At 56.2% G+C, this 132,229-nt stretch overlaps 8 protein-coding genes across 17 annotated transcripts in view; 6 read left to right on the top strand and 2 right to left on the bottom strand.

Annotated features, from left to right (window-relative positions):
- The first annotated feature begins 940 nt into the window (after positions 1 to 940).
- Positions 941 to 15,765, top strand: TRIM39 (tripartite motif containing 39). Of its 2 annotated transcripts, none has more exons than XM_066256631.1 (7): positions 941 to 1,077; positions 5,041 to 5,500; positions 6,659 to 6,781; positions 10,821 to 11,051; positions 12,530 to 12,552; positions 13,068 to 13,183; positions 13,813 to 15,765. In XM_066256631.1, the coding sequence occupies exons 2-7, from the start codon at positions 5,048 to 5,050 to the stop codon at positions 14,358 to 14,360; spliced, it is 1,494 nt and encodes a 497-aa protein (XP_066112728.1). In that variant the 5' UTR covers positions 941 to 1,077; positions 5,041 to 5,047; the 3' UTR covers positions 14,361 to 15,765. The 2 variants fall into 2 exon arrangements, with proteins under 2 accessions (XP_066112728.1, XP_066113589.1); XM_066257492.1 differs by having other exon boundaries at positions 6,686 to 6,781.
- Positions 15,766 to 16,988: 1,223 nt separating this feature from the next.
- Positions 16,989 to 18,605, top strand: RPP21 (ribonuclease P/MRP subunit p21). Its single transcript, XM_066250530.1, has 5 exons — positions 16,989 to 17,121; positions 17,207 to 17,307; positions 17,626 to 17,708; positions 18,226 to 18,356; positions 18,495 to 18,605. Exons 1-5 carry the CDS (start codon positions 17,065 to 17,067, stop codon positions 18,558 to 18,560), a joined length of 438 nt encoding a protein of 145 aa, XP_066106627.1. The 5' UTR covers positions 16,989 to 17,064; the 3' UTR covers positions 18,561 to 18,605.
- Positions 18,606 to 37,521: 18,916 nt separating this feature from the next.
- On the bottom strand, positions 37,522 to 46,141 carry GNL1 (G protein nucleolar 1 (putative)). 2 transcript variants are annotated; one of them, XM_066252028.1, is made up of 13 exons: positions 46,010 to 46,141; positions 45,066 to 45,550; positions 44,467 to 44,632; positions 43,791 to 43,927; positions 43,285 to 43,436; positions 43,113 to 43,184; positions 42,220 to 42,427; positions 41,993 to 42,088; positions 41,236 to 41,430; positions 38,870 to 39,048; positions 38,571 to 38,733; positions 38,215 to 38,355; positions 37,522 to 37,881 (listed from the first exon to the last, which is right to left on the bottom strand). In XM_066252028.1, exons 2-13 carry the CDS (start codon positions 45,136 to 45,138, stop codon positions 37,628 to 37,630), a joined length of 1,836 nt encoding a protein of 611 aa, XP_066108125.1. In that variant the 5' UTR covers positions 45,139 to 45,550; positions 46,010 to 46,141; the 3' UTR covers positions 37,522 to 37,627. The 2 variants fall into 2 exon arrangements, with proteins under 2 accessions (XP_066108125.1, XP_066108034.1); XM_066251937.1 differs by lacking the exon at positions 46,010 to 46,141 and adding an exon at positions 45,817 to 45,911.
- A 127-nt stretch (positions 46,142 to 46,268) lies between these two features.
- PRR3 (proline rich 3) lies at positions 46,269 to 57,728 on the top strand. Its single transcript, XM_066252160.1, has 5 exons — positions 46,269 to 46,417; positions 47,065 to 47,127; positions 50,561 to 50,743; positions 51,128 to 51,418; positions 51,823 to 57,728. Exons 1-5 carry the CDS (start codon positions 46,276 to 46,278, stop codon positions 51,927 to 51,929), a joined length of 786 nt encoding a protein of 261 aa, XP_066108257.1. The 5' UTR covers positions 46,269 to 46,275; the 3' UTR covers positions 51,930 to 57,728.
- A 3,666-nt stretch (positions 57,729 to 61,394) lies between these two features.
- ABCF1 (ATP binding cassette subfamily F member 1) lies at positions 61,395 to 83,090 on the top strand. 2 transcript variants are annotated; one of them, XM_066252289.1, is made up of 25 exons: positions 61,395 to 61,557; positions 67,195 to 67,241; positions 67,414 to 67,494; positions 67,601 to 67,733; positions 67,868 to 67,905; positions 67,984 to 68,091; positions 71,175 to 71,246; positions 71,318 to 71,431; positions 76,874 to 76,975; positions 77,189 to 77,311; positions 77,623 to 77,723; positions 77,813 to 77,898; positions 78,094 to 78,233; positions 78,584 to 78,732; positions 78,972 to 79,055; positions 79,567 to 79,691; positions 79,851 to 79,963; positions 80,081 to 80,252; positions 80,410 to 80,484; positions 80,573 to 80,643; positions 81,637 to 81,669; positions 81,750 to 81,918; positions 82,086 to 82,150; positions 82,245 to 82,317; positions 82,403 to 83,090. In XM_066252289.1, the coding sequence occupies exons 1-25, from the start codon at positions 61,485 to 61,487 to the stop codon at positions 82,567 to 82,569; spliced, it is 2,514 nt and encodes an 837-aa protein (XP_066108386.1). In that variant the 5' UTR covers positions 61,395 to 61,484; the 3' UTR covers positions 82,570 to 83,090. The 2 variants fall into 2 exon arrangements, with proteins under 2 accessions (XP_066108386.1, XP_066108469.1); XM_066252372.1 differs by having other exon boundaries at positions 67,604 to 67,733.
- A 4,737-nt stretch (positions 83,091 to 87,827) lies between these two features.
- PPP1R10 (protein phosphatase 1 regulatory subunit 10) lies at positions 87,828 to 104,257 on the bottom strand. Of its 3 annotated transcripts, none has more exons than XM_066253268.1 (20): positions 104,141 to 104,257; positions 102,124 to 102,680; positions 96,093 to 96,210; positions 95,335 to 95,421; positions 95,077 to 95,212; positions 94,617 to 94,668; positions 93,424 to 93,501; positions 93,110 to 93,283; positions 92,903 to 93,008; positions 92,678 to 92,790; positions 92,137 to 92,237; positions 91,719 to 91,863; positions 91,488 to 91,646; positions 91,151 to 91,397; positions 90,732 to 90,795; positions 90,399 to 90,593; positions 90,169 to 90,244; positions 89,881 to 89,994; positions 89,170 to 89,739; positions 87,828 to 88,911 (listed from the first exon to the last, which is right to left on the bottom strand). In XM_066253268.1, the coding sequence occupies exons 3-20, from the start codon at positions 96,197 to 96,199 to the stop codon at positions 88,802 to 88,804; spliced, it is 2,634 nt and encodes an 877-aa protein (XP_066109365.1). In that variant the 5' UTR covers positions 96,200 to 96,210; positions 102,124 to 102,680; positions 104,141 to 104,257; the 3' UTR covers positions 87,828 to 88,801. The 3 variants fall into 3 exon arrangements, with proteins under 3 accessions (XP_066109365.1, XP_066109437.1, XP_066109303.1); XM_066253340.1 differs by lacking the exon at positions 104,141 to 104,257 and adding an exon at positions 103,240 to 103,312; XM_066253206.1 differs by lacking the exon at positions 104,141 to 104,257 and adding an exon at positions 102,898 to 102,922.
- Positions 103,511 to 113,443, top strand: MRPS18B (mitochondrial ribosomal protein S18B). Of its 2 annotated transcripts, none has more exons than XM_066253889.1 (7): positions 103,511 to 103,664; positions 105,135 to 105,243; positions 105,345 to 105,442; positions 105,570 to 105,638; positions 108,521 to 108,587; positions 111,845 to 111,904; positions 112,856 to 113,443. In XM_066253889.1, the coding sequence occupies exons 1-7, from the start codon at positions 103,587 to 103,589 to the stop codon at positions 113,155 to 113,157; spliced, it is 783 nt and encodes a 260-aa protein (XP_066109986.1). In that variant the 5' UTR covers positions 103,511 to 103,586; the 3' UTR covers positions 113,158 to 113,443. The 2 variants fall into 2 exon arrangements, with proteins under 2 accessions (XP_066109986.1, XP_066109938.1); XM_066253841.1 differs by lacking the exon at positions 103,511 to 103,664 and adding an exon at positions 103,903 to 104,085.
- Positions 113,444 to 114,201: 758 nt separating this feature from the next.
- ATAT1 (alpha tubulin acetyltransferase 1) overlaps positions 114,202 to 132,229 on the top strand; it is an 18,093-nt gene continuing 65 nt past the window's right edge. Inside the window, exons 1-13 of one of the 4 annotated variants that reach the window (XM_066253633.1) lie at positions 114,202 to 114,324; positions 114,777 to 114,837; positions 114,928 to 115,019; positions 115,512 to 115,572; positions 116,650 to 116,763; positions 116,966 to 117,067; positions 126,655 to 126,700; positions 126,820 to 126,888; positions 128,276 to 128,347; positions 128,504 to 128,747; positions 131,468 to 131,547; positions 131,638 to 131,680; positions 132,000 to 132,229. The exon at positions 132,000 to 132,229 is cut by the window's right edge and continues 65 nt beyond it. In XM_066253633.1, coding sequence (XP_066109730.1) covers positions 114,218 to 114,324; positions 114,777 to 114,837; positions 114,928 to 115,019; positions 115,512 to 115,572; positions 116,650 to 116,763; positions 116,966 to 117,067; positions 126,655 to 126,700; positions 126,820 to 126,888; positions 128,276 to 128,347; positions 128,504 to 128,747; positions 131,468 to 131,547; positions 131,638 to 131,680; positions 132,000 to 132,177 — 1,269 coding nt within the window. In that variant the 5' untranslated portion in view covers positions 114,202 to 114,217 and the 3' untranslated portion in view covers positions 132,178 to 132,229. Of the gene's footprint in view, positions 114,325 to 114,776; positions 114,838 to 114,927; positions 115,020 to 115,511; positions 115,573 to 116,649; positions 116,764 to 116,965; positions 117,068 to 126,654; positions 126,701 to 126,819; positions 126,889 to 128,275; positions 128,348 to 128,503; positions 128,748 to 129,235; positions 130,357 to 131,467; positions 131,681 to 131,999 lie in introns of those variants that run through there. The other 3 variants (XM_066253585.1, XM_066253682.1, XM_066253734.1) reach the window with 3 other exon arrangements.

Below are 132,229 nucleotides of genomic sequence, written 5' to 3' on the forward strand. Positions count from 1 at the left end.
GTAACACCACAACTTGCCCGTCTCTTCCAGTTTGCGTTCTGCACGCCGAGGGCGGTGGGGCGAGGAGGCCGGCCAGCCGCCTGGAGCACCAGCCAGCAGCGTCCTGCACCCAGCACGCCTCCCCACGCCCGTCACCCCACGCCATTCCCCCTCTTCCTCCAAAGTCCCAGGCCTGCCTGCGAAGCGTCCAGCAAGCCGGAACGCTGTCGTGCAGTCGGGAGTCCACGCGATCTCCCGTGGGGGGGGGGGGAGAAGCTCAAGTCGCAGCCCCCACCGTGGAAAGAAAGAAACGGGCGTGCCGGTGGGGATCGGGCGCAGCCCGAGGAGCCGAGGATGCACAGGGGAGCAGCCGGGTCGCCGCTCCAGCTGTCCCGGGGCTCCCACTCCAGCGGGGACGAACCTCCCACGCCCGCGCAGAGCCAGAGCCGGGCGAGGGGCACTGCCAGCCCATGCCTGGGAGAACGTCCCCTTCCACCGGCCAGGCCGACGCGAACGCGTCGGAAATGACGTGTCCGCGGAGACCCGCAAGGTCCGCCACGTGGGTGGCCGCCGCCGCTCCCAGCCGCCTCCTCCCGGGACTGGCCTGCAGAGACGTGGAGCGCGGAGGGCGCCACTGCCGCGCCCCCCGGAGTCAGCCGAGCCGAGCGGAGCCGGAGCCCGAGCCCGAGCCCGAGCCCGAGCCCGCGCCCGCGCCCGCGCCGCCGCGGGATGCGCAGCCTCGCCCGCCCGCGCCCAACGGGCAATGGGCTTCAGCGCTCCGCCGCACGCATGCGCAGGCGCGGCCCTCTCCCCGGAGGACCGCTCGGGTCACCTGGGCAACCGCGTCTCCGCCACCCGCTCCTCCGGGCCCCTTCTCGCCCGGGACCTGCCGCCATTGCCGCTGCCGCCGCTTCCCCGCCCCCTCCGCGCGCACGCGGGCCCCGCCGGCTACCCCGACCGGCCTGTCGGCGCGGCTTCCGCTTCCGGCGAGCATTGTGCGTCGCGCTGCGCGGCGCGGCGGGGGCGGGGCGAGGAGGAAGGAGGGAGGCCGCGCCGCGGCGGCTCCGCGCCCCGCACTGCCGGACCGAGGCCGGGAAGGTAGGTGTAGTCCCGCCCCCGCCGCGCCGGGGACCCCGGAACCCCGGGCCCGCCCCCGCCGGCCGGCCGTGCCAGCCCCGCACGCCGCGCCCCCAGCGCCCCGCGACTGCGTCACCGGCCCGCACGTAACCACAGCTGCCTCCCCCGCCGCGGGCCCGGGCGGGCGCTCGCCGCCCCGGCGACGTCAGCGCGTCCGCCGTTGCTTGGCTACCCCGCCGTCCCCCCCACGTCCCGACTCCCGCCGTCCCCGCGGGTCTCGGCTGCGCCCCAGCGGAGGGCGCCCCGTCTCCGCGTCGCACCCCTCACCTGCACACGCGTCCTTCCCCGCCCACCTCTCCCCGGTCCAGCCCCTGCGCGTCCTCGGCCGGGAGGAGATGGAACCGGGGGTGGGACCGAGCGCTGGACCACGCTCAGGACAGGGGCGCGGGTGCGGGACCCCGCGCAGTGGTGGAAACAACACGGGGCCGTGCCTGAAGTGTGCCCTCCTCCGGGGGCGGCACGAGGACGAGAGGGAGAGATGACAGCCCTCGCGGGGGCTGCAGCCCCGAGTCCCCCTCCACTCACTTCCCCCTCGTGTTCGCACCACTCTCTGCCCGTCTCGATCCCGACCTAGCTCCTTCCTGCTCCCTCACTCTGCACGCGGTGCAGCTCGCCCTAGGCGGCCGGGGCAACCGCATCTGACTTGAACAGTCCTGGTTGGGGGAAGAAATGAGGTCCAAACAAGTTGCTACTCCCAAGTAAACACTTCGCGTGACCCATCATCGTATAAAGGAAGAATGAATAATCATTGTTAATCCAACTCATCATATGGCCGCTTCTCTCTCGGCACACAGACCTACTGAAGATGTCCTGCTATTGGGCCCCTTGGAGGGGGGGTGGACAGCAGGGGCCATGGAGATTCAGAAATCAACCTTTGAGAGAGAGAGAGATTAGAAGCATCACCCTATAGTAGCAACACCTTAGTTGTTCGTTGATTGCTTCTCATACATGCCTAGACTGACGGTCTTCAGCTGAGCCAGTGACCTCTTGCTCAAGCCAATGACCTTGGGCTGCAGCCAGCGACCTTTGGACTCAGGTCAGCAACCGTGGGTTTATGTAGATCAGTGGTCCCCAACCTTTTTTGGGCCACAGACCGGTTTAATGTCAGAAAATATTTTCACGGACCAGCCTTTAGGGTGGGCCGGATAAATGTATCACATGACCGAGACAAGCGTCAAGAGTAAGTCTTAGACGGATGTAACAGAGGGAATCTGGTCATTTTAAAAAAATAAAACGGAAATAATGTAAGTTATTTATTCTTTCTCTGTGGACCAGTACCAAATGGCCCACGGACCAGTACCGGTCCGCTGCCCAGGGGTTAGGGACCACTGATGTAGATGATCCCATGCTCAAGCTGACAAGCCTGTGCTTAAGCCGAGAAGCAGTGACCTTGGGGTTTTGAACGGTGACCTCAGCATCCCTGGTTGATGCTCTATCCACTGTGCCACCACCTGTCAGGCGAGACATCAGGCATTTCCTATGAAAGTGGCAATATTTTGACCCTGGTCAGTTGGCTCAGTGGTAGAGCGTCAGCTCAGCGTGTGGAAGTCCCGGGTTCGATTCCTGGCCAGGGCACACAGAAGAAGTGCCCATCTGCTTCTCCACCCTTCCCCCTCTCCTTCCTCTCTGTCTCTCTCTTCCCCTCCCACAGCCAAGGCTCCATTGGAGCAAAGTTGGCCCAGGTGCTGAGGATGGCTCCATGGCCTCTGCCTCAGGTGTTAGAATGGCTCTGGTTGCAACAGAACAACGCCCCCTGGTGGGCTTGCTGTGTGGGTCCTAGTTGGGCTCAGGAGTCTGTCTGCCTCCCCTCTTCTCACTTTGGAAAAATACCCCCCCAAAAAAAGTGGCAATGTTTTAAGGATGAGGTAGGGGACCAGCCTCTGTTTTATGTATCTTTTCGATGCGTTTACACTTCTGAGGCTTCACTTCCGGGAGAATTTGATTGCCTCTTTTTTTTTTTTTTTTTGTATTTTTCTGAAGCTGGAAACGGGGAGAGACAGTCAGACAGACTCCCGCATGCACCCGACCGGGATCCACCCGGCACGCCCACCAGGGGGCGATGCTCTGCCCCTCCAGGGCGTAGCTCTGTTGCGACCAGAGCCACTCTAGCGCCTGGGGCAGAGGCCAAGGAGCCATCCCCAGCGCCCGGGGCCATCTTTGCTCCAATGGAGCCTTGGCTGCGGGAGGGGAAGAGAGAGACAGAGAGGAAAGAGGGGGGGTGGAGAAGCAAATGGGCGCTTCTCCTGTGTGCCCTGGCCGGGAATCGAACCCGGGTCCCCCGCACGCCAGGCCGACGCTCTACCGCTGAGCCAACCTGCCAGGGCTTGATTGCCTCTTTACTTTTCTTTCTCCATTGCTTCAAAACCTATTACCTGGAGGCACAGGACATCCAAGGAATTAGTTGTCAATTGTTTATTATAAGACTCCAGTCACTGCTGAAAATTTAAAATATTCTGTTATCAAAAAGTTATTGGCCTAGGCTCAGTAATATTCTCTTTAGTATAGTTGCCATGAATGTATCGCTTTTCAGCAGTTCCAAATGGCCAAATGCACAAATAGAAATGGGATATGGTGTGAATCACTTTATTCCAAAAAGAGGGCATACTTCCTTTAGTCTAGTCTGGTAAAGGAAGAAGAGATTGTTGCTTTTGCCTAACGAATTCCATTTATCACCATTGGTTACAGTGAGAGAACAGGGGCAGAGACTCAAGCTTAGGGCCCAATGGACTATTATAATAAAATTCTTTTATGGCATTACACTTTAAAGTGTACCTAATTTAAGAAATCTTAGCCCTGGCCGGTTGGCTCAGTGATGGAGCGTTGGCCTAGTGTGTGGAAGTTCCAGGTTTGATTCCCGGCCAGGGCACACAGGAGAAGCGCCCATCTGCTTCTCCACCCCTCCCCCTCTCCTTTCTCTCTGTCGCTTTCTTCCCCTCCTGCAGCCAAGGCTCCACTGGAGCAAAGTTGGCCCAGGTGCTAAGGATGGCACCACAGCCTCCACCTCAGACGCTAGAATGGCTCTGGTTGCAACAGAGCAACACCCCAGATGGGCAGAGCATCGCCCCCTGGTGGGCATGCTGGGTGGATCCCGGTCTGGCGCATGCGGGAGTCTGTCTCTGTCTCCCCACTTCTTTTTTACAGAGAGAGGGATAGTTAGGGACAGACAGACAGAAACAGAGAGAGATGAGAAGTATCAATCATTAGTTTTTCGTTGCGACACCTTAGTTGTTCATTGATTGCTTTCTCATGTGCCTTGACCGGGGCCTTCAGCAGACCGAGTAACCCCTTGCTCGAGCCAGCAACCTTGGGTCCAAGCTGGTGAGCTTTGCTCAAACCAGATGAGCTTGCGCTCAAGCTGGCGACCTCGGGGTCTTGAACTTGGGTCCTCGCATCCCAGTCCGACGCTCTATCTACTGCGCCACCGCCTGGTCATGCTCTCCCCACTTCTCACTTCAGAAAAATACAAAAAAAAACAAAACAGAATCTTAATACTTTGACTTCTGCGGTGCTTGGTGCTTTCCCAAACTCCTGTCTCATTCATTAGGAAAACGCGTCAGACTAAGGTGCATTGGTCTAGAGCTGCTGGTTTGGGGACGAGTGGCTGAGCCTGCATCAGAGGAGAGTGTGGACTCGAGTAGAAGGCAGCCTGTGTCTAACGAGGGAGAGCAGAGGGGAAGGAAGAAAGGGCAGCTGTGTGTCAGTCTGCTGAGGAGAAAATAAAACTAGTTGGATGGCTCAGCCACAGGGTTTGAAAATGGAGGAACAGCAGCAACAGAAGGTTGACTCTAGCGGAAGAGAGCTGTAACTGTCAGCGGGCTCCTGGAGTTAGGGTTTTACAGTGGATGAATGTCGGGGCGGGGACGGGTGCAAAGAGAAGCTGAGCCTCCAGCTAACCCTTCTCTCCGCCCCTCGCTGTTCCCTAAGTTGAGTGATGGCCGAGACCAGCCTGCTGGAGGCCGGGGCCTCTGCCGCCTCCACTGCCGCCGCTCTGGAGAACCTGCAGGTGGAGGCCAGCTGCTCCGTGTGCCTGGAGTACCTGAAGGAGCCTGTCATCATCGAGTGTGGGCACAACTTCTGCAAAGCTTGCATCACCCGCTGGTGGGAGGACCTGGAGAGGGACTTCCCCTGTCCCGTCTGTCGGAAGACCTCCCGCTACCGCAGTCTGCGGCCCAATCGCCAGCTGGGCAGCATGGTGGAGATCGCCAAGCAGCTGCAGACGGTCAAGCGGAAGATCCGGGACGAGAGCCTCTGCCCCCAGCACCACGAGGCCCTCAGCCTCTTCTGCTACGAGGACCAGGAGGCCGTCTGTCTGATATGTGCAATATCTCACACCCACCGGGCCCACAATGTCACGCCACTGGACGACGCCACCCAGGAGTACAAGGTGAGGAAGCGACACCCGTGACACGACCTCAACACGGGGCCGGACACCCGTGACGTGACCTCAACACGGGGCGGGACACCCGTGACGTGACCTCAGCACGGGGCGGGACACCCGTGACGTGACCTCAGCACGGGGCGGGACACCCGTGACGTGACCTCAGCACGGGGCGGGACACCCGTGACGTGACCTCAGCATGGGGCGGGACACCCGTGACCTCAGCATGGGGCAGGAGGGAGGCGCGGGGGCGGGGCCCCTGGGGAGAGGACGGTGAGCTCCTGAGGGCAAGGCTGTGTCTGGCCCTCAGTCCAGTCCCCCAGAGCCTCCACAGGGGGACACACAGTCCGTCTGACAAGGTGTCCTCAAGCGTGGAGACAGCAGTGGTGAGGAGCACCGCCAAGTGTCTGACTGCTCTGACACATTTGAGTGCGGGTGGTCTTGGAGTGGACCACAGTTTTCATAAATGAAGGAGACCACGTGGAGGAGACCCTATTTGGGAAGAAGGAAGGAGAGGTCTGGTCTCCTGGTTCTGGCCCCGCTCAGAACGCCCCCTCCCTTCCCATCTGTGTTGGGAGTAGTGTCGTGTCACGTCAGGCCGATCGCCGCCAGAGGAAGCTGACCCTGGCTTCTGTTTGCATCTTCCCCAAGTAACGGATAACATGACATCTGGTTTAAGTTATTGTGGGGGCGCAGGGTACATGTCTGAGTACCAGGAACTAGAGATTTCAGTGTCTTAGCGCTTTATCAAGTACTTTGCTTAATTATGTTAATAAAGTCTTGGAAACAAGCTGTAAGGTAGTTCGCAGTGTAAGCAAGGGTTTATCATATTTGCAGGTGGTTAGAGCGGGCGGGGAGTACAGGGTCAAAGCAGGACATCGGGTCCAGAAGGCCGCTTGGACAGTGGTGGGCAGGTACTCACGTTAGGAGATGGATAGGTTGCTGACAGCTGGACCGCCGAGACTCGGGGAGAGGGAAGTCTGTCCAGCAAGGAGGGCGGGAGGGGCAGGCTGGTGGCAGAGGGCGACCTGTAAGAACCTGACATCGCAGCTGACAGCAGAGGAGGGAGCTGGATCGAGAGGTGGTGAGATGGACAGGGTGCAGGCAGGTGGTTTAAGAGCAAAGGGCTGACCTCTGAACACGGGCTGTGCCCGCCAACCCCAGAGGCCTGTCCCGCTTCCGGCCCCGCAGGAGAAGCTGCAGAAGTGCCTGGAGCCGCTGGAGCAGAAGCTACAGGAGATCAGCCGCTGCAAGGCCTCCGAGGAGAGGAAGCCCGGGGAGCTCAAGGTACGGGCGGCCATCGGGGCAGGGGAGGACGCTCCGCCCAGCGCAGGGGTCCAGTTTCCCAGGGGGGCCGAGCGGGGAGCTCAAGGTACGGGCGGCCATCGGGGCAGGGAAGGACGCGCCGCCCAGCGCAGGGGTCCAGTTTCCCAGGGGGGCCGAGCGGGGAGCTCAAGGTACAGGCGGCCATCGGGGCAGGGAAGGACGCGCCGCCCGGCGCAGGGTTCAGTTTCCCAGGGGGGCCGAGCGGGGAGCTCAAGGTACGGGCCACCCATCGGGGCAGGGAAGGACGCGCCGCCCCGCGCAGGGGTCCAGTTTCCCAGGGGGGCCGAGCGGGGAGCTCAAGGTACGGGCCACCCATCGGGGCAGGGAAGGACGCTCCGCCCCGCGCAGGGGTCCTGTTTCCCAGGGGGGCCGAGCGGGGAGCTCAAGGTACAGGCCACCCATCGGGGCAGGGAAGGACGCTCCGCCCCGCGCAGGGGTCCTGTTTCCCAGGGGGGCCGAGCGGGGAGCTCAAGGTACGGGCCACCCATCGGGGCAGGGAAGGACGCGCCGCCCCGCGCAGGGGTCCAGTTCCCCAGGGGGACCGAGCGGGGAGCTCAAGGTACGGGCGGCCATCGGGGCAGGGAAGGACGCGCCGCCCAGCGCAGGGGTTCAGTTTCCCAGGGGGACCGAGGAGAGGAGGGTGTGGAAGGGCCGCCCGAGAGGAAGGGGAAAGGGACTGACCCAGAGCTCCCAGAGGAACTGCCCAGGGGCACTGCCTAACTCCGGTCTGCTCAAGCATGCCAGATGCTGTTCCTAGAGCAGGGGTCCCCAAACTACGGCCTGTGGGCCGCATGCGGCCCCCTGAGGCCATTTATCCAGCCCACGCCGCACTTCCGGAAGGGGCACCTCTTTCATTGGTGGTCAGTGAGAGGAGCCTAGTTCCCATTGAAATGCTGGTCAGTTGATTTAAACTTACTTGTTCTTTAAATATTGTATTTGTTCCCTTTTTGTTTTTTTACTTTAAAATAAGATATGTGCAGTGTGCATAGGGATTTGTTCATAGATTTTTTTTATAGTCCAGCCCTCCAATGGTCTGAGGGACAGTGAATTGGCCCCCTGTGTAAAAAGTTTGGGGACCCCTGTCCTAGAGTGTTCTTCCCACCCCATCCTCCACCTGTCGGAGCCTGTCCGTCCTTCCGCAGCGTGAAATCCGCTTCCTGTGCAGCTCTTCCTGACCTTTCCGAAGTTAGCTTTCTCCATTCTCACACTGTGGGCGTTCTTTTCATAGCATCGCCACATTGGTGGCACGGCGTTTTGGTATCTGTCTTATCTCTTCAGTTGGACAGTGAACAGGTACTGATAGTAGCAGTATCGGTAACTCGTATTTATTGAATTCTTTGGCTGTTTGTGAAATCCCAGATGATCAGCGTCGTATTAGGTCCTAGGGTTCTGCCCGGGTTGAACTTCTGAGTGCAGGTTAGACTTGGCATGAGTGGGACCATGAGAAGCCAGGAGGCAAAGGGAAGGATGTCCTAGAGGTCCTCTCTGACCAGTGGGAACGAGACACCGTGTACGGTAGGTGTTACCCCAGTTTACACGGTGGAAATGGAACTTGGATAGTCCAAGCCTGTTTAGTCCAAGATCACGTGGCCAGTTTGTGGCAAACCAGGTGCCCCAGTTCTGCATGAATCAATAAGTAGTCATTAAGCTCCCAGTGTAGGTCAGACCCTGTGTCTGACACTGGGGGACAATGACGAGCAAACTCCCTGGCCCTCCTGGAGCTTACAGCCGAGAAGACACGACAAGTGTGACGTGGCAGAGAGCACAGCTGGAAGCTTCAGGAAGGGTCCCAGAACAAGCCATGAGCTTTTGGTGTTGAGATTTAGGGATCACCAGAAATTAAACACAGAAAATAACAGAAACACTAATTTTTTAACAATGACATTTTAACAGAAAGCTAGTATTATTACCTTAGTCCTTTATTATTTTTTTTTAATGAAACTTGTTTTCTTTTTCTTTTTTTTTACAGGGACAGAGAGAGTCAGAGAGAGGGATAGATAGGGACAGACAGACAGCAACAGCGAGAGATGAGAAGCATCAATCATCAGTTTTTCGTTGCAACACCTTAGTTGTTCATTGATTGCTTTCTCATGTGCCTTGACCGCGGGCCTTCAGCAGACTGAGTAACCCTTGCTCAAGCCAGCAACCTTGGGTTCAAGCTGGTGAGCTTTTTGCTCAAACCAGATGAGCCCATGCTCAAGCTGGCGACCTCGGGGTCTTGAACCTGGGTCCTCCGTATCCCAGTCCGACGCTCTACCCACTATGCCACCGCCTGGTCAGGCTACCTTAGTCCTTTATACATTTTTTAAAAAGATTTTATTTATTGAATTTACAGAGAGAGGAGGAGAGTGGGGAGAAAAGTATCAACTCGCAGTTGCTTCACTTTAGTTGTTCATTGGTGGTTTCTCACATGTGCCTTGACCAGGCAAGCCCCGGATCTCAACCCAGCGACCTCAGTGTTCAAGGTCCACGCTTCCTCCACTGCGCCACCACAGGCCAGGCCTCTATACATTAACAAAGCAAATATCTGAGGGTTGTTTTTTTTTTTCATTTTTCCGAAGCTGGAAACGGGGAGGCAGTCAGACAGACTCCCGCATGCGCCTGACCAGGATCCACCCGGCACGCCCACCAGGGGGCCACGCTCTGCCCACCAGGGGGCGATGCTCTGCCCCTCTGGGGCGTCGCTCTGTTGCGACCAGAGCCATTTTAGCACCTGAGGCAGAGGCCATGGAGCCATCCTCAGCACCCGGGCCAACTTTGCTCCAATGGAGCCTTGGCTGTGGGAGGGGAAGAGAGAGACAGAGAGGAAGGAGAGGGAGAGGGGTGGAGAAGCAGATGGGCGCTTCTCCTGTGTGCCCTGGCCAGGAATCGAACCTGGGACTCCTACACGCCAGGCCGACACTCTACCACTGAGCTAACCAGCCAGGGCCTGCACTTTTATCCTCGTAACTACATGTGACATCGTCAGCAGTGCAGCAAACATAGATTCAGACTGAGGTAATCGTGTCATAACATTGACTCAACCACCACAAGCAGCTTAACTCTTGGTGACATAATTTTTCAAAATGACAACTTTTGGTCAAGTCCTAAGAAAAACAAAGTGTGGGCTTGTTCATCGTTCCTGAAAACTTCAGGTGTATATTATGTGTTGAAGAGTCACTCTGTGTTTGTATATAAAACAGCATGCAAGGTCAGGCCTTGGTGTTTGAGCGGCCAGCAGAGCCTCGGAAGATGGGGCAGGACAGTCCCACACACCAGGGGCCCAGCGTCTTCTCCAGGAACGTCCCCAATCACAGCAAACAAACCGCCCCTTCCCCGAGCATCCCTAGAGGGAGGTAGCACCTCCCTAAGAAGCAGTGCCCTGGCCCTGGCCAGTTGGCTCAGCGGTGGAGCGTTGGCCTGGCGTGCGGGGGACCCGGGTTCGATTCCTGGCCAGGGCACATAGGAGAAGCGCCTGTTTGCTTCTCAACCCCCCCCCCTCCTTCCTCTCTGTTCCCCTCCCGCCGCCAAGGCTCCACTGGAGCAAAGATGGCCCGGGCGCTGGGGATGGCTCCTTGGCCTCTGCCCAGGCGCTAGAGTGGCTCTGGTCGCGGCAGAGCGACGCCCCAGAGGGGCAGAGCATTGCCCCCTGGTGGGCAGAGCGTTGCCCCTGGTGGGTGTGCCGGGTGGATCCCGGTCGGTCGCATGCGGGATTCTGTCTGACTGTCTCTCCCCTTTTCCAGCTTCAGAAAAATACAAAAAAAAAAAAAAAAGGCAGTGCCCTGCAGATACGGTGACAGCAGAGGATAACGTGGCTCTATGAGGAAGAGCCTTTCTGCTTCCTCTTTACCAGTTAGGAACCCTGCATTCCACCCACTCATCACCCCTACACACGCACACGCACGCACGCACACACGCTGTCCTGTCACTGCTTTTCGTGACACTGGGATCTGTCAGTTCATACACTTGGGGGGGCACGCTGCCCCCGCCCCCGCTAAGCAGCCCCGCCCCCTCCCCTCAGAGGCTGGTGGAGAGCCGGCGCCAGCAGATCCTGAAGGAGTTTGAGGAGCTGCACCGGCGGCTGGAGGAGGAGCAGCAGACGCTGTTGTCGCGGCTGGAGGAGGAGGAGCAGGACATTCTGCAGCGCCTCCGGGAGAACGCTGCCCAGCTGGGGGACAGGCGCCGCGACCTGGCCCACCTGGCCGCCGAGGTGGAGGGCAAGTGCCTGCAGTCCGGCTTCGAGATGCTTAAGGTTCGACCTCCGTCCCCGCGCGGCCCCGCGGGCCCAGCACGGGGTAGCTTTGCGCAGGCCGTTCTGTCGGCCCGGGAGGCTCAGCCCTCCGCTCTGCTCCTCTGACCTGCCCTTTCTCCCCGGCACCGCCGGCTCTGTGCTGCAGAAAGCCCCTCCGGTACCTCCCGCCCCTTCTGATCATGTCTGTGTTCTGTCTTGTCAACAACCCTGTGCTTGCCTGTACCAAAGAACGAGACCCACTCTTCTGGAGGAGGGAGTCTAGTCTGAATTTGTGGAAAAAGAAAACTCTGCTAACAGTCGTGTAAATGCAGTTACTGTTACTTTCAAGCCCTGGAACTTGGTCTACCTGATGTGGAAAAGGGATGGAGTGCTAGCTTGAAGGACACTGGAATTATGTATGAATAATATATTGCCTTTGATCTGTCAATGCCTCTAAATGTCTGAAATCATTTGTTCTCTTAGGCAGATGCGTGGTCTTAGCCAGGCCGTAGGAAACGTTTCCCTTAGAGCTCAGACCAGCAGCGTGTGTCTCAGTGAGGCGTGTGCACACGGGTCTGCAGCAGCGTGTGTCTCAGTGAGGCGTGTGCACACGGGTCTGCAGCAGCGTGTGTCTCAGTGAGGCGTGTGCACACGGGTCTGCAGCAGCGTGTGTCTCAGTGAGGCGTGTGCACACGGGTCTGCAGCAGCGTGTGTCTCAGTGAGGCGTGTGCACACGGGTCTGCAGCAGCGTGTCTCAGTGAGGCGTGTGCACACGGGTCTGCATGCGGATGGACTCCTGATGTGCCTTCTCATGTCCTCTCCTGTCTGTGTTCTGCCTTCCACATTAAACTGGGCAGTCCTGGGAGACAGAGATGTGTCTCCTTTGTCTTCTGGACCCCAAGTATTTGCAAATCAGGATCGGCACACGTTACTAATGTTTAACCAATGCCAGACGGGAGATATCAAACTGTAACGGGGAGTCTGGCCCATCCCTGTACCGCCAGTCTGGAACTTTCTGTACCCACCCTCAAGGAGACGGGTGTGTGGCTGGTACTTGGGGCACAGAGCAGAGACACAATCCCTGTCCCCTGCGCTGAGCCCCAGTGTCTGCGAGGAGCACAGACAAACAGGAAACGTGGAAGTGATGTAAGTGACCACGCTCACAGTGACCTGAGGCTGAAAGCAGGGGCAGGCTGGGAGAGACGCACCAGTCCCCGGAGCTCTCTTCCTGGCGCTGTGACCTCCGTGTGCCCTGTTTTTATTCTAGAGGTCTAGCACCCATCCCCTGGAGCTCTCTGCCTGGCGCTGTGACCCTCCGTGTGCCCTGTTCCTATTCTAGAGATCTAGCACCCATCCCCTGGAGCTCTCTGCCTGGTGCTGTGACCTCCGTGTGCCCTGTTCCTATTCTAGAGGTCTAGAACTCGGGAGGACGGGGGGCCTTTGCCTATAGAGCCGTGACCACCAGGACCAATGCTGCTTTCTTTTCTCCTTCCCTCTAGGATGTCAAAAGTACCCTGGAAAAGTAAGTGGTTTCTGCATCTCTTGAAGTGACTTAGGGCTTGGCTGAGAGACAGAGGGTCCAGTGAGGAGTTAGTTGGGGGAGTAAGGATGGGAAAGTCACGCAGCCTCTGGGTCACTCTGGGGAAAGGTCTGTCACATCCGTGAAGCCAGTTAGAGAGCAGATGACTGGGAACAGCAGCCCCTTACCTCTTTCCCTCTGAGCATCAGGACTTCCTTGCAAAGGAGATGCCAAGATGGTGTGGCCAGAGCCTGCCTCTGCCTGAATGTGGAATTGTGTCCAAACAGGACGGCAGGAGGAAGGGGCTGGGAGGCGGAAGGGAGCTGCCCACCTGCACGCAATATAACACTATTCCCAGAAAGTTCTGAGACTCACTCCCGGCTAAGGACTGGTGCAGGGGACGGCGTGGCTCTCCAGACGGGCAGAAGAAAGCAGTGGGCAGGGCTGTCCTCAGTGAGGGGAGAGCGGCAGGATGGCGCCCCTGACCCTGCCCTCTCCCGTCTGCCTGTCCCTCCTAGATGTGAAAAGGTGAAGACCATGGAGGTGACTTCGGTGTCCATACAGCTGGAAAGGAACTTCAGCAACTTCCCCCGACAGTACTTCGCCCTGAGGAAGATCCTCAAACAGCTCATCGGTGAGTTGTTCCCCAAAGGGAAGTTGCAGAGGGGTCAGCGGAGGGAGACGGTCCATAGGCCCTCCAGTAGCCGGGTCAGTTACCCAGCTGTCACTTTCCGTGGCCCCGCCCCCTCCCCCGGCCTTTGGTCACCGAGTCACAGAGCTCCAAGTGAAAAGCCTCGCTGCCCTCCACTCTTAGGGCCACACCTTTCTGAACAGGGACTCAGGAAGATTAAATAATTCACCTAAAACATGTCCGCTCTTGAGAGTGAAAGGGAATGTCGTTAATATCCGCTCAGTGTAAACAGTCATAACCCTGAGGGTGTCTTCTGCATCCTTCTGAACACACTGCCCACTCTTTCCGGCCCCTGGACTGTGCCTGGGCTCCTCTGCCCAGGGGAGAGGGTGGTGCTGGGGCCCGAGGAGGGCGGGGCAGAGGGCCCTGGGCCGCCAGCCCTGCAGGCAGGGGCGCGCTGTGCTTCTTTCTGGCAGGCCAGGGCTTCCTCCCTCCCTCAGGTGACCCCATGGCTTGAGACAGCTAGCCAGACCACAGCGTTCTGGGGACCCTTTCGGGGCAGGGTCTGCGAGGCAGGCGCGTTGAGCTATTCCCGTCCTCATCCAGCTCCCCACTCTGGCTTCTCCCGCCAGCGGATGTGACCCTGGACCCCGAGACGGCGCACCCCAACCTGGTCCTGTCGGAAGACCGGAAGAGCGTCAAGTTCGTGGAGACGCGGCTGCGGGACCTGCCGGACACGCCGCGGCGCTTCACCTTCTACCCCTGCGTCCTGGCCGCGCAGGGTTTCACCTCGGGCCGGCACTACTGGGAGGTGGAGGTGGGCGACAAGACCCACTGGGCCGTGGGCGTGTGCCGGGACTCCGTGAGCCGCAAGGGCGAGCTGACGCCGCTGCCCGAGACGGGCTACTGGCGGGTGCGGCTGTGGAACGGGGACAAGTACGCGGCCACCACCACGCCCTTCACCCCTCTGCACATCAAGGTGAAGCCCAAGCGGGTGGGCATCTTCCTCGACTACGAGGCCGGCACACTGTCCTTCTACAACGTCACGGACCGCTCGCACATCTACACCTTCACCGACACCTTCACGGAGAAGCTGTGGCCTCTCTTCTACCCGGGCATCCGGGCCGGCAGGAAGAACGCCGCGCCCCTCACCATCAGGCCCCCCACAGACTGGGAGTGACAGGGAGGGACGTGGGGGTCACGGACGAGGCAGGACCAAGAGCTGTGGGCCTTCCCCTGAGCTGCTGGGCGTCTTGGCGGCGGCCCGGTTCCGGTCCTGAACCATCTGGGAGACACCTTGGTTTCTAGAACGGTTTGTGTGGAGGAGCAGACCAGCCTGGTCCGGGTGAGAGCACAGCTGTCTCCCTCCTGCGGTCAGGGCGGGAGCTGGGTCCCCAGGATCACCTCCCTGCAGACCATCAGGCTTGCTGTTGCGCAGGACGGGCTGGAAAGGAGCAGAGGCCCCGGAGACGGAGCGGCTGTGGAGGGGGAGACGCTCCAGCCAGAGGAGGAAACGGACGCCCCTGTCCGTCCCCCCGGGAGGCTCGCCCCACAGCCGTGTTTCCTGAGGAAGAGCACGGGTAGACACACCTCCAGCCCGAAATAAAAATAAGTGACAGTTGCTCTCATGGGTCTAGAAGTTCAGGGGGTTTTCGGAGGGCAGAGTGGGCATCAAGGAGGTTACAAAGGTCAGGGAAGGAGGCGAAAGGACCAGATCCCTAGAGGCTGATGAAGGGGAGAGGGCGCTCTTTGGCCTTCTGTTGCCACCATGTGGCTGCCACCGTGAGTGGGGCTGGCCAGAGGCGGTGGTGTGGGAAGGAGGGTGAGAAGGAACAAGAGGAGAACCCGGGCCCTGTCTCGGCCTTCAGCAGAGCTGGTCTATTGCCTGCCTTCCTAGCTGATCGTCTCCAAGACGTCGGCCCCCTCACTCTTCAGGGGGGTCCCGGAGCTCCTGCAGACGGTCTACCCTTTCTCTGCTCTCCCAAGGGAACTTGGAAAGGAGGGAGCCAGGTATTAGAGGACACAGTATTTCTATCCAAAGCTCAGGCCTTAAAGAATGTTACTAAGTAATTACTCCCACTTTGTCAGCCTTATTACCTGGCAAAGGTGTACTAGCCAGAAAGGGAGAAAGGAAATGGGTCTTTCTCACCCTGAAGACGGGGTAGAAGAGGGTGGTGTGTGGGGGAAGGGCCGGGTGGGCAGCGTCCTCCTGCCTGTGTGCATCTGGCCTGGAACCCGTGTGCACAGGAGCCGGTCTTCTGCGTGTTGGCCATTCCCCTACCAGAGAATGTAAACCACTTCGTGTTAGGCCAAAATAAACCAAGCTGCAGGGTGCGTATGTTGTCAAAAAAAGGTCAAGCGATGCACGCCAAACCAAACTGGTGACTCGGACAGTCTGCTGCTCGGTGACGGAGTTCACAGAAGGTTGGGACGAGAAGCTGCAGTTCAGTGAGGGCGTTTCAGTCCCTCCACCACCTCAACAGGACGCTGTCCACTCCTCTTACCTTCGTGCCTTGACTGTGGTTTCTTTGTTGCAAGATGCTTTGGTTGGAAAAACAATAAGGAACAAAGATCCACTGAAGTGATCTGTGTGTAGTGTGGTCATTTGACGACGGCCCTGTTAATGTGTAAGAATCACTGGGTGTTAAAAACACATGTCCCTGGGCTGACCCATAGTGATTGACTAAGGTCTGTGGGCCTGGGCATCCACATTCTAAACACACCCCTTTCATGTGAGTCTGGGGACACCTGAGGAAGTCATCCCGGAAGAGGTCTCAGCCACCCGCGCCCAGCTGGAGGCCTGGTCCCCTGCCGGGTTTGAGAGGGGAGAGGCCTCGCAGGCCCTGACCCAGGCTGCCCTCGCCCTGTCTCAGGTTCATTCATGGTCGTCCTCCCCCTCCCCCCCCAGTTGTTCTCATCCCTCTACTCTGACCCCAGGAATCGCTGGTCGTTAACCATGAACCCGAGGTGAACACAGGAAGCCAAACAGAACAAATGGCCAGGTCAGAGAGAAGGGACTGGGGTCCCAGTCTGTCGCTGTTGGGGGCGGGGTGTAGTTTCAGGGGCGGGAGATGCAGGTGACAGGTTTCTGGGCTCCAGAACCTCAGACTAGGAGATAGTGAGGACTAGCTACTGTGTGTCAGCCCTGCATGAACAGTGTGTGCGTTTGGTTATGGGGTGAGGGAAGCCGTGCTTCCTGTGGGCCGAGCCCTGTTGTCCCTTCCCTCCACCCGCCTCATCACCCTTTCCAATTTCACTCCCACTGGCACCAGCAAGTGTTCACGTTTTTAAATATTTATTAATTTGAGAGAGAGAGGAAAACATCGATTTGTTGTTCCACTTGTTTATGTGCTCTGGTTGATTCCTGTATTCATGTGCCCAGGCCCGGATCTAATTAGCCACGACCGTGGCGTGTAGGGTCAACGTTCTCACCAACTGCTCTACCGGCCAGGGCCCTAGTGACTTTATTTGAATGTGTAACCTCTGTTCCCTCTACCTGTAGCTCTTCCAGGCACCCACCTTTGGCTTCAGAGAGTAGGGCAGGTCTGTCCCGGGATGCACCGCACCGTAGCATCTCCCCAGCCTAGCTGCGCGGAGACGCGGCTGTGTCCTGGAGACGCGGAACACTTGGGGATCCTCCTGTTGCCCCGGCCTGTTTGCCAGTCGCTCCTTACTTAGCTCTAGTTAGGAGGGCTGACCACGTGAAGGAAGCCGCGAGTCTCGGCGGGGTCCGGGGGGAGAAGCGCTCAAACAGGAGGGCGTGGGAGGCCCAGGACGCGCCTCGCGGGCCGGACTGCGCTTCCCAGGAGGCCTTGCGCTGCGGCCGGGGCGGCGCGGCGGAGAGGCGGGGCCGGCGGCCTCCGCTGGGGCGCTCGCTCGCGCGGATGGCGGGACCAGTGAAGGACCGCGAGGCTTTCCAGAGGCTCAGCTTCCTGTACCAGGTGAGTCCGCGGAGGGGGCGCTCGGGCAGGGGGTGGGGGACCCGGTGCTGCCGCCCTCCGTGACCCGTGACCGCCGCTCCCGTAGGCCGCCCACTGCGTCCTCGCGCGGGACCCCGAGAACCAGGCGCTGGCGAGGTTCTACTGCCACACGGAGAGGACCATCGCGCGGCGGCTCGTCCTGCGGCGGTGAGGGGCAGCGGGCAGCGCGGGGCCGGCGGCGGGCAGGCGGGGAGGGGCGCGCGGGGCCGGCGGCGGGCAGGCGGGGAGGGGCGCGCGGGGCCGGCGGCGGGCAGGCGGGGAGGGGCGCGCGGTGCCGGCGGCGGGCAGGCGGGGAGGGGCGCGCGGGGCCGGCGGAGGGCAGGCAGGGAGGGGTGCGCGGGCGGGCGGCGGGCAGGGATGGGGCTCGCATCTCGGCCACGGCGGCGGGCGGGCGGAGCAGGCGGGGAGGGGCGCGCGGGGCCCGGCCGCGGGCAGGCAGACGCAGACCCCCGTCCTCCGCCGCAGGGACCCGTCAGTGAAGAGGAGCATCTGTCGCGGCTGCTCGTCCCTCCTCATCCCAGGCCTGAGCTGCACACAGCGCCAGAGACGTGAGTGCGAGCGTGGGGCGAGTGAGCCCGTGGCGCCGGGTGGCACCCCGCACCCCAGCCGCGAGCCCGGGCCTCGTGCGGCCCACGCCGCCGGCGGTGGGCTCCGCGCGCAGCGCAGAGACGGGGCGGGGCGGGGCGGGGCGGGCGGGCGGACGCGCAGCGAACGTTTATTCCCTATCCCGCCCGGCCGCCGCGCGGGGTTCGCGGTCCCGTGGACAGTGCAGTCTGTGGGGGCCGTTGGGCTGGCAGAGCTGCTGCAGTCGGGGTCGCGCAGGCCCGTAGAGGAGGGGGCGGCGGCGGGGACCCCGGCGATGACGGCTGCGGAGAGAGGAGAGTTCCGGAGCAGAGTCCCTAGAAACTGTCGTGTGCGGGGGGGCTTCACACGATCGAATCTGCGTGCAGAGTGGGGGAGACGCGGGGTTCCTCCTAGCAGACACAGTGGGGACACCACGGGGCCCGGAGACCTTTTCTTCTCCTAAAGCAAGGGCTCTCTTCCGCTTTCGCGCTGCGACCCCAGGCCGCAGGGGACAGCGCTGGACGGTGCAGACCTGCCTGACCTGCCGACGCAGCCGGCGGCTCCTCAACAGCCCTGAGCACGTGCTCTGGGGAGGCCGGCCGGAGGCCCAGCTGGGGGGCCCGGCAGGAGAGGTGCGCACAGACGCGGGGCATCCCCGGGGGGGGGCAGGGATGTGGGGGGCGGAGAGCTGAAGGGGGCACACTGGGGAGTTCTGGGTTGCTGGGAGACACGCCACAGCCGTACAAAACGACCTCTTCCCGTCCGTCCAGGCCCCAGACCACCACAGCCCCGGCCAAGCACCGCCCTCCCCAGCCCGGGGTTCCAGGCGCCAGTGATGGATCCTCCCCCCCTTCCAAATAAATAAAGTTTAATTGTTTGGCTTCGGTGCGTCTGTAATGTAAGTATTTCAGCTCTTCATCCGTTTCCCTCTGTTCTGTCTGTATTTCTCGTCACCAGCCAGCCTCCCCTTAGTCCTCCGTCCTCCGTCTTCATCATCCCCTCCACCCACCGTTCAGGGAGACGCCCTGTCCGCAGACCACGCGGCCCCACTCAGCAGCTGGCGTGTGCAGGGCCCCGACTCCCGTCACAGCTGCTCCTCCGTGCAGTGTGACTGTGGAACTCTGGCTGCAGGGCTGTCCTCAGGGCGGAGCCTCCCGGGGGCTTTCCTTAGTCAGGTGACCCTGACTGTTGCCTGAAAGGCTGGACAGACTGCTGACCCCACAGATGCTGTTTCTGATTGAAGGAGAAAGTTGTGGGGGGAGGGCCTTCAGGTCCTCTGGCTCAATCACAAAAGAGATTGTCTTTTCCAATCTCTGGGTTTTGTTCTTTAAAATTCTAACAAGGGGGGCCCTGGCTGGTTGGCTCAGTGGTAGAGCGCCGGCCAACATATAAGTGTCCCGTGTTTGATTTCCGGCCAGGGCACACAGGAGAAGCTCCCTTCTGCTTCTCCACCCTTCCCCCTCTCCTTTCTCTCTGTCTCTCTCTTTCCCTCCTGCAGCCAAGGCTCCATTGGAGCAAAGTTGGCCTGGTCACTGGGGATGGCTCCATGGTCTCCGCCTCAGGCGCTAGAATGGCTCCGGTTGCAACGGAGCAACGCCCCAGATGGTTAGAGCATCCCCTCTAGTGGGCATCCCGGTCGGGCTCATGTGGGAGTCTGTCTGCCTCCTCTCCGCTTCTCACTTTGGAAAAATACAAACAAACAAAAATTCTAACAAGGGGAATTGTACAAACCCAAACTGTTATAAAGTGGTGTACTTTAATTCACAGGTTACATAGAGACACCAAGGCAGGATACAGAAGAAGTTTTAGGAGGAGTTTTGGAGATTTATTAATAAGCTGGCTACATATGACTTACACGGAGTATAGCTAATCCAAATTGTGCAGCCGAGATCGTAGCTCTGAGTCTGGTTATATAGACTTGATCACATACTGGTTGGGGGGAAAGCAGGGGGAACATGGTAAAAAAGTCATTTACTGATAAGCTTACATTTATCTATAGGATCTATAGAGTTTTGTTGTAACGGAGGGACAGATAAGAACAGACAGGAAGGGAGAGAGAGAGAGAGATGAGAAGCATCTCTTTGTTGCGGCATCTTAGCTGTTCATTGATTGCTTTCTTATATATGCCTTGACCAGGGGGCTCAGCAGAGCTAGTGACCCCTTGCTCAAACCAGCAACCTTGGGCTCAAGCCGGTGACCTCAGGGCTTTGAACCTGGGTCCTCCACACTGCGCCACTGCCTGGCCAGGCTATATATAAGATCTATTAAAAGGAAAAACATGACTGATCTGTGGTGGCGCAATGGATCAAACGTCGACCTGGAATGCTGAGGTCGCCGGTTCAAAACCCTGGGCTTCCCTGGTCAAGGCACATGTGGGAGTTGGTGCTTCCTGCTCCTCTCTCCCCCTTCTCTCTCTCTCACTCTCTCTCCTCTCTAAAAATTAATAAAAAAAAGAAAAGTTAAAAAAAAAAAAGGAGGCCCTGGCCGGTTGGCTCAGCGGTAGAGCGTCGGCCTAGCGTGCGGAGGACCCGGGTTCGATTCCCGGCCAGGGCACACAGGAGAAGCGCCCATCTGCTTCTCCACCCCTCCGCCGCGCTTTCCTCTCTGTCTCTCTCTTCCCCTCCCGCAGCCAAGGCTCCATTGGAGCAAGGATGGCCCGGGTGGCGGTGGGGATGGCTCTGTGGCCTCTGCCCCAGGCGCTAGAGTGGCTCTGGTCGCAGCATGGCGACGCCCAGGATGGGCAGAGCCTCGCCCCCTGGTGGGCAGAGCTTCGCCCCTGGTGACAGGGGCGTGCCGGTTGGATCCTGGTTGGGCGCATGCGGGAGTGTGTCTGACTGTCTCTCCCCGTTTCCAGCTTCAGAAAATAAATAAATAAAATAAAAAATAAAAATAAAAAATAAAAAAAAAGGAAAAACATGCCTACACTCCTCAAGACCATAAGATAACACAGTAGTGATAAATGTTTTACATATCAAAGACATTCCCAAATCTTCCAGGGTTTACAACCCATCCCTGTGGGAAAGGAAATGGTTAGCTTAAGACAAGGAGAGAGGATAAATGAAATTACCTCTGCTAAGAGTGTTGGGGCTACTTATTAGGAAACCTAGTCCCCGCTTACTTAGTTTACAAGTTTTATACATACAGAGGATTTCAAGAGGGATGATTACTAGAAAGCATATAAAATGTTACAGAATGCAGGTTTTTCAAGCAGGGGAGTGGGCTCGTGATCCCTTTGTCTAGAGGTGTATGTCACTCTCAGGACTGCAGGAGGGACGGAGGACTTATAGGAATTTTTAATTAAGGTATGTAAACATTGTCTCCTAAAGGCTCTTAAGGAAGGGGGAGAGGAAGTTTTCAGATAGGTTTTATTACCTTCTTTGCTCTGTCTAGCAAGTAGTGGCCTCAGCCCTTCCAGAGAACTACAGTTAAATTATGATTAACTGCTAACTTTTGCCCCTTTAATCTCTTTCTCTTGGGTTTTTATTTTTCCTCCTCAGAAGGGAGGGGTAAGGGGGCCTGGCTCTTCCTTTTGAAATACCAGTATCAACAGTTTTGTAGTTCTTGACACCTTATCACAAAACGAACAAGGTCAAAGGTGATAACAAGAGGACAGGGGCAACTATTACACAAGTAGGCTCTAGGTAAACCCTCAGGGTTTTCTTGAGAATTAGTAAACAAACAAAAAACTCTGTTTTCTTCAGTAGACCAAGAGAACTTACTCAAAGACAGAATTTCCGCCTGATCTCTTTGGTAGGTACCAGCTAATCAGTTTACCCTAAAAGTGTACAAATAAAAGTTACTAGTTCCAGAATGCAGGGGTTTTTTCCCCCCTTTTTCTTTTAAATCCTGTGTTGCACTTCTGCATTAAAATCGGCAACTTCATTAAAACGCTTTATAATGTTGTGGCTGAAAACAATAATGATTGGCCCTGGCCGGCTGGCTCAGTGGTAAACTAGCATCCACCCCGCTTGTGGATGTCCCGGGTTCGATTCTGGGTCAGGGCACACAGGAGAAGTGACCATCTGCTTCTCCACCCCTCCCCCTCTCTCCCTTTCTCTCTCTCTCTCTCTCTCTCTCTCTCTCTCTCTCTCTCTCTCTCCTCCTCCTCCTCCTCCTCCTGCAGCCATGGCTGAATTGGAGTGAGTTGGCCCCAGGCACTGAGGATGGCTCCATGGCCTCCACCTCAGGCACTAAAAAGGTGACTCATTTGCTGAGCAACGGAGCAATGGCCCAAGATGCTCAGAGCATCGCCCCCTAGTGGGGTTGCCGAGTGGATCCCAGTCAGCACAAATGGGAGTCAGTCTGTCTGCCTCCTCTCGTCTCACTAAAAAAAAAAAAAAAAAAAAGCCAACAGTGATGTATTACTTTCCCTCATTCTGTGGGCTTGGCTGGGTGGTTCTTCCGCTCCACAGAGCACAGCCTGGTGTCACTACACTGCATTTAGCAGGCAGCCCGTACCTGGTCTGGAAGACCCAGGAAGCTTCACTGGGCATGTCTGGCCCCTCGGTGCTTCTCCATGTGGCCTTCACCCAGCCAGTTAGCACCAGGACACGAAAACCGGGAGGGCCATTGGTTCCCTGGGGACCACTGCTACAGGAATCAACCATGGCTTGTCCTGTCTCGGTCTGTCTCTCCACCTTCTCCTTTACCTGTCAGTCAATCACATGGAAAATACAAAACACTGTCCAAGGAACTGTGTGTGTTATTCTTCCACAGTTTTGTTTCTGGCACCAACAGCTACTTGGGCCAGCTGTAACAGACAGAAACATGTACCCTAAAAGTGCATCCACTGCAGGTGGGGACCCTTCTCATCTTCCGTTCACTTCCTTGGCTTCATGCAGAAGTCTGGGTTCTGAGCTCCTTGGCCAAGTTTGTTTTGAGCGTGATCATGATCGCCCAAGGGTATTATCTGGAAGCAGGACCATGCAGGGTAGGAGAAAGATGCCAGGGAATGATGCTTTTGGGGGGGCGCCCCAAGCAATGAGGGGTGAGAATTGGTGGATAAATACATCAGTTTTTCAACCACCTGTCCATGGACTGGTCCACCAGAAGTTTTTCATGCTAGTCTGCAGAAGAGTTAACCACCCTGATATGGTATGAAATTACAGACCCAGTGATCTTAGTCAAATTTGCTTATGCTCAGGGTGATTTCTGCCTTAGCGGTCCCCAAAATATTTCTATTCTCACCAGTCCCCAAATGTAAAAAGGTTGAAAATCACTACATAATCTCTCCTGGTCTCTCGCAAGGTTGAGCCCTGGTCACACCACATGGCCTTGACACACTTCCCTGGGATGCTCCCCACTTCACCGCGTCACCCTAATTCCTGGGACGATCATCCAGGTAGCTACCTGAACCAAGGTCTGTCTCTGGGTCCGCTTTGAAGGAGCCCGAGCTGAGAGTGACATTTGCAGAAAGAAGGAGGTAAGGAATCTAGTCATGCAGGTATCTGGGCAGAGATCTGAAGTGGGAGCCTGCCCCAGGGAGTTGAGAGTCAGGAAGGACAGACAGAGTGACTGGAACGGACTGAGCAAGGCGGAGAGTAGGCAGTGTGGCTGGAGAGGTCATGGAGGCCAAGGATGTTTAAGCCCTTGTAAGGACACTGATGTTGCTCACCCGGAGGCCATTGGAAATTTTTAGAAGAAAAGATGGCTTAACTTTTTTTTTTAGAAAGAGAGAAGGGGTGGGGTGGAGCAGGAAGCATGAACTTGTAGTTTGTTGTATGGGCCTTGACCAGGTAAGGGTTTGGAACTGGTGACCTCAGCACTCCAGGTCAATGCTTTACCCACTGTGCCACCACAGGTCAGGTGAGATAGCTTAACATAGTAAAAGGATAAGTTTTAATTTTTTTAAAATTACATTTGACATTCAATGTTATATTGGCTTCAGGTGTATAATATATATACTGGTCCAATATTTATATAACTTATGAAGTGATTCCCCCCCCCCCTGTAAATCTAGTACCCATTTGGCACCATATGTAGTTATTAAAATATTATTGACTATATTCCCTGTGCTGTGCTTTACACCCCATGACTATTCTGTAACTACCACTCTGGACTTACTCCCTTCACCTTTCTTGGGGGCTTCTCTGAATCTGGGTCGTGGGCCTGGCAGCACCTGTGCCCAGCAGGCGGGAGGGGGTGGGGGGGCTCCCAGCCGGTGGTCCTGCCTGGGCGCCCTGGAGGTAGCAGACGGGCTCCGTGTCCCCGAGCCCCTCCGTGAGCTCCTGGTATGGTGCAGGCGCGCAGTCCCACGTGGGCGCGTGAAACCAATACCGGCTGGTTTAGGACGTGGACACTGAGCCTGGCGGTCTGGGCGGCGCGGCGGGAAACCACAGACACGCGAGGCCACCCGGGGACCTCCTGCTGTCACTCCCACCGGGAGCGTCCCCGGGTCTCTCCCTGCGGTCAAGGCCGGCTTCTCGGCGCCCCCTGCTCGTCCACGCGCGGGCGTCGGGACCTGCAGTCGCTGGGTGTCTCGGCGGTCCCGACCCGGTGTCTTCCCCGTGCTCCCCTGAGCTGAGCGGAGGAAGCACGTGGACGTTGCCCTGGTGGCTTCTGGTGCGTCTGGGAAAAGTGGGCCTGTGAGAAACTGGGGAGGCCCAAGGGACAGTGTCCACGGTTTACGGGCGAGTTGCACTTCTCGAGAGGAGGGTTTTTCCTCGATCGAAGGGGTGAAGAGGGTCAAACTGAAGAAAAGGGGAAAAAAGAGGACATGGACTCCAATGCTTAAAAAAAAGGTAAGCAACAAGCGGAGGCAAGGGCTTTGCGGAAGCTCGGGGCTGGGCCGGTCACGCGCGCAGCGCCCCGCCCCGCCCCGCCCCGCCCCGCCCCGCGGCTCGCCGGTGGCCGCTCCTCTGGCGCCGCCTGGTGGCCGCTCCGGGTAGTGGCGGCCGCTGCCGTCTGCGGCCTCCGCGTCCCCGCTCGGCCGCGCAGCTCCTCGGAACTCGCTCAGTCCAAGTCCGCCCACCCTGGCACTCAGCCCCCCGCAAACCCAGTTTGCACGAGTGTCTTCGCCCAGGAGACCTCGTCCCCATCCCCTCCGGGGGACCTGGGATTCGGACCTGCGGTGCGCGAGCTGCTCTGCGCTGGTCCCGGCTTGCGTCTCCCCCGACCCAGGCCCGAGGTGGGGGCTCGGTGTCCGGCGTTGGCCTTGCCACGGATGACTTGGGGTTTGGTGACCTTTTTTTTTTTTTTTTTTTTTTGGATACGACACCAGAAAACCCAGGCAGCCACAACAAAAACGGATAACTTGGATTTCACCAAAATTAAAAGTGACGGTGCATCCGAGGACACGATAAACAAGAGTAAATAGGCAACTCATAAATTGGGAGAAAATATATGCTAATCATGCATCTGATAAGGAATTACGATCTGAATATGTAAAACAAAACAAAAGTTCTACTATCGAACAACAAAAAATATAAATTAAAAAACAGGTGAAGCGGCCCTGGCCGGTTGGCTCAGTGGTAGAGTGTCGGCCTGGCGTGCAGAAGTCCCAGGTTCGATTCCCGGCCAGGGCACACAGGAGAAGCGCCCATCTGCTTCTCCACCCCTCCCCCTCTCCTTCCTCTCTGTCTCTCTCTTCCCCTCCCGCAGCGGAGGCTCCATTGGAGCAAAGATGGCCCGGGCGCTGAGGATGGCTCCGTGGCCTCTGCCCCAGGCGCTAGAATGGCTCTGGTCACAATAGAGCGACGCCCCCTGGTGGGCAGAGCGTCGCCCCCTGGTGGGCGTGCCGGGTGGATCCCGGTCGGGCGCATGCGGGAGTCTGTCTGACTGCCTCCCGGTTTCCAGCTTCAAAGGAATACAAAAAACAACAACAACAAAAAAAACAGGTGAAGCGCCAGCAAGGCCGGCAGGTGTGCAGTCGGTGGGGGAGGAGGAGGAGATGGACCCCCCCACACACACACACACGCCCTCGGCCGTGAGGGTCTTCGGCAGCCTGGGCAGGTGGACGTGGATGACGTCAGTGCCACCATCCTGTGTGGGAAAATGGCCAAGAGATTCAACAGCAGCTTGTGAGACAAGTTTTGGGTGTGGACTTCGGGACACCAAGTCCTGTGGGGGCAGAAGCCGCCCCGGCAAGCACTGATAAGATTGTTTACAGGAAGCAGCTGATCCCTATGGGCTTTTCCCTACATACCTGAAAAGTATTAATCATCTTTCTCCGCACTTGAACCCATTCTAGACTAATCTGACCCAGGCTCTGCTAATCTGCTGGATGAGCCAAGAGACCAATAAATACGATGAGGCTGCAGAGATCCGGGCTCTCAGTTCTGGAGGCTGGCAGCGCCCTGGAATATTGTCTCTTGTGTGTGTTTTTTCTTACGTCCTGCGGCGCCCTCCTTTCGTGCACCCCCATGGCCGAGCTGGTTGGTCTCGGCCATCCTGGCCCAGAAGAAGACGCTGGGCCGCTTGGAGAAGACAAGCGACTCGGACCGCCTGACCTGCTGCTACCCGACACCCGCCTGCAGCCCCGGAGCGAGCGCGCCCTCCGCCACACGAGGGCGCTGGTGGGGAGGGAGCGGAGTGGACAGCACCGTCCGCGGGGTCCGCACGCGGAGCGGGACGCTGGCCCGGCAGAACTCGGAGGCCTCGCTCCTGGAGGACGACGATGAAGACCCCCCTTTCCACCCAGCACTGCGACCACCACCGCCACTTCGGAATGGAGCACGGGCTCCTGTGACACCTTCCCACTTAAAAAGAAAAAACTAAGGACAGAAGTAGTCTATGCCAAAATGTCCCTAAGTGACAGTGTCTCCATGTAAGCGACATAGATAAGGAGCGCCCACCCTGCTTCACACATCGCAGGGGGGCGTGTGGCTAACCGCCACCTGGGCATGACAAGACCCCAGCAAATGGGGTCCCTGCTGCTGGCAGACAGGTTAGCCACCTACCCGGAAATCCCAGCCTGAGGCTTCACGTTCTAGAACCGGTGACAAGGCCTGTTGCCTTAACCTGGGCCCTTTCGAGCAGTATTTTCTCAACCGCCGGCGTGGACGGGTCCACCGGACATTGCGTGCTGGTCGGTGAAGGAGTTCACCACCCCCCTGATGTTCTACGAAGATTTTAGACCTAATGATCTTAGTGGACTTTGCTTGTGCTCGCTGGTCGATTTCTGCCTTAGCGGTCCCCAGATAATTCTCCTATTTTCACGGGTCCCCAAGTGTAAAAAAATGGTTGAAGCCCACGTGTAAGGCCGGTGGCCGCGGCTGGGCAGGTTCGCCTTGGACTCGGGCAGACGGTAGAGGAACTGCGGAGCGGGACCGCGTTGGGCTCCTCCGGTTTATTAGATTATGGCAAAGGCGGGCGAGCAAACAGGCAGACTGCCCACTGCGGGTGGCTGGAGGGCAAGCGGTCCACCCTGAGAGAAAGTACCCTTACGTAGGCTACACACACACACACACACACACACACACACGTGTCCCTGCCACATGTCCCTGCCACGTGCTTCTGCACTAATCGTGCAAAGTGCAAGAGAGACAGCCTAGCACAGCTGTCTTCCCTGCACCCCTGCTTTGGAGTGCAGAGACTGAGTCGAGGATCTAAGAGGCTGGCAACTGTTTGTGAAGCACAAGCCCGGGCCTGGGGGAGGTGAGAGAAAGGGGAATTCAATCGCGGGACAATGTGACCCCATGCGCGGCAGTGCGGGGTGCTGTGTTGACCTCTGCCGCACAGGTTTGGAGAGGACCGTGTTCGCTCAGCACGCCTGTTCCTTCCGCTGCGCGAAGGAGGAGCAGCTCCTGGTGGCCCCCAGGAGAGAAAGCCGGAGGCATTTACCTGCCTCGCTCCCTTCACCAGCATTCTGGGTTTTGAATGAGTTTTATTTGTAAAAGACACTGTAAGAACCTGGAAGATTAATGAGCCTTAGCTTTCATTTCATTTCCTTATTTTTTTAATTTTATTATTATTATTATTTTGTATTTTCCTGAAGTGAGAAGCAGGGAGACAGAGAGACAGACTCCCGCATGCGCTCAACTGGGATCCACCCGGCATGCCCACCAGGGGGCGATGCTCTGCCCATCTGGGGTGTTGCGTTCTAGTGCCTGAGGGGGAGGCCATAGAGCCATCCCCAGCGCCCAGGCCAACTTTGCTCCAATGGAACCTTGGCTGCGGAGGGAAAAAGAGAGACAGAGAGGAAGGAGAGGGGGAGGGGTGGAGAAGCAGATGGGCACTTCTCCTGTGTGCCCTGGCCAGGAATCAACCCGAGACTTCTACACACCTGGCCAATGCTCTACCACTGAGCCAACTGGCCAGGGCCCATTTTCTTTATCTCTTTAGTTACATGAGTTCTGCTCACTCAATTACTGTGTATGTTTCTGGAAAAACACAGACTCGAACTGCTTAAGGTCTTGAATACAACTAAAGTGAAAGCTATCAATACATAATATACCTCCTTAAAGCATTTTAACTGCAGAAAATGCATGCCAAAGTCGAAATAAATAACATTGCATCGGAAACTATAGGATGTAAATAATTGGCTTCTCTTTAGTAATTTCACTTACAAATTACCTCTCGTATTAGAATGGAGAACGGCTTCTGATCACCTAATCCCTGGAGACTGTGAATGGTGACTTGCATGGCAAAAGGATCTTGAATGGAGAAGTTTATCCTGGGTTTTGTGGGTGGGCCTGAAGTAAGCATATCCGTCCTCATCAGAGGAGTCAGGAAGAGGAAGAGGAAGAGGGAGAGTCAGAATAGAAGACAGTGAGATGATGGAGGGAGAGGCTGAGGGAAGCACTCTGAAGGTGAGGGAGGGGTTACAAGCCAAGGAGCTTAGGCAGCCTTTGTTTCGTTTGTTTGTTTATTTGTTTGGGAGAGAGAGGGACAGACAGACAGGAAAGGAGAGAGGTGAGAAGTATCAACTCATAGTTGTGGCTGTTTAGCTGTTCATCAATTGCTTTCTCACCTGTGCCTTGACCAGGGGGCTCCAGCTGAGCCAGTGACCCCTTGCTCAAGCCAGCGACCTTGGGCTTTCAGCCAACAACCATGGGGTCATGTCTATGATCCCATGCTCAAGCCGGTGACCCCACACTCAAGCAGGTGAACCTCTGCTCAAGCTGGTGACCTTGGGGTCTCGAACCTGGGTCCTCAGCGTCCCAAGTTGACGCTCTATCCACCGCATCACCACCTGGTCAGGCTAGGCGGCCTTTAGAAGCGGGGAAGGGTACGGAAATGTGTTCTCCCTTAGACCCTCAGAAGGGACCAGTCCAGCTGACACCTTGGTTTTAGTTCACTAAGGCAAATTTTGGACTTTTGGCCTCAACAGTGGTGAGAGAAACAATTTGTTTTTTTAAGATTTTATTTATTCATTATAGAGAGGAGAGAGAGAGAGAGAGAGAGAGAGAGAGAGAAGGGGGAAGGAGCTGGAAGCATCAACTCCCATATGTGCCTTGACCAGGCAGGCCCAGGGTTTTGAACCGGCAACCTCAGTGTTTCCAGGTTGACGCTTTATCCACTGCGCCACCACAGGTCAGGCTTGTTTTGTTTTTAAGCCACCAATTTGTGGTCATTCATTCCAGCTTGAGCACGGGCTCATCTGGCTCAAGTGCGGGCTCACCACCTTGAGCGCTGGTGACACCCCGTGTCTACTGCGGACAATTGAAACACAGTACCTACGTTTGCCGCGCTGATTTCTCCAGACCCAGCCACACTCACCTCCCTCCGTCTCGGAAGTCCCCCTCTGCGTCTGCACCGCCCTGTCCCCGGAACCACCCCTGTGCTCCGTCCAGTCCCAGCAGTGGACGCGCAGTCCTCCAGCCCTCGTTCCCCTTGCCGCTGTGTGACCCCGAGAAGGCAAGGACGGGGTTCACATCCACTCATCAACTCTCCCCGTCCGCTCAGGCAAGCTGGATTAAAACCTGTTTGTGTTTCGTTTCCCTGGCCAATGCACACACCGTCATGACGTTTTTTTCATAGATTAGTCCTACTTAAAGATTTAAGGGGCCTGACCAGGTGGTGGCGCAGTGGATAGAGCGTCGGACTAGGATGCGGAAGACCCAGGTTCGAGACCCCGAGGTCGCCAGCTTGAGCGCGGCTTCCGCTGGCTCCAGCAGGGAGTCACTCCGTCTGCTGAAGGCCCGCGGTCAAGGCACACGTGAGAAAGCAATCAATGAACAACTAAGAAGTCGCAATGCTCAACGAGAAACTGATGATTGATGCTTCTCATCTCTCTCCGTTCCTGTCTGTCTGTCCCTGTCTATCTCTGCCTCTGTAAAAAAAAAAAAAAAAAAAAAAAAAAGATTTAAGGGCCTGCTGCCCTGATAGGATGAATTCCTGAGCTCCTCACGCCCTGCGGACCCAGGCTGCCTCCCACCTGGGGAATACACTCCGGCCAGTCCAGCCTCCTCATCCTCCCGACTCATGCCGTAATCTCTCTGCTTCCGTAGCTCTCTGTTCATTCTGACGCCCTTACCGATTCTCCAGGCTGAGCAATGGCCTCTGCCTTGAAACGTAATGGACTTCCTGTCTTCGTTTCCCTCAGCTTTTCTACGAGGGTTTTCTCCAGGCTAAAGTCCTCCTCCTTGAAGTGCTTACTTTGCCCTGAATACTATTACACTAGGTGGGCTTCCCGGCAGAAGAGAGGCTCAGTGGAGTCATTTTGCCTCTAGGATTCAGTTCCCCTTCTGCTGGAACAGGCCCTTCTGTGAAGGCGAGATCGTGGTTAATGGAGTATCGGAACTGGGGGAGATGCAGTGTTTGAGACTGTGATTGATGATCGTATTTGAAATCACAATTGCACGAACCCCCGGGTTTTTGTTTTGTTTTGTTTTGTTTTACAGAGGCAGAGATAGACAGGGACAGAAAGACAGGAACCGAGAGAGATGAGAAGTATCAATCATTAGTTTTTCGTTGCACGTTGTGACTTCTTAGTTGTTCATTGATTGCTTTCTCATATGTGCCTTGACCGCGGGCCTTCAGCAGGTCGAATAACCGAATAACCCCTTGCTGAAGCTGGCGACCTCGGGGTCTCAAACCTGGGTTCTTCCGCATCCCAGTCTGACGCTCTATCCACTGCGCCACCACCTGGTCAGGTTGAACCCCCGGGGTTTGTCTTGAACTTTCCAGTATCCAGCTGTGTGTGCTCCGCACACAGGAAAAGCGTAGCTCTGTCCGTGGTGCTGAAAGGCTTAGGGAGGTTCCACTAACGCAGGGTTCAGGAAACTTTTTGGCTGGGAGAGCCATGAACGCCACATATTTTAAAATGTAATTCCGTGAGAGCCATACAACGACCCGTGTACGTTATGCATTATCCAATGAAAATTTGGTGTTGTCCCGGAGGACAGCTGTGATTGGCTCCAGCCACCGCAACCATGAACATGAGCGGTAGGAAATGAATGGATTGTAATACATAAGAATGTTTTATATATTTTTTTATTTATTCATTTTTAGAGGAGAGAGAGAGAGAGAGAGAGAGAGAGAAGGGGGGAGGAGTAGGAAGCATCAACTCCCATATGTGCCTTGACTGGGCAGGCCCAGAGTTTTGAACCGGCAACCTCAGCATTCCAGGCCGACGCTTTATCCACTGCACCACCACAGGTTAGGCGAGAATGTTTTATATTTTTAACGTCATTATTTTTTTTATTAAAGATTTGTCTGCGAGCCAAATACAGCCATCAAAAGAGCCACATCTGGCTCGCAAGCCACAGGTTCCCAACCCTGCACTAACACAATGAATGGCATTCCAATTGTGGAAAACTGTTCACCGATACAGACTCTACAGCTGAATTTTTACATTTATTATTTATAAGCTTAGTGCATCAGAGTTGCTGAACACACCAGCAATAATTCAGAAATATAACATATAGAAGGACCCACAAAATATTCTCTTTGCATGTCCTATATTGAAATGTACAAAATAGAATGAAAGTAGACCACCGAATAAATGAGAAGTTCATTTTCAAGTTTTTATCAGAATATAAAAAGATAGACCCGTGGTGGCCCAGTAGATAGAGCATTGACCTGAAATTCCGAGGTCGCTAGTTCGAATCCCCGGATGGCCCCGTCAAAGCACACATTAGAAGAAACTACCATGAGTTGATGCTTCTTATTCCTTCTCCTCCCCTTTTCTCTCTCTCTCTAAAATCAATAAACAAAATCTCAAAAATAAAAAAGCCCTGGCCAAATATCTTGGTTGGTTGGAGGGTCAGTCATCCCAAAGCACAGAGGTTGTTGGTTCGATACCCAGGCGGGGCACATACAGAAATAGCTCAAGGTTCCTGTCTCTCCCTCTCTCCTTTCTTCTCTCACTAAAATCAATCAATAAAAACAAATTTAAAGACAGGAAAAAATAAATTTAGTATTATTGTGGAGAAAAGAGAGAATCTAGATTTTAATTAACTCTATCTTCTCCCACTTTACATATTATCTATCCTTTTAAACCTCAGAAGACATTTTTTCCATAATCTTTATTTAATTTCACCCACACATTTATACTTCAAAAAATTTTTAATTATAGTTGGTATATAACATTTTATTGGTTATATTAATTTCAGTGTACAACATAGTGATTCAACATTTTTATACCTTACAATGTGACCACTCCAGTGCTTCTAGTAATCCTGTCACCATGTAAACTTACCCCAAGATTATTGAATACACTTCCCTTCCTTTTTCAAACATCCCACCACCCCTCCATTCTGTTAGCCACCCCTGTGATCTGTTTCTAAGACTCTGTCTGTGTTTTGTTTTGTTTATTTTTTTAGATTCCACATATAAGTGAAACCATATGGTGTTTATCTTTCTCCGCCTGACTTATTTCACTTAGCACAATACTCTCTAGGATCCATCCACGTCGTCACAAATGGCAAGATTTCATTCTTCCTTATTGCTGTGTGATACTCACTCCATTGTGTGTGTCTGTGTGTTTGCTGTGCATCTCACATCTTTGTTCGTTCATCTATCAGTGGGCCCCTAGGTTGCTTTCATATTTTGGCCACTGTAAATAACGCTGCAATGAACATAAGGGTACCTATATCTTCACAAATTAGTGTTTTTGTTTTCTTTAGATAAATGCCCAGAAGACCTAACCAGATAACATGGTTGATTGGAGTGTTGTCCCGGAGCACAGAGGCTGCCGGTTGGATTTCTCAGTAAGGGTACGTAACAGGAACAGCTCATTGTCCTTATCTCTCTCTCTCTCTCTCTCTCTCTCTCTCTCTCTCTCTCGCTGCCTCTCTTAAAGAAAAATAAATTCAAAGGTGGCAGTGAAAAATAAATGACCAGGTGGGGTGCAGTGGATAGAGCATCACCCTGGGATGCTGAGGACTCAGGTTTGAGACCGAGGTCACCAGCTTGAGTGCAGGGCTCACCAGCTTGAGCACAGGGTCGCTGGCTTGAGCGTGGGATCATAGATATGACCACATGGTCACTGGCTTGAGCGCATAGATTGCTGGCTTGAAGCCAAAGGTTGCTGGCTTGAGCAAGGGGTCACTGGCTCAGCTGGAGCCTCTTGGTCAAGGCACGTATGAGAAGCAATCAATGAACAACGAAAACGCCACAACTATTTCTTTCTTTCTTTCTTTCTTTTTTTATACAGGGACAGAGAGAGAGTCAGAGAGAGGGATAGATAGGGACAGACAGACAGGAACGGAGAGAGATGAGAAGCATCAATCATCAGTTTTTTGTTTTGACACCTTAGTTGGGCCTTCAGCAGACTGAGTAACGCCTTGCTCAAGCCAGTGACTTCGGGGTCTCGAACCTGGGTCCTCTGCCTCCCAGTCCGAGGCTCTATCCACTGCGCCACCGCCTGGTCAGGCCGCCACAACTGTTTCTAAGTACAACTGCTTTTCTCCTGTCCATCTTCCACTACCTTAGTCCTCGTTTCTATTCTTCCCCTGGGATGGCTGCAAAGGCCTCTGACCTCCCCCTTCCCAAAGCAGTCTCCACACTGCCACCAGAAAACCTCAGACACAGGTCTCTGCTCAGTCAGTCGTCAAACTTTTTATAAAAACCGCCCACTTTTGCAGTGCTGGTCAACCTGGTCCCTACCGCCCACTAGTGGGCGGTCCAGCTTTCATGGTGGGCCAATCGCGGCGCTGTTTGGTTGCTCCGTAGGGACCAGGTTGACCAGCACTGCAAAAGTGGGCGGTTTTTATAAAAAGTTTGAAGACCCCTGCGTGCGAAGCCTCCATCTTCAGCATGGCTGACAAGGCGGGCCCAAGGCTTCCCCTCCAGCTCCATCCTTCCCCCCTTCTCCCTCGTGCCCTCTGCCACAGCCATGCCCACGTTTGCCTGCCAACACCGTCGGGTGCCTGCTCCGGGACCTTCTCTGCCTTCCCTGGAACGCTCTTCCCCTCTCAACGCCTGGCTAACCCCTGCTCCCTCCGGCTTCAGGCCTCGGCTCGGACCGCGGCTTGGTTCCCCTAGCTTTCCTGACTCACCAAGATGACCTCAGCTGCCCCTGTGGGGCGTTCCCATAGCAACTCTCTAGCGCAGACCACTGACTTTTTTCCCCAGTCATATGTAACTTGTTATACAAATGGCTTCCGGCCCTGTCTCTCCACTCCTTCCCGATCAGCACCCCAAAGCCCCTCCCTTCTGGAACCCGTGCGGCCACAGGGACCCTGCACCTCCCTTCCCAGGGCACTCACCCCACCCTTGTAACCACTTACCTGTGTACCTGCAGAGGACTGCTTCTGTACTGCTTACCCGGAGCAGCAGCTGGCGGACAGTAACTGCTGGCGGATGTTCAGTGGGTGGATGACTGGGATGAGTACGTCCTGGCTCCCGTGCTTAGTCCCTCAGTTCAGTGGGCACCTGGAAAGGAATTCTTTTCCAATTCGCATAGTACGATAGAGTTACTGCATTATTACGTTATTGTTATTATTAGTGTCTGGTTACTGCACTCTTTGAGGTCTAGGTCTTATTTGTTGTTGGGTTGTTGTTTTTTTTTGTCCCAGAACTCAGCATGTCTGGCACATACTGTTTTCAACCAATTTTTGTTGGTTGTATCAATGATTATAGGAAATGAGAAGCCTGACCAGGAGGTGGTGCAGTGGATAGAAAGAACATCAGCCTGGGATGCTGAGGACCCAGGTTCAAAACCCCGGGGTTGTGGGCTTGAGCGTGGGATCGTAGACATGACCCCATGGTTGCTGGCTTGAGCCCAAGGTCACTGGCTTGAGCAAGGGGTCACTCTCTCTGCTGTAGCCCCCCTGGTCAAGGCACATATGAGAAAACAATCCATGAACAACTAAGGTGCTGCAGCTATGAGTTGATGCTTCTCATCTCTCTCCCTTCCTGTCTTTGGTCCCTGTCTGCCCCATAATTGAGCTGCCCTGGACCACACACAGCTACTTCGTCTCAGAAGCAGGACTAGAACTTGGTCCGGAAAGAGAAACTCGGAAGAAACTTGCTCAGTGTCTAGACGGAACTCCATCCAGCATGAACGTGGTGCACTGCGCTCTCTCCAGTAAGAAGGTGTCCAGAAGCTGTGGGCACTACCAGAGCCCCACACCGCCCGGGCCAAGCATCTCCACAGTGGACGGCACCCGGGCAAGAGGCTGTGAGGACGGGGTCCTGGGCATTTCAGGGTGCAGGGGAACCAGGCCCCTGGTTTCCTGTCCCTTTTAGTGAACTTTCGCCTCAGCCTCAGGCCCTGGTTCGCGGTATCATTTATCCTTCTCCTCCCAGATTTGCTGTTGCTCAGCCAGTTCTCTAAATCACATTCCTCCCCCCCCCCCCCCCCCCCCCCCCGGGCAGTGGGTCACTGGCCGGGCCTGGGATGCATTCTTGTCCGGCCCCTTGCGGGTGTGGGAGCTGCCTGAGTCCAGGTTCTCAGCAGCCAATGCCGCCTCCTCAGCTTCCCTCCCGTTCCGGGACTCCTCCCTTCATCCCCACCCCGTGCTCCTCCCAGGACTCCTCCCTTCACCCCCGCCCTGGACTCCTCCCCACTGCCCGTGGACACGCGTGAGACCACAGGTGAGGGGAAACTCATTTTTCCTCCGCGTCTTGAGATGACTTCCAGCTGCAGCGACGCCCCCTGGACTCCCCTGAACATCATGAACCCTTAAATCAAACTGAGCCCAGACCCCCTTTCTTCCCAGGGGAGACGCAGCCCAGAGGCTAAAGAGCCCCCAGAGGAGACGGGGAGGCTTTTCCCTCGACCTGGGCTCTTTCCAGCCCGTTCTGGGCTACCTCCGAGCTCGCTCACACGCTGGTGGCGCTTAAGCTTAGCGCTGGAGGGACCGTTCCGGACTTCCGCCCTCTCGGCAGCCCACGCAGGGCGGAGCTGGAGGGGACGTATGGCCCCTGTGCCTCAGCCTCAGCTGCTTCTGCTCCCGGGTGACGGGGTCTTTGCGGGCGTTACTGCCCAGTGCCCAGGGCCTGAGTGGGGTGCCTGAGAAGGAATCCTGACGCCCCTTATTCTCACCCCTACACAAGTCACAGAACAGTCTCCCTTTTCTCCAGAAATTCAGTCCAGGAGTCCAGCTGCTCAAGGCAGACATACAGCACAGCTTCGTGTGCCTGGACTCAAGAGACAGCGGCTGGCGGCGGAGGTGCCCACGACGCTAAGGCAGCTCAGAGCCCGCACGGGGCACCGCGGCTCCATCTCCAACCCCGGGAACGTGGGGTCAGGAGGCTGGCTCTGTGCCCTCCCCATGAATCTCAGACACCCTTAGTGCACACAGACTTCTAAATAATGGAACTTAACACTGTGTGTTTAAAAGGCTGGTCTGGCCTGACCAGGTGGTGGCACAGTGGATAGAGCATCGGACTGGGATGCGGAGGACCCAGGTTCGAGACCCCGAGGTCACCAGCTTGAGTGTGGGCTCATCTGGTTTGAGCAAAAGTCCACCAGCTTAGACCCAAGGTTGCTGGCTCGAGCAAGGGGTCCCTCGGTCTACTGTAGTCCCACAGTCAAGGCACATATGAGAAAGCAATCAATGAACAACTAAGGTGTCGCAATGATAAACTGACGATTGATGCTTCTCATCTCTCTCCATTCCTGTCTATTCATCCCTTGCTCTCAAAAAAAAAAAAAAAAAAAAAAAAAAAAAAAAAAAAGGCTGGTCTGCTCACATCATAAATGTGCACACTATTTGTGGCCAGTATCTGACTCTTCTTGGACACATCTAATCAACATTCCCACAGCATGTAGTCTTAGCTAAATGTTTTCATCAATGGGAGGTTCTAGAATTATACTATGAGTCCCAAGAATTTGGAGAATATTAAAGGCCCTTCTTCATCCAAACACCTGGGTGCCTGACCCTGGCAGACCCCGAGGCCGGCTCGGTGCTCACCCAGGTGCAAGTGCAGCCAGCACTCCACACGTATGTGCTGAATGTGAACACATCCTGTGAAAATGTTCCCTGGAAGACATCAGGTGGGACTCCTCCTGCTGCTTCTCCCAGAAGCTCCTACGGTGACCCAGGTCTGGCCGCAGGCTGCTCTGACCCGAGAGGAAATGACCCTGACTGCAGAGGGGGCTGGATTTAGAGCAGGCCACAGAAGCTGTGTGTGCCCAGACGGGGCTGGATGTAGAGCAGGCCGCGGAAGCTGTGTGTGCCCAGACGGGGCTGGATGTAGAGCAGGCCGCAGAAGCTGCGTGTGCCCAGACGGGGCTGGATGTAGAGCAGGCTGCAGAAGCTGTGTGTGCCTGCGCTCCCCAGGCTGGTGCCAGCATTCCTAAGGGGCACGTGCCGGTGGGCAGAGGAAGCAGGGGTCAGGGCTGTTGGGCCCACTGAGCCAGCTCCTGAGGACTCTTTACAGAGAGAGGGGAGCCCCACGCCCCCCGCCCCCCGCGGCAGCCAGCCTCACACAGCCGCTCTCACCGCAGTCCACCGGGGGAACGGCTACAAAGCAGACAATCTTTATTCACAGTGGGGGGGGGGGGCAGAAGGCAGACACCCTCAGTCCGAAAGCAAAGACAACAGAAGGGACGGTGGCTTGGGGCGCGGCCTCAGCACTCGTCCTCGGCCAGCAGGGCGTAAGGGTTCCGTGAGGCCAGGCCAGCCCCGGGGGCTGAGGTTGGGGTATCCTCGTCCCCTTCGCCCTCCTCATCTGCATCCCGATCCTCCTCTCCCTCCTCCTCACAGGAGCTGCTCAACTCTTCCTCCTCCTCCTCTTCCTCCTCCTCCTCCTCGTCACCGGCCGGCCCCACCCTGCCCTGCAAAGCCACCAGCTCCACGGTCTCCGGATGGGACTCCCAGGTGCCTAAGGAGCCAGAACAAGAAAAAGAAGAGTTCTGGACGAGGAACCAGAGCCAGAGGGAGGGGGACAGAGGCTCAGAAGAACAGGAGTTTCGGACGCCCCTGGCCGGCATGCACGCATGCATTCGGCCTCCCGGGTGCCGGGCACACACATGCCCCAGGCTCTGTCACCACCCTGCCGGGGGCCCTGGCGCCTCAGATCAGGAAATGGCCTCAGAGACACTCAGTGACACCGAGCTGGCCGACAGGTGCGGAACCCAGGTCTGCCCGGCTCGGGGCGGCCACCCCCACACCCCCTGCCCACAGACAGCAGGGCCGGGGGACACGCGGGGCCGACCTCTCTGTCTGCTGTAGCCGGGGGGCTGGAAGCACAGGCTCAGGCGGCCGTCCAGCGCCAGCCGCAGGAGGCTGTTGGCCGCTCGGTACACGTCGTTCCGCGCTGCCTTGGCCGTCTTGTAACCACGCTTCTCTGCCCAGGCTGGAGGGGGAGAGGGTGACGGGGAGAGGAGCCTCTGAACCCACTGCCCTCACAGTCCCTTCCAGCTTCCCCTGGACCTTCCAGGCTGGAGGTCTGGCTGCCCCACGACAGGAACCTCAGGGTGAGAGGCCAGCTGCTGGGTGGATGGCAGAGCCGCTGAGGGCACCGGGGTCAGGGCAGAGGGCAGAGGGAGGGGGCGGGCACACGGGACCCACCCTCACAGATGTCCCAGGCACACCAGGCGTGTTCCACAGAGGGGTCCTGGGCCTCTGGGTGGCGCAGGTGGAGCAGGACCTGCACAGGGACTCGGGAGGCCAGGTAGCCCACCGCAGTGTAGGGCTCCTGGATCTGGGCGATGGGGTAGATCCCCGCCAGGACCTGAGGGGGGACAAGAGCCCTCAGCACCTCCTTGCCCCCGCCCTCCCGTCCCCCCCACCGGTCACCCCCTGGCCCCCTCCACCCCTGCCCCACCCCCTGCCCCACTCCCACCCCCCGCCCCGCCCCACCCTCACACCTGCAGCTGCCTGGGCAGCAGGGACGGGAAGATGAGGCCCGGGCAGTCGCACAGCTTCACCGAGGGCGTCAGGAAGTAGGTCTGAAAGTAGCGGGTGTGGCCCGGGGTCCTGGAGACGCTGACGACCTTCCGCCCCACCAGCCCGTTGATGAGCGAGGACTTGCCCACGTTGGGGAAACCTGGGGGCAGCGAGGAGGGTGACGGCTGACCGGCCCGGCTGACTGGTCCTCGCTCTGCTGTGCCCGCAGGCGAGCGGGCACGGAGGCTCAGAAACGAGGGAGCAGCCGGACGCAGCCAGCCCCAGACCAGGCTCCGGGCCACCGAGGTCGAGTCCTGGCCGCCCCACGTACTGGCTCCACGACCGAACCTTCTGAGCCTCAGTTCCCTGACTCACAGCACAGCTACCGCCAACCTCGGATGGTGAGGACGAGACGGGACACCCACGAGCCCGCCGCCCGGGCCCACAGGGGACCGAGGACTGTCCCCAGCAGGCGCGTCTCAGGAGTGTCCTCCGTTCTCCAGGGAGAAGCCCGGCACCCCCGTGCCCACAGGGGACCGAGGACTGTCCCCGGCAGGCGCGTCTCAGGAGTGTCCTCCGTTCTCCAGGGAGAAGCCCGGCGCCCCCGTGCCCACAGGGGACCGAGCACTGTCCCCGGCAGGCGCGTCTCAGGAGTGTCCTCCGTTCCCCAGGGAGAAGCCCGGCACCCCCGTGCCCACAGGGGACCGAGGACTGTCCCCGGCAGGCGCGTCTCAGGAGTGTCCTCCGTTCCCCAGGGAGAAGCCCGGCGCCCCTGGGCCCACAGTGGACCGAGGACTGTCCCCGGCAGGCGCGTCTCAGGAGTGTCCTCCGTTCCCCAGGGAGAAGCCCGGCGCCCCCGGGCCTCGCTGCTGCTCTCGTGACCACTACCTCCGTTCCGGCCGCCTTCAGCGCCTGTGCAGACCCCGTTCCGCCCTCCAGCCTCTCGGGCGACGTCCTGACCAGAAGCTGTTCCTCCACCCACCTCGGCTACCAATGCCCCACCTTGCAGACCACGTGTGCTGACTCCTCCACATCAGTCTCTCTCTGACCCTGGCTCGCGTGCAGGAATGCTACCCACCCCCCAACTCGTGTCCCGGCTTCGGTCCCATGACCCCACCCTACAGCCAGTTCCTGTCCGAGGCCTTGGACTCCCTGGTCCTCCTCTCCTCTCCTCTCCTCACCCGGCAAAACCCCAACCCTGTAAGACACAACGCTGCCCATTCAGCGCCTGCTCCCGGCCGCGGACTGCGGCGGGCAGAGGGGCGCCCCGTGCTGACTGCGCCCATCACGACCCAGAGGGAGGGAGACAGCCACCTCCTCAGACAGCCCCCAGTCCCACTTCCCTGCTCCCTTCACAGTGAAACTCCTTCAGAGACTTGTCTATTCTCATCCTGACCGAGCTGGCACAGTGGATAGAGCACAGCCCCAGGGTGCTGAGGGCCCGGGTTCAAAACCCTGAGGTCGCTGGTTAGAGCGTGGGCTCGTCAGCTTGAGTGCAGGGTGGTCAACACGACCCCAAGGTCGCTGGCTCTAGCAAGGGACACTTGTTCTGCTGCAGCCCCCGGGGTCAAGGCACATATGAAAAAGCAATCAATGAACAACTAAGGTGCTGCAACGAAAACTTGATGATTCTTATCTCTCTCCGTCTCTCTGTCCCTCTCTCTGTCTCTGTCACCAAAAAAAACCACGTTCACCTGAAACCTATATACTCATATCGATTAACATCATTCTATTAAATTGTTTCTAAATTTAAAAAGAAAAATAGAGTGCCTAAGACTTGGAGTGAGGAAACACCTGAGAAGAGGTGGGCTCTGACTCGGGGCCAGCACCACCCCTCTAGGGCGGCAGGCCTCGGGGGACCCTGCAGCCCAACCAGACCTAAAGGGCCTCCCTCTTCTCCAGACATGGAGGCTGCCCCACATGGCCGGCGCTTCCTCACCCACACAGCCAATGGTCACCGCCCCGTCCTCACCCACACGGCCGACGGTCACCGCCCCGTCCTCACCCACACGGCCGATGGTCACCGCCCCGTCCTCACCCACACGGTCACCGCCCCGTCCTCACCCACACGGCCAACGGTCACCACCCTGTCCTCACCCACACGGCCGACGGTCACCGCCCCGTCCTCACCCACACGGCCGACGGTCACCGCCCCGTCCTCACCCACACGGCCGACGGTCACCGCCCCGTCCTCACCCACACGGCCGACGGTCACCACCCAGTCCTCACCCACACGGCCGACGGTCACCGCCCCGTCCTCACCCACATGGTCACCGCCCCTTCCTCACCCACACGGTCACCGCCTTGTCCTCACCCACGCGGCCGATGGTCACCACCCCGTCCTCACCCACACAGCCGATGGTCACCACCCCGTCCTTGAAGCGCTCTCGGGCTGGGCCGGCGGGCTCCATCGCGGAGTCCGTCTGCTGCTCCACCAGGACCGCGGGCCCGTCATCCTCCTCCTCCTCCTCGCCCGAGCCACTGCCCCAGGTGGCCCCGGCCACATCCCGGGCGATCTTCTCCCTCCAGCTGCTCAGATCCACTGCTCGGGGGAGGAGGAAAGGGAAGAAGGTTCTCGCCACCATATAGGATGGCACAGGGACTAGGACGGCACAGCTGACGTCAAGGTCACCGCTGCCCTCTGGGGCTGACCACGCCCACCCCACCCCCATCTGGAGTCACCTGCATTTCTCTGTCCCAGGTTTCTGGAAAGTCCTGGGAAGCCGGAAGGTGGCTACAGGAGGCCTCCTGCCCACCGGCTGCTCTCGGGCTCCACCAGGTCAGCACTCTATCCCCCTCCTGCCCACCGGCTGCTCTCGGGCTCCACCAGGTCAGCACTCTATCCCCCTCCTGCCCACCGGCTGCTCTCGGGCTCCACCAGGTCAGCACTCTATCCCCCTCCTGCCCACCGGCTGCTCTTGGGCTCCACCAGGTCAGCGCTCTATCCCCCTCCTGCCCACCGGCTGCTCTCGGGCTCCACCAGGTCAGCGCTCTATCCCCCCCTGCCCCCTGCCTCTCCGCCGGTGCCTCTAATAGAGGGGCTGGCATCCACACATCTGAGTGACAGGAACCTGGCCCCACACCTCCCGCGAAGGGGCACACACCTTTCCCCGCAGTGATGGCTTCACAGGCTCTCAGCAGCTGCTCCGGCCCCAGGGCCCGGGTCCAGCCTCTGCCCCGCCTCCGACTCTTCTTCATGACTGAGAGCCAAGGGTACAAAAGCACCAGCATACCCCACGTGTGCCGGCCGCTCTTCTCGGGGCCACCAGCAGGTACGCCCAGTCAACCAGCCTCTCCCCTCCCCCTGGCGGCCTCGTCCCTGCCGGCTCACCACTGCTCGGGTCCAGCGGGACGCGGGGGTCCCGTGGGAAGGAGGTGAACAGGACGACGTGCAGCTGCGGGAAGTGCTGGTGGAAGTAGTGCTTCCAGGCCACCACCAGAGCCGGCGGTGCCAGGTCCACCTTGTTCAGGACCAGCACCAGGGCCAGCCCGAGTTCTCCGGTCACGTACTCGTAGAGTGCTGGTGGGAAGTTCACAACCTGGGGCGGGGTGGGGAAGGGACGAACACTGGGAGCCCTGCCCAGAGCTCTCTGCCTCCGGCGCCCTCTCAGCGGGCACAGCTTGGAGACAAGGCCCTGGCAGCAGATTCTGGGGCCAAAGCGTAAACCGGCCAAGCTGAACTAGAAACACAACACAGCTGAGTAACACCGGTGCATCTGTGTAGGGGTGTGTGTGCAAGGTATTAAGGACCTCCGACCTAAAAGTCCCTCACAGACCTCCTTTCTACTGCCAGAGGACAACAGTGAAGTGTCCTCCAGGGCAGGGCAGGGTCACACAAGGGCCATCGGCAGCAGAGTCTGAGCCTTCACCACCACCCGCACTCCGGTGAGTCCTGTGCTCACTGACTGCCTTCGTGAAGCCCCCCAGACCTCCACTCTGGGACTGTCTACCGGTTCAGCTCCCCTGGGCAGGGAGAGAGGATATGCAGCTTCTCATCAGGGCAGTGACAGTGAGGAGGGTCAGCTGGCCGGGAGAGAGGTGACGGGCTGTGACCCTGACGGATAAAGGCCTGAGTCCCTGACTGCAGACACCACCACGGGGCAGAGACGGGAAAGGAAGGACACCCCTGTGGCTCCACCCCGGACCCCGCAGGAACCTCCCTCCCTCCCTCCCTCCCTCCCCCCCCCCCCCCTGCAGCCTGCCCGGCCCCATCCCGGCCCTTACTGGGTGGCGGACGTCAGTGATGAGCAGGACGATGTCAGACATCTCTAACACTCGCCACAGCTGCCTCCACGTCTGAAAAGACAAAGTCGGTACCCAGCCACCTCAGCCTAGGGTCCCTCTGCTGCCTGACCCGGGTCCCTATGTCCCACGCCTGCCCCTACTGCATCCTCACCTCCAGGTTGTGCTCGAAGTAGCTGAGCTTCTCTGAGGTGTAAGCCCCGTGAATCTTCCCGAGATACTCCTGGAAGCTCCGCTCCTCCTGGCTCATCAGCTGCTCCTTGGACATCTCATAGCTCCAAGGGGGACGTCGGGGAAAGTCCAGCACTGTGAAATCAAGACAGATAAACCCAAGTCGGCCTGGCCTGTGCTGGTGCAGTGGGCAAAGCGGATAAAGCGCCGACCTGGAACACTGAAGTCACTGGTTCAAAACCCCCAGTGTGCCTGGTTAAGGCATGCATGGGAGTTCCTGTTCCTCCCCTCCTTCCCCCTCTCTCTCTCCCCCTCTCTCCCCTCTCAAAAATGAATTAAAATAAATAATCCAAGTAAATCCGAGGATAGTTGCAGGACTCCAGGATGCAGACCCCCGACTCCTCCTTCCTGGGTCAGCTTTTGCTCCCCGCAAGAGCCCCGCCCCAGCCCAGTGCCTGTCCCAAACAGCCGGCCGGCGAGCCCACTCACCAGAACCAGGCTGATAGACCTCCCGGATGTCCAGCTCCAGCGCCTCCGCGCTGACCGGCTGCAGCACGTGCTCCCGGGCTGCTCTCTTCCTCTTCTCCACCTCCTCCCGGCTGTCCCGCTCAAAATGCAGCCGGTATCTAACAGGACCGGGACCACGGAATCCATCGCAATCCTGTGGCCACAAACTGCCCTCTTGTGTAGATGACTTCGCTAAGCTTCTCCCCAAGACTGTCTGCCTCCTCTCTGAGTCGGCCCTCCCCCAAGTCTGCCTTCCACGCAATATTCTCACCAGAGGCGGATGCAACGGCCCAGCGCACCAGGCTTGCGCCCTGAGCCCAGACTTCTGAGCGGGCCCCGCAAAACCCCAACTTAACACTTTTTTCTAATGACAAGGGGCCCACTATTTACTTCTGCACCGAGGGCCTCAACTGACCTTAAGCCTAAGCCTCTGATTCTCACCCTTCTAAAAGCCAAAGTCTCTCCAGCCTATCCTATCCGCAAGGGAAGACTGTGGCCTGAGCCCGCGCCCGCTCCCGCTCCCCTGGGCTCAGCGCTGGGCCCAGGAAGAACCGGGGCATCCCAGCCCCACCGCCTCCAGTTTCAAGCCTCCAACAGCCGCCGCCGACTTTCCCCCAAAGCTCTGACTTCCTGGGAGGGGGGGAAGGCCCACTCTCACCGATTTGGGTCATAGCCTCGCGGGCCCGGCCCCTGGGAAGGCTGCTGGTTGAGCCTACGGATGTGATGGGTCACAGACTCCCCGTCCGAGGTGTCGGTCTGCTCCTCCCTCCGCTCCCGGCTCCCGCTGCGGCTGTTGGAACTGGATCGCAGCCCATCTTGAAGCCCTGCGGGGAGGAGCCGGTGACGCCAGGGCTGGCTGGCTCTCTAGCGGCCAAAAGATCTTCCCCCCACCGGTAAGCCTGGCTCCCCCTCACCTCACCCCACTTCTTTTTGAGGTCCGACCCTCCCAGCCACCCTGCTCAGGACCCTCCAGGACGCGCAGGGGGTTAGTCACGCCTCCTCGTCCTCCTCCTCCAGGGATCTGCAGGGACGGCGCCCGTTCGAGCTGGAGGGATTCCCTTCCCCCAACTCTCCATCCTTCCCCACCCCTTTCACGTAGGGATGCCTGGGTGGGAGATTCCCCTCCGCAGCCGCCCGCGCGCGTGGGCGCGCGGCCACCACCTCCTCCCACGCCCCCCGGAGGAGCGGCCGGCACTCCCCTCCTCCCAGAGGTGCGGGAGCCCGAGCCCCGCCCCCTCTTCGCGCTCCAGCACTGACCTCGCTTCCGCTCCCGCTTGTCCTGCAACTGCTTCTTCTTCTGCTTCACGCTGAACGGCTTCTTCCTCGGCATGGCCCGGACCAGTCCCCCGGCCCGCCCTCCGCCGGGCTCCCGCCGCCTCGACTGACTCCCCCTCCCGGCGCAGCCCCGCCGCCCGGGCCCGGGACCCTCGGCGGGGCGGGGCTCGGCGGTGACGTCAGCGGGCGGGCGCGGCCGACTCGGCCCAGTGGCCGCGCTGGGAAGCGAGCGGGCGGGCGTGGGGAGGACCGTCACTTCCCTCCGGGAGCGAGGCGAGATGATGTGCGGCGGCTTCCCCGCACGTGAGGGCCGGCGGCAGCGGGAGGGCGCAACGGCCGCGGCGAGGCAGGCGGCGCGCGTGGGAGGACCGGGGCTCGCTTCGTCACGGACGCTACCACCTCGCGCTCGGACGCGGGGGGACGCATGTCATCACCACCGTGCGCACCTCGGAGCAGCTACCACTCACCTGGAGGGGCGGTGCAGAGGGAGGCGGGTGTGTCCACCGGGGAGAGGAGCGTGGGGACACGCGCAACGGCTTCCCCCGCTCCTCCCAACTTGACCCGAGTGGGCCGAGACCGCGCGCCCGGGGGGTAGGGGGTGCAGCCCGGTCGCTGCGTTCTAGTGTGGGTAGGGTCCCCGGTCCAGAGCCGCGGTGGCGGGGTGAAACGTCCCGGGCGCGACTCTGCCGGGACTCCAGTTCCCAGTGGGAAGGATAAGAAGCAGCCCGTTTACCGATCACAAGGACGAGCGCGGACGCGCGGAGGGAAAGCCAGGCGTGACACCGACCCTTTGGAGGTCAGAGGTCACGGAGTTGTTCCTGCAGCTGTTGCCATAGTAACCGAGAGGCCGGATGTGGCGACCTTAGAGTGCGACAGCCCTCCCCTCTTGACCTTTCTAGCCCGAGAGCCTAACGACTCTATCGTACCCTGCAAGGCCGTCGTGGCGTTTTCTCAGCGAGGGGAGAAGGGAGACATTTCTAAGGCATTTGTATAGGAACGCGGCGAAGGGGAGACCTGAGATGGCCGCTGTGCCCGGCTGAGACCGAGACGGGGCTGCCAACTTGAGAAAGAGCCGCACAAAACAGCTCCCACGGCCTCCCGGAAGTTCCGCCCCCGGAAGCGGAAACGGCATCCCAGCGTGCCCCTTCCTCACTGCCCTCCAAATCCCGCTGCAGCCATTGCCGCAACCACGATGCCGAGACGGAAGAAGCAGAATCAGCAGCAGCAGCAGCAGCCGCCGCCAGCACTGCCGCCGCCGCCGCCGGAGCAACAGCAGCAGCCTCTACTGCCCAAACCGGAAGAGGCTGGAGACGAAGAAGATGGGAGCTCTATAGGTGAGGAGCCCGGGAGGAGTGTGTGCACATGGCTGTCAGCCAGTGGGGCGACGGCGTCGGGGACGAGGTGCGGGGGAGGGGGCGCGGACGGGAGGAGGGAGCGCGCACGCGCTGGGCGGGGGAGCGGAACCTACCTGAATCCTCCATTTCAATCGGGCCCCCTAAACCTTTCTAAAGAAGCCCGGGAGCGGAGGGTGAAGAGCTCGTGTACGCAGCCGCAGGACGGCCGGGAAGAGGGGCCCTAGAGGGGTTGCAATGACTAGAGTAACCATTTGTGACCAGGCGTTCGCAGGGAAGGTGGAAGTGTATTTTTCTCTAAACTACTGGGGGTGGGGGCTCTCTGCTTGGCCCGCAGTTAAAGAGAGGGGTTGGATTGCCTCTGCATTTTGGGGGAGCGACAGCGGTCACGGAAAGACAAAATTGTAGGTATTCCTCCCGCATTATTCCCCTCGACCGTATCTTCACTTTCTTTGCGAATCCTGAAAACTTTTGCAGAGGAAAGAGCGGATAGATGGGGTGAAAACCCCTAACACTGCTAAGGACAAACCTAGTTTTACTTGTTGGCGGCTTACGAGATGAGTAAGAACAAGGGTTATATCAGTCCTTTAGTTTCATTCTAATGACCAGATTTTCATGTCTACTCTTAGGACCACCCAGCCTTCTGGGCCCTCACCCCTGGGCCAGTGGAAAACCTGGTGACCCCAAGTCAGGTGAGGAGGAAGGGGCCCTAATCCTTTCATTAGGTCCTGGAGAAGGGAGCAAGGGAGGGACTAAAACCCGGAAGGATTTACAATCAAAAGATCGGGGACTCAGTACCTAAACGGGGAGATGCTGTGTATTCACAGATTGGAAAACTTAATGTAAAAAATGTCAGTTCAGCCCTGGCCGGTTGGCTCAGCGGTAGAGCGTCGGCCTAGCGTGCGGAGGACCCGGGTTCGATTCCCGGCCAGGGCACACAGGAGAAGCGCCCATTTGCTTCTCCACCCCTCCGCCGCGCTTTCCTCTCTGTCTCTCTCTTCCCCTCCCGCAGCCAAGGCTCCATTGGAGCAAAGATGGCCCGGGCGCTGGGGATGGCTCTGTGGCCTCTGCCTCAGGCGCTAGAGTGGCTCTGGTCGCAGCATGGCGATGCCTAGGATGGGCAGAGCGTCGCCCACCGTGCCGGGATGGGTGGATCCCGGTCGGGCGCATGCGGGAGTCTGTCTGACTGTCTCTCCCCGTTTCCAGCTTCAGAAAAAAAAAATAATTAAAAAAAAAAAAAATGTCAGTTCATCCCAAATTGATCTGTAGATTCAGTGCATTCCCGGTTGTAATCTGTATGTTTTTTTGTGTGTGTGGAAATAAACATTCTGCATTATTATGTGGAGATGCAAAGGATCAGGGTGAAAGATGGCAAAGACAGTCTTGAAGTGATATTTAGAGGCTTGCTCTGAATATCGAGACTTGCTGTAAAGCTAGTTGTGGCGTGGTATTGGCTCAAGGACAGGCGTAGAAGGCATGAAGGGTCCACTAACAGGCCCACACGAAATTTGGACATTTCATTTATGACAAAGAAGGAACAGAAATAGTGATCTTCTCAGTAAATGATGTTGGATTTATTGGCTATTCTTGGGGAGGGGGATGAAATTTAGTTATTCATGCCATATAGAAACATCAATTCCAGGTGGTCTATAGATTTACGTGTAAAAGGTCAAGGAATAGTTCAGAAATAAATGCATTTCATGGTCTTAGAGTGGACAAGTGTTCTTGTACAGGAAACTCACACTGCCCCGAAACAAAGGATTTGTAAGCCGAACTGCATGAGAAAATATAAACTCCAATCTGTCAAATGACACCATTGAGACATTTACAATAGAGGAGAAAATACTTGCAACAAACATAACTAATAAAGAGCTCATATCTAGAATATATAAAAAACTCTTCTAAACAACCTGTTAAAAAAATGGGCAAAACACTGGAATAGCGTCTCGCAAAGAACAAAAATCTAGCCTTGCTGGACAGCTTGGTGGGTTGGAGCCTCATCCCAAAGCACAGAGGTCGCCAGTTCGATCCCCGGTCAGGGCACCTACAGGAACAGATTGATGTTTCTGTCCTTTTCTCTCGCTCTTCTTCTCTCTGTAAAAATCAACAAAATAGACATTGGGGAAACAAACCCAAAATCTAAACGGCCAAAAAACTGTAAACAAGAAAGTCATTAATCCATAAATAAATGCAAGACAGAAACATACCTCTTTGAAATTGAAGTGCTTGTACCCTGCTGCTGGGATTGTAAAATGACACAGCCACTATGGAAAACAGTATGGAGGTTCCTGAAAAACATTAAAACTAGAACTACATACAATCCAGCAATATCCAAAAGAATAGAAAGCAAGATCTTTTTTTTTTTTTTTCCAGGGACAGAGAGAGAGTCAGAGAGGGATAGACAGGGACAGACAGACAGGAACGGAGAGAGATGAGAAGCATCAATCATCAGTTTTTTTGTTGTGACACCTTAGTTCAGTGATTTTCAACCTTTTTTTTTCATGGCACAAACACACTAATTACTAAGGTCAGTGCCCCTGACTAAATACAACCATTTTCATCTCATGGCACAAATAAATTAGTTACTGAAGAAGAAGAGGTCAGGGCCCCTTTTTCTTTAGTAATTAGTTTATGAGTGTGTGAGAAACAAAGGTTGAAAATCACTGCTTAGTTGTTCATTGATTGCTTTCTCGTATGTGCCTTGACCGCAGGCCTTCAGCAGACCAAGAAACCCCTTGCTCGAGCCAGCGACCTTGGGTCCAAGCTGGTGGGCTTTGCTCAAATCAAATAAGCCCACACTCAAGCTGGCAACCTTGGGGTCTTGAACCTGGGTCCTCCGCATCCCAGTCCAACGCTCTCTCCACTGCGCCACCACCTGGTCAGGCAAAGCAGGATCTTGAAGAGATATTTATTTGCACACCCACATTCATAGCAGCCCTATTCACAATAGCCAAGAGATGAAAGCAATTGAAATGTCTGTTAACAGATGAAAAAACAAAACATGGTTTATTCACACAGCGGACTATTATTCAGCCCCGAAATAAAATCTTGTCACATCATGCTACAGCCTAGATAACCCTGGAGGCCATTGTGCTAAATGAAATGAATCAGTCTCCTCTCAGGAATCTAAAGGACATAGTAAATTCATAGACACCAAGTGACATGGTGGTCGCTGGGGCTCAGTTTGGGGCGGAGGAGGGGAGAATTGTTTAGTAGCTGTAAGAGTTTCAGGTTTGTGAGATGAAAAAAAAAAACATTCTGCAAATCTGTTGCCACAACCACATGAATTGACTTAACACCACTGAGATGTACACTTACAAATAGTAAAGACAGCAAGTTTTACGTGGCATGTCTTACCACAACTTTAAAAGAACAACCACCCATGCCTGGCCTGTGGTGGCGCAGTGGATAAAGCGTCGACCTGGAAATGCTGAGGTCCCCGGTTCGAAACCATGGGCTTGCCTGGTCAAGGCACATACGGGAGTTGATGCTTCCAGCTCCTCCCCCCTTCTCTCTCTCTGTCTTCTCTCTCTCTCTGTGTCTCTCTCTCCTCTCTAAAATGAATAAATAAAGCCTGACCTGTGGTGGCGCAGTGGGATAAAGCGTCGAACTGGAAATGCTGAGGTTGCCGGTTCGAAACCCTGGCTTGCCTGGTCAAGGCACATATGGGAGTTGATGCTTCCAGCTCCTCCCCTCTTCTCTCTCTCTCTGTCTCTCCTCTCTCTCTCTGTCTCTCTCTCTCTCCTCTCTAAAATGAATAAATTTAAAAAAATAAAAAAAATAAAAATAAATTTATTTAAAATGAATAAATAAAATAAAAATTAAAAAAGGAAACAAAACAAAAGAACAACCACCCACTTTTCACCCTCAGAATGGCAAAGTGAAGGAGAGGGAGGCCACCCAGTGCTGTCAAGGCCGTGGAACAAACTGCTGGAGGGGGGGGTGTGAGTTGGTGCAGCCACCTTGGAAAAGGTTGGGTTGTCTGTGAAGCTTGAGCGTGCGTACGTATGTATGTTATGTACTCTAGGACCTGGTAAGACCTCCGCTAGGGATAGACTCGAGAAATGCATACCGTGTTAACAAAGACGGGTATAAAGATGTTCACGGCAGCGTTTTTCGTTATAGCCCCGTTCTGGAGTCCACCCACAGGCCCCGCCTCGGTGGAATGGATAAATAAGTTGCTGTGTGTGCATGCAATGGGATACTACACCGCAATGAGAACCAACGAGCTGCTGCTGCAGGCAACCTGGATGAATCTCACCAACATGATGTTGGGCGACAGGAGCCAGACACAAAAGAATGCAGACTGTATGAGTCCACTTTGCCAAGTCCCAAAACGGGCCAAAGCTAGCCTGGGACGGTGCTGGTGCACCGGCAGGACAGCCGTGACCTCTGGGAGGAGGCGGGGGGAGTCATGGGGGGAGAGGGGCATGAGGGGGAGGGGGCTTCTGCAGTGTTGAGTGAGGTTCTGTCCCTCCGCCTGGGTGGTGGAAACACACCTGTGTGTGCTTTGGTGGTAAAATGGAGCGTACACACATCCTCTAGGACTGGAAGTTGGTGTGTTTATTGTGTGTGGACTGTTCTTCAATAAGTAAAAAAAAGAAATGAGAATGAGGGCTTCTGGATCAGGAGAAGCTGGCCATTGACCACCTTTCCATGGTTCTCTCTCTCTCTCTCTCTCTCTTTCTCTAGCTCTTCAGAGAGGTCCTCCCGGATCAAGGGGGCTGATGATTCCCCCACTGCTGAGTCTCCCACCTCCTCCCCGGGGCAGAGGCCCGGCTTGGGGAGGCTCAGGCCCCAGGTCCGGCCCGTATGGTCGTGGTTGGTGGGGGTCCAATGCTGAGCCTCCTTTTCCTGGGCCGGGCCATGGTGGTCCCCCCAGGGGGGGCCTTCACAAAGAACAGAGGCATCCTCGAAGGCTCAAAAGCTGGTCGCTTGCCAGGAACACCGGCCCACCCACGGATGAGCCCCAGATTATGGAAGGTGAGGTCCATTTATTTGTGCCTGTGTACACTTAATACCTGCCACTGCCCGAGTGACCGTGACTCTTCTCCCTTGGGCTGTCCTCTGTGCCTGTGTACACTTAATACCTGCCACTGCCCGTGTGACCGCGACTCTTCTCCCTTGGGCTGTCCTCTGTGCCTGTGTACACTTAATACCTGCCACTGCCCGAGTGACCGTGACTCTTCTCCCTTGGGCTGTCCTCTGTACCTGTGAGGTGGGAACAGCCCCGAATGTGTTTCTTTTCCGGAGAGAGACGGCTGCACTCAAGTATCTGGAAATGGTACGGGATAGGAAGTCTGACCACCGTCTCCATCTCTGCCTCCTCTTACATTTGTTTTCTGTCTTATCACCTTTTAAACTGCCCGGTTATCACTTGTTCACAGACAAATCAGACCGCCCTGTCTGCCGACACTTTGCCAAAAAGGGCCACTGTCGCTACGAGGACCTCTGTGCCTTCTACCACCCGGGCGTCAACGGACCTCCTCTGTGAGACTGCGCCTCCCGTCCAGGCCGGAAGGAGGCGGCCGTGACCTTGCGGCCGTAGACCTCCCTGTGGCCCTGTGACGGCTGCTGAGAGGCTGTGCCACCCACCACCCTCAGTCAGTGACGCCCACCCCCGCCCACCACGTCCCCCATTGGGGTCCAGAGCTGTGTTTCATCACTGGTGCATAGTGCGCACTCCTTCTGATCAGCCTCCAGAGAGCCGCCTGTAGGACCCCGTCTTTGCTCCCTCACCTGCTCCTGGGTCCTCTTCCCCCTCACCAGCCGCCTGCTGACCAGGACACTTGGTGCTGTTCCCCGTGCGTCTGTCCACTCAGCCCCCGGGATGGCCTTGGTTCCTGAGCCCTGGAGCGGTTCCCAGCCCTGCCCTGCCCTTCCCTTCCCTTCCTCTGGCTGCCAAGGTCCTTCTTGCGGGCGGTCCCCTCCCCCGGGGTTGGCAGCTGCTCTGGGAAGTGTCCCGGCTGTCGGCCTGGGGTCACGTCTGGGCGGCTGGGACAGTCACTTCCTGAGAGGCCGCTCTCCCTGCTTCTGGATGTTGTGGTTTCGCCGTCGGTAGCATGGTCCCCACGCTGTGGTCTGTGAACCCTGTGCTTCGTGAAACGTGCATCCCTCGTAGCCTTTCTCGGTGTCCGTGGCATTTTTGTGGCTTCCCAATACTAGCGTATTTCTGCCAAAACGAGCAAGGCTCTGGGTGCCCCTAGGACCCCCCGCCTCCCAGCCTGGGAGAGGTGTGAAGCGTCCCACACGCCGCCTCCCCGGCCTCCCCACTCCCGGTGTCGGTTTCTCTGGCCTGACGCGCCCCTGAGATGTCCTCTGAAGCCCGGGCGCCCCGTCTCTACGGCCTGTTGTAGTTAGACTGCGTCCTGTGTGGCCACCAGCCCCTTGGGAGTTCCGAGTCTCCACCCGGCCTGTTGTTGGGTGGAAGCTGGACAGCACTGTCGTCCTGTCCGGCCGCCTGCCCCACACCCCCGGCACTGTGGTTTTCTGTGAAAACAGCCGTGAACAGGCTCCGTTTTGAGCTGGCCCCGAGGACATGGGTCGGGAGTCGTGTGGGCAAGGAGGAGGGATGAGAGCCGTTGGAGAACTGAAAATGAGTTGTTGGTTTTTTTCCTATTACCGTTTTTTATATTAGTAATAAATGCAGTGGAAACAAGCATTTCTTGAATCCCTGTGTTCCAGACGCCAGTGGAGGTGCAGGTGAGGCTCTGGTCGCAGCTGTGTGTGTAGTTCACGCACAGTGTGGCCGAGAGGGACGCTGAGCCGGACGAGGCTGCCTGGCGTTCAAGGGTCGAGTTTCGTAGGCGAAAAGAAGAGGTGGGAGTCCTTGGAGTGATTGTTAAGCCCTTTATCTGTGTATATAGGTTTGATGTTTATGGAGTAGTAACAACAAAGCCGTCTCTCAGTAGAGATCTGCAGGTGCCCGTGGGCCAGTGGTGCCAGGCGCCAGCGAGAACCGAACACCGAAACCAGTGAATTGAGAGTCCACAGGGTGGGGCAGGTTCGTCAGAAAACCCCAGGCCTGCACACAGAGGCACCTGTCGGTGCTGTAAAGGAGTTCGGTGTGGTGGAGGGGCGGTAGGAGGTCGAGGGGACCTTGGAAGGTGACAGCTGAGGCAGGCTCAAGGACACGCCGGGGGTCAGGGGGCAGAGTAATCCAGCAGGGTTTGCTAAGAGGGGAGGGGAGTGGAGGTGAGGCGGGAGGAGCCAGCCCGGGCTTTTAGAAGATTTTCCTGCGGGCCATTATCACCAACTAGATGGTTTTTTTCAAAAAGAAGGACTTGGTGCAGGAGCAGGCTGGGTTTGGAGGTGGGGTTAGACTGTTACCTCCATACCCCAGGGCAGTCGCGTGGGGGCACTGAGGTCGGTCGTGGAGTTGGAGAAAAGTTGACTTTTGGAAATGAAGAGGTCAAAGTGAAAGTACCTTAGGTTTCTTGGGGGTAGCTGGCTTATGTAAGTGCCATTTAAAGAGAGGCGTGGGGACAAACAGGATGCACTGATTTCCTTTGAAATGGTGTGTCTGGGCTGCCTCTTGTAGACATCCAAGGGGAGCTAGCCAGCAGGTAGTTGAATACACAGGTTTGGGATTCAGATGAACACTAGAGGCATAGATCTGAGGTATCTGCGCACAGGTGGAGGTTGGAGTCATGAACATGGATGTATACTCTGGAAATATGAAGAGCCCACCGTGGTCTGTCGGCTTCAGTTCAACTGGAAGAGAAAGCAAACAGTCTTAAAGCAAAATAGAACTTTGCTTCTCTCACAAGTCAGGAAGTGGACAGCCTGACCAGGCGGTGGCGCAGTGGATAGAGCATCGGACTGGGATGCGGAGGACCCAGATTTGAGACCTCGAGGTCACCAGCTTGAGTGTAGGCTCATCTGGCTTGAGCAAGGAGTTACTCAGTCTGCTGTAGCCCCCCGGACAAGGCACATATGAGAAAGCAATCAATGGACAACTGAAGTGCCACAACAAAAAACTGATGATTGATGCTTCTCGTCTCTCTGTTCCTGTCTGTCTGTCCCTGTCTATCCCTCTCTCTGACTCTTTGTAAGAAAAGAGGTGGACAGCCCACGGCACATGGGGCAATCATGCCACTGCAAGGTCTTTTTTTTTTTTTTTGCAAGGTCTTTGATGTTACCTACCCCCCAGAATTCAGCTCCACAGCTCCTGGGGTCATTTCCTCCTTGTCCCAGTCCAGGTGACTCATCCATGCGCCAAGCCTGAGGATGGAGGAAGGGCAGAGGACCCCAGCTGTGTTGGGGGCAGTTCCCTCAAAGCTAACAACTCTTCACATGCCTCTGGCCAGCGCGGTCCTGTGGCCGACCTAGTTGCGAGGGAGGCTTAGAAAAGAATGCAGCCTGACCTGTGGTGGCGCAGTGGATAAAGCATCGACCTGGAAATGCTGAGGTCGCCGGTTCGAAACCCTGGGCTTGCCTGGTCAAGGCACATATGGGAGTTGATGCTTCCAGCTCCTCCCCCATATCTATCTATCTATCTATCTCTCTCTCTCTCTCTCTCTCTCTCTCTCTCCTCTCTAAAAATGAATAAATAAAATAAAAATAGAAAAGAATGCAGGCAGCCATGCGCCCAGCGAAAGGTTGGACTTTGAACAGGTGAAAATGGGGCAGGCTGAACACGAGGGTTTGGAATGGTGGGATTGGGGTCTACATTAGGTGATTTTCAGGGAGCAGGGAAACCGGGGAGCTGCAGGAAGTGGGGCAGCCCGACGGTGGCAGATCCTAAATCCGGAAGGAAGGAGGAATGGAGCAGTCAAAGCTGTAACTGGGTCCATAAAATAAAGAGCAGCTGTCACTCACTGTAGCCAGGGGGGGCTGTTTAGTGTCGGTGGCTTACACGGTGACCTTGCTCTTGTCCGAGCTCAGACGAGATTATGAGCTTTGTCTCGGCCACTTCTCAGAAGGACTCTGCCGGCCAGTGGGGTTCTGCGAGGTTGATGGTGGCGAGCACCGTGGCCCAGCTGTGAGAGCCAGGCCACCTCTTGGCCACACCACGCCTCGCTCTTAGTGTCAGGCCGTTTCCCAGTTGTCCAGGTCAGTTTTTCTCAAATAAATGAACAATTACATGTGATTAATGACATAAAGAAAATGAGTGGGGTATTAGTAGCAGTTGGGGGGCTACTGGAGACGTGGTGGTCAGGAAACGCTTTGCTCAGGAATCCGTAGCTGAAGTCACCTGGCAGGAGAATGTCTGGTGGGAACAGGAGAGGGCCCAGAACTCAGCCTGGAGGAAAGCTGACATGAGGGCCAAGTCAGGATGCACAAGGACGAGCTGGCTGAGGACACGGGAGGGACGGTCAGAGAGGCGGGGAGAGGGCTCAGTGCCGCGTCCTCTGGTTACCCGTTCTGTGCCAGGCGCCGTGCGAAGTGCTTCCTGCGGACTCTCGGTTAAGCCACACGTTCCTTCATCCGATGAGTACTTCAGTGCCTTCTCTGAGCCGGGCACTGTTTTAGGGGCTGGAATGGGGGGGTCAATGAAAAAGACAAAATCCTTGCCCATAGGTGGTGCTTACAGTCTATTGAGGATGACGGAGAAAGTGAGGGAAGAGACTGGAGAGGGACAGGTGGGGAGAGCCAGTCGATACCACACATAGGGCTGCTTTGAGGAGGTAACATGCAAATAGTGCCCAAAACTCAGGGAGGAAGCAACCATTGGACCGTCTGGGGAAAATGCATTCCGGGCATAGAGCAGCAGGGGCAAAGGCCCTGAGGCAGAAGTGACTGCATAGAAGGCCAGAGTGGCTAGACTAGAAGATGGAATCCAGGAAGTTTAATGGGCCAGTTTATAACAGCTCTGTAAGCCAGGGGTCCCCAAACTACGGCTCCCTTAGGTCATTTATCAGCCCCTGTCACACTTCCGGAAGGGGCACCTCTTTCATTGGTGGTCAGTGAGAGGAGCACAGGATGCATCCACATCCTGTGCTCCTGGAGTACTCTGCGGACCTCTGGCACCGCAAAGCGCCGCTCGTCTACAGTACTACTTCCGGTGACGTGGACGCGTGCGTCATATCACTTGTTATGGCTAGCAGTGACAAATATGGAACCAGAAATTGACCATCTCATTAGCCAAAAGCAGGTCTATAGTTCCCATTGAAATACTGGTCAGTTTGTTGATTTAAATGTACTTGTTCTTTATTTTAAATATTGTATTTGTTCCCTTTTTGTTTTTTTTTCAGAGACAGAATCAGAGAGAGGGATAGACTAGAGAGAGAGAGGGATAGACAGGGACAGACAGGAACTGGAGAGATGAGAAGCATCAATCATTAGTTTTTGTTGCGTGTTGCAACACTTTGGTTGTTCGTTGATTGCCGTCTCATACGTGCCTTAACCGCAGGCCTTCAGCAGACCGCGAGTGACCCCTTGCTGGAGCCAGCGACCTCGGGCTGAAGCTGGTGAGCTTTTGCTCAAACCAGATGAGCCTGCGCTCAAGCTGGCGACCTCGGGGTCTCGAACCTGGATCTTCTGCATCCCAGTCCGATGCTCTTTCCACTGCGCCACCGCCTGGTCAGGCTCTTCATAGTTTTTTTTTTATAGTCCGGCCCTCCAACCGTGTGAGGGACAGTGAACTGGCTCCCTGTGTAAAAAGTTTGGGGACCCCTGCTGTACGCGAAAGCACGGCATTTGAATTTTACTCTGATTTGAGCAAATGATTTACGTTTGTTAACTACTGGTTGAAGGATAGACTCGAGAAGGAGTGACAGCAGGGAGGCCAGTTAGGAGGCCACTTCTGTGGTCCGTGGGTAAGATGGTGGCTTGTTCTGGGATAGAGGTAGAGAGAAGTGGGCAGATACAGGGTATGTTTTAAAGTCTCAGTTGATAGCAACTCCTCTTTCTAGTTGCTCAGTTTACCTTGGAGTCATCCTTAGCTTTTTTTTTGTCATATCTGGCATCTAATTCATTAACCCAAATACACTGGCTCTTTTTTTTCTAATATGGCTAGAAATCGGCCCTCTCGCCACCTCCACTAGTATCAGCGTCTCCGAGTCTCCCTGCTTTGGCCATTCTGCTGGACCCCACGCCCCTCAGCCTGTTCTCAGCACAGCAGCCACCGTCATCCTCTTAAAATACAGGCCAGGTCGGGTGACCTCTCTGCTCAGAATGTTGTAATGACTTCCCTTTTCGTCAAGAGTAGACGCCAGTTCCGTAAGGTGGCCTGAGGACCCTTCCCAGCGCAGACCTGTGCGTCTCTGCTCACCTCCAGCAACACCAACGGATTTTTTTTTAAATATTCACTTTGTATCCTGAAACTTTTCTGAATAGGCTTAGACTAACATCTTTCCGTGCATTCTTTAGGGTTTTCTGTATATAATATGTCATTTGCAAATAGAGACTGGTTTTGCTTCTTTCTTTTCAATTTGGAGGCCTTTTTTTTTTTTTAAATAAATTTTTATTTTAATGGGGTGACATCAATAAATCAGGGTACATACATTCAAAGAACACATTTCCAGGTTATCTTGTCATTTAGTTCTGTTGCATACCCTTCACCCAAAGAGAGATCGTCCTCCGCCACTCTCCATCCAGTTCTCTCTGTACCCCTCCCCCTCCCCCTCTCCCTCCTTCCTTCCCCCTACCCTCCCCCCCCCGCCCGTAACCACCACACTCCTGTCCATGCCTCTTAGTCTCGCTTTTATGTCCCACCAATGTATGGAATCCTGCAGTTCCTGTTTTTTTATGATTCGCTTATTTCACTCCGCATAATGTTATCAAGATTCCACCAATCTGCTGTAAGTGATCCGATGTCATCATTTCTTCTAGCTGACTAGTATACCATGGTGTATATGTGCCCCATCTTCTTCATCCAGTCCTCTATTTTTTTTTTACAGTGATTAAAAGCCTTTAAGCACAGCGGTAGAGCGTCGGCCTGGCGTGTGGGGGACCCGGGTTCGATTCCCGGCCAGGGCACATAGGAGAAGCGCCCATTTGCTTCTCCACCCCCACCCCTCCTTCCTCTCTGTCTCTCTCTTCCCCTCCCGCAGCCAAGGCTCCATTGGAGCAAAAGATGGCCCGGGCGCTGGGGATGGCTCCTTGGCCTCTGCCCCAGGCGCTAGAGTGGCTCTGGTCGCGGCAGAGCGACGCCCCGGAGGGGCAGAGCGTCGCCCCCTGGTGGGCGTGCCGGGTGGATCCCGGCCGGGCGCATGCGGGAGTCTGTCTGACTGTCTCTCCCCATTTCCAGCTTCAGAAAAATACAAAAAAAAAAAAAAAGCCTTTAAGCAAACTCTTGGCCAATACAGCAAGAATCCCTAAAAGAGTAGTGTCCTTAATATGTTCACCAAGTCCAAGTTGGCCCCCTCACCATGCCAAATCCCTGAAAAATGCAACCCAACCACAGTTCAGTCTGTTAGGAGCTGTCACAGGGAGCAGGAGTCCAGGAAAGTTCCCCACAGGAAAAGTCCGCATGGCACTGGAATTGTCACCATTCTATACTTTGCAGCTCATGTCCAAGTCCCAATGACCGCTGCTTCTAGCTGGTAATGATTCAGGTAGACTGGAAAAGCCATTTGCAGCATGCGTGGATATGGAGCTTCTGTTCTCCTCTGCCTGGAGAGTTGAGACCAGGTTGCTTTTCCCTGGAGCTCTGTGACTTTGGCCAGTCTCTGTGTGGCTTCTTCAGCGTTCCTTGGTTGAAGAGTCCTTTTAGTTTAGTCCAAAGTTGGTTTTTCCAGATGGTAGTTCATAAAATTAGTTTGTAATCCACTTTGGTTCTGGGAGGCAGATGCTGGTACGTCTGCCTACTCCAGCGCCATCTTGTCTCTCAATCCTGAAGGCCTTTTCTTTTTCTCCTAATGCTCTGGCTAGGTCCAGTACTGTGTTCTTTTTATTTCATTTTATTGATTGATTGATTTGCGCGCGCGCGCGAGAGAGAGACATCAGTGTGTTGTTCCACTTCTTTATACACTCCCTGGTTGATTCTGGCATGTACCCTGCCTGGGGGTCAAACCCACAACCTTGGTGTATTGCACAGTACTCTAGCCCACTGAGCCACCTGGGGCCAGGGCCACTACTATGTTAAATAAAAGTGGCAAAAGCAGACATCCTGGTTTTGTTCCTGATCTTAGGGAAAGAGCTCTGAGTTGAGGAAGATACTGGCTGGAGGTTTGTCATATCCGGCCTCCATCCATTACGTTGAGGTGTGTCCCCTCTATAGGTGGTGCAGTTTCTTGATGTGCTGAAACCTGGGAGAGACTAAGGTTCAGGGAGTAACAACAAGAGCTCAGTTCTTGTACACATTCACGTAAGAGATTTATCAGAGACCTCAGAGAGGGTGTCCAATAAACAGTTGGATTCCTGAAGCTGAGGCAGAAGTTGAGGGCAATAAGATACATAAGAGACTCTTCGTCAGCTGTGGATGAGACATAGGTGACAGGTCTAGAGAAAGAAGAGTGTCAAATAATGGGCCCCCAAATACTTGAACATCTAGACCTCAGGAGGAGACACTAGGAAGAGAGGAGAAAGGGAGCAGCAGCCACTGAGATGGAAAGGAATCCTGGAGAAAGTGTCGCCGAAGAAAACGAAAGGGAGTGACCATCTGTATGAGACGGTGCTGCGAGAGTGAACAGGGTAAGGATGGAGAACTGCCCTCATCTGCTGACCCTTTGCAAGAGCGGATTCAGGCCACGGTGGAGACAAAACGTGATCATAGTGGTTTAAGGAGAGAATGGGAACTGACAGGGCTGAGAGGCACCTGCTCCCACACCTATTAAGAGGTAGTGTTAGAAGTTAGAAGTGAGCCCAAACCTTGATTGTGGTGGTGGTTTAATGGATGTGTGTGTGTGTGTGTGTCAGAACTTACCAAAGTGTACATTTTGCAGGATCCCTGCCAACTTGTATGTGCATTTAATTATATATCACATCTCAGTGAAGCTTTTACAAAAAAAGGTGGGGGCCCTGGCCGGTTGGCTCAGTGGTAGAGCGTCGGCCTGGTGTGCAGAGGTCCCGGGTTCGATTCCCGGCCAGGGCACACAGGAGAAGCGCCCATCTGCTTCTCCACCCCTCCCTCTCTCCTTCCTCTCTGTCTCTCTCTTCCCCTCCCGCAGCGAGGCTCCATTGGAGCAAAGATGGCCCAGGCGCTGGGGATGGCTCCTTGGCCTCTGCCCCAGGCGCTGGAGTGGCTCTGGTCGCGACAGAGCGACGCCCCCAAGGGGCAGAGCATCGTCCCCTGGTGGGCAGAGCGTCGCCCCCTGGTGGGCGTGCCAGGTGGATCCCGGTCGGGCGCATGCGGGAGTCTGTCTGACTGTCCCCGTTTCCAGCTTCAGAAAAGTACAAAAAAAAAAAAAAAAGTGAGGGACTTAACCCCATCGCACCATGATTTTTTTTTAAGACTATTTTTAGAGAGAGGGAAGAGACAGAGTAAGGGGATGGGAAGGGGTAAGAAGCATCAAGTCTTCGTAGTCGCTTCCCATATGCGCTCTACCCGGGCAAGCTTGGGGTTATCGAACCCACGACCTGGGCATTCCAGGTAGAATAGCTCTACCCACTGCGCCACCACGGGTCAGGCCACGCGGCGGGCTCTGTTAGGGTAGAGCACCCTCCTCCTTTACAACACAGAACTTCGGGGTTTTGTGACATCTCAACACTAGACGGACCAGTCCGACGCACAGCGCCTTTATGTCCCTAACCAGACCTTAAGGGGCTGGTCGGAAGGCAGCATCCACTTAGAAAAGGAAATGAACAAAGAAGAAAGTTTTAATAAAAATAAATTAATAAAAGAAGAAACCAACACCCGCCAAAGAATAACCAAAAAAAACAAAACAAAAAGATGCCTCCCGTCCTCCGTTCTAGTCGGAAATAAGTGACGGGGCGTCAGAGAGCGACCGAGTCAGAGGGTCATAAACGCTCTGTCCCGCCCCGTCGCCGCAGGCCACGCCCACCGGCTGCAGACACGCCCCCGGGGTGACGGCAAGGCGTGCACGTGCGCCGCCGGGGGCGGGGCTGGCCGCGCCGGCGTGGGGATGCCGCGGGGTGCGGAGCTCCACGCTACCGGAAGCGGAAACAGCAGCCGGCGCCTAGTGGAGCTGTAACTGCCGCCGCGATGCCGAAGGGTCCCAAGCAGCAGCAGCCGGAGCCCGAGTGGATCGGGGACGGCGACAGCACGAGCCCCGCAGGTGAGGCCTGTGGGCAGGGAGGGAACGAGAGCGGGAAGAGCAGAGAGAAGAGCGCGCCTGAGGGAGGGTCACGGGGCGCGAGGCCGACCGGGCCGCGCGCGCTCACTGCGCATGCGTGCAGCGGGGCGGAGACGTGTGTGCCCCGGCAGCAGTGGGCTTGGGGCGGGGGTGTCGCGCACGTGCAGACGTGGACGGGGCAGGAGACGAGGAGGAGCATATGGGACCGAGCGAGCGAGTTGGGCGGAAGTGAGAAAACCCTCTTTTCTTCTCTTTGGACACCTGCCGCACGCACCACGCTCTGTTCTGCATCCCACGGAACGGCGTGCTAACCTGTGCCTGGACTCCCCGCCCCGGCGCCGCGCGCAGATACAGACACACGCCCCTCGGGAGCCCAGGATCCCTCCTCCTCCTCCGGAGGGGCTGGCCCCTTCGTGGGCTCTGTTATAAAGACACCCCTAACTCCACTGGTGCATGATTGAAAGAGTTAGATGTTGGAATGGGGGTGAAGGTTTCCGTGAAAAAGGTGAATGTTTGTTGAACAACCTGTTTTTAACTGAGCGCTGTCTATTCTGTGCTTTGAGGAGGGGAGGGAAACGTAAGACGCTAAGGCTGGAGGACGCTTCAAGGAGGAGATAAAATGGACACAAATAGTTGTAGTAGGGACACAGTGACTCATCTTACAAGCATTTATTGGATGCCTGCTCTGTATCTGTCATGTGCAGAGGACCTGGGGATGTGGTGATAAAAGATGAGCCTTGCTTTGAAGGGGCACCCAGTCCAGTGGAGAGCATTAATCAGCCGGCGGTTGACGGTGTTTTATGAGTGTGCTTGAGAAAGCTATGGGGCTTTGGAGAGAGAGGAGGCCTCTACCCCGACGGGTAGGGTAGGAGTGTCCGCACAGCCTCCCAAGGAGTAGGCGGTCGCTAAGTTCGTTTTTGGAGGGCCAGTAGAGTTAGAGTTAGCGAGGGGACCAGCATTCCGCACAGAGGAAGCAGTGTGTGTGAAGCCGGTTCCCACCACTGGCTGGACGAGCGTTGACGGGCGTGGAGAGACGAAAGGTTTCATACCCTGTTCTGAGGAGTTTCATCCTGATGACAGTAAGAAACAGGAGCTGTCGAAGGGCATGAGGAGAGAACGGTCAGACCACCCTGACAGCACTGTGCAGTGGGGAGTGGCTTGAATTGGCGAAGACTGGAGGCAGGAGACTGCGTATGAATGAGGTTCTGGCAGTGATTGCGGTGAGAAGTAGTAAGAGCGTAAGCCAAGGCGGCGGTGACCAGAACAGGCGGCGGTGACCAGAACTGGGAACTGACTTGGGTGGCTCAGTGCCGAGTATGAACTGAAAGCAACATGGGCTGTAGGGTAGGGAGTGGGAAGAGTTGAGGTCAGCTTTTGAACGCTGAGTGAGTTAGGCTTTCTGCGAGATTTCCAAGAGGAGATGGTCGGGAGAGAGCCTGTCCAGTGGTTGCGGAGAGGGACCCAGACTAAACGGGAAAACCGGCGAGGGTGTTGAGGTGATGGATGTGGATGCAGATTGAAGCGAAAAAGTGCAGAAGACGGGAACCCAGAAGACAACCAGGGAAGTAAGGTACAGAAGGCGGCTGAGGTGAGACGGAGAGGCGGGCAGCCAGGGGAAGGCTGAGACGAGACGGAGAGGCAGGCAGCCAGGGACCTCGGAGACAAACCCAGGCGGCCAGGGACATCGGAGACAAACCCGGAGCAGCAGGAGAGAAGAAACAGCAGGAGAGAGGTCAGAGGGTGAGGAGGCAGGGAGAAGGGAGTGTTGCAGAGAAGTCAGGCGACCCAGGACTAAAAAGATACATCTTGGGCTGAACAACTAAGGGGCCGGTAGCAACATTGTCAAAAGCAGTCTTCATTCGGAAGTGCTACCCAAAGCAGATGGCGGTATGTTTGAGAAGAAGTGGGAGGTGGGGAAGCGGAGCTAGTGTGGACTTGCCTTTCAGACTCTGCGAAGACGGGCTAGGAAGCAGTGACTGAGGGAGGAGAGCGCAAGATTAAGGAAAGTGTTTTATTTGACTGAGGCTCCGAGCAGTGTAGGTGATGTGTGAGGGGAGGAGCTCGCAGAGGAGGAGAGATGGAGGATAAAACTTGTCTCTGGCAGCACTTAGCCTCACTCTGCCCCTTGGTGATTGATTCCAGTGTCTCACAATAGGACCTGAGCAAGGATTCTCCCCTCCCTACAGTCAGGAGGGTCAGCGTGACATTTACAGTACAAAAGAGATTTAAAGGAAGGAGGGCTGGGATGGTTGCATTAGTCCCTGGGGAGAAAGTAGTGTCTGGAGTTTGTCACTCCTGGGTGTGGTCAAGGAGAGCTGGGCGTGTCATTCCTTCCTGTGAACGCCAGTGGCTCCTCCTCAGTGTCTTCAGGATGAGACTCCTTGGAAGAGCATATAAAGCCTGTCGTCGTTTCTTCTGCAGGGCTTTTCATCTCCGTCACTAGACACGTGGTATTGAGATCACACTGTGCAGTGTGTTCCGGATGGGACGGAAGCCCTGCCGGGACTAAACCAGGGCGCCGGGGAGCCACTGGCCAGAGCGCAGGTGTGGGAGGAAGCAGAGGTGTGGCCGGAGGGGGACGGAAGCCAGGACTAAACCAGGGCGCCGGGAAGCCACTGGCCAGAGCGCAGGTGTGGGAGGAAGCAGAGGTGTGGCCGGAGGGGGAGTCAGGGCCCTTGTGGTCTGAAGCCCTGCAGTGCAGGGGTTGCCCTCCTTAGTCACCGTAGGTGTGCAGTAAAACTTTCCTAAATAAATGATTACTGGCCTGACCTGTGGTGGCGCAGTGGATAAAGCGTCAACCTGGAAACGCTGAGGTTGCCGGTTCGAAACCCTGGACTTGCCTGGCCAAGGCACATGTGAGAGTTGATGCTTCCTGCTCCTCTCCCCCCCCTTCTCTCTCTCTCTCCCCCCTCTCTATAATGAGTAAATAAAATCTTTTAAAAAATAAAAAATAAAAAAATAAATGATTACTGTGGATTACATGCAATTCTGGTCTGAGAAGTACTTCATCTAGTAGATAGGAGAAATCCGTTGTTTTTGATTGTCATTTTGGGTTTTCTTTCTTCCTTTCTTTTTCTTAAGCTGAATGACTCCAGGAGTGCTTGGGGCAGGGCAGGGTGGTTTGGAGGGAGTGTGGTGGCGAGAGGCCCGAGGTGGAGAGCAGTCACGGGGCTGCAGGTTCCCGTCCAGTCTGACGCTGGGAGGTCACGGGGAGTTAGACCCGAGGTGGACAGCAGTCACGGGGCTGCAGGTGGCCGTCCAGTCTGACGCTGGGAGGTCACGGGGAGTTAGACCCGAGGTGGAGAGCAGTCACGGGGCTGCAGGTTCCCGTCCAGTCTGACGCTGGGAGGTCACGGGGAGTTAGACCCGAGGTGGACAGCAGTCACGGGGCTGCAGGTGGCCGTCCAGTCTGACGCTGGGAGGTCACGGGGAGTTAGACCCGAGGTGGACAGCAGTCACGGGGCTGCAGGTGGCCGTCCAGTCTGACGCTGGGAGGTCACAGAGGAGTTAGACCCGAGGTGGACAGCAGTCAGGGGGCTGCAGGTGGCCGTCCAGTCTGAGGCTGGGAGGTCACGGGGAGTTAGACCCGAGGCGGAGAGCAGTCACGGGGCTGCAGGTTCCCGTCCAGTCTGACGCTGGGAGGTCACGGGGAGTTAGACCCGAGGTGGAGAGCAGTCACGGGGCTGCAGGTGGCCGTCCAGTCTGACGCTGGGAGGTCACGGGGAGTTAGACCCGAGGCGGAGAGCAGTCACGGGGCTGCAGGTTCCCGTCCAGTCTGACGCTGGGAGGTCACGGGGAGTTAGACCCGAGGTGGAGAGCAGTCACGGGGCTGCAGGTTCCCGTGCAGTCTGACGCTGGGAGGTCACGGGGAGTTAGACCCGAGGTGGACAGCAGTCACGGGGCTGCAGGTGGCCGTCCAGTCTGACGCTGGGAGGTCACGGGGAGTTAGACCCGAGGTGGACAGCAGTCACGGGGCTGCAGGTGGCCGTCCAGTCTGACGCTGGGAGGTCACAGAGGAGTTAGACCCGAGGTGGACAGCAGTCAGGGGGCTGCAGGTGGCCGTCCAGTCTGAGGCTGGGAGGTCACGGGGAGTTAGACCCGAGGCGGAGAGCAGTCACGGGGCTGCAGGTTCCCGTCCAGTCTGACACTGGGAGGTCACGGGGAGTTAGACCCGAGGTGGACAGCAGTCAGGGGGCTGCAGGGGGCCGTCCAGTCTGAGGCTGGGAGGTCACGGGGAGTTAGACCCAAGATGGACAGCAGTCAGGGGGCTGCAGGTGGCCGTCCAGTCTGAGGCTGGGAGGTCACGGGGAGTTAGACCCGAGGTGGAGAGCAGTCACGGGGCTGCAGGTGGCCGTCCAGTCTGAGGCTGGGAGGTCACGGGGAGTTAGACCCGAGGTGGACAGCAGTCACGGGGCTGCAGGTGGCCGTCCAGTCTGACGCTGGGAGGTCACAGGGGGTTAGACCCGAGGTGGACAGCAGTCACGGGGCTGCAGGTGGCCGTCCAGTCTGACGCTGAGAGGTCACGGGGAGTTAGACCCGAGGTGGAGAGCAGTCACGGGGCTGCAGGTTCCCGTCCAGTCTGACGCTGGGAGGTCACAGGGGGTTAGACCCGAGGTGGACAGCAGTCACGGGGCTGCAGGTGGCCGTCCAGTCGGACGCTGGGAGGTCACAGGGGGTTAGACCCAAGGTGGACAGCAGTCACGGGGCTGCAGGTTCCTGTCCAGTCTGACACTGGGAGGTCACGGGGAGTTAGACCCGAGGTGGAGAGCAGTCACGGGGCTGCAGGTTCCCGTCCAGTCTGATGCTGGGAGGTCACAGGGGTTAGACTCTTCTACTTCCAGGGAAACAGGTGGACAGAAGGGAGCCGCTGGGGCCTGTCCAATCGGTCAGCTTTATTTACTTCCCATTTTGCTTGCTGGGAACACAGGCTGAATAGCAGCACAGGTGGCCAAGAGGAGAGACTGTCCATTACAGCGCAGTGTGAGCTGAGCTAGAGAGCTAGACCGTGTGTGAGCAGCGCGGACGGGGCCCGGACCCAGGGTCCTGTCCACACGGCCTGGCCCACGCATTTCACAAACCACAACTTAGTGTCCTCGTCCTGCCTCGGTGGCAGGGTGGGAGAGGGACCCTCTTGCCCATTACGTCCTGAGTTAACAGGCGGGAGCGGTGGCTCCGCTGGTTGTGTCAGCTGCATCCACAGGCGGCGTCTCTGTTACCCTCTCCCTTCACCCTGAGGATTCTGCTTCCTCCCTGCCGCCACCCTCCATGAGGCCACCCTGTCTTCTGTGGGGCAGTGCAGATGTGCAGGGCATGACAGTTGAACTGGAAAAATAGTTAAACCCTGAATGGATGGCTCAGTTGGTTAAGAGCCTTGCCCTGAAGCACAGAGGTTGCTGGTTCAATCCTGGGTCAGGGCACAGACAGGAAGAGATTGATGTTCCCGTCTCTGTCCCCGTTTCCCTCCCTCCCTCCCTTCCTCCTCTCCCTCTTTCGCTAAAATCAGTAAGTAGATTTAAGAAAAAGAAAAGCCGGTGAGTAGGCAGAGGCGTTGTTGGCTTTGCAGGGCGGTCAGGCCGCTTTGAAATGTGCAGCTGAGCATCCGTGTGCTTCACCTTCCAGACAGAGTGGTGAAGAAGGGGAAGAAGGACAAGAAGAACAAAAAGACGGTGAGGAAACGAGGGTTGAGGGAGAGAGTTGCTCGTGAGTGTTTCCCGTGGAGGGAGTGGGGTCTGCGGGGAGAGGCGGCCAGGAGAGGGCGGGCGGGCGGAGGGTCGGCGGCCTGCGCGCGCAGAGGGGCCCGTGCGGTGTCTGAGCCGCGCTGACCTGGACTGTCCACAGTTCTTTGAAGAGCTGGCGGTGGAAGACAAGCAGGCTGAGGAAGAAGAGAAGGTGCTCAGGGAGAAGGAGCAGCAGCAGCAGGTACTGGGCCCAGCAGCCCTGGGGGGCAGTCGAGGGGGCAGCCGTCTGGGGGCCTGGGTCTGGGCCTGGGCCGGAGCTCTCTCTCTCCGCTCTCTCTCTCCGCTCTCAGCAGCAGAAAAGGAAGCGAGACGTCAGGAAAGGCCGGCGGAAGAAGGATGTGGAGGACGACGGCGAGGAGAAGGAGCTCATGGAGCGTCTCAAGCAGCTCTCGGTGCCCGCCAGCGACGAGGAGGAAGAGGGTGACTGCCGCGGGGGGCCAGGACCCCGAGCCGTGAAGGGTGCAGGGCCCCTTCCTCGTCCCGGAGCTGTTTGGATGGAGGAGCTGACTCCACCCTTCTCCTTCCTGCCTCATCTTCTTTCTCTGTCATTCCAGTGCCGGCCCCGCCGCCCCGAGGAGGGAAGAAGCCCAAGGTGAGCGTCTGTGTGGTGAGCGGGGCCCTCGGGGCCACCGGGACCATCCCCTGACGCCTCCGGCCCTTTTCTCTCCAGGGTGGTAATGCTTTTGCAGCCCTGATCCAGGATCAGAGTGAGGAAGAGGAGGAGGAAGAAAAACACACTCCCAAGCCTGCCAAGCCAGAGAAGAATCGGATCAACAAGGTGAAAAGGGTGGCCCTGCTGGGCACCCCCACGTGGCCCCTTCCGCCTGTGCTCTGGGAAGTCCCTGCTTCGTTCTCCCGCGCTTGATCTAGCTCTTCTAGGTCTGTGTTGCTTAAACTGCCAAAACTAGCCTTTTTTTTTTTTTTTCCCCCGAGAGGAAGGAAGATAGACTCTGGCATATACCCCGACTGGGATGTACCCAACAACCCCTGTCTGGGCCAATGTTCAGATTAACCAAACTATTTTTAGCACTTGAAGATAACATTCAACCAGTGGAGCTGTCCTCAGCGCCCAGGACCGACGCTCAAACCAGTTGAGCCACTGGCTGCTGGAGGGGAAGAGAGAGAGAAGTGGGGGAAGGGAAGAGAAGCAGATGGTCACCTCTCCCGTGTGCCCTGACGGAATTGAACCCAGGACATCCATATACTGGACTGACGCACTTCCACTGAGTAAACAGGCCAGGGCAAAACCAGCTTTTTAAAATATTCTTTTCATCGCTTGGAAATCTAGTGATGCTATTGCTTTCAAATTGAGAAACTGAAACAAAGGCCTCTGGGCTCTGCTCTCCCACTGGGGACACTACCCACCGTGCCTCTCAGGTCGCCCTGACCTCTGGGCTCTGCTCTCCCACTGGGGACACTACCGGCCGTGCCTCTCAGGTCGCCCTGACCTCTGGGCTCTGCTCTCCCACTGGGGACACTACCCACTGTGCCTCTCAGGTCGCCCTGACCTCTGGGCTCTGCTCTCCCACTGGGGACACTACCCACTGTGCCTCTCAGGTTGCCCTGACCTCTGGGCTCTGCTCTCCCACTGGGGACACTACCCACTGTGCCTCTCAGGTCGCCCTGACCTCTGGGCTCTGCTCTCCCACTGGGGACACTACCCACCGTGCCTCTCAGGTCGCCCTGACCTCTGGGCTCTGCTCTCCCACTGGGGACACTACCCACTGTGCCTCTCAGGTTGCCCTGACCTCTGGGCTCTGCTCTCCCACTGGGGACACTACCCACTGTGCCTCTCAGGTCGCCCTGACCTCTGGGCTCTGCTCTCCCACTGGGGACACTACCCACTGTGCCTCTCAGGTCGCCCTGACCTCTGGGCTCTGCTCTCCCACTGGGGACACTACCGGCCGTGCCTCTCAGGTCGCCCTGACCTCTGGGCTCTGCTCTCCCACTGGGGACACTACCCACTGTGCCTCTCAGGTCGCCCTGACCGCCTCTGGGCTCTGCTCTCCCACTGGGGACACTACCCACTGTGCCTCTCAGGTCGCCCTGACCTCTGGGCTCTGCTCTCCCACTGGGGACACTACCCACTGTGCCTCTCAGGTCGCCCTGACCTCTGGGCTCTGCTCTCCCACTGGGGACACTACCCACTGTGCCTCTCAGGTCGCCCTGACCTCTGGGCTCTGCTCTCCCACTGGGGACACTACCCACTGTGCCTCTCAGGTCGCCCTGACCGCCTCTGGGCTCTGCTCTCCCACTGGGGACACTACCCACCGTGCCTCTCAGGTCGCCCTGACCTCTGGGCTCTGCTCTCCCACTGGGGACACTACCCACCGTGCCTCTCAGGTCGCCCTGACCTCTGGGCTCTGCTCTCCCACTGGGGACACTACCCACTGTGCCTCTCAGGTCGCCCTGACCTCTGGGCTCTGCTCTCCCACTGGGGACACTACCCACTGTGCCTCTCAGGTCGCCCTGACCTCTGGGCTCTGCTCTCCCACTGGGGACACTACCCACCGTGCCTCTCAGGTCGCCCTGACCGCCTCTGGGCTCTGCTCTCCCACTGGGGACACTACCCACCGTGCCTCTCAGGTCGCCCTGACCTCTGGGCTCTGCTCTCCCACTGGGGACACTACCCACTGTGCCTCTCAGGTCGCCCTGACCTCTGGGCTCTGCTCTCCCACTGGGGACACTACCCACTGTGCCTCTCAGGTCGCCCTGACCGCCTCTGGGCTCTGCTCTCCCACTGGGGACACTACCCACCGTGCCTCTCAGGTCGCCCTGACCGCCTCTGGGCACGCCACTGCCCGTGTCTGTGCTGAAACCTTTGTTCTTCCTGCTGTGTCCTCGGTCTTCCTGAGACCGCCTTCCCCAGGCCCCCGCCCGGCACCTCCAGCACTGGCACCACCCACCCCCGCGTCCCCCTCGCCTGATTCACAGGCCTGAGCTTTGCAGATACTCTCATTTTCTCTCCTTTTTTTTTTTTTTTTTTGTATTTTTCTGAAGCTGGAAACGGGGAGAGACAGTCAGACAGACTCCCGCATGCGCCCGACCGGGATCCACCCGGCACGCCCACCAGGGGGCGATGCTCTGCCCCTCCCGGGGCATTGCTCTGTTGCAACCAGAGCCACTCCAGCGCCTGAGACAGAGGCCACAGAGCCATCTCCAGCGCCCGGGCCATCTTTTGCTCCAATGGAGCCTCGGCTGCGGGAGAGGAAGAGAGAGACAGAGAGGAAGGAGAGGGGGAGGGGTGGAGAAGCAGATGGGTGCTTCTCCTGTGTGCCCTGGCTGGGAATCGAACCCGGGACCTTAGCACACCAGGCCGACGCTCTACCACTGAGCCAACCGGCCAGGGCTAAAAAAATATTTTTTTAATTGATTGATTTTAGAGAAGGAGAAAAGAGGAGAGAAACATTTATTATTTCTCTTAACTATGTATTCGTGGTGGTTGTTTTAATTTAAAGATTGACTTTTAGAGAGGAAAGGGGAGAGAGAGAAAGAGAAATGGTAACGTCAATCTGTTTCTATATGTGCCCTGATTGGGGTTTGAACCTGCAACCTTTGCATACCCGGCCGATGTTCTAACCGACCAAGCTATCTGCCCAGGGCCATTGGTTGATTCTTGTACAGGATCGAACCCACAACCTTGGCATATTGGGACAGTGGTCTGACCAACTAAGCAACCTGGCCAGAGTTTTAGTGTCCTCCATCCCTAGTCTCTGGTTAGAGGCGAGGGCTTCTTTGGGCCTCGGTTTCTCCCAAGCACCACTCGGTACAGGTAACTCCTGGTGCCAGACTCCCTAGGACTGCTTGTTAAGCAACCAGGCGGCAAGTTAATTTGTGTGTGTGTCTCCACGTCCTCTCCAGGCTGTGTCCGAGGAGCAGCCGGCACTCAAGGGCAAGAAGGGGGCGGAAGAGAAGGCGAAGGGCAAGGCCAAGGTGCGGGGCGTGGCGGGAGGTGCCGGGCCTCAGGGACCTGCGCCTTTCCTCAACCTGCTCTTTCCTGTTAGCCTCAGAATAGGTCTGCCCCGGACCAGGAAGACGAAGAGGGTGAAGGAGAAGAAACAGCAAGAGAGAAAGAGCCGCCCAGGCCAGGGAAGGAGAAGGCCAAGAAGACAGAGCAGGTGAATATTGTGGTGCGAGGGTGGGGTGTGTCTGTGCCCAGCAGGAGTGTACTGTGTGTGTGGGGTGTGTCTGTGCCCAGCAGGAGTGTACTGTGTGTGTGGGGGTGTGTCTGTGCCCAGCAGGAGTGTACTGTGTGTGTGGGATGTGTCTGTGCCCAGCAGGAGTGTACTGTGTGTGGGGGTGTGTCTGTGCCCAGCAGGAGTGTACTGTGTGTGTGGGGGTGTGTCTGTGCCCAGCAGGAGTGTACTGTGTGTGGGGGTGTGTCTGTGTCCAGTAGGAGTGTACTGTGTGTGGGGTGTGTCTGAGCCCAGCAGGAGTGTACTGTGTGTGGGGGGTGTGTCTGTGCCCAGCAGGAGTGTACTGTGTGTGGGGTGTGTCTGTGCCCAGCAGGAGTGTACTGTGTGTGGGGGGTGTGTCTGTGCCCAGCAGGAGTGTACTGTGTGTGTGGGGGTGTGTCTGTGCCCAGCAGGAGTGTACTGTGTGTGTGGGATGTGTCTGTGCCCAGCAGGAGTGTACTGTGTGTGTGGGGTGTGTCTGTGCCCAGCAGGAGTGTACTGTGTGTGTGGGGTGTGTCTGTGCCCAGCAGGAGTGTACTGTGTGTGGGGGTGTCTGTGCCCAGCAGGAGTGTACTGTGTGTGTGGGGGTGTGTCTGTGCCCAGCAGGAGTGTACTGTGTGTGGGGGTGTCTGTGCCCAGCAGGAGTGTACTGTGTGTGGGGTGTGTCTGTGCCCAGCAGGAGTGTACTGTGTGTGTGGGGGTGTCTGTGCCCAGCAGGAGTGTACTGTGTGTGGGGGTGTCTGTGCCCAGCAGGAGTGTACTGTGTGTGGGGGTGTGTGTCTGTGCCCAGCAGGAGTGTACTGTGTGTGTGGGGTGTGTCTGTGCCCAGCAGGAGTGTACTGTGTGTGGGGGTGTCTGTGCCCAGCAGGAGTGTACTGTGTGTGGGGGTGTGTGTCTGTGCCCAGCAGGAGTGTACTGTGTGTGGGGGTGTCTGTGCCCAGCAGGAGTGTACTGTGTGTGGGGGGGGTGTCTGTGCCCAGCAGGAGTGTACTGTGTGTGTGGGTTGTGTTTGTGCCCAGCAGGAGTGTACTGTGTGTGTGGGGTGTGTCTGAGCCCAGCAGGAGTGTACTGTGTGTGTGGGGTGTGTCTGAGCCCAGCAGGAGTGTACTGTGTGTGTGGGGTGTGTCTGTGCCCAGCAGGAGTGTACTGTGTGTGTGGGTTGTGTTTGTGCCCAGCAGGAGTGTACTGTGTGTGTGGGGTGTGTCTGAGCCCAGCAGGAGTGTACTGTGTGTGTGGGGTGTGTCTGTGCCCAGCAGGAGTGTACTGTGTGTGTGGGGGGGTGTCTGTGCCCAGCAGGAGTGTACTGTGTGTGGAGTGTGTCTGTGCCCAGCAGGAGTGTACTGTGTGTGTGTGGGGGGGGTGTCTGTGCCCAGCAGGAGTGTACTGTGTGTGGGGGTGTGTGTCTGTGCCCAGCAGGAGTGTACTGTGTGTGTGGGGTGTGTCTGTGCCCAGCAGGAGTGTACTGTGTGTGGGGGTGTCTGTGCCCAGCAGGAGTGTACTGTGTGTGGGGGTGTGCGTCTGTGCCCAGCAGGAGTGTACTGTGTGTGGGGGTGTCTGTGCCCAGCAGGAGTGTACTGTGTGTGGGGGGGGTGTCTGAGCCCAGCAGGAGTGTACTGTGTGTGTGGGTTGTGTTTGTGCCCAGCAGGAGTGTACTGTGTGTGTGGGGTGTGTCTGAGCCCAGCAGGAGTGTACTGTGTGTGTGGGGTGTGTCTGTGCCCAGCAGGAGTGTACTGTGTGTGTGGGGGGGTGTCTGTGCCCAGCAGGAGTGTACTGTGTGTGGAGTGTGTCTGTGCCCAGCAGGAGTGTACTGTGTGTGTGTGGGGGGGGTGTCTGTGCCCAGCAGGAGTGTACTGTGTGTGTGGGGAGTGTCTGTGCCCAGCAGGAGTGTACTGTGTGTGTGGGGTGTGTCTGTGCCCAGCAGGAGTGTACTGTGTGTGTGGGTTGTGTTTGTGCCCAGCAGGAGTGTACTGTGTGTGTGGGGTGTGTCTGAGCCAAGCAGGAGTGTACTGTGTGTGTGGGGTGTGTCTGTGCCCAGCAGGAGTGTACTGTGTGTGTGGGGGGTGTCTGTGCCCAGCAGGAGTGTACTGTGTGTGGAGTGTGTCTGTGCCCAGCAGGAGTGTACTGTGTGTGGGGGTGTCTGTGCCCAGCAGGAGTGTACTGTGTGTGTGGGGGTGTGTCTGTGCCCAGCAGGAGTGTACTGTGTGTGGGGGTGTCTGTGCCCAGCAGGAGTGTACTGTGTGTGGGGTGTGTCTGTGCCCAGCAGGAGTGTACTGTGTGTGTGGGGGTGTCTGTGCCCAGCAGGAGTGTACTGTGTGTGGGGGTGTCTGTGCCCAGCAGGAGTGTACTGTGTGTGGGGGTGTGTGTCTGTGCCCAGCAGGAGTGTACTGTGTGTGTGGGGTGTGTCTGTGCCCAGCAGGAGTGTACTGTGTGTGGGGGTGTCTGTGCCCAGCAGGAGTGTACTGTGTGTGGGGGTGTGTGTCTGTGCCCAGCAGGAGTGTACTGTGTGTGGGGGTGTCTGTGCCCAGCAGGAGTGTACTGTGTGTGGGGGGGGTGTCTGTGCCCAGCAGGAGTGTACTGTGTGTGTGGGTTGTGTTTGTGCCCAGCAGGAGTGTACTGTGTGTGTGGGGTGTGTCTGAGCCCAGCAGGAGTGTACTGTGTGTGTGGGGTGTGTCTGAGCCCAGCAGGAGTGTACTGTGTGTGTGGGGTGTGTCTGTGCCCAGCAGGAGTGTACTGTGTGTGTGGGTTGTGTTTGTGCCCAGCAGGAGTGTACTGTGTGTGTGGGGTGTGTCTGAGCCCAGCAGGAGTGTACTGTGTGTGTGGGGTGTGTCTGTGCCCAGCAGGAGTGTACTGTGTGTGTGGGGGGGTGTCTGTGCCCAGCAGGAGTGTACTGTGTGTGGAGTGTGTCTGTGCCCAGCAGGAGTGTACTGTGTGTGTGTGGGGGGGTGTCTGTGCCCAGCAGGAGTGTACTGTGTGTGGGGGGTGTGTGTCTGTGCCCAGCAGGAGTGTACTGTGTGTGTGGGGTGTGTCTGTGCCCAGCAGGAGTGTACTGTGTGTGGGGGTGTCTGTGCCCAGCAGGAGTGTACTGTGTGTGGGGGTGTGTGTCTGTGCCCAGCAGGAGTGTACTGTGTGTGGGTTGTGTTTGTGCCCAGCAGGAGTGTACTGTGTGTGTGGGGTGTGTCTGAGCCCAGCAGGAGTGTACTGTGTGTGTGGGGTGTGTCTGTGCCCAGCAGGAGTGTACTGTGTGTGTGGGGGGGTGTCTGTGCCCAGCAGGAGTGTACTGTGTGTGGAGTGTGTCTGTGCCCAGCAGGAGTGTACTGTGTGTGTGTGGGGGGGGTGTCTGTGCCCAGCAGGAGTGTACTGTGTGTGTGGGGAGTGTCTGTGCCCAGCAGGAGTGTACTGTGTGTGTGGGGTGTGTCTGTGCCCAGCAGGAGTGTACTGTGTGTGTGGGTTGTGTTTGTGCCCAGCAGGAGTGTACTGTGTGTGTGGGGTGTGTCTGAGCCAAGCAGGAGTGTACTGTGTGTGTGGGGTGTGTCTGTGCCCAGCAGGAGTGTACTGTGTGTGGGGGGGGTGTCTGTGCCCAGCAGGAGTGTACTGTGTGTGGAGTGTGTCTGTGCCCAGCAGGAGTGTACTGTGTGTGTGGGGGGGGTGTCTGTGCCCAGCAGGAGTGTACTGTGTGTGTGGGGAGTGTCTGTGCCCAGCAGGAGTGTACTGTGTGTGTGGGGTGTGTCTGTGCCCAGCAGGAGTGTACTGTGTGTGGGGTGTGTCTGTGCCCAGCAGGAGTGTACTGTGTGTGTGGAGTGTGTCTGTGCCCAGCAGGAGTGTACTGTGTGTGTGGGGTGTGTCTGTGCCCAGCAGGAGTGTACTGTGTGTGTGGGGTGTGTCTGAGCCCAGCAGGAGTGTACTGTGTGTGTGGGGTGTGTCTGTGCCCAGCAGGAGTGTACTGTGTGTGTGGGGGGGGGTGTCTGTGCCCAGCAGGAGTGTACTGTGTGTGGAGTGTGTCTGTGCCCAGCAGGAGTGTACTGTGTGTGTGGGGTGTGTCTGTGCCCAGCAGGAGTGTACTGTGTGTGTGGGGGGGTGTCTGTGCCCAGCAGGAGTGTACTGTGTGTGTGGGGTGTGTCTGTGCCCAGCAGGAGTGTACTGTGTGTGTGGGGTGTGTCTGTGCCCAGCAGGAGTGCACTGTGTCTGGGGGTGATTCTTTGCCCAGCAAGAGTTGGCACACCTGTAATGGAATTGGCACATAGTATTTTTGGCTTTGCAAGCCATATACATTGATACCTTCACCTTCTTCCTTTTTTTTTTTTTTTTCTTTGAAGATGGTAAGATTTCTTCTTAGCTCAGGGCCATGTAGAAAGACACCTTGGTTGAGATGTGGCCCGTTGGCCTCAGCTTGCAACCTCTGATCCAGAGAGGACGTGTCCTGGCCATAGGCTCAGCCGGTCCGGCTGTATGGCCCGGATACAAATATTGATTGACTTACGACCTGTGCAATTGACTTGTGACCATTCGGCTTTACGACCACAATCGCTAGCCACACTGCTCCGTGTGTGGCAGCACTACCATCTCCGCGTGCACCATTTCCACTGTTATCCCAGACTCAGTACAGCAATTTGTGTTTTGTGTCTTGGATATTTTTTCATCAAACCCCTCCCAAGATGTCTACCAAGAGGAAATCGTCATGCAAATATTAAACCAGTTGTACTGGTAATGCAGTGTTTTACGTAAACTTGAAAAATGTAAAAATAAGAAACAAAATGGTGTAGAGATGATACAAATGGCATAAAATGAACAAAGAAAATGATATATAATAATAATGAAAGAAAATTATGATAAAATATGACTTAAAGATTTTTATAACATCATTTCACAGTACTGTACATATAGCCTACTCAACTTACGACCAAATCGTGTTAGGACTGGTCTGTCGGAACCAACGTGGTTAAGTCGAGCACTAGGTGTACATATCTCCAGCCCCTGGGTCCTGGTTCCTGTCAGCATGGTCTCAGGGCGCCTGGGCCCCTGCACAGCCCGAGCTTCCTCCTGCTGGGCGGGGCGGGGCTGTGTTGCTCAGTGGGTGTCAGTGCGGCAGCTCAGGTGACACTGATGCAGGAGGAAGAGAGCAGTGGCATCTGCTGTCCCCTCACCGCTCTGCGCTGGTGGTGCTGAGGACAGGCGCACACACTGTCTCGTGCCTGCCCCTGCCCTGTGCCACTGCGGTGGGGGAAGTGGACACAGGGCGGCGAGGGGACCAGGCAGGCGTGAGGAGGACGGGGTCGTCCACGACAGCTCGGGACTGGAGGTGCAGAAAGAGGGAGCTGATAGAACCGGGGGTGGATGACGTGAAGTCTGAGCTAGAAGGGGGCGTTCACCATCTCCACATGCCCACAGGGCTCAGAGGAAGAAGGAGAGGAAGATGGAGAAGGGGAGTCTAAGGCTGATGACCCCTATGCTCACCTTAGCAAAAAAGAGAAGAAAAAGCTGAAGAAACAGGTAAGACCCTGGGTTCTTAGTGGTCAGAGGCAGGCGACTTTGGTATTTTTAAGCTTCAACGAGGGGCCCTGTGGGTTGGGGGACAAGAGCTGTAGGTGCTGCTTGAAGCAGAACAGTCAGGAAGGAGGGGTGAGCCTTGTCGTTGGGTCTGAGGACACGGGCTGTGTCGCCGCGGCGGGAAGCCCGCGGACAGTGGCTTTCCCTCCTCCCCAGATGGAGTATGAGCGCCAGGTGGCCTCGTTGAAAGCAGCCAGTGCCGCCGAGAATGACTTCTCCGTGTCACAAGCAGAGGTGTCCTCCCGCCAAGCCATGTTAGAAAATGCGTCTGACATCAAGGTGAGGGGGCTTGTGCTGCAGCCCCCGCTGGGCCGCCTCCTCCGCGGGGCCCTTGCCGCTGGGCCGCTGCAGGGAGGCTTCCCTCACCCTGTGTTCCGCTGGCCTGACCTGAACGATGGTGGAAGGAACGGTTTGGGAGGGCCTGTTGGAGGTGGAGCCCAGGGAAGGGGACCAGCGAGGTGGGAGGGGAAGGGGGCTGTGCTGGAGGTCTCCTTTGGCCAGGAGGTTCCCCGCAGGACGAGGGCTGCACTCCTCTCTGCGAGGGGCAGAGGGGGCGTCCTCACGGTGCCCTTCCCTCCCTGCGGCGCCAGCTGGAGAAGTTCAGCATCTCGGCTCACGGCAAGGAGCTGTTTGTCAACGCGGACCTGTACATTGTGGCCGGCCGCCGCTACGGGCTGGTGGGGCCCAATGGGTGAGGCGGCCGGGCTGGTGGGGCTGGGGAGCAAGGCGGAGGGCAGGGGCTTTCCAGCAGCGCCCGGGCCTGACCGATCTCGCTCCCAGCAAGGGCAAGACCACGCTCCTCAAGCACATTGCCAACCGGGCCCTGAGCATCCCTCCCAACATCGACGTGCTGCTGTGTGAGCAGGGTGAGGCCGGGAGGGGCCTCGGCTCCTGGGGGGGGCAGGGTGCCGAGGGGGGTGGGGCTCCTGGGCTCTGGGAGAAAGTGCCGGGCGGCTCCTCCGCGGCAAACACAAAGCGCCGGGGCCGAGCCCGCGGTGGGGAGGGCAGCGCGCATGCACACGGCCCGGGCCTCGCCAGCCTGACCGCCCTCCCACCCGCAGAGGTGGTGGCGGACGAGACACCCGCTGTGCAGGCTGTGCTCCGAGCGGACACCAAGCGGCTGAAGCTGCTGGAGGAGGAGCGGCTGCTGCAGGGGCAGCTGGAGCGGGGCGACGACAGCGCCGCAGAGCGGCTGGAGAAGGTGGGGCTGCGGGTGGGCGGCTTCCTGCGACCTTGGACACGGGACACGTTAACTGCTCCCGCATGCGACCTCGGACACGGGACACGTTAACCCCTCCCCCCTGCCCCCGCCTGCGACCTCGGACACGGGACACGTTAACCCCTCCCCCCTGCCCCCGCCTGCGACCTCGGACACGGGACACGTTAACCCCTCCCCCCTGCCCCCACCTGCGACCCCGGACACGGGACACGTTAACCCCTCCCCCCTGCCCCCCGCCTGCGACCTCGGACACGGGACACGTTAACCCCTCCCCCCTGCCCCCGCCTGCGACCTCGGACCTGTGACCCCTCTTCCTCGGCCCGCTCCCCCAGGTATATGAGGAGCTGCGGGCCACTGGAGCAGCGGCTGCAGAGGCCAAAGCTCGGCGCATCCTGGCCGGGCTGGGCTTCGACCCTGAGATGCAGAACCGGCCCACACAGAAGTTCTCGGGGGGCTGGCGCATGCGTGTCTCCCTGGCCAGGTGGGCTACCCCACCCTCCCATCAGCCCCAAACCATCAGGGTCGATTTTTCCCTACTGTCTGTTGTCCGCTGCCAGGCCTCTGTCCCCCCCTGCTTGGCGGGTGCTCCCACCTGTGTCTCCTGCACAGGGACCTCTAGGGAGAGACGGACGGGTATTCCTGTGCCAGGCTGCACCTCTCGAGGGTGTCTGCAGTTCTCCCAGCAAGGCTCCCTGACCACACTGCTGCCCACCCTTCTAGGGCACTGTTCCTGGAGCCCACACTGCTGATGCTGGATGAGCCCACCAACCACCTGGACCTCAACGCTGTCATCTGGCTCAATAAGTGAGTCCTCCTGGGTTATAGTTTTTTTTTAGGGTGATAGGAGGGGAAATAGGCAGATTTCCACATGCACCCTGACTGGCATCCACTTGGAAACCCTGTCTCTTGGGCCGATGCTCGAGTACCAAGCTCTTTTTAGGACCTAAGGCAGATGAGCTCCAACAGCCATCCTCGGTGCCTGGGGCCACGCTGGAACCAGTTGAGCCACTGGCTGCGGGAGGTGAAGAGGGAGAGAAGGGGGAGAGGGAGGGGAAGAGAAGCAGGTGGTCACTTCTTCTGTGTGCCCTGACGGGAGTGAACCTGGGACGTCCACACTCTGGGCTGACACTACCCACTGGGCCACAGTCTTGGTCAGTGGTTCTCGCTGGCCCTTGTTTCCTCCAGCCCTTCTCCACTCTGCCCCTGCTGCTCCCAGCCCAGCAGCCCGCTCCCCTGCCCCACCTTCTGTCTCTGCTGCCCTGACTTAACCCTTTCTCGGCCGTTGTGACCTTCCACACTCTTCTCTGACACCCAGCTACCTCCAGGGCTGGCGGAAGACTCTGCTCATCGTTTCCCACGACCAGGGCTTCCTGGACGACGTCTGCACGGACATCGTCCACCTTGATGCCCAGCGGCTCCATTACTATAGGGGCAACTATAGTAAGCAGGGCTGCTCCCGGCGAGGCGAGGCGACGAGCCCTGGGAGGGGCCTAGGGGCCGCCCTGGGGGACGTCCTGATGAGCTAGACCTCAGAATCTAGACACGGGTGCCTGTCCTGAGGGTCTGCCCGCTTGCCTGCCTGCCCCCTCTCCTGCCCAGTGACCTTCAAGAAGATGTACCAGCAGAAGCAGAAGGAGCTGCTGAAGCAGTACGAGAAGCAGGAGAAGAAGCTGAAGGAGCTGAAGGCGGGCGGCAAGTCCACCAAACAGGCGGTCAGTGGGGGGCTCCCTGGGGTGGGCCTTCCCTGGAGAACGGAGAGGCGGGCTGGGTCCCCTGGCTGCGTGGCAGGGCCGCTGTGATGTGCGGGTCTCTCCCTCCTGTCTCCGCAGGAGAAGCAAACAAAGGAAGCCCTGACTCGGAAGCAGCAGAAGTGCCGACGGAAAAACCAGGACGAAGAGGCGCAGGAGGCTCCAGAGCTGCTGAAGCGCCCCAAGGAGTACACTGTGCGCTTCACCTTCCCCAACCCCCCGCCGCTCAGCCCGCCTGTGCTGGGCCTGCACGGTGAGCTGGCAGACGGCAGGGGGCGCTCATCACCTCCCCCCCCACCACTACCACCACCGCGCCTCATGCCCCGCCCCCGCTTTTCTCATCACCACCACCACTCCGAGTGCAGGGCGGGGCCTCCAGGTGGCCGAACTGCTTTCTCTCCTGCTCTCAGGTGTGACATTCGGCTACGAGGGGCAGAAGCCACTCTTCAAGAATCTGGATTTTGGCATCGACATGGACTCAAGAAGTGATTTGGGGTTGGGTGTGCCAGGGAGGGGGAGCAGGAGCCCAGGGACTGTGTCCGGGACCTCTGACCCCCAGTCCTCTCCTTGCAGTCTGCATCGTGGGCCCCAACGGCGTGGGCAAGAGCACCTTGCTCCTGCTGCTGACGGGCAAGCTGACACCGGTGAGTCCGGGAGCGGGGCAGGGCGGGGCTGGCTGGCAGGCAGCCTGGGGAGTGTGACGAACACTGTGCGCCAGCGGTTCGAGTCAGAACCCCTTCTGCAGCGGGGAGAGGCACACAGAGCTCTTTGCAGGAGCTCCTTCCCCACGCGGCCCTGCAGAGAACAGCTTCCATCAGTCCCAGAGGGAGGCCAGCAGACCAGCAGACCGGGGGCTGCAGCTGGGCCCCCGAGCGGGCTTTGGTTATGCAAGAAGCACATTGCTTATAGAACAATTCGAGCTGCATAAGCCAAGAAGTCTAGAGATAGCCAGTCTTCACTGTGGTGGATAGCTTTTCCCTTTTTCTTTGCAAATACCCTTTTCTCGTTGGAACAAAGAGGGGCTATCACAATTATTGTGTAGCCAGCTCTTTCCAGATATGTGCATCAGGCGTTTTTCTGTGCCAGTAATCATGTGGATCTCTCAGGAGTTGACGTCAGTCCTAGATTATTTCTGATTTTCACGAAAGTGTAACATTATAGCAAGTATTCTTACTGTACGTTTCTAAAGTTAGCTTTTCCTCAGTCCTTGGCCGTAGGACTTGGACAGTGTGCCCCCCCCCCATTGCTTCAGACAGGTGTGGCCATCTGTCCCGCCTCAGGGAAAGTGTCGGGAGGGCCTTTCCTCCCACCGCAGAGTAGGGCTTAGGAAGGTGCCCTTAGCTCCTTCCCCAGCCTGCCTCTGCCCCCTCTGCCGTGGGGCCCGGAAACGGGCTGTCGGTGAGTCTGGCTGGGGAACGCTGTTCTTCAGACGTGGTCAGCCCCTCCTGGTTCCGAGTCTGTGTTTTCATCTCCTTCCTCCTCCCTCTGGCTCCTGCCCCCTCTGACCTCCTGATGTGCCTTTGTACCAACATCCATGTGGTCTTGGTCGCGCACTGTTGGTCCCGTCGGGACAGTTGGGAGTGGACTTGCGGCACATTTTCCTCCCCCATGTCTGACCCCTGGCTCTTCCCTCGCAGACTCGAGGGGAGATGAGGAAGAACCACCGACTGGTGAGTGCCTTCGGGAATTGGGGAAGGAGTCCGAGAGGACGTAGGACTCTGACTGACCGCCTCCCTCTCCTCTGGGGCAGAAAATCGGCTTCTTCAACCAGCAGTACGCAGAGCAGCTGCGCATGGAGGAGACACCGACAGAGTACCTGCAGCGGGGCTTCAACCTGCCTTACCAAGACGCCCGCAAGTGCCTGGGCCGCTTCGGCCTGGAGAGCCACGCCCACACCATCCAGATCTGCAAGCTCTCTGGTACTGGTGGGGGCGGGCCGTGTCCTGGGGGTCCTGTCCTTCCTGCCTGGCGGAGGGGGCGGGGCCTCAGCACGCTGCACGCACCACGCCGGTGGACGTGCTCCGGCTAATCTGCAGAGAGGGCGGGCGGTCCGGCCTGTGACAGACCTCCCTTTCCACGGCTGCAGGTGGGCAGAAGGCCCGGGTCGTGTTTGCGGAGCTGGCTTGTCGCGAGCCGGACGTCCTCATCCTAGTGAGTGAGCTGGTCTGCGGGGGGGGGGGGGGGGGGGGGGGGGTGCGGCAGAGGGGGGTGGGTCCTGATGCTCAGCCACGGGCCTCCTCCACAGGACGAGCCCACCAACAATTTGGACATCGAGTCCATTGACGCCCTGGGGGAGGCCATCAACGAGTACAAGGGCGGTGAGTCTGCTGCTGGAGGCTTCCCTCCTTCCCCGGGGACCGGGCTCCCTCCTGCGTGCTGACGCCCTACTTGCCCCTCCCCCAGCTGTGATCGTGGTCAGCCACGACGCCCGCCTCATCACGGAGACCAGCTGCCAGCTGTGGGTGGTGGAGGAGCAGGGCGTGAGCCAGATCGACGGGGACTTCGAGGACTACAAGCGGGAGGTGCTGGAGGCCCTGGGCGAGGTCATGGTCAACCGGCCCCGAGAGTGACCCTCCCTTCCCGGAGGACCAGGTCGGGACCCTAGCCGTGCCTGCTGTTTCTCCATCTCAGCCGGAATCCTGCCTCTGGTCTGCAGCTGCCCCGGGAGGCGGGCAGTCCTCATCGACCAGGGTGCCCCTCGGCTGTCGGCTTCTTAGTAGCTGAGCTGGTGTGCTTCTGACAGCCTCCTTGTCAGCAGAGGTGGCCTTCGTTAGCGTGGGTTCCATCTATACAGACGTGACTTGGCCGGCCGGCCTGAGTCTGCCCTCACCCCGCACCCTGCCTCTGGTCCCCCAGAGTGCTCCGGGGCCACTGGCCCGAACCTCTGGGCTTCAAGGGTGCTGCTCTTCTCTGGTGGACCTCAGGCTGACCTCGTGATGGGAACAGCTGTGGCGGCTGGCGGGGTGGCGGTGAGGCCTGTGCGGTGAGCAGGTTTGGTTCCTGCCGACTGGTCTGCCAGAGACTTGGGGCAGGAAAGGCGTGCTGCTGACTGTGTATCTCCCTATGGGCGGGGAATAAAGGAGTGTCCGCCGCCCTGTCTGTGGAGGTTCACGGGGTGGGGGGGGGTGGGGGGATGGACGAAGGTTCCTGATCTTGAGTCGCTGCCTTCAGCGTCACGGCAGCATTGGTGCTGTCTCCTGCCCGACACGGGGACGTGCAACGTGTGATGTGCGGGCCTGCTGCACTCAGATACTGCTCGCTGCTGGGGGCGCTGCCTTCCCTTCCCCTGACTAGGAGGGGGACGGCACAGGCAGGGCCCCCTGCCCCCGTCAAGGTCTGCCCGGTGCACGGACGTGGAGCGCTCTGGCCTGCGAGAAGGGGACGAGTCTCCATGAGCACTGGGGGGGGGGGGGGGGGGCTTGGAAATCAGGCACGAGCCCACGTGATGTGATTGAGTGCCGGTCCTGCGTCGCTGCGTGCTCCTGGAAGGGACAGCGTATCCAGACCTGGGTTCTTGGGCAGGGTCACTGCGGGTGGACCTGGAGGAAGAAGGGTTTCAATAAGGAGGCATTTCTGGAACCCCGGGGAAGAGCAGCTCTAAGGCTTGGGAGGAAGAAGACCAAAGGAAGTTCATGAGAATGTGGCTGGAAGGGCCACGTTCACTGTCAGAGACCGGAAAGTAAAGTACAGGTGGCGGTTGCTGATTTTAGGCAATGAGGGGTGAGGCGGACTGGGAACTTCAGAGCGTGGACTTGATTACTTCCGTGGGGATGAGAACGCTGAGCTAGAGAGGGGTGGCCAGGACAGACGGGAAGATCCCGTGTGGGCACCGGAGAGAAGAGGGTGATGGGTGCATTTGGCTCCAGGGGGACCATGAATGAAGAGCTGTCTGGTTAAGAGAGTTTGCAGCCCTGGCGGGTAGAGTGTTGACTGGGCGTGCGGAAGGCCCGGGTTTGATTCGCAGTCAGGGCACACAGAAGCAACACCAGCTTCCCTACTCCCTCCACCCCAATTTCTTTCCTCCCCCTGCTGTTCTCTCTCCCTCTCCCGCAGCCAAGGATCAATTGGAGCGAGTTGGCCCCAGGCACTGAGGATGGCTCCATGGCCTCTGCCTCAAGTGCTGAGAAAAGCTTGGTTGCTGAGCAACAGAGCAAGTCCCAGATTGGCACAGCATCACCTCCTGGTGGGCTTGCTGGGTGGGTCCTGGTGGGGCACATGCAGGAGTCTGTCTCTGCCTCTCAATAAGAGGAAAAAAACAAAGACACTTTGGAAATCTAATTTTGGGAAGTTATTTTTCTGGCAAGTGAATATGTAATGCCTGACCTCAAGTGACAGGTTTGCACTGGAGGTGAAGGCACGCAGAGAGGTGCAGCAGTGCGGACGGGCAGCTCCCCAAGTTAGAGACAAAGCAACCCCCTCAACATAATTTAAGGGGGGAAATCAGGGTTTTGTGTCAAGCACTTGAATAAGATGTTCTCACAATTTCGTGACATATCAGAACAGGGATGGCCAGGCTTCAAGTATGAATGGTGTGACCTTGGGTGAGTTATTTAGCAGCTGCTACTTGTGTTTTTTTCCAAGAGACGCGAAGGGAGATGAGAAGCATCAACTTGTAGCTGTGCAGGCCTGACCTGTGGTGGCGCAGTGGGTAAAGCGTCGACCTGGAACGCTGAGGTCGCCTGTTCGATACCCTGGGCTTGCCTGGTCAAGGCACATATGGGAGTTGATGCTTCCTGCTCCTCCCCTTTCTCTCTCTCTCTCTCTCTCTCTCTCTCTCCTCTCTGAAAGTTGTATAAATAAAATCTTTAAAAAAATAAAATAAAGAAATTGCTGTGTCACCTTAGTTGTCCATTGATTGCTATTCACACATGCCTTGATGTGGCGGGGGCAATTCCAGCCAAGCCAGTGGCTTCATGCTAGCAACCTTTGGGCTCAAGCCAGCAACCTTGGGGTTTCAAACCCAGTGTCCCAGGTTGATGTTCTATCCACTGCATCACCACAGGTCAAGTTGCATTTTTTTTTTACAGAGAGGGATAGGGACAGACAGGAATGGAGAGAGATGAAAAGCATCAATTCTTCATTGTGACACCTTAGTTGTTCATTGATTGCTTTCTCATATGTGCCTTGACTGCAGGCTTTCAGCAGACCGAGTAACCCCTTGCTTGAGCCAGCGACCTTGGGTCCAAGCTGATGAGCAATTTTTTTTTTTTGTATTTTTCTGAAGCTGGAAACGGGGAGAGACAGTCAGACAGACTCCCGCATGCGCCCGACATCCACCCGGCATGCCCACCAGGGGCGACGCTCTGCCCACCAGGGTGTCGCTCTGCTGCGACCAAAGCCACTCTAGCGCCTGGGGCAGCGGCCAGGGAGCCATCCCCAGTGCCTGGGCCATCTTTACTCCAATGGAGCCTTGGCTGCGGGAGGGGAAGAGAGAGACAGAGAGGAAGGAGGGGGGGTGGAGAAGCAAATGGGCGCTTCTCCTATGTGCCCTGGCCAGGAATTGAACCCGGGTCCCCTGCACGCCAGGCCGATGCTCTACCGCTGAGCCAACCGGCCAGGGCCCCAAGCTGATGAGCTTTTGCTCAAACCAGATGAGCTCGTGCTCAAGCTGGCAACCTTGGGATCTCAAACCTGGGTCCTTCGCATCCCAGTCTGATGCTCTGTCCACTGTGCCACCGCCTGGTCAGGCTTATTGATTGATTTTCGCAAGAGAGGGAGTGACAGGAACATTTACTCCTGTATGTGCCCTGACTGGGGATTGAACTGGTAACCTCTGCACATTGGGACAATGCTCTAACCACCTGAGCTATGTGGCCAGAGCTGCTTTTTTTTTTTTTTTTTTTTTTTTTAAATAGGGACAGAGAATCAAAGAGAGGGATAGATAGGGACAGACAGGAAGGGAGAGAGATAAGAAGCATCAATTATCAGTTTTTCGTTGCGACACCTTAGTTCATTGATTGCTTTCTCATATGTGCCTTGACTGCAGGCCTTCAGCAGATCGAGTAACCCCTTGCTCGAGCCAGTAACCTTGGGTCCAAGCTGGTGAGCTTTTTTTTTTTCTTCTCAAACCAGATGAGCCCGCACTCAAGCTGGCGACCTCGAGGTCTCGAACCTGGGTCCTCAGCATCCCAGTCCGATGCTCTATCCACTGCACCACTGCCTGGTCAGGCTGCATTTTGTTTTTGATCTCTAATTTCTCTACAGGTACTTAAGATGCTCCAAAAGAATTTTAGTCCAAGGACACGAATTTTATTCCTTCCGTCAATATATGGTGTGCAGTGAGGGCCCCGGGGCGTGTGGCAGAGGCTCGGTGATGTGCGCATGTCCAGAAGCTGGGAAGGGATTGACGTGGGAACTTGGCTTGAGCTTAGTGTGATCTGGGGCCAGGACACGTGGGGCCTGCCAAATATAGGGAGCTGTTGCCCTCTTGCGGCCAATCTTGGAAATAAGAGGCAAGCGCCCGCCGGCAGTGACCTCATTGTCCAGATCAGGACCACCAGCAGCACGGAACCTATTAAATGCAGTTCCCCGGCCCGTCTCAGATCCGCTCAGTCAAAAGGTTTGCCGGGCCCTGGCCGAGGGGCCCGGGTTCGATTCCCGGCCAGGGCACATAGAAGAAGCGCCCATTTGCTTCTCCACGCCCCCCTCCTTCCTCTCTGTCTCTCTCTTCCCCTCCCGCAGCCAAGGCTCCATTGGAGCAAAGATGGCCCGGGCGCTGGGGATGGCTCCTTGGCCTCTGCCCCAGGCGCTAGAGTGGCTCTGGTCGCGGCAGAGCGACGCCCCCTGGTGGGCAGAGCATCCCCGCTGGTGGGCAGAGCATCGTCCCCTGGTGGGCAGAGCGTCGCCCCTGGTGGGCGTGCCGGGTGGATCCCGGTCGGGCGCATGCGGGAGTCTGTCTGACTGTCTCTCCCCGTTTCCAGCTTCAGAAAAAAAAAAAAGGTTTGCCGGCTCCCACGCCATCTCTCTCAGGCCCTTTCAGGTGTCCTGGTGAAAGCCAGAAGGCTGAAAACCACTCTTCTCCAACATGTAGTATACTTTAAATTTATAGTTTAAAGATTTAAATAACTTCCTACCTAAAATTAATCCTGTCCCTTGTCTTCCTCAGAATTTTATTCCACCCACTAGGCCCCCTGTTTAGTACCTAACCTCGGCTCAGTATTGTGGGTCCCGCATCTGCCTGCCTCTCTCTGGCCCTGCAGCCGAGGCTCTGCCTCCCGGAAACCGCTCTCCAACTCCTTCCCTGAGCTGCTCCGCGGGGCGGGGCGGGCCGATCCGCCACGGCCACTGTGCCCGCACGTCCGCGGCCCCGCTGCGTGCTTGGAGGGCTGGTCCTGGGGTTTTTACTGGGCTTTCTGTTCAGTGTCCTGTCCCGCCACTGCAGCCTGTCACTTAGTGCCTAGTCCTTGACTTGAAAGGACACGTTGTTAGCTCCTCTCAAAGGACAGACCGATTTCACGAGTTTGTATGAATGGACCTGGTCGTGAAGACAGCCGTGTTAGGTGTGCTCGCTTGCACTTGGCACGGTTAGTGCCTGAGCACGTGGCAGCCACGTGTGCAGCCTACCGACGGCCGTGGCGCTTGCCCGCCACAAGGGGGCGCTCTCCTGACCACTAGCCTGCTGCGAGAAGAGGTTGCCCGCCGCCCGTTTGCTTGTCCAGTTGCAGGAATCTAGTAAACGGGAACGCCCCAATGCGTCCAGCTCCGCGGCTCCTCCCCCTACCGTCTGCCCGAATCCAACGTGACCCTGCCTGGCCTTGGCCACTGGCCTTCCAGACCTGGAACTGTTTTTCTTTTAAAACCAGTCCAAACACACCGGGGTTAAATAAGTTGCTTCTCTTTCCGCTGTTTATTATTAATGTACAAAATATACAAAACCAAAAGAAAAAATACTCATCCTCAAATCCATTGTGTCTCTAACCCAACACCCTGCACAAAACCCAACCAATCCAATGTTTTCACAGAAAACAACTGATGCTGAGACAGGAGGGCCAGCGCTGTGGCCCAGCGCACCCAGGAGGGCGCCCGCCGGGGTCAGAGGCGGCCTCACTACAGCAAGCTCCCAGGTGGCATGGGCTAACTCCCACGGCGGCGCATGTAGTGTGACTGGGGCCCAGCCTGCCAGGCTGCAGTTCATGAAAGCTGGCCTCACTGAACTGTTTCCAGAATAAGCCATGTATGTGAGCGGGGACACAATCACCAGCCAGCTAGGACCCTCACTGGATGCAGATGTGACATCGGCCACCTTCAAGCCCAGCAGAGCCCTGATACACTCAGTGTTCACAGAGGTGTGCAGTCGCGTGAGAAAGGACTCAGTGTGTCCAGCCCAGGTCAGGAGTGGGGAGCCCGTTCAGTGCAGCGGGATAGCCGATACCCCTTTTCCCATCTCCCCAGCCCCGGAGGAACCATGAACTTGGCTGGGATGATTTCGTAAGTGCAGCTGACCCGAGTCAGAGCTCTGGGTGAGAGGCCCCACAGCAAGGGACCGGTGTTCTGCAGGTGACCAGCTTGAGGTTCTCGGGTGTGGAAGGTAATACTGGAGAGGAGCTTTGGGTCCCGGGGCCACGCTCCTCACAAAGTGAAGCCAGCTGCGTCTCCTTGAGCAGTCGGGACAGAGCGCGCCCAGTCGGACCGCCCCAGGCCGGAGGCGGGGTGGCACCTATGTGCACGAGTGATCCAAGTCCCAGAACTCGAGCCGGTGGGGACTGAGGTGGCCAGCTCCTCCTCAGCCGGGGAAGGGACAAATGGGCCTCACAGAAGCCATAACAGGGCGAGGGCGCCAGGCACAGCCCCCAGGCGGGGTCCCTAGGGCAGCGGGGGCCCGTTGACCCCCGGGTGGTAGAAGGCACAGCTGTTCTCGTAGCGGCAGTTCCCCTTCATCATGAAGTGGCGGCAGACGGGGCGGTTGGACATGTCTGGAGGAGACACGATGGCGGGTGGTCAGGTAGGACGTGGCCGGAGGTCAGTGCCACCCTCACCCAGCTCCAAGCCCATGGCATCCTGACAGCTGTCCCTCACAGACATGGTCTCGGGGACTTGGGGGAAGCAAAGGGCAGAAACAGCCTGCATGCCAGGAAAAGGCCACCTGCTGTTCTGCCTGGCACACCCGAGGTCATGACACCCCCCGAGTCCTGTACAAACAGAGGCCACATGCTGGGAAGGGTCATCCTCACCTCCTCCATGGCTGTGGCCTCCATCGTGCCCCCGGTGACCCCCTCCGCCATGGCCAGGGCCATCGTGACCACGGTGCTCGTGAGGTGGCCCTCGGTGGTCATGGCCTCGGTGACCAGGGACGTCATGAGGCCGGTGACCATGGGGCCCCCCATGTCCAGGGCCTTCATGGGGGCGATGTCCACCATTTCCACCCATGCTCCCGCCAGGACCTTCATGAGGACGATGGCCACTGCCACCGCCCATGCCACCACCAGGGCCTTCGTGGGGCCGGTGCCCACCGCCTCCAACCATGCCCCCACCCGGGCCCCCTCGTCCATTTGGGGGTCCTCCTCCAGAGCGACCTCCTCTGGCCCCTCGAAACGGAGGAGGAGGGGGGGGAGGAGGCTCATTTCCTCCTCGGCCACCACGGCCTCGATGGTACGGGCCTGGACCCGGGCCTGGGCCGCCCCGCATTGGGCCGCCCCGCATGGGGTCCCCAGGGCCATCCCAGAAGGGGTCACCACCCCGTGGAGGGGGAGGGGGACCCAGGAGACGTGGACCCACCGGCCCACCAGGGCCTCCATGGGGACCTATCAGGAAACAAGGGAGAGAGACAAGGTCAGCTTCCTGTTGGTTGGGGACGGCTCCCTGCCCTCCTCTGATCAGGCCTGCACAGTACCAGGCCAGAACTAAGCATATGAGCCAGTTCCAACATCTCGCTCACCACCTACCTGGCATGGGTCCCCCAGGGCCGGGGGGGAAGTGCTGCATTCCCTTGGGGCCCCCAGGGCCTCCTGGTGGAAAACCATTGGCTATTGGACCAGGACCTAAGAGTCCATGTGGCACTATTGAAAAAAGGAGACAGTCAGCTCAGGATTCTACTGATCCTCCAAGACCAACACTGTTGGGGTCTCCCCCTGCCACGTCTGGCCACGGCGCCCCCCAACAGCGCCCCCCTCACTGAGCCCCCTCCCCCATGGCACCCCCAGCTCCACCCCCAGGGCAGCCCCGGTGATTACCCAGCATCTGCTTGATCTTGTCAGAGTAGTCTGGCTGCTTGAGCAGCTCCTCGGACGGATGGCTGTTTGGGCTGCCCTGCGAGGCGAGGTGGACAGAGAGCAAGGTCAGCAGACAGCCACCCTCTGACCAGCACAGGGAGGGAGAGGCAAAGGGGGAGGGGATGGGGAAGACCGGGACCTGGGCTGAAGACGGGCGTCCCGGGGGTGGGGAGGCAGGGGAGGGCCCGTACCATGATAGAGGTGAGGATTTCCTGGACGTTGATGCCGCCCGCTCCGGGGCCCTGGGGGCTCTTCCCGGCACCCATGCTCCCCATCAGGTTGGCCAGGACGGGTGGCAGCTTGGAGCCTCCGGCCCCGTCGGGCGAGCCGCCGGCCTCCCCTGGCTCCAGGGTCTCGACGTACGGGGCCTCGTCCATGGGGCACTCCTGCAAGCAGAGTGCAGCCCGAGCACTGAGCAGCGGGGCTCCCGGCTGCCGGCCAGGCTGCATCCCTCACCAGCCCAGCCCCGGCCAGGCCACATCCCTCACCAGCCCTGCCCCGGCCCGCCCACAGCACCCACTCACCTCGTCCAGGGGGATGAGCTTCGGGGGCACCGGCTCGTAGGGCTCGGGGTCCGGCTCGTGCGGGCTGGCAGGAGCGCCGCAGGGAAAGCACAAACACAGGAGGTAAGCACAGCACAGGGAACATCGTCAATCACTCTGTCCCAACTGTGTAAGGTGTGGGTGCTAGACTTATTGGAGTGATCCTGCCATAAGTTATATAAATGTGTAATTACTGCGCTGTATTCCTGAAACTAATGTAACATTGTATGTCAACTGTAATTGAAAAATGAAAAATTACTTAAAAAAAAAACCCAAACAACAAAAATCAAATGATCCCTTCAGGACCTGAGATTTCTTCCTGACCTCCGTCCACCCTCCTAACCGCCCAGGGCACGCTCCCCACGGGACCAGCACCCGCCTGGCTCGAGCCGCCCGCTCACCTCTCCTTGTTCAGGAAGAGCTCCTGGAGGATGCCCTTCTCCCGCTCGGCCTGGATGTACCGCTCCTGGCTGTTGCTCCCGGGGCTGACGAGCGGCGAGGGCAGCGCCAGGGGCCGGGGGCACACCCAGGGCACCTTCTCCTCCATGTTGTCGTGGCTCAGACGCCGCGCCGTCTCGAACGCGTGTCTGTCTGACAGTATCTCCCGCTTGGCCGCCTCGCCGAAGTCCTTGATCCTGTTCACGTTCACTGTGGGCGGGAGGGAGGGCAGGAGGGAGTCGGCACAACCGTGCGTGTTACACGCCCCACGCCCACCCATGACGCAGCAGGGCTCCTCACCTCGTTCCGTTTCGTCCAGTTCAAAATAGAAGTACTCTCTCAGCTTCCCCTCCTCGGGCCACGTCACGGTCTTCCTCTTCCTGCCTTTCCGCGTCAGCTGGCTGGGGTCCCCCGGGCTCTCCACCGGCTTCGCATCCAGAGCCCCCGGCTCCAAAGCGGCTGTGAGCGGGAGAGGCTTCAGACCAGGCCCTTCCCGAGGAGCGCCCGGCCCCGCGCAGGCTCTGGACCTACCGGCATCCAGGAGCTCCGGGACTTCCACGGGGGGCACGGGGGTCCCGGGACGGTCCGTGTCCATGGCTTCGGGGGGCGCCGGCTCTGGGGAGGAAGGTTTGGCTGTGCTTGGTTCTGTGCTGGTTTTCCCCTCAAATGGGCTTGGCTATTGTGGGGGAAAAAAAGAACTGGAAGTTAATGGGCTGACAGAACAGCCAAGGTCAAAGCAAGGCCGTGAGTCCAGGGTCCTGGGCGGGCTCCCCAACAGTTTGTACAAAGGCCCGTGTCCACCGCCCACCGCCAGGAGTCTACAACCCAGACGGGCTCCTCTTGTCCTCTCCAGCCACCCAGAGCTGCTGGGCCCTTCACACGACTTTTACATACAACTTGACACCTCACCCCACCCCCATCATGGACACCTACTGCCCGGGGCCCAGACCTTGGCAGCTGTAGGCGACAGCACCTTCTTCTTCTTCTTAATTTTGATGCCTGGGACGGGGGCTGAGTTGAGTGCGTCCAGGAAGCCCAGGCCCTCCATAGCTGCGGAAGAAGTGGGATGGAATCACTGTGCCCCTCACAACCCCACTCCTACAGACGACATCTGGGCAGAGACACGGGTCAGTGGAGACCCTGCCTCAGCCCGGGCACAGGCGCTCACGGTGCCCAGGAAAACCCTGACGGCACTCGCCTTCTGTTAAAGCAGGCCAGCGCGGCTCTGAGCAGAGTCAGAGCCCCGGTCACTGACAAGGCAGCCCGTGGACGTGGCGGTCACCCTGCCGGCTGGGAGAGCCCCCAGCCAGCCACTGACAAGCACGCCGCCCACCTCAGCTCTAAAGTCACCCCTAAGTCCTCCTATGAAAGGCGAGTTTCAGAGGTGCAGAAACTGAAGGGTACCCAGAAACCCGAGGGAGGGGGTAACAGAGGAACACCCCACATCCACGCCCTGAAGACGCTTCCCCTGCAGCCCCCTGAGGACTCACGCTGCGGGGGGATGATCTTCACTTTGATCTCTTTGGTAGCGTTCGGTGTGGTGTTGAGCGGCTTGTACTTCTTCTCAGCGTGGGGCGCAGCGTCTCCCGGGGAGGCTGCCGGGCTGTTAGGAGGGGGGAGGGGCGCCATCAGAAACCGCCCCTCGCGTTTCTCCCGGCGGTGGACCCGCCCACCCGGCCGTGGACCCGCCCACCCGGGGCCCAGCAGGCCCGCACCTCTGGCGCTTCAGGGGGATGGGCTTGAGGTTGTACTTGTCGGAGACCACCACCGTGCTGGGGCTCTTCTTCACGGGCACCAAGGATGGCGTCTCCAGCTCCAGCCCTGGGGAGACACGCGGACTGAGCTCCTGCCCGCCTCCCACTTCTCCCCGGGAGACCCCCACCTGCCCGAGCCCCCGAGCCCCGGGGCGGCCGGAGCCTCACCAGTGGAGCGGAACTTGGCGTGACTGGGCGCTGTGGTCCGGAGAGACTTGGGCTTCTCCCTCTTCTTCTCGGGGACCTCCTCGGCCCGGGGCTCAGCCCTCACCTCCAGCGGAGGCCGCTCGGGAGGGGTGGTCCGACCCTTGCCCTCTTCTTTCCGCTTCTTCTTCTCCTTCTCTGGGGTGGAAGAGCAAAGCAGACGAAGGCTTTACTGAGATAAAGAGAAAGACGGCCGGGCAGAGGAGCCACAGGCCGAGGACATGGGGGCCGGGTCCCCGCGGGAGAGCACGTGCCAGGGACAAGGGACTTGAGCTCACCGGCAGGCTGGGTGCCGCTCTGGGACCGAATGACAGCCATCCAGTCGCTGACCAGGACCGAGGCCAACTTCCGGAGCTCTGCAGGGACAGAGAGGGGAACGCGGAAACGACTTAACAAGCGATTCTTCCAGGAACAGAACACAGAGCAGTCTGAAGGTCTACGGCCGAGTGTGTGCACAAGTTCCACCAGGGCCTCATACACAGGGTGGCAGACGCAGGCTTCCCGCTGTGAGTGCCTGACTCAGGGCTCACTCTCATCGTGTACTTATTAATGACTGCCCTGTTCATCTGCAATCTTTGCAGACCTGCTGCTGCCCCTCTGTGCCTCTCAGGGAACGGTCACAACCTGAAGACCTTCTCCCCGTCACAGACACAGCAGCAGAGATGAGTCACAGGACGAGAAAGTGGCAGGACAGACCGACACCCACACTCCCCCCTCAGGAGACAGGCAGGCAGAGCTCAGTGTGCAGGGCGACTGGATTTTAAAATAAATGGCAGTGTCCTGTGTTACCCTAAAGGCAAATTTACTGTGAAGTTTCAGGAAGCTGATTTAGATCCATCCTATAAAAGACTTCCTAGGAACCCTTTTCTCTAGAATGCTGCTGGTGAAAATGCATTTTTAAAACTCAAGGATGTGTTCTGGCTGGATAGCTTGGTTGGTTAGAGCAGTGGTCCCTAACCCCCGGGGCCGCGGACCGGTACTGGTCCACAGAGAAAGAATAAATAACTTACATTGTTTCCGTTTTATTTATATTTACGTCTGAACGATGTTTTATTTTTAAAAAATGACCAGATTCCCTCTGTTACGTCCATCTAAGACTCACTCTTGACGCTTGTCTCAGTCACATGATACATTTATCCGCCCCACCCTAAAGGCCGGTCTGTGAAAATATTTTCTGACATTAAACCAGTCTGTGGCCCAAAAAAGGTTGGGGGCCACTGGGTTAGAGCCCTGCCCCGAAGCCCCGAGGCTGCGGGTTTGATCCCCGGTCAGGGCACCTACAGGAGCAGAACGATGTTCCTGCCCCTCCCTGCCTCTCCCTCTAAGATCAATGACCGTGTGGAACTGGGACCAGGAGGAAGCAAGGTGAGGTGGGAAGAGCAGGGAGGGGAGGCCCTGCGCACGGACGGACGGACGGATGGAGCGGAGGGAAGGACAGGGAAGCTGAGGGAGCCCCGAGGGGCGGCCCTACCTTCATCCTCGCTCGACTTGCTCAGCTGCTTCACCAGCTTGGCCGTGTTGTTCTGCGAGAGACGGGGCGCAGTGCGGTCAGCGACAGGGACAGGAAGCCCCTCAGAGCCAGCACCCCGACCCACTCGCAGTTCCCGAGTCCCCTAATGGCGCTGACACTGGTCTGCAGCACGTGCCCTTTCACAAACCCTGGGGCACCGTCTTACGCAGTCCGCACAACCATCCACTTAGGGAGGGACACAATCATTCCCACTCCGCAGACAGTAACTGAGACACAGATACATGACGGGCCCCAAGCCACACACCTATGAAAGCAGAGAAATCTGAACCAAGTCCTGATTCCAAAGTCCTGTTTTCCCGCCGTTCTACCTCACAAGCCCCAGAGGACAGTCACACAGAGTCACTGCACGCCTCTCATCCGCCGGACTGAACCAGGACGCGGTGGCCACGACCAGAGGTACCTGCTTGAGGTGGTCCACAGTGAGGGGCAGGTGCTGCAGGGTCAGCAGGATCTGCTGCAGCAGCGGGACGTTGTTGGTGGTCTTGGAGTACGTCAGCCAGTTGTTCAGAAGCTTGTAGCCACCGACGTCAATGAACCTGGGGTGGGAGAGTAGGTGCCCGTCTGGGTTTGGAAGGAGCACGGCCCACATACACAGTTCCCCGTCCACCGCCCGGCCTTCCGACGGCACTGCCCGCCGCGGCCCCCCGACCCGACGTACTTGACCAGGATCTCCGAGGCCTGCGTCTGCAGGAGAATGTTCAGGTACGTGCAGCGGCTCACCATCTTCCGCGCCTCCTTCATCAGACTGTGGGAGAGGGTCAGGGGTCAGGGGTCAGGTCAGGGGGCGCAGCCAGGGCCTCCTCTTCCAGCCGCAGAGCCTCTGCTCCGAGTGCCAGACAGCCCTGACGACTCGGGACTTCGCTAGGAGCGGGGAGGTCACACAGGCTTCCGAGAGGACGGGCTGGCACCAGAGTGAACTGAAGCCCACGGAGGAGGGACGAGCGCTGAGGAGCCACTGGGTCCCTGCTCTGGGGGCGGGCATCACTGCTTCCCTAACACAGGACACCGATTCCGCTTCCAGGTGGAGGGTCCCAGTCCCCAACCACCAGCCTTTAGTGATCTACTCAGGACAGGCTTAGCCATTTGCTTCCCCTGGGAAACTTGAGGACCCCTAGAGGAAAATGACCATTTGCAGATGTGAAACATGACCCCAAACAGAATCAAGAATTCTGTCACCTGGCTCCCTGCTTCCTTCCTTCCAAAGGGTGACTCCCTTGAGACTGTGAATGCCCAAACATCCAATTCCATTAGAGCCAGGGACCAGGGGACCACCTTTTCCTATCACTTATTCCAAAACGACCGTATTTCAGTCCCGTCCAACTGACCTTCCCTCCGTCCCCAGGAACACCTGGTCCAGTCTGCCGTAACCACACGTACAGTATCCTCGACTCACAACACTCCAAACGGGGCACGCACCTGAAGATCTTGGCGATCCCGTCCACACTCCGGACTTCCCCGTCTCGGTTCAGGAAGCTGTCCAGGCCCTTGAGCAGCTCTTTGGGGTCTATGGGACCGGACCCCATGATCGAGGTTTCTGAGAGGAGAAAACAACCCAGAGTAAACGGGTGCCCAGGCTAGGCCCAGTGTGCGCTCCAATAATGTCTACATTTGACAGAACACAGCTGACTACTTATTCCACTGGTCTTCGACTGCACTCACCATTTTTAAGACTAGAAAAGTCAACACAGACCACGGTCAGCACTAAGGAGACAGCCTGGCCAGCTGAGCGTGCTGCTAGCACAGGGCTGACGGGGACAGCTCAGCCCGGGCACTAGGCAGACGCCCCGCCCACCCAGTGACAGCCTCCCCAGGACAGCTGAGCTTCATTAGCTGCTAGGAGACTAAGATCCACGTTCCTGTAACAAAACGTTCACCTCTCCAAGGAAGTTTTGCTTATTGTTAGGTCCTGTCTCTGCTTAGGTACTGGTAAATCTGAGAAAAAAACAACAAACCAAACTGGGACTTGGTGGGCCAATCCTGGGTGTTGGGCTACATGTCTAAGATCAGTCCATTCCCTTTCACCCGGCCCATTAAGAGTGGTAATCACGGGTGGCAGGGTGTGTATCACCTGCACCAGCACAGTCGGCTGAGTGATAGATGATAAGCACAACTTGAGCCCAGGCTGGATAGCTCAGTGGTTAGAGCGTCCTTCCAATGCACAGTAGCTGCGGGCGTGATCCCCAGTCAGGGCGCATACAGGAACTCATTATCTGTCTCTTTTTCTACCTTTCTCTCTCTCCAAATCAATCAAAAAATTTAAAAAAAAATTTTTTTAACTTGGAAACAGCACCTTTCCCCAGGGAAGGTACGGCGGCTCCCAGAAACGGAGCCCTATGGACACAGCGGGGACCAGGCAGGCCCCTAAGTCCAGCCAAACACAACCGCACAGGCCCCTACTGCTTCCATGTTAAGAGCAAGACCGGCTTGTGATTTCAAAGGCAAGATGTGAATTTGACCCCCTATCTCCCCCCTCCCCGGGCCCAAAATCTCATCACTGTCCAAGACCTCCAAGAAAGGCCTACAAGTAGAAACCATGGAGCCTAAATGAATGGATAAAAGCAGCAGCTAGGAAAAATGCCATTACAGCTGCTCAGCCAGGTCAGGAAAGGAGTTCGTTAAAAGTTAAACTGCTGTTACACAGCAGAGAAGTGAAGCCACTTCCAGGCCAGAAACCAAGTTCCAGAGAGGCAGCTGAGAGTCAATATGGTTCTGATTGGTGTTTTATCCACAATGCCTCAAAATACATCTGAGAACCAAAAAAGAGCCACTCGGTGAGGTCAGGTTAACACTGGGGAGGAAGGGGGCAGGGAGACGGCCCCTGGGGCCCCTGCATCCAGCACGGTGAACCGCCATCCCAGCTGAGGTGGGGAAGCCAGGGCTTTACAAAAAGGACCTTATTCTGTGCAGAGAGAACAGTTTTCTTATAATGTAAATTGGCTCTTGAGCCATAAAACAAAACAAAGACTCAGACAACCACAACAATCTCAACCTCTAAGTCCTTCCGACAAAACGGTCCATTTCTACACGCACAGGTCCTAACGACCAAGAGGAGAAAGGGAAGGCGCAGGGAGAGGTGAGAGAAGACAGGCTGAGGGGGCTCGGCGCTGTGACCGCTGCCCGGAGCCACCACAGAACCTGGGTCGGAGGAGCAAGCACTAAGTAGAGTGAATACAGACAAGATGAAAGGCGCACAGGCCAAACCCACCGACCTGGGCCACCAGATGCAGGACAGAAGGAATTCTTCCCATGTAGTAAGATGCTACACACTATACAGACACTATCAAGAGATTCTTAAATACAATACAATCAAAGGAGAGATAAAGCAGATTTTCCATCTACTGGAGACTGAAAAAGCAATGAGCAAATCCGAATATATACCAGCAACCAAGGTCTATACAATTTAAAAAGCCTCCAATTACACGAACATCACTATGAAGCAGTTCCCCTAAAGACAGCCGACCCCACCGATTCAAACCCCAAGCTGAATATACATCACCTCGGAGAACTCCCTTACAGAGAACTCCCTTAGGTACCCAGCTGTCAGCTAAGCCAACAGATCTGCTGCCCCTGCCTCCTTCGGAAACTAAACAAGTTATCACCTGAGCTCAAATGTTCCTTTCGTGAAGAGGGAGGGAGACAAGAGACAGATCAGTTAGTACAAAGCCAAATTGTGTCGCGCCTCCTGCTGGGAATGGGACCCTGAGACTTTTCCATTTCCATTAGTAACAAGCAAGAACAGTCAGGCAAGAAAAGCTAGGAGACAAACCAAAAGAAACGCTAACTACTCATCTCCCTTTTTTTCCCCTCCTGTATTTTGGAAATATAGTTAACTCAACTTGGCCTCATAAGCACTGATCTCGTGATTAAAAGGTGAGTTTCCTCAGTTTCCCTACAAGGAAGATTAGCTTTCACTCATTTACAATTAAGGGCCCAAAGTGTCTGATAACCTCACTTCCTTCTTTTGAAAAATGTTCAGAAGCACTCAAGTGGAAAGGAATCAAGAGCCTAAATTCCTGGCACAGGCCCACGAGGAAAAGGCAGTTGAGCTGAGCAGGGGAGGAGCAGTGACCAAGTGTCGTAACATTCCCTAGTCACAACACGGAGCCTGGAAGGGAAGCCTTCTGGAATCAGAGGGCCCAGGACACGACAGATTTCAATTCCCTCGAAGGCAGCCCAGCAGGGAAGGGGGGAGCAAGCCCTGGCCTGTGTCCACCTTGTCCCAGGCTGTGCTGTCCTGATGGGCGATGTTGCAGGCAGACCTCACTGCCCACCAGGGCACTGAGGAGTTTTCTACTGCTCTCACCAGGTAACATTCTATCAAGTCCACTGATTCCAAAAGGGTTTGTACTAGAGGATTGTTCAATTCAACAGGGTGCGAATATTTAGCTTGGCTAAGATTATTTCATACTTGTCACCAAACAGTACTGGACAAGCTCAGGACTAAAGCTCTAAGCTACAGAGCCTTTCTGCAACAATCACAAGGCCCTTCTCACACAGTGGCAGGAGCCCGAGGTGACTTGAGGCAGAAGAGTCAGCGCCCCTGGCCCCTCGATTCCCCTTCCTTCCCTCAGTGTTTGGGGCATTTCCTAGCCTGACTCAACAGCGGGCTGTTATGTCCCTTAAGTGATTCCAAACGTTGTACCCCTCTTCCAAGCAGTGAGCCCCTCTCTCATTCTGAAAACCTGGCACATGAGCTCCCCAAAAGCTCGTCAAATCACCACCCCCATCCGTCCCAACAGGAAAGGATCCTGGAAGGAACTCTGGACGCAAACTACAAGGACCTGGTTCTCCAGATGGATCTGTTTCCCTAGAAGACTGTTTCCTATCTCCCGTGTTACTGAAGATTTCTTTATTAATCCCTGCTCACTAGAGATCAGGAACCCCAGTGGGCAGAACGTTCAGCTTCCAAGTAAGGCATGCTGCAGAAACATGGCAAACTGCTTAAAAGATAAAAAACTTGTGGTCAGTAGACATGTGGAGGAGCCCCTCCCATCCAATCCAGAAGTTTAGTAACTGGAGAATTCAGACCCAGAAAATTAGCCTACAGTCTCACCCAAGTCACCAGCTGGCAGTTGTACAAAAAGGCTTTCCAATTCTGCCTACAACTTCCCTGCTTCAATGCAGAACTTAAAAAAAAAAGTAAAAGTATATGGAGAGTCTGATCAAGATGTGACTTTGAAAAAGGTGGAGGAAGAAAGGGACAGGGCACCCAGACCACCTTCAGAGGGAGGACAGGGCCTTCCAGCACGCACCAATGGCCAGAGCAGGCATGACTTGAAAAATGAAGACGTTATTCTCCCATTGTTTCCAAGGAATCTCTTTTAGAAGGCAAGAAAAAAGAAATCCAAAGAGGGTGGCTCTTGGGGAAAAGGAAATGAAGCTGTGAAATGTAATACCAGAAAGGTTTTGCTTACCAGAGACCGTGGCTGGACGCCCCCTGCCTCGTTTACAACTGCCGCCTCCTTTCCTAAGTCACTTCTCATCCTAGCACCAGTGTACAGGAGCTAAGTGGCTGGAGAACGTGATACAGCACTGCAGTTCACCCCCAAACCCAAGTGGAGAGAAGGTGACGAGAAGTTCCTAGAGAACCCACTCTCCCCCAGACTCACGGTACCAAGCGACCCACAGCAGAAGGCCCAAGGTCTGGTTCCTGAGCAGAAATGGCATCAGGCCCCATTTCCTCAAGTTACTTCCACAAGCCCTCGTGTCTTCCCAGTATGCACCCCCCACAAATACACACACACTCCCCCAAAAGGCTCCCAGCCATAGTGGGTCTAAATGGTTTTCTACGCCTGGCAACTGAAGCAGGGAAAACTTCCAAGCACTGTGATGAGTGACAGGTGAAAATAAAAGCAACGGGCTCTCACTGTTAAAGAACTAGAGCTGCCCAAGGAAATGAATAGGTAGGAGACCTGGTTTCTGTAAGCTGTTTTCCTTTTAGGTAAAGGCTGTAAAGGTAACATTCTAAAGAAAAGGACATGTCTTCTTCGCCTGGCTGCGCGCAGACTGCAGAAGGCCGAGGCTCAGGGTGGAGTTTCGAGAGGGAGGAGAGCGGGTTACATCACCGCGGTGACGCTCCTCCCCTCGGCCAAGTTTCTAGGGCGGCCCAGGCTCTGGGCGGCAAAGGGACCGAGAACAACAACAAAGAGGCAGGGACGCCATTTTGTCATGAAAAATTTTAAAAAGCTACTCCAGCCTTGCCGGGAGCTAGTAACATAAAAAAAAAAAAACCCACCATCTTTTGGTATAAAAAACAAACCAAAAACGAAAAACAAAAACCAGTCTCCCATCCTGACGTCTTTGACCTACTTTAAGAGCGTTTGAGGAAATAAAAGCAATTAAAATATTAAAAATTACAATTTCTGCGGGGAATTGGCAACCTACCATCGACCACCCCCATCCTTCTAACAAATGGAAAGGGGGAGGACTTGGACCCCGCCCAACAAATAGGGTCGAGGTAGGAGAGAAAAATGGGAGACGAAACCTGCAACACCGCTTGGAAGACAAAAGGACAAGGAAAGGCGCCATATTGAAGCAGGGAAGAAAAAAAATCCTTTTAACGACACAAATCTTTTAGAAAGCTAGCATTCAATTGCACTTAATGGCTTTTAAAATTATACTCCTCTAAATTCCACATTTCCCAACCTTTCCAACCCATCAAAAAGTACCAAGTTAAAATGTTAAATCTCTCGCTTTTAAATAACCTATGCAATCTGCAACAATTACAAAACATTTACTTCCCCAGCTATTATCTTGTATGTACTTGGCACTAAGATTTTTGTCCTGAATTAAGTGTCTTGCAATCTTTATTCCTAGATTGCCACCTACAAGAACCATACAAATAAACCCCAAGCATATTACATTAAAAATTGAGAGGATTTTAACAATCTTAAAAGCTATATATATAGCCAGCTCCTACTTCTCTGCCCATCTCCTTACCCTGCAATCTTTATGTACAGATTGCTCATTCATCTGGCAGACTTTTAAGGCGCCCTGCGTGTCTCACACACAAAGAAGTGGGACTTCTGGGCCACAAGATCCACCATCATTTGTATGTGAGCTCATTAACCCTTTTATAGACTGCTGCTCAGGGAGGAAGGTAGCCATTCCTCCTTATAAAAAGCAAACTTAGCGCTCTGGCAGTCTGGAAATTTGGCTGGATTACGAAGGGTTAACCATCTCAAGCCTCACTTGCGGGCCCTCCCTGCACCCTCTCCTCGCCCGCAGCACCGCAGGGAAGAGGCGGGTGGTAGGGGAGCGAACACGGCTGTTTACACTCAAAAGGCCCTTTTTAATGGAGATTAAGTGACCAGCCTGGTCCTTTCTCCAGATCTCTATTTTGTTCTATCGGTCTCATTTCTTCCTCTCATTATTATATTTTTGGTTTCGCATAAGGGAAACGTTGATTTCTTGTTGCAAGGTTCGTTTTTGAAAATTCGACACTTACTATCCAATTTTTTTGCGACGTCAGCACCTCGGGCTCAGGGGTGGGGGGGGAGGGCTTAAAATTTTGGAGAAAAAAAATAATAAAACCACCAACCAGGACCCAAAACTCTTATTTGGGGGGCCTCATTGGATCAAAAAGTCTCTTTTAGAAAAAAAACAAAAACCAAGGCCAACTCAGGAATCATCTCCCCCCCCACACCCAACTCCATTTAGGGAGGGGGGGGGTCGTAGCAAAAATAATAAAAAAATAGTTCTGAGTGGATGCAAAAAAAATGAAACGCTGAATTAAGTGAATTTGGGTGGGTTTGGGAAGGGAGGGTGGTTGATTATTTTTGCAGTTATGTGGTGACGGTCCTTCGGCCACAGATTTTAAGTCCCAAGCAGCGTGGGCTGGTGGGGTGAACAAGACGGGTGGGGGCGGGGGCAGAAGACACAGTGGTGGGGCCGGTGGCCGTTCCCCCTTTCCCCCCGCTCTCGGGATCCTTGCAAGGGCTTAGATGTGGCTGCGGCTCGCTTCTTTTCGCCTCGTGGCCTGTCTTTCTCCGAGAAAATTCAAACCTGGGATAAGAGAGGAACACAAGGGAGAAAGAGGTCATCAGTAACGAGTGGCTCTAAAAACACCCCCAAAAAACACGTCCCCACGTCTGATTCGGAATACGGCTCGCTTTTCCCACCCGGGCCCAAACCCGGTTTCCCAGGCCCAAAAGCCGTAAAAAGAAATTAAAAATAAAAAAAATGTTAACCCCGTAACCGACACACCACCACCAACACTTACCTCTAAACGAACCCCAGAATGGCGGCGGCGCGCTCGGGCGGAGCCTTTTATACCCGGACGCCACCCAAACAACGTGAGCGCGCTGGCCGCGTCGCGCGAGACATTGTGCGCGAGGCATCCGCTCATTGGCCGGACCGAAAGGCACCTCACTAGCTGATTGGCTACCCGTTCCTTAGCCTTCCGCTCAGCCGACAGCTCCCCCTCCCCCGCCAGCCTCGGCACCTTTTCCCGCCTCCTTCATGGGGGGGAGGGCGGAGGCGCGTGCGCGTGCGCGTGACCGCAGAGCCCAGCCCCTCCCTTTCCTCTGCCTCCACCACTTCCGCCTTCGGAAACATTTCTCACCCTGGGGTTGGCCGGACGGGGCCGGCGCATGCGCCCTGGCGAAAGCTCGGTCAAAAATCGCCTTCCAAATTGCTCGCGAGTCAAACTCTAAGTATGAGACCTAAGCGTTGTAGCGATTGGCTCATCAGAAACCCAATTTTGCTGCCGAATTCCCCTGTGACGCAGTTGAAATTGACTTCCCCCCAGGGACCCCGCCCTCTCCGCCCCCTTTCTCGCTTCCGTCCTGACGCAACCGCGTGGCTGCCTCCCGCATTGCAGCTTCGCCCTTGGCCCTGCCCTAGAATCAGTTTCCGGGAGCATGCGCAGTCGTCTTTCCGGCCAGCTCCGGCTTGGCGGCGTGCGTCAAGATGGCGGCCTCCGTGTGGCATTCGCTGCTCAGGCGCCTTCCCACCCTTGCGTCCTACAGGGGTGCCTACGGAGTTCAGGTAACTCCTTGGAGCACGTTTTGTGCAACCCCTGCTGGGTTATCCTTTCTCTAGGTCGTCGCTGTTGTACCTTCGGCAGCACTTTGCCCCCACCCTTCTCACCCACCTGAAATCTCCATGCATTTTTTTAAAAAATCCCGAGCCGAGGGCCAAGAGCCAGGGTTAGATTTTTTGGCTAAAGAACTAGTTAAGGACTGCACCCTGCTTTCCCCCGTCGTGCTCCCCCCATCACGCACAACCAGCTCGTTAAACTATGCAGATGGTGTCCAAAAGCGATGCCCTGGAGCGCGAACGACCAGCAGCGGCAGCCTGGCTGTCGCGGTGGCCCCTCCCTGTCCAGCCAGGACACACGCTGTCGACCCGGGTGACTGGTGTCTCAGCCCTCCATCTCCCTAGGCCAGTTGAGTATCAGAGCACGCGGGTCAGTGAAACTGCGTCCTTTGGATGGAGGCTTCCCTCCAGCCTCGGGTACTCACCGCCGTGGAGGTTCCTGGTAGCAGGGCAGGGCTCTTGGCGGAGGGGGTGGGAGCGAGAGGAAGGCTTGCCCAGCTGCCACTCCCTAAAGTGGGACTGCAGAGTGGGGACAGGGGTCACGACGGGAGTTAATGACAGGCCTGGTCGCTTTAAAGCTAGCATTACCACTCGTTTCTTCCTCCCTGTGGAATGTTGACCTTCCACTTTTTATAAAGCTGGACCACGCAGTGATCTTGGATTGTATGGAGCTGGAGACTCACCTGTCCGTGCAGCCCCTCCCTGCCACACATCTTACTTCCCAGAAGCTACACGTCCTCCCGCTTCGTTCACCCTTTTTCCTCCGCCGGACTCAGTTCATCCCAAACAGCCTGAACACCTTACGTGGGCCAGGTGTTTGAGTCGTCCTCTCAAATGAGATTGCCTCTCACTCAACTGTGCTATCTATCCTCTAACAGTACCTTTTCTCGGGATCCATAGGTTGGAGATCGGGAGAGCAGCTGATGATGTCAGTTTAACGCCAATAAATATATAGTCTTGCTATATTCCATTAAAAACAGTGGGCGTGTATTCTTCTCCCTGAAGTGTTGGCAGCGACCCAGTTGCGATTCTTCTTTGCATTGACTTTTTTTTTTTTTTTTTTTTTCTTTTACAGAGACAGTCAGAGAGAGGGATAGATAGGGACAGACAGACAGGAATGGAGAGAGATGAGACACATCAATCATTAGTTTTTCGTTGTGACACCTTAGTTGTTCATTGATAGCTTTCTCATATGTGCCTTGACCACGGGCCTTCAGCAGACCAAGTAACCCCTTGCTTGAGCCAGTGACCTTGGGTCCAAGCTGGTGAACTTGGCTTAAACCAGACTAGCCCGCGCTCAAGCTGGTGACCTTGGGGTCTTGAATCTGGGTCCTCCGCATCCAAGTCCAACACTCTATCCACTGCGCCACCGCCTGGTCAGGCTTTGCGTTGACTTTTATTGTCACCCTTCTTTTATAGGTTCCCCTCCAGTCGTTTTGCACGGAAACACATCTGGAGGAAGACTCTCTGCCCCCAGCGCCCGTTTCCCCGTATCAGGATGAACCTTGGAAATATCTGGACTCAGAAGGTGCCTCTAAATGAGGACGGGGAGGGCCATGGAGGGCGGGGTCTGAAATAAATAGACACACCCACCTCCTTCATCCTAACTGAGGTGGGCTTTTCTTTCAGAATACCAGACCCGCTACGGTGCCCGCCCGGTCTGGGCTGACTACCGTCGCAACCACAAAGGTGGAATACCCCCACAGCGGACTCGAAAGACGTGTATTGTGAGTTTCTGAGAGTGGCCCGTGGCTGGGATGTGAAGTGGGGGTGGAGACCGTAGTAACCAGGGCAGCAGCACTTTTTCTGACGTGGCTGGGAACATCTTTACCTGCTCGTTTTTTCTCTCTACAGCGTAAAAATAAAGTTGCTGGGAATCCCTGCCCTATCTGCCGGGACCACAAGCTGCACGTCGACTTCAGGGTAAGAAGAGGGGTTTTTTTTCTCCAGGATAAGGATTTGGAGTCTCTTTTGCAGTGCTAAACAGATTGCAATAGGTGTACCCATTCTTCTTCTTTTTTTTTTGTTTTTTTTCATTTTTCTGAAGCTGGAAACTAGGAGAGACAGTCAGACAGACTCCCGCATGCGCCTGACCAGGATCCACCTGGCACGCCCACCAGGGGCGATGCTCTGCCCACCAGGGGGCGATGCTCTTCCCATCCTGGGCGTCGCCATGTTGCGACCAGAGCCACTCTAGCGCCTGGGGCAGAGGCCAAGGAGCCATCCCCAGCGCCCGGGCCATCTTTGCTCCAATGGAGCCTTGGCTGCGGGAGGGGAAGAGAGACAGAGAGGAAAGCGTGGCGGAGGGGTGGAGAAGCAAATGGGCGCTTCTCCTGTGTTGTTTTTTTTTTTTTTTTTTTTTTAGAGAGAGAGAGGAGTGAGAGAGAGAGAGAAAGAGAGAGAGAGAGAAGGGAGAGGAGCAGGAAGCATCAACTCCCATATGTGCCTTGACCAGGCAAGCCCAGGGTTTCGAACCGGCAACCTCAGTGTTCCAGGTCGACGCTTTATCCCACTGCGCCACCACAGGTCAGGCTTTTTTTTTTTTTTACAGAGAGAGTCAGAGAGGGGGATAAATAGGGACAGATAGACAGGAACGGAGAGATAAGAAGCATCATTCATTAGTTTTTCGTTGCCCCTTGCGACACCTTAGTTGTTCATTGATCGCTTTCTCATATGTGCCTTGACTGTGGGCCTTCAGCAGACCGAGTAACCCCCTGCTCAAGCCAGCGAACTTTTCCAAGCTGGTGAACTTTTGCTCAAACCAGATGATCCCGCACTCAAGCTGGCAACCTCGGGGTCTCAAACCTGGATCCTTCCGCATCCCAGTTTGACACTCTATCCACTGAGCCACGGCCTGGTTAGGCTTCTTTTTTTTAATTAAGTGAGAAGTGGGGAGACAGGGGGACAGACTCCCACATGCCCTGCACCAGGATCCACCTGGTAAGCCTCCTACTGGGTGATGATGCTCTGCCCATCTGGGGCTGCTGTTCCGTTGCTCGGCAATTGAACTATTTTTAGCACCCGAGGCGGCCGTGGAGCCATCCTCAGTGCCTGAGGCCAACTTGCTCAAACCATGAGAGCCATGGCTGGGGGTGGAGAAGCAGATGGTCACTTCTCTGTGTGCCTTGACCAGGAATCGAACCTGAGACATCCATACGGCAGACCTATGCTCTATCGGTGAGCCAATGGGCCAGAGCCAGGTGTGCCCATTCTTCTTCAGACCCTGTCATTTCCACACTATTTTTCACTGGCTTCTTAGCACTGTAAAAACATCCTTCCTTCTAGTCCAGGGGTAGTCAACCTTTTTATACCTACCGCCCACTTTTGTATCTCTGTTAGTAGTAACATTTTCTAACCGCCCACCAGTTCCACAGTAATGGTGATTTATAAAGTAGGGAAGTAGCTTTACTTTATAAAACTTATAAAGCAGAGTTACAGCAAGTTAAAGGATATAATAATAATTACTTACCAAGTACTTTGTCAGATTTTCGCTAAGTTTGGCAGAATAAATCTTTATAAAACAACTTACTATAGTTAAATCTATCTTTTTATTTATACTTTGGTTGCTCCGCCACCGCCCACCATGAAAGCTGGAACGCCCACTAGGGGGCGGTAGGGACCAGGTTGACCACCACTGCTCTAATCTTTTGCCCTCTACTGTGGATTATAGTAAAAAGCTTCATACCTTATTTATGAAATTAACAGTCTAAATTGGCAGGCAAGAAAAATGCCCACAATGCCCAAAAGTTGTATTTATATCCATCACAATTATTAGCAAGTAGATTAGGCTAATTTAGCCTGAGGTTTATTTCCTTGTCATGTTGCTGTTTGGCGGCATGCTGAGACTGGACACTGGAGGCCCGATCTGTCAAGCCTGGTGTTAGAGACAAGTTATTTCTTCAAAAAGCCTGCATTGTGAGAAGGACAGGACTTGCTCCTTAAATAATTCAAAAACCTTTATAAAAATGGTAATGGGAAGTGCTCTTTTGAGCCTGCAGTGAAATAGCAGATCAGAAGCTGGATGGCTGGTCATCAGGGAGGTGGGAGGGCATCTGTGTATCCAGCAGTGGATGAGGGGGTGGGACTGTTCCCAGACCCCTTCTGACACGAGTTTCGGAGGAGTCCAGTAGGCATCTTCTCAATTTCAGCTGTGTCCTATTGGTTAATATAAAGGTATGGTCTGACCAGGCAGTGGCACACTGGATAGGGCGTCGGACTGGGATGCGGAGGACCCAGGTTCGAGACCCCAAGGTCACCAGTTTGAGCGCGGGCTCATCTGGTTGGAGCAAAAAGCTCACCAGCTTGGACCCAAGGTCACTGGCTTGAGCAAGGGGGTTACTCGGTCTGCTGAAGGCCCGTGTTCAAGGCACATGTGAGAAAGCAATCAATGAACAACTAAGGTGTCACAACAAGAAACTGATGATTGATGCTTCTTATCTCTCTCTGTTCCTGTCTGTCTGTCCCTGTCTATCCCTCTCTCTGACTCTCTCTCTGTCTCTGTAAGAAAAAAAAAAAAGAGCCGAGCCCTTGGAGAGGAGAATCACGTGTGAGTCCCAGTGATGGAGTGTGGGACGTGCGTGTGGAGTGGTTGAGAGGCCAGGAGAGGGGACAGGCTTGCTGGAGTTTCCACACACGTGTTTGTTGAGTACAGTGATGGGAGCTAAAACGGGGAGCTGAGGAAGGGGCAGCGTCTGCAGAGACACGGGGTCAAGGCCGTCGGTGCGGCGTGTTGGGTTGTGCGGGCTCAGTCTCTGAAGGTCCGCCTGCTCTCCCCCCACTCCTGTCCCCCACCCCTCTCCCCACAGAACGTGAAGCTCCTGGAACAGTTCGTCTGCGCCCACACGGGGATCATCTTCCACGCTCCATACACAGGTCAGCCCGTCAGCCCCGTCCTTTCTCGGGCAGCTTGTCCGGGGGGCACCTCTCATTCGTTCGGTCAGACAACAGGTATCTGCTCAGTGGCTCCTCCAGTGGCATTAAAAGTGTGATTGAACGTTTTGGAGATCTTAGCTTTTAATAGGGGTACTCAGGTGCTAAAACATGTAAGTGTGGACAAGGGTCCTTGTAAGCAAACTATCTAAATGTAGCTCTTGAAGGCTACATTTCAAGGTTATTCCTTTTTTGTTTGTTATTTTCTGAAGTGAGAAGCAGGAAAGCAGAGAGACAGACTCTTGCAGGCACCTGACCAGGATCCACCCGGCATGCCCACCAGGGGGCGATGCTCTGCCCATCCGGGGCGTTACTCTGTTGCAACCAGAGCCATTCTAGTGCCTGAGGCAGAGGCCACAGAGCCATCCTCAGCGCCCGGGGCCAACTTTGCTCCAATGGAGCCTTGGCTGCGGGAGGGGAAGAGAGAGACAGAGAGGAAGGAGAGGGGGAGGGGTGGAGAAGCAGATGGGCGCCTCTCCTGTGTGCCCTGACCGGGAATCGAACCCGGGACTTCCACACGCTGGACCAACATTCTACCGCTGAGCCAACCGGCCAGGGCGATTATTTCCTTTCTTCAGGGCTCTTCACTTGTACAAAATGCTTTCTTGAAAATTGACTATAGGCCCTGGCCGGTTGGCTCAGCGGTGGAGCGTCGGCCTGGCGTGCGGGGGACCCGGGTTCGAGTACTGGCCAGGGCACATAAGAGAGGCGCCTATTTACTTCTCCACCCCCCCCCTCCTTCCTCTCTGTCTCTCTCTTCCCCTCTTGCAGCCAAGGTTCCATTGGAGCAGGGATGGCTCCTTGGCCTCAGCCCAAGGTACTGGAGTGGCTCTGGTTGCGGCAGAGCGACGCCCCTGGTGGGCGTGCTGGGTAGATCCCGGTCGGGCGCATGCGGGAGTCTGTCTGACTGTCTCTCCTCATTTCCAGCTTCGGAAAAATGCAAAAAAAAAAAAAAAAAGAAAGAAAGAAAATTGACTATACCATAAGTTCTTCTATGCTTTTTTTTTTTTAATTTATTTATTACAGAGACAGAGAGTGAGTCAGAGAGAGGGATAGACAGGGACAGACAGACAGGAACAGAGAGAGATGAGAAGCATCAATCATTAGTTTTTCATTGTGCATTGCAACACCTTAGTTGTTCATTGATTGCTTTCTCATATGTGCCTTGACCGCGGGCCTTCAGCAGACCCAGTAACCCCTTGCTGGAGCCAGTGACCTTGGGTTCAAGCTGGTGGGCTTTTGCTCAAACCAGATGAACTCGTGCTCAAGCTGGCAACTTCGGGGTCTCGAACTTGGGCCTTCTTTATCCCAGTCCAATGCTCTATCCACTGCGCCACCACCTGGTCAGGCTCTTCTATGCTTTTAACAATTTAGTTAGATTTCCCATACCGGGTCCTCGGGTGACGACAGTTCCATTCCTGCGACAGTGACATAACCCAAATTTTGGTTTAACTTGAAACACACCCTAGCCTAACACAAGGGGCACACTTGCGCTTTAAACAGTCCAAAAGGCGTAGGTAACCGTGCTGAGGGACGCCAGCTCCCTCATGCATCCTCTGCGTTGCTGCGTGTTCTTCCACCGCGCAGCCAAACTAGTGTGTCCACGTAGTCTGTAAGTACGACGCTAACAGTGGAAGCCGAAACACTCCTGTCTCAATTTTTTAAAGTTTTTATGGGAGTGAGTGTCATAAACTCAAAACATCGTAGGTCGAGAATGTCATCACCCAAGGACCCCCTGTCTTTGTAGCTGTTAGCTTAACTGTTCACTCTTACGTCTGTTCCCTAACGACAGCCACAGGCTACACCTGGCTCCCTGGTGTCTGTCTGTTTTCAGTGTCTACAGCTGTCCAGGATACAGCGACAGAGTTGAGTGGCTGAGTCATAGATTCCAGGGCCCGCAAAGCCTAAAACACATGGCCCTATACAGAAAAATGTTGCCTACTAAAGCAAGATAAAAAGCTAAATTTGCAAATAATAGTCTGAATTTACCATTTTGGGGATAGCAGCATGATTAGTGGAGTTTGGTTTGTCAGGGAGTGGTTTTTTTGTTTTAATTTTAGAGACAGAGACAGGAAGGGAGACAGATAAGACGCATCAACTCATAGTTGTAGGACCCTGGTTGTTCAATGATTGCTTCTCATATGGGCCTTGCAGGGGGCTGTAGCTGAGCCAGTGACCCCTTGCTCAAGCCAGTGACCTTGCACTCAAGCCAGTGACCTTGGGCTTTAAGCCAGTGACCTTTGGGCTCAAGCCAGCGACCATGGGATCATGTTGATGATTGCATGCTCAAGCCGGTAAGCCCATGCTCAATCCAGCAACCTCAGGGTTTGGAACCTGGGACCTCAGCGTCCCAGGTGGACACTATCCACTGCACCATCACTGGTCAGGCTGTTAGTCTTAAACTCTTGTCAAGATGTGAAAAACTGAAGAGACTATTTTGCTACTCTCTCAGACCTGAAGTTCTTTCTTTTCTTTTCTTTTGAAATCCTTTCTTCTGTTACTGAATATTTCTCCGTGGATTGTCCTACCTAGTTAAGCATGCTTGCCCTTTGAATTGTTACCATTAAATGGATTCTCTGTGGTGGCTAGATCTTCCTAAGTTGTTGTTTGTTTGGTTTTTGTATTTTTCTGAATTGAGAAGCAGAGAGGCAGTCAGACAGACTCTTGCATGCACCCGACCAGGATCCACCCGGCATGCCCACCAGGGGGCGATGCTCTGCCCATCCGGGGCGTTACTCTGTTGCAACCAGAGCCATTCTAGTGCCTGAGGCAGAGGCCATGGAGCCATCCTCAGTGCCCAGGCCAGCTTTGCTCCAGTGGAGCCTTGGCTGCAGGAGGGGAAGAGAGAGACAGAGAGGAAGGAGGGGGGGAGGGGGGGAGAAGCAGATGGGAGCTTCTCCTGTGTGCCCTGGCCGGGAATCGAACCTGAGATGTCCACACACTGGGCTGACACTCTGAGCCAACCGGCCAGGGCCTAGAGCTTCCTAAGTTTTATCCCAGCTCTGAGAGAGAGAAGGGAGTCTTCCCGTTGGGCAGATGGGGAAACAGGCCCGTAGAGGGGTGAGGAGAGTGGGGTCATCCCACAGAGCTGGGTCCTCCACTGCAGGCCCCCCCCCCCCCCCCCCCGTGTGGGAGCGGGTTGTGTTCTTACTCCCGGTGCCTGACAGAAGGAGCACCATGTTCCTGTTTTCTTCCCGCAGGAGTCTGTATGAAGCAGCACAGGAAGTTGACCCAGGCTATCCAGAAAGCCCGGGACCATGGTGAGTGTGGGAGGGACCCGCAGCACTGTGTCAGAGACCACGTGGGTGGCCTAGGGCTGGAGGATAGATATAAGTGCCACGTGTTCTTCCCAAGAGCCTCTTCTTTCATCACTGCCGTGTATTCCCTCTCCGGAGCCTGTTATCTTGTCATCGTCCCCTGTCCCTCCTCTTTTTTTTTTTTTTTTTTTTTTTTTTGAGAGAAGGACAGACAGACAGGAAGGGAGAGATGAGAAGCATCAATTCTTTGTTGTGGCTCCTTAGTTCATTGGTTGCTTTCTCATATGTGCCTTGACTGGGGGTGGGGGTGGGGCTACAGCAGACTGAGTGACCCCTTGCTCAAGCCAGCGACCTTGGGCTCAAGCCAGACACCTTGGGTTTCAAGCTAGCGACTTTTGGGCTCAAGCCAGCGACCTTGGAGTCATGTCTATGATCCCACGCTCAGGCCAGTGACCCCGCGCTCAAGGTGGTGAGCCTGCCCTCAAGCTGGCGACCTCAGGTTTTGAACCAGGGTCCTCAGTGTCCCAGACCAATGCTCTATCTACTGTGCCGCCACCTGGTCAGGCTGTTCCTCCTCTTTTTTAAAACAAACAAACTGTTACTCCCAGTGTCACAGCTAGATCATAGGAGGATCTGTGTGTAAATTTCTGGTCCTCGGCTCTGTACCTTTGTACAAATGAGAAGATCCCCCTCCAGGAGAGCAGATACAGCTGCCTGTCCCTGATGCAGGGCTGCACAGCGTGGTCAGCAGGAGCCCAGGCAGAGTGTCAGCCCACACTTGTCCCCTCGGCCAGGGGCCTTGCTGCAGTGTGCAGCATGCAGAGATGTGCCCGGGCTGCCGGGCTCCTTCCTCCCTTCGTAGGTGACTTTCCCTCCTGTCTCCCTCAGTGTGAACTCCCTGCCTTGCTCCCTGCCTTGCTCCCTGCCTTCACTCTCTCTCATTCGACCCCCTAGGTCTCCTCAGTTTCTACATTCCCCAGGTTGAGCCTCGGGACCTTGACTTCAGTACCTCTCACGGAGCTGTGAGTGCGACTCCGCCCGCCCCCACCCTGGTTTCCGGTGACCCCTGGTACCCATGGTACAGCTGGAAACAGCCACCGGAGAGAGAGCTGTCCCGCCTCCGCCGGCTGTACCAAGGCCATCTCCGAGAAGAGAGCGGCCCCCCGCCTGAGTCCATGCCCGAGGTGCCCCTCGCAGCGCCGGTGGAGGCCTCCGCTGAGCAGGCCGGCTCCCAGAGCCCTCCGCCGGAGCGGTAGACTGGGCAGGGCGCCTGGGGCTGGGAGGTCCTACCTCGGAACTACACCACCGGTCGGAGCCTGAGGAGCTGTATCTGTTTTGTGGCCAGTGGCGGGTTCAGGGTCGGAGAAAAGAAGCGGTTGTTGTTGAAGGGGATAAATACACCCAGGCTGAGGAAATACACAGATGTATGTGGGAAACTGTAATCCCCCCACCCCCTGTATAAATAGGTGGGCTCAACTTCCTGTCGCTGTTTTCAGCGTGCTGCGGACCTGGCTGTTCCAGAATAAAGCGGTGTCTCCTGTCTCTGGACTGAGTCTTTGGGGAACGGGTGCTCCTGGCCAGAGCCAGGCCGGATAGTGACTCTTTTTTTTTTTCCTGAAGTGAGAAACGGGGGGAGGCAGACAGACTCCCGCATGCGCCGGACCAGGATCCACCCGGCATGCCCACCAGGGGGCGATGCTCTGTTGCGACCAGAGCCATTCTAGTGCCTGAGGGGAGACCATGGAGCCCTCCTCAGTGCCCAGGCCAACTTTGCTCCCATGGAGCCTTGGCTGCGGGAGGGGAAGAGAGGAGAGGGGGAAGGGTGGAGGAGCAGATAGGTGCTTCTCCTGTGTGCCCTGGCCATGAATTGAACTCGGGACTTCCACACGCTGGGCGGATGCTCTAATGCTGAGCCCACCGGCCAGTGCCAAATAGTGGCTTTTGGGACCAGAAGCCTCCTGGAATGGCAGCTGTGCCATTCTGTCTCCATCAGGTTTGTGGGCCCCACTCCCGGGGTGGTGTCCCCCAGTGCGCGCCACGCAACTGTACAGTAAGGGTTGGTGAGGACACTCGGCCAAAGGAAGGGGCCCTGGTGAGCTGCTGGGCAGCCACTGCCTTGGGAGTGGGGGTCAGTGGCGTTGCTAAGGGACAGTCGGACTGGGCGGGCAGGAGAGCAGGGGTCTCCCGACAGGCCCGTGGCCAGCCGGGGGGCGATGTCTTCGCGAGGCCCCGCCCAGCGACCCGGGAGGTGGAGGCTCCGGGGGCGGGGCGGGAGGAAGTGACGTCGCGAGGGCGGGGCCTCGCGCACAATGGGCCATGGAGTTCCCGTTCGATGTGGACGCCCTGCTCCCGGAGCGCATCACGGTGCTGGACCAGCACCTGCGGCCCCCGGCCCGCCGACCCGGAACCACAACGCTAGCCCGGTGACATCTCGTACCCGCCCCGAGGCCCTTCTCTCCCGGTCCCTCTAGAAACCTGGTCCAGGCACCACGCCCCCCTTCTCTGACGAGTGACCCTCCTTTTGAGGTCCTGGCTCGACCTGTTGGTGACCTTTGACCCTACACTTAGCGGGCTGAAATCTAGGACATTTCACCCCTTGGACAGATATCAAAGGAATTGATTGGTTGACCCGGCCCGGGTCTCCCTGCTTCCCCACCGGTACCTCGAGGGAGGAGGCAGCGTGGAGCATTGGAAGCAGGTGTAGCCAAAGTTTGCGCTCCAGAGGGTGGAGGGGAGAATCGGGTTGGAAGACTCCAAGGTAAACTCGGAGAGCTACGTGCTGAACCCGAGTTACGGTGGTGTCCAGGTTCTCCGGGAGTGATTGCTTAGAGCCCTCACTCGGCGACTCTGACTCTTATCTCCTGTCTTCCCACAGTGTCGATGTGCAGCAGCAGATTATGACCATTGTCGATGAACTGGGCAAGGCTTCTGCCAAGGTATGGGGGACACCTCTGGGGACCTGGAGATGAGGGGGACCTGGATCCTCCGGAAGGGGCCTGCACAGTCTGTGTCCCTCCCCCTGGCAGGCCCAGCACCTTCCTGCACCCATCACCAGCGCGTCGCGGATGCAGAGTAACCGCCACGTTATGTATGTGCTCAAAGACACTTCTGCCCGACCGTGAGTGCCAAATGCTCTTCCGGGCTGTGCTTGCTCCTGTTCCCAGCCTTTCTCCCTACCTCCCTTCCTCCCCTCCTCCCCTCCTCCCCTACTCCCCTACTCCCTTGCTCCCCTCCTCTCCTCTTTCCCTCCTTTCCTCCTTTCCTCCTTTCCTCCTCCCCTCCTCTCCTCCTCCCCTCCTCCCTTGCTCCCCCCTCTCCTCCTCCCCTCCTCCCCTCCTCCCCTCCCCTCCCCTCTTTCCCTCCCTTCCTCCCCTCCTCTCCTCCTCCCCTCCTCTCCTCCTCCCCTCCTTCCCTTCCTCCCCTCTTCCCCTTCTCCCCTCCTCCCCTCCTCCCTTCCTCCCCTCCTCCCCTCCTCCCCTTCCTCCCCTCCTCCCCTCCTCCCCTTCCTCCCCTCCTCCCCTCCTCCCCTCCTCCCCAGCCCCTCTCCCCTTGGACTCTGCCCGTCTGAGAACTGCTACTATCTTGTTCATGACTTTTCCCCATCCTGTAGGGCTGGAAAAGGAGCTATTATTGGTTTCCTCAAAGTTGGATACAAGAAACTCTTTGTGCTGGTGAGTATTCTTGGAAGCTGAGAGTTGATAGGCCTTGACTCCGGAAAACAAAAGGGCTGAAGTTTGGGAAGTGGCAACCATGTCTTGGTCCTAAATAGTGCATTTCCCCATGTATAAGACGCACCTTAATTTTGGGGGCCTGAAATTTGGGGAAAAAAATGTATTCCATAAAGTTATTGAACTCAGGGGGGGGTTGTGGGGTTTTTTTGGGTTTTTTTTTTGTATTTTTCTGAAGTAGGAACGGGAGGCAGTCAGACAGACTCCCGCATGTGCTGGAGGGATCCACCTGGCATGCCCACCAGGGGGCGATGCTCTGCCCATCTGGGGCGTCGCTCTGTTGCAACCAGAGCCATTCTAGCGCCTGAGGCAGAGGCCATGAAGCCATCCTCAGCACCCAGGCCAACTTTACTCCAATGGAGCCTTGGCTGTGGGAGGGGAAGAGAGAGACAGAGAGGAAGGAGAGGGGGAGGGGTGGAGAAGCAGATGGGCGCCTCTCCTGTGTGCCCTGGCCAGGAATCGAACCCGGGACTTCTGCACGCCAGGCCGACGCTCTACCACTGAGCCAACCGGCCAGGGCTGAACTCAGGTTTTATTCATCATTAAATTCATACAGCCTGACCTGTGGTGGCGTAGTGGATAAAGCGTCGACCTGGAAATGCTGAGGACGCCGGTTCGAAACCCTGGGCTTGCCTGGTCAAGGCACATATGGGAGTTGATGCTTCCAGCTCCTCCCCCCTGTCTCTCTCTCTGTTTCTCTGTCTCTCTCTCTCTCTCCCGCTCTCCTCTCTAAAATGAATAAATAAAATAAAATTAAAATTAAAAAAAAATTCAAAAAAAAAATTCATACAACTCCTCATCACTGTCAGAACTCCCATTCACTTGTCCTCACCTGTGTCTGGTGACAAATCACTGTCTTCAACAACGAGCGCAAAAACAAGCGCAAAAAAAGCGGGAAATGCAAGTAAAAAGAATCCTCAACCACTGTATAAGACGCCCCCAGTGTTTAGACCCGAAACTTCTCGGGGAAAGGCGCATCTTCACATGGGAACGCGGCCCTTGTCGTTCTTGACCTCTCAGGACGACCGCGAGGCTCACAACGAGGTGGAGCCGCTCTGCATCCTGGACTTCTACATCCACGAGTCGCTTCAGCGCCACGGCCACGGACGAGAGCTCTTCCAGCACATGCTGCAGGTGCCGCTCCTGTCTTCCTCCGTCTGTCTGTCCGGAGGGAGAGCAGAGGCCCCTTTGCCCTGAGCCCTACCAGAGCTTCTGCCCCCCCCCCCCCGCCCTGGCCCGTGTCCCCGGGTCCTCCTGTTCCCTGCCCAGGCTGCAGAGTTCTGTTGACATGTTCTCTCTGCACCGTCTGCTACCCTGGGTCTCCTGTTCCCTGCAGAAGGAGCGAGTTGAGCCACACCAACTGGCCATCGACCGACCCTCCCAGAAGCTGCTGAAGTTCCTGAACAAACACTACAGCCTGGAGACCACAGTCCCCCAGGTTAGCAGTTTCAGAGGGCCCCTCCCCACTGAGCACTCACAGGAAACTGATTTATTCATTAGGGCAGAGAATCGACACCTTCCCAGCACTCCTTATTCCCCGTTGTGTAGGGTTCACTTTATACAACTAAGGGCTTTTTTTTTTTTTTTTTAATTTGTACCATGCCTCATTCTGCAGCTGTTTCCTCATCTGTGTTGATCCCTCATCATGGCTGTTGTGTATGGCTAAGACTATATTTCTGTACCAGACATCACCAGCTCATTTCCACCTTCTTGTCTTTATACAGGCCATTACTTACTCAACCAACATTTCCTAAGGGCCCAGAATAATGCACCATTCCCTGATTTCCCGTCCTCAGGGAGCTTGGGTCCACAATGGGGACAGTGGTTGGTTTGTAAGTAAGTGCAGTACAATGTCACTAATGCTGTCTCTGCACTCAACAAATATTTATGGAACCCCTGGCACTGTTCCGGGCACTAGGAGTACTTGACTCGACAAAACAGATAAGAGTTTCTGTCCTGGTGGAATGTATATTTCAGTTGAGATAAACTTGAGATAAACTTGATAATCAAGGGAGTGCTGTGGTGGGGGTGGGGATGGGAGGCGTTTGGAAGTTTCAGTGGGATGGGCAGGAAGGGCCTCACTGAAGAAGTGTTATTTGAGCGTTAAGTTAAAGGAAGTGAGCCTGACCTGTGGTGGCGCAGTGGATAAACCGTCGACCTGGAAATGCTGAGGTCGCCGGTTCGAAACCCTGGGCTTGCCTGGTCAAGGCACATATGGGAGTTGATGCTTCCAGCTCCTCTCCCCCTTCTCTCTCTCTGTCTCTCCTCTCTAAAATGAATAAATTTTTTTTTTATTTATTTATTCATTTTAGAGAGGAGAGAGAGAGGAGAGAGACAGGGGGGAGGAGCTGGAAGCATCAACTCCCATATGTGCCTTGACCAGGCAAACTCAGGGTTTCGAACCGGCGACCTCAGCATTTCCAGGTCGACGCTTTATCCACTGCGCCACCACAGGTCAGGCCGAATAAATAAAATTTTTAAAAAAATTAAAAAAAAAAAAAAAGGAGGTGAGAAGAACAACCAAGCAATATCTGAAGGTAAGGCAGTGGTCCCCAACTCCTGGGCCGCGGACCGGTACCGGTCCGTGGGCCATTTGGTACCGGTCCGCAGAGAAAGAATAAATAACTTACATTATTTCCGTGGATAGAGTGTTGGCCTGGAGTGCGGAAGTCCTGGGCTTGATCCCCAGTCAGGGCACGCATGAGAAGGGGCTATCAGATCCTCTCCCCCTCCTTGTCCCTCTTCTCTTTTTCTTCCCTTCCAGCGGCCAGGAGCTCAGTTGGTCCGGGCGGCAGCCTGAGGCGTTGAGGGTGGCTCAGCTGATTTGTGCATCGGCCCCAGACAAGGGTTGCCGGCTGGATCCCAGTCAGGGAGCGTGGGGGAGTCTGTCTCTCTCTCCTCCTCTCACTTAAAAAAAAAAAAAATTAAATATTATGATGTTAAATCAAGTGAGATTCCCTGATAGATTCTTGGAGGAGAGAGATGGAAGGAGTTTAGGAGGACCACCAAGTTGTTGGCCTGAGAAGTTGGAAGGATGGAGTTACATTAACTGAGGTGATGAGGGGAGCAGTTTTGAGGGAAATAGGACTCCATTTTGAATATGTTACTTGGAGATGTCTGTAAAGGTCCAGGTTGAGTAGACAGTGGGGTATGTACCTGTTCAGAGGAGGGGTTTGGGGTGCAGAGTTCAGCATAGATAGGGTTCTGAAAGCAGTGAGACGGGATGACGTCACCTGGGGGTAACAGAGAATGGTCCAGGGACGTGAGTCCTCGGGCACGCTTTTAAGAAGTCAGGGAGCCTGACCGGGCGGTGGCGCAGTGGATAGAGTGTCGGACTGGGATACGGGGGACCCAGGTTCGAGACCCTGAGGTCGCCAGCTTGAGCGCGGGCTCATCTGGTGTGAGCAAAGCTCACCAGCTTGGACCCAAGGTCGCTGGCTCAAGCAAGGGGTTACTCAATCTGCTGTAGCCCCTCGGTCAAGGCACATATGAGAAAGCAATCAATGAACAACTAAGGTGTCGCAACAAAAAACTGATGATTGATGCTTCTCATCTCTCTCCGTTCCTGTCTGTCGATCCCTATCTGTCTCTCTCTCTCTCTCTCTGTCTCTGTAAAAAAAAAAAAAAAAAAAAAAAAAAAGGGGAGGAGAGGAAGAACCAGCCAGCATGACCAAGGAGTAACTAGTGAGGCAGATGAAACTTATAAGTACATTGACCCAGAGGCCGGTAAGGAAAATGTGTCCAGAGCCTGACACGTGGTGGCGCAGTGGATAAGTCCTCAACCCAAAATTCTGAGGTTGCAGGTTCGAATCCCTGGGCATGCCCAGTCAAGGCACATATGAGAAGCAACTACTATGAAATGATGCTTCCTGCTGCTCCTTTCCCCCTCCCTGTCTCTCTCTAAAAAAAGAAAGAAAGTATGTCCAGTAAGGAGGAATGGCTTACCAATTCCAATGGTGTTGATCAGTGAGTCAAGAAGAGGCCTGGGAAGTGACTGTTGGATGTAGGTGACCCTGACGAGCTATTTTGGTACAGTGGTAGGTGGAGGTCTGGAGAGGGAGTGGGTTCAGGAATCTGAGAAAAGAGCAACTAGAGACATCAAGAATAAAAAAAGCCTGACCAGGTGGTGGCGCAGTGGATAGAGTGTCGGACTGGGATGCAGAAGGACCCAGGTTCGAGACCCCGAGGTCGCCAGCTTGAGCGCGGGCTCATCTGGCTTGAGCAAAGAGCTCACCAGCTTAGACCCAAGGTCGCTGGCTCCAGCAGGGGGTTACTCGGTCTGCTGAAGGCCCGCGGTCAAGTCGCAACGCGCAACGAGAAACTGATGATTGATGCTTCTCATCTCTCTCCGTTCCTGTCTGTCTGTCCCTGTCTATCTCTGCCTCTGTAAAAAAAAAAAAAAAGAATAAAAAAAATAGGCCTGACTTGTGGTGGCGCAGTGGATAAAGCGTCAACCTGGAAATGCTGAGTTCGCCGGTTCGAAACCCTGGGCTTGCCTGGTCAAGGCACATATGGGAGTTGATGCTTCCAGCTCCTCCCCCTTCTCTCTCTCTGTCTCTCTCTCCCTCTCTCTCTCTCCCTCTCTGTTTTTCTCTCTCCCTCTCTCTCCTCTCTAAAAATGAATAAATAAAATAAAAATTAAAAAAAAGAAAAAAAGAAAAAAATAAAAGAAAGAACAGGCCACTTTTTAACATGTTGCTTTATGGGGGACAGAGAAATAGAGCAAAAGCTGGAGAGGGAAGTGGATCAAGAGAAGGTTGATTTTGCCTGACCAGGCAGTGGCGCAGTGGATAGAGCGTCGGACTGGGATGCAGAGGACCCAGGTTCAAGACCCCAAGGTCACCAGCTTGAGCGTGGGTTTATCTGGTTTGAGCAAAGTTCACCAGCTTGGACCCAAGGTCACTGGCTTGAGCAAGGGGTCACTCAGTCTGCTGTAGCCCCACGGTAAGGCACATATGAGAAAGCAATCAATGAACAGCTAAAGTGCCACAACGAAAAACTGATGATTGATGCTTCTCATCTCTCTGTGTTTCTGTCTGTCTGTCCCTGTCTATCCCTCTCTCTGACTCTCGCTAAGTTTCTGTAAAAAAATAAAATAAAAACAAAAAATAAAGTACTCTTAAAAAAAAAAGCAATTAATAAACAACTAAGGAGCCACAACAAAGAATTGATGCTTCTCATCTCTCTTCATCTCTCTCTCTTTCTCACACATTCTCTTCTGCTTTAAAAAAAAAGGAATGACTTCATAGTGAAAAATCTGATGATGTCAGAGCAGGTGGGGAGAATTGCTGAAGGGGTGTCATTGAGTGGGTGGGAGGGGCCTGGGCGGGGCTCTTGGGAGAGGAGCATGGACAGTGATTTGACCAAGAGGTGTCCTAAGGACACGGTGGTGCCGGCTGCCTTGGGGCTGGGGTTGGGTACAGGAGGGTGTGAAGTATATTTAATATTGAAAGGTGAGTGTTTGCCAGGAGACAGAAGTGGGAGGGTCAGAGTGTTTTTTTATTTTTATTTTCTAAAGCAAGGAGCGGAGAGGCAGAGACAGACTCCTGCATGCGCCCAACCAGGATCCACCCGGCATGCCCACCAGGGGGCGTTGCTCCACTGCAACCAGAGCCATTTTAGCGCCTGAGGCAAAGGCCACAGAGCCATCCTCAGTGCCCGGGGCCAACTTTGCTCCAATGGAGCCTTGGCTGCGGGAGGGGAAGAGAGAGACAGAGAGGAAGGAGAGGGGGAGAGGAAGGAGCAGATGGGCGCTTCTCCTGTGTGCCCCGGCCAGGAATCAAACCCGGGACTTCCGCTCGCCGGGCCGACGCTCTACCTCTGAGCCAATCGGCCAGGGCCCAGAGTGTTTCTCATGTGGAAGAACCAGCACAAGCAGTCAGAGAGGTATTGCACTCCCTGTTGGGTCTCTGCAAGCAGTGTGGTGTGGCTGGAGTGCTGGGCATGCGTAGGGGAGGATGAGGGCCAGGTGGCGCTCATCACAGCAGGGTCTGGGCAGGAGCTGGACAGCCTTTCCTTAGAATGTCCTCCCACAGATACAGTATTTTCCACTAGGAGGCAGCAGAGAGCAGGGCCTCCATTGCCTATCACGAATACTGTGTAGAAGATTTTGTTTGCACCTGACCAGGTGGTGGCACAGTGGATGGAGCATTGGACTGGGATGTAGAGGACCCAGGATCAAGACCCCGAGGTCACCAGCTTGAGCTCAGGCTCATCTGGTTTAAGCAAGGCTCACCAACTTGAACCCAAGGTCACTGGCTTGAGCAAGGGGTCACTCGGTCTGCTGTAGCCCCCCAGTCAAGGCACATATGAGAAAGCAATCAATGAACAACTAAGGAGCTGTAACAAAGGATTTATGTTTCTCATCTCTCTCCCTTCCTCTGTCCGTCTGTCCCTCTCTCTGACTCTCTGTCACACAAAAAAGATTTTGCACTGGTATTTTTGGTTCTTGGGTATATACCTAAGAGTGGAATTGCCGGTCATGTGATAATTCTTTACTTTTTTTTTTTTTTTTAATCTTTACGTTTTTGAAGGACTGAACAACTGAAGCTATTTTTCTAATGACTACATTTTACATCTCCACCAGCAACGGACAGGTGTTTATTTTCTCAACTGCCTCACCAACATTTGTTATTTCCCTTTATAAAAAATAACAATCAGCCTGACCAGGCGGTGGCACAGTGGGTGTCGGGCTGGGACATGGAGGACCCAGGTTTGAAACCCCGAGGTCGCCGGCTTGAGCACGGGCTCTTCTGGCTCGAGCGTGGGGTCACTAGCTTGAGCATGGGATCATGGACATGACTCCAAGGTCCCTGGCTTGAGCCCAAGGTCACTGGCTTGAGCAAGGGCTCACTGGCTGTACTGTAGCCCCCCAGTCAAGGCACATGTGAGAAAGCAGTCAGTGAACTAAGGAACTGCAATGAAGAATTGATGCTTCTCATCTCTCCCTTCCTATCTGTCTCTGTCTGTCCCTCTCTCTGTCTCTGTCAAAAAAGTAAAATAATGATAATCAGGTCCTAGCCAGGTAGCTCAGTTGGTTAGAGCATCATCCCAGCATGCTGAGGTTGCGGGTTTGATACCTCGTCAGGGGATGTACAGGAGTCAGCCAATGATGGCGTGAATTAGTGGCACAACAAATTGATGTTTCTTTCTCTCTCTGTCTCATTTCCTCTCTCTAAAAATCCATTTTAAAATATTAAGTTTAAAAAATAAATAACAGCTTGACCAGGAGGTGGCACAGTGGATAGAACGTCGGACTGGGATGTGAAGGACCCAGGTTCGAGACCCCGAGGTCGCTAGCTTGAGCGCGGGCTCATCTGGTTTGAGCAAAGCTCACCAGCTTGAACCCAAGGTCACTGGCTCGAGCAAGGGGTTACTCGGTCTGCTGAAGGCCCGCGGTCAAGGCACATATGAGAAAGCAATCAATGAACAACTAAGGTGTCGCAGGGAAAAACTGATGATTGATGCTTCTCATCTCTCTGTTCCTGTCTGTCCCTCTCTGACTCACTCTCTCTGTCTCTGTAAGAAAAATAAATAAATAACATTGAAAAGTCACCACCATCATCCTAGAGGGTGTGAAGTAGTATCTCTCTGTGGTTTTGATTCGCATCTCTCTGTTCCTGTCTGTCCCTATCTATCCCTCTCTCTGACTCTGTAAGATAAATAAATAACATTGAAAAGTCACCACCATCATCCTAGAGGGTGTGAAGTAGTATCTCTCTGTGGTTTTGATTCGCGTCTCCATAATGACGGATGATGTCGAGCATCTTTTCAGGTGTTTACCGGCCATTTATCTTTTATCTTCTTTTAGAGAAATGTTTATCCAAGTCTTATACCCATTTTTAATGTGTATTTTATTGATTTGAGAGAGAGAGAGACAGGGACATCAATCTGTTCCTTCTGTGCCCTGACCGGGGATCACGCCAGTAACCTCTGCTCTTCCAGATGATGCTCTACCAGCCGAGCCATCCGGCCAGAACCCCGCGCCCCTTTTTAAGTTGTGCTCTTTCCTCTTGAGTTGTAAGAGTTCTTTATATATTCTAGATACAGCGTCCTGATTGGATGTATGATTTGCAAATATTTTGTTCTATTTTTGTTTGTGGGTTGTCTTTCTTTTTTTTTTAAGATTTTTTTTTTTTATTGATTGCTTGATTGTGAGGGGGAGAAGGAACAAGAAGTATCAGCTCATAGTTGCTCACTTTAGTTGTTCATTGCTTGCTTCTCATATGTACTTTGACCGGGCAAGTCCAGGATTTGGAACCAGCAGCCTCAGCATTCCAGTTCAGTCATTTTCTTGATAGTGTTGTTTTTTGTCTTTTGGGTTTTTTTAGAGGGAGAGAGAGAGACAGGGACGGAAAGACAGGAGAGATGAGAAGCATCAACTCGTAGTTGTGGCACCTTAGTTTTTTTTTGTTTTGTTTTTATTTTTTACAGAGACAGAGAGAGAGTCAGCGAGAGAGATAGACAGGGACAGACAAACAGAAACAGAGAGATGAGAAGCATCAATCATTAGTTTCTCATTGCACATTGCGACACCTTAGTTGTTCATTGCTTGCTTTCTCATATGTGCCTTGACCGTGAGGCTACAGCAGACCGAGTAACCCCTTGCTCGAGCCAGCGACCTTGGGTCCAAGCTGGTGAGCTCTTCGCTCAAGTAGATGAGCCCACACTCAAGCTGGTGACCTCAGGGTCTCGAACCTGGGTCCTCTGTATCCCAGTCCGACGCTCTATCCACTGCGCTACCGCCTGGTCAGTGGCACCTTATTTTTATTTTTATTTTTTTATTTTCTACTTTTTTTTTTTTTTCATTTTTCTGAAGCTGGAAACAGGGAGAGACAGTCAGACAGACTCCCGCATGCGCCCGACCGGGATCCACCCAGCACACCCACCATGGGGCGACGCTCTGCCCACCAGGGGGCGATGCTCTGCCCCTCCGGGGCGTCGCTCTGTCGCGACCAGAGCCACTCTAGCGCCTGAGGCAGAGGCCACAGAGCCATCCCCAGCGCCCGGGCCATCTTTGCTCCAATGGAGCCTTGGCTGCGGGAGGGGAAGAGAGAGACAGAGAGGAAAGCGCGGCGGAGGGGTGGAGAAGCAAATGGGCGCTTCTCCTATGTGCCCTGGCCGGGAATCGAACCCGGGTCCTCTGCACGCTAGGCCGACGCTCTACCGCTGAGCCAACCAGCCAGGGCTATTTTTTTATTTTCTTACAGAGACAGAGAGTGAGTCAGAGGGAGGGACAGAGAGGGACAGACAGACAGGAATGGAGAGCTGAGAAGCATCCATCATCACTTTTTCAACGTGTGTTGCAACAGCCTAGTTCATTGATTGCTTTCTCATATGTGCCTTGACCGCCGGCCTTCAGCAGACCGAGTAACCCCTTGCTCCAGCCAGCTACCTTGGGTCCAAGCTGGTGGCTTTTGCTCAAACCAGATGAGCCCGCGCTCAAGCTGGCAACCTCGGGGTCTCAAAACTGGGGCCTTCCGCATCCCAGTCCGATGCTCCATCCACTGCGCCACCGCCTGGTCAGGTGGCACCTTAGTTTTTGATTGCTCTCTCATACGTGCCTTGACTGGGGGACTCCAGCTAAGCCAGTGACCCCTTGCTCAAGCCAGCGACCTTGGGCTTCAAGCCAGCAACCATGGGGTCATGTCTGTGATCCCGTTCTCAAACCAGCAACCCCAGGGTTTCAGACCTGTGTCCTCAGCATCATTCCAGGTTGATGCTAACCGCTGCACCACCACCTGGTCAGGCTTAATAGTGTTTTTTAATTTTTTATTTTTTTTTACAGAGACAGAGAGAGAGTCAGAGAGAGGGATAGACAGGGACAGACAGACAGAAACAGAGAGATGAGAAGCATTAATCATCAGTTTTTCGTTGCAACACCTTAGTTGTTCATTGATTGCTTTCTCATATGTGCCTTGACCATGGGCCTTCAGCAGACCGAGTGACCCCTTGCTTAAGCCAGCGACCTTGGGTCTAAGCTGGTGAGCTATGCTCAAACCAAATGAGCCCGTGCTCAAGCTGGCGACCTCAGGGTCTCGAGCCTGGGTCCTTGGCATCCCAGTCTGACGCTCTATCCACTGCACCACCACCTGGTCAGGCTTAATAGTGTCTTTTGAATCATAAAAGATTTTTTTTTTTAAAGCTTAGTCCTTTTTTTAAAAAAAAAATTATTTTAATTTTATTTATTCATTTTAGAAAGGAGAGAGAGAGGGAGAGAGAGAGGAGAGAGATAGAGAAGGGGGGTTGGAGCAGGAAGCATCAACTCCCATATGTGCCTTGACCAGGCAAGCCCGGGGTTTCGAACCGGCAACCTCAGCGTTTCCAGGTCGACGCTTTATCCACTGCGCCACCACAGGTCCATAAAAGATTTTACTTGTGGTGAAGTCCTATTTATTTTTTTCCCTTTGTTTATGCTTTTGGTGTCATATTTAAGAAATTGTCTAATCCAAAGTTATAATTTCCCTCCATGTTTCCTTCTCAGTTCATAGTTTTAACTCTTAGGGCCATTTTTAGGTGTTTTCTTCTTTTTTGTCGTCTTTGGTGTGAACTGGAGTCTCAGAGTCATGGTTCCCAGGTGGATTTCTGTTGCCCAGGCACCTCTGTTGAAGAGACTGTGCTTTCCCCGTTGACCACTCTTGGCACCCTTGTTGAAATCGATTGAGCACAGACACAGGGGTTTATTTCTGGAGCCTGTGTGTCCCGCTTGTGTCTGTATCTGTCCCTCGGCCTCTGCCACACGTTTGATTACCGTGGCTTTGTCGTATTGAACTCAGGGAGTGTGAGCCCCCCCAGACACACACACACACTCTGTTCTCCTTTTTCACAACCGTTGTGGCTCTTCGAGGTCCTTAGCAGCTCCGTGTCAACCCTGGGTCCCGCTCGTCAGGGTCTGAGTGTCTGACTGACGAGCACCCGGGGGGCCGGCCTGTGCTCCCCCCACCCTGGCTTTCCCAGCACGGGGTCCTGGACCCCCGTGTGCTCTGGGCCGCCGGCCAGACAGCTGTCTTGTGCTTTGTCTCCTAGGTGAACAACTTTGTGATCTTCGAAGGCTTCTTTGCCCATCAGCACCGTAAGTTTTCTCACTGTGTGAGGGCCGGTCCAGTAGTTGGGGTGAGGGAAAGGAAAGAGGAGGATTCCTGGTCCCCACCGGGCCCCTTATTGAGGGCACCCCCTCTTCCTTCCTCACAGGGCCCCCTGCTCCTTCTCTGAGGGCGACTCGACTCTCGCGCACTGCTGCGGCGGACCCCATGCCCGCCGGTAAAGCCGCACGGGGCAGGCGGAGCTGCGGGGCCCTGAGGGCCACCGATTAGCCTTTACCAGCTCGGGAGCTCGGTGCACTTGAAATTGTCAAGACTTTTAACTGAGCCAGCTTACTGGGAGCCTGTTAGACAGTTAATGTTGAGTGTCTTGCTTCCATAGGGGAGACCGGAGTCACGTTCCTTTGTACACCCCTCCGGTTTTTTGTCAGCCAGTGAGGGACAGGCGAGTGGGGTCAGCCCTTCCACGTCCCGTCATAGAAGAGGGACATGCATGGCCCAAAGTTTAAATGTTAGTTTTAGAAGATAATGCACAGAATTTGTAACATTTCCAACCAAGTAATGACTCTGACCTGGAGAAACCGCAGCTGGGAAGTGCGGCCGGTCCCGTGGTCCTCATCCACGGGCTCCCTGCTGGTCTCAGCCCCTCTCCTTTCGCATGGCCTCCCAGATGTGGGGAAGCGGGGCCATCTGCTGGCCCTGCCCGGCAGACCTGCCCAGAGGGGCCTCCTGCACTGCTGTGGCTGCGCCACCTCCCCCAGGGCCAGCAGGGGGAGCCATGGTCACGCAGAGGACAGTCGGGGCCCAGTTAGCAGCTTCTGCCAGTTCTGGGGCTCCCAGCTGCCACCCGTGCACCCGAGCGCTGTGCGAGGGAGGGAGGGCCGGGAGGACGCAGGTCCCCAGGGGCACCACGGACTTAGCTTAGGCGCGTTTGCCACTCTGATGGAGAGCCTCTTGAGAGGGAAAGGGGGAGCACGGAGAGAAGTCGGCCGGCGGCAGAGCTTTGGACAAGATGTTAGCTTCCCGTTGACTCTGAGAACTTTCCACATGCCTCTTCTTCCTTCTCTTTCAATCCAAACAAAACTTCCATCTCTCCCCATCTTTGCACCGGAAGGAAAGGTTCTGCCCCAGCCCAGCCTCTCCTGACCCCTCTAAAGCAATTCCTGATTAACCGAGGACTTTGTCCGTCTCATCTAGAGGGACCTGGGGTCCTCGTGGGCCTGGCTGGGACCATTGCACTGCCCCAGAACCCCGGGGGGGCCTGACCGCACCCGCTGACAGTAAGAGCTCGCCTCCCCTGGCCGCCCTCTTCCTGCACCTCCCAGGCCCCAGAGTCTCCCCCATCTTCTCCTGCGACTCTGCATTCGGCCTCCTCCTTCTGGCTCTCCTCAAAGTGCCCCCGCGTCCCCCCAGCTCTCTTCTGGGTGTTGGTGTCGCCGCGGAGCTGCTCCAGCGATGGGGCCGAGCTCTTTTCCTCCTCCAGGAGGAGCGTGGTGTCGGGTAGCAGAGGTGTGGGGGCAGCAGAGGTGTGGGGGCGTGGGGAGGCCGGGAGGAGGGTGCAGAGCGTGTCCCCTCGTGCTCACCTGGCCTGTCCTCTCCCCTACCAGCCCCAGCGAGGAAGCTGCCGCCCAAGAGAGCGGAGGGAGACATCAAGCCGTACTCCTCCAGCGACCGGGAATGTAAGCCCGGGTTTGGGGGTCTGGCCACGGGGCGCCCTAACTCAGGGGCAGGAGGGGCTCGTTCCCTCTGCAGGCCCTGACTGCTCTCTTCTCGGCCCTGGTCCTGCTGTCACCGCTGTCTCCCCTCTCCCTGTGTCCGTCCCCCCCCCCCCCCAGTCCTGAAGGTAGCGGTGGAGCCTCCCTGGCCCCTGAACCGGGCCCCTCGCCGAGCCACGCCCCCGGTGCACCCGCCCCCGCGCTCCAGCAGCCTGGGGAACTCGCCCGAGCGCGGCCCCCTCCGCCCCTTCGTGCAGGAGCAGGAGCTGCTGCGCTCCCTGCGCCTCTGCCCCCCGCACCCCACGGCCCGCCTGCTGCTGGCGGCCGAGCCCACGGGCAGCCCAACCCAGCGTCGACGCACCAGGTAACGGGGATGGAGGGGCAGGCAGCCTGCGCCGCCAGTGTCAGAACTGGCCAAGGGCAGTTCGGGTCCAGACGGGAAGTGGTGGGACAGGCGCCCTGCAGACTGGATTGGAAGATGTTTGTGGGAGTGGTCTGGAAATAGACGGATGACAGTGGGCGAGCAGAGGAGGACTTCACGGGGAGTGTGGGAACCCCCGTTTTGCAGTGATAGTGGGGATGAAGGGAGGCAGAGGCCAGATCCACGGGTGGCGGGAACGGAGCCTCTGAGTTGGGGGAGATGTTGGTGTGGCACTGGCCCGGAAGGGGCAGTGTCTCTGAGAGTCTGGGGAGCCGCTGGCCCATGACAGTGCTCCGTGTGGCAGAGCCCGCCAGGCATTACAGACACTAGGCATCTCTTGTATTTCTCCCCCTCTCCTCTTCACCTCTGACTTCTGTTTTTCTCTCCCCCCTTTCCCTCTCCCTCCCTCCTGTCCATGACACCCTCCACAGCTCCCTTCCCCGCTCTGATGAGAGTCGATACTGACAGACAGCTAATGCCCCCCTCCCTGGGAGGACTTGGATGGGGGATGGGCAGAGACCCCTCCCCGAGACCCCCAGACCTGCTCGTCCAGTGCACCCGCCAGGACCCAGTGGAACCTCACAGAGCCCTTAGGGCCCCCTTTCCCTTTCTTGGGCAACTAGGTTGTCAAGGTCCCAGATGACCTAATGCTTTGTAGCTTTCTTGTCCTAGAAAGCACCCCTCCTCTCCAAACTTGGTCTCTGAACAGTCTCCCACAGACAGCCTGGCCGGCTGCCCTACGCCTTGGTGGTGCGGCTCGTGCTAATTATCTGGAGAAGCACACTCTGGCTTGCTGTCAGACTCTAGAGCACCGTGGAAGGTCCAAGGTCTCCACTGCCCAGGAAGCCTTTTAAGGAATCTTGTCCATGAAATAAATCCCATAGTCACTCTATAGTATCTACTGGTGGCCCTAATACTGCCTCGTCTACCTACTACACTTACCGTTGAGCCTGCCGGTGCCAGCCAGTGAGCTCTGCTCCGGAGCCGTCCAGTTAGGACAGGGACGGACAGCTCCCTATAGGGACCCACTCAACGCGGCGGAGCTCTTCCTTACATGTTTTGTGTGTGTCAGGGAAACCGAGCTGATGTCTGACTTGGAGCTCTAAAGACTGGCCACACTTTTTAAGACACCACTGTTTCCCCAGACCCAGGTTCTGTGAGAGACTCTCCTTCTTGGCCAGTAGATCCCAGCAAGCATCCTGGGATCGTTCTTGGCCATGTTCCAGAAGATAAGCCCGAGTCTCAAGGATCTGTTCTCTCCCAGATCTGTCCCTCCCCAGTAGCTACATGCTGATATATTCCTGTCCTGTTGTTGACATTGTCTTAAGGTGACTGGAGAACTCCCCTCTGACCTTCCTTTCTTCTTTGCTGCATAGCAAGAACCTTTTCCCTGCCTCACACCCAGGATATAGAACATCCTTCCCGCTCCTTGCCCTCTGAGTGTGTGTTAGGTCAAGTAACCCCGCTGTGTCCCCCAAGTCCTCGGGAGCAGGATCTCCCGTCCTTCCTATTTGTTCCTCTCAGTGTTGTCTGAATAAAGTGTGAATTCCTTTGTGTTTTTTAAAATTATTTTTATTTATTTATTCATTTTTTTTAGAGGGGGGAGAGAGAGAGAGAGAGAGAGAGAGAGAGAGAAGGGGGGGAGGAGCAGGAAGCTTCAACTCCCATATGTGCCTTGACCAGGCAAGCCCAGGGTTTTGAACCAGCAACCTCAGCATTCCAGGTCAATGCTTTATCCACTGCGCCACCACAGGTCAGGCTCCTTTGTGTTTTTTAAATGGACGTTTTCAATGAAAGAAACACCTCAGAAAACCAGCCGAAGGTCTCAGCCTCGTTTGTGTGTCATTCTTTCCTGTCTCCCTTCCCCGCTGCTGAGCTCCGCAGAGCTCGCCTGGCAGGGTCTGGCGTCCACCCTTCCCCGTCTCCACTGCTGGGTCTTCGGCTGATTGTCTCCTTTCGCACAGTTGCTGGGTCCCTCTGTGTAGGTTTCTGGCCACTCCCCCCCCTCCCTGGAGAAACCTCCCGCCCTCCCCGGGGACTTGTACCCAGGCCAGCCCTTGCTGAGATTTCAAGACTTACAACATCTCTGGGATCCACTAATTGTGTCCCTGTAACGATCCCCTCACTGCTCCCTGCATTCCTCTTTCCACTCTGACTTCCTGCCTTCTCCCCCACTAGACCCACGGGGAGACAGACCCTCACCCTGTTGAGTGTCCCTACACGGTCTATCACCTCTCCAAAGGCTCCTCTCCCTTCCCCACTAAATCAGCTTTGCCACTCCCTGTAATTAAACCGTTTTCTAAACCAAACATCAGGGCCCCTGGTCCAACAAATTGGTTTTGCCTATTTGTAAGTCTTGTTTTTGTGAGATGATTTGTATCACATTTAGCCTTCCTTGTAACAGGTGACTCCAACTATAAATAGTAAAGCAACAAATCAGGATTCTTCCAGAAAAATCTTTGGGGTATAAAATGCGCTCCCTCCCCTTTTCTGGGGTTCAGCTTAGACTACCCCCCCACCACCACCACCAGGAAGGATAACTACCTCTCGGCGCTCCTGTACTGTTCCTTCTGTCCCTCCTCTGACCCCTCTATACCCATACTCCTCCATACTCATCTCTCGTCCTGTGGCCTCTTCCCCATCACCTCCCATTTCTTCTACAGGGGGACTCCCCCAGGGCTGGTAGCCCAGAGCTGCTCCTACAGCCGCCATGGGGGGTTGAATCCCGCAGCCCCCAGCACAGGTAAGTATTCATCCGTCTTGACCCTCACATCAGGCAGGCCATACTGCTTGCTCCAGCCTTCCCACGCACACATGCCTGGTATTTCCACAGGCAGCCAAGAATGGAGGCAGGGGGGACAGGAAACGGAGACTAGGTGAGGCCTGACCTCCCCTCCCAGCCCCCCAGCCCCTGTGTCTCCTTTCCTAACATCACTCTGGGGCTCCTTTTTCTCCCAGCTGGACGCTAGCTCCTCCCCCAGCACCTCCCACCTAACATCCTTCAAGCCTCTTCCCGAGAGTTCACCTCGGGTGCTTCCCTTTGGCACTGAGGGGTGTCAGGTTTGGACAGAGCACCAGCGGTTCCGCCTCATCCCACACCAGTGTCCTCCTGTACCAGAGGACCCTCCGAGTCTGAGCTTCACTCTCACTTCAAGGCCTGGGTAACCCGCTCTCCGTCCCCCTCCTGCCTCCCAGGTCTGCCAGCGAGGAGGAGCGGGTCTTGTCGCAGGACGGGTGTGGGGAGGAACCCACGCACACAGTTCCTCCGCAGGCCCAGGCCTCACCGGCCCCGTACTGGGCAGTGGCTGGGGACATGTTCAACGCCAGGTTCATTCGAAACTTGCAGGAAGGTCGCAGCACCAGGCCTTGGTGACTGCAGCCCCGACACCCCTTCCAAGGCAGTATTCTCCCATGACGGGAGGCAG

The sequence above is a fragment of the Saccopteryx bilineata genome, chromosome 1 (assembly GCF_036850765.1).
Source record: "Saccopteryx bilineata isolate mSacBil1 chromosome 1, mSacBil1_pri_phased_curated, whole genome shotgun sequence".
Lineage (NCBI taxonomy): Eukaryota > Metazoa > Chordata > Mammalia > Chiroptera > Emballonuridae > Saccopteryx > Saccopteryx bilineata.

What these genes read in the sequence shown, in the direction of transcription:
- GNL1 (XM_066252028.1), bottom strand. Translation starts at nt 45,138, where the DNA reads ATGCCGAGGAAGAAGCCGTTCAGCGTGAAGCAGAAGAAGAAGCAGTTG. An exon ending in CGAGGCTATGACCCAAATCG is followed by an intron (nt 43,928 to 44,466) that starts GTGAGAGTGGGC and finishes CGGTCCTGTTAG; the next exon opens with ATACCGGCTGCATTTTGAGC. An exon ending in CGGCTACAGCAGACAGAGAG is followed by an intron (nt 37,882 to 38,214) that starts GTCGGCCCCGCG and finishes CTGGCTCCTTAG; the next exon opens with GCACCTGGGAGTCCCATCCG.
- ABCF1 (XM_066252289.1), top strand. Translation starts at nt 61,485, where the DNA reads ATGCCGAAGGGTCCCAAGCAGCAGCAGCCGGAGCCCGAGTGGATCGGG. An exon ending in AGAAAAAGCTGAAGAAACAG is followed by an intron (nt 76,976 to 77,188) that starts GTAAGACCCTGG and finishes CCTCCTCCCCAG; the next exon opens with ATGGAGTATGAGCGCCAGGT. An exon ending in CCGCAGAGCGGCTGGAGAAG is followed by an intron (nt 78,234 to 78,583) that starts GTGGGGCTGCGG and finishes CCGCTCCCCCAG; the next exon opens with GTATATGAGGAGCTGCGGGC.
- PRR3 (XM_066252160.1), top strand. Translation starts at nt 46,276, where the DNA reads ATGCCGAGACGGAAGAAGCAGAATCAGCAGCAGCAGCAGCAGCCGCCG. An exon ending in ACCTGGTGACCCCAAGTCAG is followed by an intron (nt 47,128 to 50,560) that starts GTGAGGAGGAAG and finishes TTTTCGTTATAG; the next exon opens with CCCCGTTCTGGAGTCCACCC. An exon ending in GACACAAAAGAATGCAGACT is followed by an intron (nt 50,744 to 51,127) that starts GTATGAGTCCAC and finishes CTCTTTCTCTAG; the next exon opens with CTCTTCAGAGAGGTCCTCCC.
- RPP21 (XM_066250530.1), top strand. Translation starts at nt 17,065, where the DNA reads ATGGCGGGACCAGTGAAGGACCGCGAGGCTTTCCAGAGGCTCAGCTTC. An exon ending in CTGCACACAGCGCCAGAGAC is followed by an intron (nt 17,709 to 18,225) that starts GTGAGTGCGAGC and finishes CTGCGACCCCAG; the next exon opens with GCCGCAGGGGACAGCGCTGG. An exon ending in TGGGGGGCCCGGCAGGAGAG is followed by an intron (nt 18,357 to 18,494) that starts GTGCGCACAGAC and finishes CCGTCCGTCCAG; the next exon opens with GCCCCAGACCACCACAGCCC.
- MRPS18B (XM_066253841.1), top strand. Translation starts at nt 103,918, where the DNA reads ATGCAGATGGTGTCCAAAAGCGATGCCCTGGAGCGCGAACGACCAGCA. An exon ending in GGACTCGAAAGACGTGTATT is followed by an intron (nt 105,443 to 105,569) that starts GTGAGTTTCTGA and finishes TTCTCTCTACAG; the next exon opens with CGTAAAAATAAAGTTGCTGG. An exon ending in CCAGAAAGCCCGGGACCATG is followed by an intron (nt 111,905 to 112,855) that starts GTGAGTGTGGGA and finishes TCGACCCCCTAG; the next exon opens with GTCTCCTCAGTTTCTACATT.
- TRIM39 (XM_066256631.1), top strand. Translation starts at nt 5,048, where the DNA reads ATGGCCGAGACCAGCCTGCTGGAGGCCGGGGCCTCTGCCGCCTCCACT. An exon ending in GTCAAAAGTACCCTGGAAAA is followed by an intron (nt 12,553 to 13,067) that starts GTAAGTGGTTTC and finishes TGTCCCTCCTAG; the next exon opens with ATGTGAAAAGGTGAAGACCA. An exon ending in GATCCTCAAACAGCTCATCG is followed by an intron (nt 13,184 to 13,812) that starts GTGAGTTGTTCC and finishes TTCTCCCGCCAG; the next exon opens with CGGATGTGACCCTGGACCCC.
- PPP1R10 (XM_066253268.1), bottom strand. Translation starts at nt 96,199, where the DNA reads ATGGGGTCCGGTCCCATAGACCCCAAAGAGCTGCTCAAGGGCCTGGAC. An exon ending in CAAGATCAAGCAGATGCTGG is followed by an intron (nt 89,995 to 90,168) that starts GTAATCACCGGG and finishes TTTTTTCAATAG; the next exon opens with TGCCACATGGACTCTTAGGT. An exon ending in AGGCCACAGCCATGGAGGAG is followed by an intron (nt 88,912 to 89,169) that starts GTGAGGATGACC and finishes TGTCTCCTCCAG; the next exon opens with ACATGTCCAACCGCCCCGTC.